This window comes from Ranitomeya variabilis, chromosome 2 (genome assembly GCF_051348905.1).
Source record: "Ranitomeya variabilis isolate aRanVar5 chromosome 2, aRanVar5.hap1, whole genome shotgun sequence".
NCBI classification, from domain to species: domain Eukaryota; kingdom Metazoa; phylum Chordata; class Amphibia; order Anura; family Dendrobatidae; genus Ranitomeya; species Ranitomeya variabilis.
The window spans coordinates 449,549,140-449,693,318 of NC_135233.1; the positions used below are offsets into that span (position 1 = coordinate 449,549,140).

The 144,179-nt window shown below is 44.9% G+C and overlaps 2 protein-coding genes across 4 annotated transcripts; one reads left to right on the top strand and one right to left on the bottom strand.

The window, feature by feature from the left end:
• Positions 1 to 22,698: 22,698 nt before the first annotated feature.
• Positions 22,699 to 79,409, bottom strand: USP47 (ubiquitin specific peptidase 47). 3 transcript variants are annotated; one of them, XM_077287245.1, is made up of 28 exons: positions 79,252 to 79,409; positions 63,668 to 63,859; positions 62,504 to 62,617; positions 62,053 to 62,206; positions 61,851 to 61,947; positions 49,308 to 49,453; positions 48,293 to 48,372; positions 48,050 to 48,199; positions 46,448 to 46,543; positions 46,217 to 46,369; positions 41,418 to 41,582; positions 41,190 to 41,318; positions 41,008 to 41,084; positions 40,665 to 40,720; positions 39,066 to 39,178; positions 38,892 to 38,996; positions 37,872 to 38,079; positions 37,071 to 37,186; positions 36,737 to 36,856; positions 34,794 to 35,562; positions 34,380 to 34,555; positions 33,898 to 33,978; positions 33,536 to 33,651; positions 33,325 to 33,443; positions 31,931 to 32,061; positions 31,791 to 31,838; positions 31,561 to 31,691; positions 22,699 to 23,925 (listed from the first exon to the last, which is right to left on the bottom strand). In XM_077287245.1, exons 1-28 carry the CDS (start codon positions 79,288 to 79,290, stop codon positions 23,751 to 23,753), a joined length of 4,056 nt encoding a protein of 1,351 aa, XP_077143360.1. In that variant the 5' UTR covers positions 79,291 to 79,409; the 3' UTR covers positions 22,699 to 23,750. The 3 variants fall into 3 exon arrangements, with proteins under 3 accessions (XP_077143360.1, XP_077143359.1, XP_077143358.1); XM_077287244.1 differs by lacking the exon at positions 79,252 to 79,409 and adding an exon at positions 68,655 to 69,000; XM_077287243.1 differs by lacking the exon at positions 79,252 to 79,409 and adding an exon at positions 68,655 to 68,895 and having other exon boundaries at positions 41,418 to 41,579.
• Positions 79,209 to 111,445, top strand: LOC143806565 (uncharacterized). Its single transcript, XM_077287246.1, has 3 exons — positions 79,209 to 79,338; positions 80,835 to 80,932; positions 110,308 to 111,445. The coding sequence occupies exons 2-3, from the start codon at positions 80,849 to 80,851 to the stop codon at positions 111,304 to 111,306; spliced, it is 1,083 nt and encodes a 360-aa protein (XP_077143361.1). The 5' UTR covers positions 79,209 to 79,338; positions 80,835 to 80,848; the 3' UTR covers positions 111,307 to 111,445.
• Positions 111,446 to 144,179: the final 32,734 nt, after the last annotated feature.

Below are 144,179 nucleotides of genomic sequence, written 5' to 3' on the forward strand. Positions count from 1 at the left end.
AGATATAGAAAGCCCCCAACAAATAATAACGGTGAGGCAAGAGGAAAACACAAATGTAGAGATGAACTAGATTCAGCAAAGTGAGGCCCAATAGTCTAGATAGCAGAAAATAGATAGTGGACTATGCGGTTAGCAGAAAACCCTACAAAACATCCACGCTGAACATTCAAGAACCCCCACACCGACTGACGGTGTGGAGGGAGAATATCAGCCCCCTAGAGCTTCCAGCGAGTCAAAAATCAAATGTAAAGCAAGCTGGACAAAAACACTGAATAATGCAAACGATCCAAATTGTACAAAACAGACTTAGCTTTTCTTGCATGAGGCAGACTGAAAGGAATCCGGAGGAGACCAAATAGGTCTGGATACAACGATGCCAGGCAAGAGACTGAGTCCAGAGGAGACTCAAATAGGGAACATCCGCTGCTTAACGACACAGCTGGAGCTCAGGCCTGCAACAAGACATACCTAACACAATACCGTTAGTGACCACCAGAGGGAGCCCAGAAACACAGTTCACAACAGTACCCCCCCCCTTGAGGAGGGGTCACCGAACCCTCACCAAGACCCCCAGGGCGATCAGGATGAGCAGCGTGAAAGGCATGAACCAAATCAGCCGCATGAACATCAGAGGCGACAACCCAGGAATTATCCTCCTGACCATAGCCTTTCCACTTAACTAAATACTGGAGTTTCCGTCTAGAGATACGAGAATCCAGAATCTTCTCCACCACGTACTCCAACTCGCCCTCAACCAAAACCGGGGCAGGAGGCTCAACAGCAGGAACCATAGGCACCACGTACCGCCGCAACAAGGACCTATGGAACACATTATGAATAGCAAAAGACGCTGGAAGGTCCAAGCGAAAAGACACCGGGTTAAGGATTTCCAAAATCTTATAAGGACCGATAAAGCGAGGCTTGAACTTAGGAGAGGAGACTTTCAAAGGAACATGCCGAGAAGACAACCAAACCAAATCCCCAACACGAAGTCGGGGACCAACACCGCGGCGGCGGTTGGCAAACCGCTGGGCCTTGTCTTGTGACAATTTCAAATTGTCCACCACATGGTTCCAAATCCGCTGCAACCTATCCACCACAGAATCAACCCCAGGACAGTCAGAAGGTTCAACCTGACCCGAGGAGAAACGAGGATGAAAACCAGAGTTGCAGAAAAAGGGTGAAACCAAGGTGGCAGAACTAGCCCGATTATTAAGGGCAAACTCGGCCAGTGGCAAAAAGGTAACCCAGTCGTCCTGATCAGCAGAAACAAAACATCTCAAATAAGTCTCTAACGTCTGATTAGTTCGCTCGGTCTGGCCATTAGTCTGAGGATGAAAAGCCGACGAAAAAGACAAATCAATACCCATCTTAGCACAAAAGGATCGCCAGAATCTGGACACAAACTGGGATCCTCTGTCAGACACAATATTCTCAGGGATGCCGTGCAAACGAACCACATTCTGAAAGAACAAAGGAACCAAATCAGAGGAGGAAGGCAACTTAGGCAAGGGCACCAAATGGACCATTTTAGAAAAACGATCGCACACCACCCAGATGACAGACATCTTCCGAGACACCGGAAGATCCGAAATGAAATCCATGGAAATGTGCGTCCAAGGCCTCTTTGGGATAGGCAAGGGCAAAAGCAACCCGCTGGCACGAGAACAGCAAGGCTTAGCCCGAGCACAAATCCCACAGGACTGCACAAAAGAACGCACATCCCGCGACAAGGAAGGCCACCAAAAGGACCTGGCCACCAAATCTCTGGTACCAAAAATCCCAGGATGTCCCGCCAACACCGAAGAATGAACCTCAGAAATAACTCTGTTGGTCCATCCATCAGGGACAAACAATCTCTCTGGTGGACAACGATCAGGCCTATCAGCCTGAAATTTTTGCAGCCCTCGTCGCAAATCTGGGGAAATGGCAGACAAAATTACTCCCTCTCTGAGAATACCAGCCGGCTCAGAGACTCCCGGAGAATCAGGCACAAAACTCCTAGAAAGTGCATCAGCCTTCACGTTCTTCGAACCAGGCAGGTACGAGACCACAAAGTCAAAACGGGAGAAAAACAACGACCAACGGGCCTGTCTAGGATTCAGGCGCTTGGCAGACTCAAGGTAAATCAGATTTTTATGATCAGTCAAGACCACCACACGATGTCTAGCTCCCTCGAGCCAATGTCGCCACTCCTCAAATGCCCACTTCATGGCCAACAACTCCCGATTACCAACATCGTAGTTCCGCTCAGCAGGCGAAAATTTCCTTGAAAAGAAGGCGCATGGCTTCATCACGGAGCCATCAGAACTTTTTTGCGACAAAACAGCCCCTGCACCAATTTCAGAAGCATCAACTTCAACCTGGAAGGGAAGAGAGACATCCGGCTGGCACAAGACTGGCGCTGAAGTAAACCGACGCTTCAGCTCCCGAAAGGCCTCCACGGCCGCAGGAGACCAATTCGCAACATCAGAACCCTTCTTGGTCATATCCGTCAAAGGTTTAACCACGCTGGAGAAATTAGCGATAAAACGACGGTAAAAATTAGCAAAGCCCAAGAACTTCTGCAGGCTCTTAACAGACGTGGACTGAGTCCAGTCATGAATGGCACGGACCTTAACTGGGTCCATCTCCACAGTAGAAGGGGAAAAAATAAAACCCAAAAAAGAAACCTTCTGTACCCCAAAGATACATTTTGAGCCCTTCACAAATAGAGCATTCTCCCGCAAAACCTGAAACACCATCCTGACCTGGTTCACATGGGACTCCCAATCATCAGAAAAAAACAAAATATCATCCAGATAAATCATCATAAATTTATCCAGATATTTCCGGAAGATGTCATGCATGAAGGACTGAAACACAGAAGGAGCATTAGATAATCCGAAAGGCATCACCAGGTACTCAAAATGACCCTCAGGCGTATTAAATGCCGTTTTCCATTCATCTCCCTGCTTTATGCGCACAAGGTTATACGCACCACGAAGATCTATCTTGGTGAACCAACTGGATCCCTTAATCCGAGCAAACAAATCAGACAACAATGGCAAAGGATACTGAAATTTAACAGTGATCTTATTCAGAAGACGATAATCAATACAAGGTCTCAGAGACCCGTCTTTCTTGCCCACAAAAAAGAATCCTGCACCAAGAGGGGACGAGGATGGGCGAATATGTCCCTTCTCCAAAGACTCCCTTATATAACTCCGCATCGCGGCATGCTCTGGCACAGATAAATTAAAGAGTCGTCCCTTAGGAAACTTACTACCAGGAATCAAATCTATAGCACAATCACAGTCCCTATGAGGAGGAAGGGCACTGGACCTGGCCTCATTAAATACATCCTGAAAGTCTGACAAAAACTCAGGGATCTCAGAAGGAGTAGAAGAAGCAATAGACACCAATGGAGAATCGCCATGAATCCCCTGACACCCCCAACTAGACACAGTCATAGCTTTCCAATCTAAAACTGGATTATGGGCCTGTAACCATGGCAGACCCAAAATGACAACATCATGCATTTTATGCAGTACCAAAAAACGAATCACCTCCTGATGTACAGGAGTCATGCACATGGTCACCTGCGTCCAATACTGAGGTTTATTCTCTGCCAATGGCGTAGAATCAATTGCTCTAAGAGGAATAGGATTTTCCAAAGGCTCCAGGACAAAACCGCAGCGCTTGGCAAACGAAAAATCCATCAGACTTAAAGCAGCACCAGAATCCACGAAAGCCATAACTGAGTAAGAAGACAATGAACAAATTAAGGTCACAGACAAAATAAACTTAGGCTGAAAAGTACCAATGGCGACAGGATTAACTTTTTTCTTTAAACGTTTAGAGCATGCTGAGATAACATGTGTTGAATCACCACAGTAGAAACACAACCCATTTTGACGTCTATGATTTTGTCGCTCGGCTCTGGTCAGAATTCTGTCACATTGCATAGAATCAGGTGACCGTTCAGACAGCACCGCCAAAGGATTATCAGATTTGCGCTCCCGCAAACGTCGATCAATTTGAATGGCTAGAGCCATTGAATCATTTAGACCTGTAGGGATAGGCAACCCCACCATCACATCTTTAATGGCTTCAGAAAGACCATTTCTGAAATTTGCGGCCAGTGCACACTCATTCCATTGAGTAAGCACGGACCATTTCCGAAATTTTTGGCAATATACCTCAGCTTCGTCCTGACCCTGAGAGATAACCAGCAACATTTTTTCAGCCTGATTTTCAAGATTAGGCTCCTCATAAAGCAAACAAAGTGCCAGAAAAAACGCATCAACATTCACCAATGCAGGATCTCCTGGCGCCAGAGAGAAGGCCCAATCCTGAGGGTCGCCGCGCAAGAAGGAAATAACAATCTTAACTTGCTGAGCGGAATCACCAGAGGAACGAGGTTTCAGAGACAGAAACAATTTACAATTATTCCTAAAATTCAGGAATTTAGATCTATCTCCAAAAAACGGCTCAGGAATAGGTATTTTTGGTTCAGACATAGGGCTATGGATAACAAAATCCTGAATGCTTTGCACCCTAGCAGCAAGCTGATCCACACTAGAAGTCAGAGTCTGGACATTCATATCTGCAGCAGTTTCAGCCACTCAGGGAAAAAGGGGATGGAAGAAGCTAGGCAAACTGCAGCAAAAAAAAAAACAAAAAAAACTCAGAACTTCTTTTTAATCCCGCTTCTGCGATGCATTAAACATTTTCTTTTGGCCTGGCATTCTGTTATGATCCCAATGGCAGAGGATCTCTGATATTCCGGCAAGGTAGCAAAAATATAAATACTGCTCTAGGGAGGTGGAAACTGGGCTAACCACATACCTGATCCTGACACAAACAACTAAAAGTAGCCGGTGAACGTGCCTACGTTGGTTCTAGACGTCTCGAGCCAGCCGGAGAACTGACTACCCCTAGAGGGAAAAAATAAGACCTCGCTTGCCTCCAGAGAAATTGAACCCCAAAGATATAGAAAGCCCCCAACAAATAATAACGGTGAGGCAAGAGGAAAACACAAACGTAGAGATGAACTAGATTCAGCAAAGTGAGGCCCAATAGTCTAGATAGCAGAAAATAGATAGTGGACTATGCGGTTAGCAGAAAACCCTACAAAACATCCACGCTGAACATTCAAGAACCCCCACACCGACTGACGGTGTGGAGGGAAAATATCAGCCCCCTAGAGCTTCCAGCGAGTCAAAAATCAAATGTAAAGCAAGCTGGACAAAAACACTGAATAATGCAAACGATCCAAATTGTACAAAACAGACTTAGCTTTTCTTGCATGAGGCAGACTGAAAGGAATCCGGAGGAGACCAAATAGGTCTGGATACAACGATGCCAGGCAAGAGACTGAGTCCAGAGGAGACTCAAATAGGAAACATCCGCTGCTTAACGACACAGCTGGAGCTCAGGCCTGCAACAAGACATACCTAACACAATACCGTTAGTGACCACCAGAGGGAGCCCAGAAACACAGTTCACAACAGTCTACGCATGCAAGTTGTATTTAAATTTTTGACATTCTGACCTCTGCTAAAGGTCCTTGAGCATTTCTTACAGATCACTTTGCACTGATCATTCGGATCTTGGTTAAAAAATTGCCAGACTGCACTCTTCCTGCTATCGAATACCTTTTCAGGCATTGCAGACTGAGCTTCTTTAACCGGATGGCCACGCTGTCCTACAACTGTTTTTGGTTTTGACACACGTTTTTGGCCAGATACGGGCCTGCCAGATGAAAGCTGTTGCGATGTTGATGCCTGCTGCGGCTCCTCCTCCTCCGCTTCAGAGCTACTGCCAGTGGCACCCTGTTCCCCCAATGGCTGCCAATCGGGGGTCAACAACTGGGTCATCTATCACCTCCTCTTCTATGTCCTGTGCACCTTCCTGTGTGTCACCGTGTAAGGTGCCATAGCGTTCGGGACGGGGCACCATAGTCTCATCAGGGTCAGATTCTGGCTCAGTACACTGCGAGGGCAATGTTGTGATCTGAGTCAATGGAACAGCATAATCTAGCTGTGGCTGTGCATCTGTGCACTCCATGTCCGATTCATCTTGTAATGGGCATGGCCTGTTAACAATTTCCCTTTCTAACCAGGCACGGTATGTGTAAAGAGCTCCATGGAGTAACCTGTTGTGTCGCCTGATGCATCCTTCACTGTTGTTCTGGGCGAAGGACACAAGGAAGCGACTTGTTCCTGACCGGGAGCATCCACTGACGACGCGCTGCTTTTAAATTTTGCACTTTCCGAAGAGGAGGCGAAAGAGCTAGAGGCAGAGTCAGCAATGAAAGCCAAAACTTTTTCCTGCTGCTCCGGCTTTAAAAGCGGTTTTCCAACTCCCAGAAAAAGGAGCATTCGAGGCCTTGTGTAGCCAGACGATGACGCTGGCTCAACAACTCGAGACTTAGGTGCTATATTGCTTTTCCCACGACCACTACCATCATTACCAGCTGGCAATGACCGCCCCCGGCCACGACCTCTTCCACCAGACTTCCTCATTCTTGGAAAAATGTAACCAAACTAACAACCGTTATATGGTACTGTAAAACCAGGTAGAAGGTGTACGTAAACTTGTGAATTTAAATTTCCCTTTATAGGTGTGGGAGACTGCTGGGAAAATCAGGCCCACTGTATTACACTACACAGTTTCAGTGTCAGAAAGTGGCTGACAGATATGCCACAAACAGGACTGACGCAGATGTACTCTGTGGCAGTTTAAATCTCCCTTTTTATGTGTGGGAGACAGCAGAAAAAAACAGGCCCACTGTATTACACTACACAGTTTCAGTGGCAGGCAGTGGCTGGCAGATATATTAATAAAAAAAAAAGGGACTGTACTACAATAACAATCTCCCTACAATGATCTCAGTCAGGACAAGTATGGCAGCCAGCAATAAAAAGGACTGCTGCACACAAAAGTGTGGACAAATAAACAAGATAACTGTGCAGAAAGGAAAGAGCAACAGGATTTTTGCTTTGAAAAAAGCAGTTGGTTTGCACAGCGGCGTACAAAGAGCAATGCAGCTATCAGGGAGCCTTATAAGCTACAGAGCTGATGCACTCCACTGTCCCTGCAAAGAAAAGGTGTTGTTGGACAGTGGAAATCGCTACAGCACAAGTGGTTTGGGGTTAATATTTCCTCCCTAACAATATCCCTGCTTCTGACGAAGCTGCCAGCAACCTCTCCCTATGCTCAGATCGGCAGAAGATGGCGGTCGGCGTGCACGCCCCTTTATAGCCCCTGTGATGCCGCAGAAAGCAAGCCAATCACTGTAATGCCCTTCTCGAAGATGGTGGGGACCGAGACCTATGTCATCACGCTGCCCACACTCTGCGTGCTCCTTCATTGGCTGAGAAATGGCGCTTAAAGCGTCAAACGAAACGCGACTTTGGCGCGCAGATCGGCATCCTCATGGCCGATCCCACGCTGGGATCGGGTCGGGTTTCATGAAACCTGACTTTGCCAAAAGTCGGCGATTTATGAAATTGTCCGATCCGAGCTTACGAGTCCCCAATCATTTCCAGTCCCCCTTACCTCCCACTTCATCATGTGCAGCCCAACTCCTCCATCATGTGCAGTCCTCCTTAACCCCCAAATTCCATCATGTGCGGCTCCACTCCCCTTCTTCATATGCAGCCTCCTTTAACCCCCAAATTCCATCATGTGCGGCCCCACTCCCCTTCATCATGTGCAGCCTCCTTTAACCCCCAAATTCCATCATGTGCGGCCCCACTCCCCTTCATCATGTGCATTCTCCATACCCCCAAATTCCGTCATGTTTGGCCCCAATTCCCTTCATCATGTGCAGTCCTCCTTAACCCCCAAATTCCATCATGTGCGGCCCCACTCCTTCATTATGTGCATTCTCCTTAAGGCTACTTTCACACTAGCGTCGTACTCGGCCCGTCGCAGTTTTTCCACGCATCCGCTGCCCTATTGTGAGGTGCGGGGAGGTGGGGGCGGAGTTCCAGCCGCGCATGCGCGGTCGGAAATGGCGGACACAGCGCAGCAAAAAATGTTACATGTAACGTTTTTTGCTGCCGGCGGTCCGCCACAACACGACGCAACCGTCGCACGACGGTTGCGACGTGTGTCAATGCGTCGCTAATGTTAGTCAATGGGGAAAAAACGCATCCTGCAGCCAACTTTGCAGGATGCGTTTTTTCACCAAAACGACGCATTGCGACGTATGCAAAAAAACGCTAGTGTGAAAGTAGCCTAACCCCCAAATTCCATCATGTTTGGCCCCAATTCCCTTCATCATGTGCAGTCCTCCTTAACCCTCAAATTCCATCATGTGCGGCCCCACTCCATGTGCATTCTCCTTAACCCCCAAATTCCATCATGTTTGGCCCCAATTCCCTTCATCATGTGCAGTCTCCTTAACCCCCAAATTCCATCATGTGCGGTCCCCACTCCCCTCATCATGTGCAGCCTCCTTTAACCCCCAAATTCAATCATGTGTGGCCCCACTCCCCTTCATCGTGTGCAGTCTCCATAACCCCCAAATTCCATCATGTGCGGCCTCCTTTAACCCCCCAAATTCCATCATGTGCGGCCTCCTTTAACCCCCCAAATTCCATCATGTGCAGCCTCCTTTAACCCCCCAAATTCCATCATGTGCAGCCTCCTTTAACCCCCAAATTCCATCATGTGCAGTCCTCCTTTCACCCCTCCCCACTTCTTCATTTGCAGTTACCCACCATTTAATTTGAAAAAAACAACACGTTTTTTTTTTTTAATACTTACATCACCACTCGCTCCCCTGCAGCGCCTCTCTGCTTCTAGCATCCTGGTCGGGACATGTCGGCGCATGCGCGATGACGTCATCGCGCACGCCCGACACCTGATCCGGAAGCATAGAGAGATATCATGGAGGGAGCAGGAGCTGTGCAGCCGTCAAGCTGACAGCCTCACACACAGCTCACGGACCCGGCGTGGATGTGTGCGCCGACTGTGACTGATGCCGGCCGCGTCACAATGCAGCGGCCGCGTCACAGTGCAGCGCACACGGCCGCGCACAATTTGATGTGCGGCTGTACAGCCATCACCAGGCGGCCGGCCCTGAGCAGCTGCTGGGGGAGCGGCCCGGGGGGCATTTGCATCTTTGCCATCCGGCCCAGTCCGCCCCTGGTTGGGATTAGGGTTGTTTTGGGGTTAGGGTTGTGATTAGGATTATGGATCGGGTTGGGATTAGGGGTGTGTTGGGGTTAGGGTTGGAGTTAGAATTGGGGGGGTTTCCACTGTTTAGGTACATCAGGGGGTCTCTAAACGCCACAGCCAATTTTGCACTCAAAAAGTCAAATGGTGCTCTGCCGTGCGCCCAAACAGTGGTTTACCCCCACATATGGGGCATCAGCGTACTTGGGATAAATTGGACAACAACTTTTGGGTTCCAATTTCTCCTGTTACCCTTGTGAAAATAAAAACTTGGGGGCTAAAAAATCTTTTTTGTGGAAATTTTTTATTTTTTTATTTTCACGACTCTGCATTATAAACTTCTGTGAAGCAGTTGGGGGTTCATAGTGCTCACCACACATCTAGATAAGCTCTTTGGGGGGTCTAGTTTCCAAAATTGAGTCACTTGTGGGGGGTTTCTACTGTTTAGGTACATCAGGAGCTCTGCAAATGCAACATGACGCCCGCAGATCATCCCATCAAAGTCTGCATTCCAAGCGGCGCTCCTTCCCTTCCGAGCCCCGATGGGTGCCCAAACAGTGCCCCCCCACATATGGGGTATCAGCATACTCAGGACAAACTGGTCAACAGATTTTGGGGTCCAATGTCTCCTGTTACCCTTGAGAAAATGAAAAATTGCAGGCTAAAAAATCATTTTTGAGGAAAAAAAAAAGAGGATTTTTTATTTTCACGGCTCTACTTTATAAATTTCTGTGAAGCACTTGGGGGTTTAAGGTGCTCACCACACATCTAGATAAGTTCCTTAAGAAATCTAGTTTCCAAAATGGGGTCACTTGTGGGGGTTTCTACTGTTTAGGCACATCAGGGGCTCTCCAAATGCGACATGGTGTCCGATCTCAATTCCAGCCAATTCTACATTGAAAAAGTAAAACGGCACTCCTTCTCTTCCAAGCTCTGCAGTGCGCCCAAACAGTGGTTTACCCCCCACATATGGGGTATCGACGTACTCAGGAGACATTGCCCAACAACTTTTGTGGTCTAATTTCTCCTGTTTCCCTTGTGAAAAAAAGAATCTGTGGGCGAAATAATCATTTTTGTGTAAACAAATGCGATTTTTTATTTTCACGGCTCTACGTTATAAACTTCTGTGAAGCACTTGGGGGCTCAAAGTGCTCACCACACATCTAGATAAGTTCCTTAAGGGGTCTAGTTTCCAAAATGGTGTCACTTTTGGAACGTTTCCACTGTTAAGGCACATCAAGGGCTCTCTAAACGTGACATGGCATCCGATCTCAACTCCAGCCAATTTTGCATTGAAAAAGTCAAACGGCGCTCCTTCTCTTCCAAGCTCTGCGGTGCGCCCAAACAGTGGTTTACCCCCACATATGGGGTATCGGCGTATTCAGGAGAAATTGCACAACAAAATTTATGGTTACATTTCTGTTTTTACACTCGTGAAAATAAAAAAAAAATGGTTCTGAAGTAAAATGTTTGCAAAAAAAGTTAAATGTTCATTTTTTCCTTCCACATTGTTTCAGTTCCTGTGAAGCACGTAAAGGGTTAATAAACTTCTTGAATGTGGTTTTGAGCACCTTGAGGGGTGCAGTTTTTAGAATGGTGTCACACTTGGTTATTTTCTATCATATAGACCCCTCAAAATGACTTCAATTGTGATGTGGTCCCTAAAAAAAAATGGTGTTGTAAAAATGAGAAATTGCTGGTCAACTTTTAACCCTTATAACTTTGTGACAAAAAAAAATTTTGTTTCCAAAATTGTGCTGATGTAAAGTAGACATGTGGGAAATGTTATTTATTAACTAGTTTTTTGTGACATAGCTCTCTGATTTAAGGGCATAAAAATACAAATTTTGAAAATTGCAAAATTTTAAAAATTTTCGCCATATTTCCATTTTTTTCATAAATAATCGCAAGTAATATCGAAGAAATGTTACCACTAACATGAAGTACAATATGTCACGAAAAAACAGTCTCAGAATCAGCGGGATCTGTTAAAGCGTTCCGGAGTTATAACCTCATAAAGTGACAGTGGTCAGAATTGTAAAAATTGGCTCGGTCACTAAGGGGTTAAATGTAAAGTGGGCACTTATTGACAAAATGTGGGCACTGTTTTCTAGGGCACTTGCACATGGCATTGCTATATTCTAGAGAGTGGTTTTAGAATCTAGAGGGGACAGAAAATCACACAGCAGATACAGCAATAGGGACACATGGCAGCAGCGGCTCAGCATTGGGGTATCGGCAAGATGAGGAGTTTATGCAGGTTGGTCTTTATATAGAGATTATTTTCAGCAACAGCGCCGTCATCTGCTGAGGCTCTCCTACATCCACGATTAGGGTGCGCCACATGGTTATAATCAACGTTACCTGGTTAGCGGCCCACTCAGAAGTTTCGACCCCACTAACCAAAACCCTTGCTACGTCTCAAATTCATTGAGAGGTGTAGTTTGTAAAATGGGGTCACTTATAGGGGGTTCTGCTGTTCTGGCACCTCATGGGCTCTCGCCATTGCATCTGCAAACCATAACAGTAAAATCTGGTGCTCCTTGCCTTCCGAGCTTTGAACTGTGCCTGAAAAATATTTCCCGATTACATGTAGGGTATTGGCGCACTCAGGAATTTTTTTTTTTAACTGAAGTTCATTTGTTCCTATTAACCTTTAGAAAAATTAAAAACTTGGGGCTAAAACAAAATTTTTGTGGTAAAAATGTAATTCTCTCTTCACGGCTCAGTGGTATAAAATTCGGTGAGGCACATGTGGTGTCAATATGATCACTGCACCCCTAGATGAATTCATTGAGGAGTGTAGTTTGTAAAATGAGTTCACATATAGGGAGTTTCTGTTTTTTTTTCTGGCCCCTCAGGGGCTCTGCCAATGTGACATGGCACCCTCAAACCATTCCAGCAAAATCTGAACTCCAATATGGCGACTCTTCCCTTCTGAGCTTTGCACTGTGCCTCAAAATTAGTATTCCCCCACATATTGGGTATCCACGTACTCAGCAGAAATTGCACCAAACAATTTGTTGTGAAATTTTTCCTGTTACACTTATGAAAATACAATATTTTGGGCTAAAATAACCTTTTTGTGAGAAAAAGTTGATTTTATTATTTTCACGGCTCAACATTATAAACTTTTGAACCTTGAACCTGGGGGTTCAAGGTGCTCACCACGCATCTAAACACATTCCATGAGGGGTCTAGTTTCCTATATGGAGTCACTTGTGTGGGGGTTTCCACTGTTTAGCCACATCAGGGGCTCTCCAAATGGGACATGATGTCCGCTAATAATACCAGGAAATTGTAGGTTCAAATAGTCAAAGGACGCTCCTTCTCTTCTGAGCTCTGATGTGCGCCCAAACAGTAGTTTTCCCCCTCATATGGTATATTGGCGTACTCAGGAGAAATTGCACTACAAATTGCATGGTGCAATTTCTCCTGTTACCCTTATGAAAATGCAAAATTTGGGGCTAAAATAACAATTTTGTGAGGAAAGAGTGATTTTACTACTTTCATGGCTCAACTTTATAAACTTCTGTGAAGCACCTGAGGGTTCAATGTGCTCACCACACATCTAAATACAGTACATTCCTTGAGTGGTATAGTTTCCTAAATGGGATCACGTGGGGGGGGGGGAATTCCACTGTTTAGGCACATCAGGGGCTTTCCAAATTGGACATGACGTCTGCAAGTGAAAATGCAATATTTTGTGGTAAAACATTTGTGGGCAAAATTTTTTATTTTTATGGCTCCACATTATAAAACTTTTGTTAAGCACCTGAGGGTTCAATGTGCTCACCACACATCTGTATCGGTTCCCTGAGGGGTCTAGATTCCAAAATGATGTCGCTTGTGTGGGATTTTTAATGTTTAGGCACATCAGAGGCTCTCCAAACGCGACATGGCATCTGCCAATTGTTTCAGGAAATTTTACACTCAAAAAGTATGGAGTATCGGCGTACAACAAATTTCTGTTACCCTTGTCAAAATTGGATCTGAATTAAATTTTTTTGTGAAAAAAAAGTTAAATGTTCATTTTTTCCCCCCCACATTCCAAGCTTTCCTGTGAAGCACCATAGTGTAGTTTTGAGTACCATGAGAGGGTGCAGTTTTTAGAATGGGGTCACTTTTGGGTATCTTCTATCATACAGACCCCTCAAAGTCACTTAAAATGTGATGTGGTCCCTAAAAAACGGTTTTGTAAATTTTGCTGTAAAAATGAGAAATCACTGGTCAACTTTTAACCCTTATAACTTCCTAACAAAAAATGTTCCAAAATTGTGCTGATGTGAAGAAGATATGGGGGAAATGTTACTTATTAACTATTTTGTGTCACATAACTCTGATTTAAGAGCATGAAAATTCAAAGTTGGAAAATTAAGAAACTGCAGTAACATTGAGGATTTATGTGTAGAATTGAATCAGTCCTCTGCAAAACTGAGTTACAGAAATGATCCCCAATGGACGCTTAAAGGGAGTCTGTCACCCCAATTTTCGCCTATAAGCTAAGGCCACCGCCATCAGGGGTGTATATCCACAGAATTCTATAATGCTGTAGATAAGCCCCCCCCATGTAACCTGAAAGATAAGAAGAACAAGTTAGATTATTGTCACACAGCATCTATTTTAAGATCTGGAATTAAAGTAGTTACCAGAAGAGCACCCACGTTAGTGAAATTCCCCAAGCATGTTCTGCGCCAAAACCCCCGAAAAAACCTGGTTGGAATGTAGTGGTTTTTACAAGTGCAGTAATAGTAGTTGTAGAATATGCTAACAAGAATTGAACATTACAATATTCAGTAATCATGATAATTTGTTACATTAGTATAAAACAGTTTATTAATTGCAATACAATGAATGTTGTGTATAAAATTGATTGCTGTCACAAAGCATATGTAGGGTGTACATCATGCAAACTCAAAACATGTATATCTGAACATCTGTATGACGTATCTAACTCCACCAATTGAAATCGTAATATATCTGCAGTAGCCTAGCACTTTATCATGCTTTTCCTGGCTAATAAAATGAGGGACCTCCCAAAAATTGATGTAGGGTTTCCCTATAATTAATAACCAGCAAAGGCTAGGCAGACAGCTGTGCGCTGATATTAATAGCCTAGGAAGGGGCCATGGATATTGACACCTCCAGGCTAAAAACATCAGCTCTCAGCTATCCCAGAAAAGGCATGTTTATAAGATGTGCCAATTCTGGCACTTAGCCTCGCTTTTCCCACTTGCCCTGTAGCGGTGGCAAGTGGGGTGATAGTTTGGGGGGGGGTTGAGGTCACCTTTGTATTGTCAGGTGACATCAAGCCCAGGGGTTAGTAATGGAGAAGTCAATAAGATGCCCCATTACTAACCCCATAGTCACATTGTATAAAAACACACACACCAAGAATAAAGTACTTTAATTGAAAGAATGACACATACTCCTTTAATCAATGTTTCAGTAGCTCCACAATCATGGGGAAGATTGAGGACTTGACAGATGTCCAGAAAGCAGTTATTGACACACTCAAGGAGGGTAAGCCACAAAAGGTCATTGCTAAAGAAGCTGGCTGTTCACACAGTGCTGTATCCAAGCATATCAATGGAAAGTTGGAGTAGAAAGAAAAAGTTTGGTAGAAAAAGGTGCACAAGCAACCAAGATAACCACAGCCTTGAAAGAATTGTTAAGAAAAGGCCATTCAAAAATTTGGGTGAGATTCACAAGGAGTGGACTGCTGCTGGAATCATTGCTTCAAGAGTCACCACACACAGACCTATCCCGCACATGGGCTACAAGTGTCACATTCCTTGTGTCAGCCACTCATGACCAATAGACAACGCCAGAAGCCTCTTACCTGGGCCAAGGAGAGAAAGAACCGGACTGTTGCTCAGTGGTCCAAGGTGTTGTTTTCAGATGAAAGTAAATTTTGCATTTCATTTTGAAATCAAGGTCCCAGAGTCTGGAGGAAGAGTGGAGAGGCCACAATCCAAGCTGCTTGACGTCTAGTGTGAAGTATCAACAATCAGTGATGGTTTGGGGAGCCATGTCATCTGCTGGTGTAAGTCCACTGTGTTTTATCAAGACCAAAGTCAGCGCAGCCGTCTACCAGGAAATTTTAGAGCGCTTCATGCTTCCCTCTGCCGACAAGCTTTTTGGAGATGGAAATTTCATTCTCCAGCAGGACTTGGCCACTGTCCACACTGCCAAAAGTACCAATACCTGGTTTATATACAACAGTATCACTGGGCTTGATTGGCCGCAAACTCACCTGACCTTAACCCCATGGAGAATCTATGGAGTATTGTCAAGAGAAAGATGAGACACCAGACCCAACAATGCAGATGAGCTGAAGGCTGCCATCAAAGCAACCTGGGCTTCCATAACACCTCAGCAGTGCCACAGGCTGATCGCTTCCATGCCACGCCGCATTGATGCAGTAATTGATGTAAAAGGAGCCCCGACCAAGTATTGAGTGCATTTACTGAACATGCATTTCAGTAGGCCAACATTTCGGATTTTAACATTACTTTATGACACCAGCTTGAAAAATTTTCTAAGTTACTGAAATAATGACTTTTCGGTTTTCATTGGCAGTAAGCTAAAATCATCAACATTAACAGAAATAAATACATGAAATAGATCACTCTGTTTGTAACGACCCTATATAATATATTCATTTTGTGTATTGAAGAACTGAAATAAATTAACTTTTTGATGATATTCTAATTTTGTGAGAAGATATATATAGATATATATATATATATATATATATATATATATATATATATATTTATTATTGTCTAAGGGGTACTTCCGTTTGTCACGGAAATCCCGCGTCGCTGATTGGTTGAGGCCGCCACGCTACGACCAATCAGCGACAGGCACAGTCCGGTCGAGAATTAGTCCCTCCATACTTCCCTCCAGTCAGCGCTCACATAGGGTTAATGGCAGCGTTAACGGACATCGTTATGCCGCGGGTAACACACTCCGTTAACGCTGCTATTAACACTGTGACCAACTTTTTACTATTGTAAAAAAATCTAATGTTAAAAATAATAAAAAAACCAAAAAACCTGCTATTCTCACCTTCGGTCGTCCGCGGCTGCCGCCAGCTTCCGTTCCCAGAGATGCATTTCGAAATTACCCAGAAGACTTAGCGGTCTCGCGAGACCGCTAAGTCATCTGGGTAATTTTGCAATGCATCTCTGAGAATGGAAGCTGGCGGCAGCAGCGCACGCATCGGGACAGCTTCGCTGGATGCCGGAGGGTGAGTATATAACAATTTTTTATTTCAATTATTTTTTTAACAGGGATATGGTGCCCACACTGCTATATACTACGTGGACTGTGTTATATACTGCATGGCTTCTATATACTACATGGGCAGTGTTATATACTGTGTGGGCTGTGCTATATACTGCGTGGGCTGTTCTATATACTATGTGGGCTGTGTTATATACTGCATGGCTTCTATATACTACATGGGCAGTGTTATATACTGCGTAGAATGTTATATACTGCGTGCCCCGTGTTATATATTACGTGGGCTGTGTTATATACTGCGTGGCCTGTGTTATATACTGCGTGGGCTGTGCTGTATACTGCGTGGGCTGTGCTGTATACTACGTGGGCTGTGTTATATACTGCGAGGGCTGTGCTATACATTACGTGGGCTGTGTTGTATACTACGTGGCTGCTATATACCATGTGGCCTGTGCTACATGTATATACTATGTGGCTGCTATATACATACATATTCTAGAACACCTGATACGTTAGAATCGGCCCACCATCTAATATATTATATATACATACACACACACACACTGTGAAGAATTATTAGGCAAGTTGTATTTTGATCACATGATGATACTTTTTATACATGTTGTCCTACTCCAAGCTGTTCAGGCTTGAGAGCCAACTACCAGTTCGGCCATATTTCAGAGCTGCAACGTTACTGGAGTAACAAAAAGCACAAGGTGTGCGATACTCAGGGACATGGCCAAGGTAAGGAAAGCTGAAAAACAACCACCTTTGAACAAGCAACATAAGATAAAACGTCAAGACTGGGCCAAGAAATATCTTAAGACTGACTTTTCAAAGGTTTTATGGACTGATAAAATGAGAGTGATTCTTGATGGGCCAGAGGCTGGATCAGTAAAGGGCAGAGCGCTCCACTCCGACTCAGACGCCAGCAAGGTGGAGGTGGGGTACTGGTATGGGCTGGTATCATCAAAAATGAACTTGTGGGACCTTTTCGGGTTGAGGATGGAGTGAAGCTCAACTCCCAGACCTACTGCCAGTTTCTGGAAGACAACTTCTTCAAGCAGTGGTACAGGAAGAAGTCGGTATCGGTCAATAAAAACATGATTTTCATGCAGGACAATGCTCCATCAGATGCCTCCAACTGCTCCTGAGCGTGGCTGGCCAGTAAAGGTCTCAAAGAAGAAAAAATAATGACATGGCCCCCTTGTTCACCTGATCTAAACCCCATAGAACCTGTGGTCCCTCATAAAATGTGAGATCTACAGGGAGGGAAATCAGTACACCTCTCGGAACAGTGTCTGGGAGGCTGTGGTGGCTGCTGCACGCTATGTTGATCGTAAACAGATCAAGCAACTGACAGAATCTATGGATGGAAGGCTGCTGAGTGTCATAATAAAGAAAGGTGGCTATATTGGGCACTAATTTTGGGGGGTTTTGTTTTTGCATGTCAGAAATGTTTATTTCTAAATTTTGTGCAGTTATATTGGTTTACCTGGTGAAAATAAGTAAGTGAGATGGGAATATATTTGGTTTTTATTAAGTTGCCTAATAATTCTGCACAGTAAAAGTTACCTCCACAAACAGATATCCTCCTAAGATAGCCAAATCTAAAAAAACCCACTCCAACTTCCAAAAATATTAAGCTATGATATTTATGAGTCTTTTGGGTTGATTGAGAACATAGTTGTTGATCAATAATAAAAATAATCCTCTAAAATACAGCTTGCCTAATAATTCTGCACGCAGCGTATACAAAAATGACTCCATGAGAATTGTCATCTCGCAGAACAGCTGAGAGTACATAAGATCTCACATAAGATTGTCTAGACTGGATACAATAGTAAAAAAAACAAAGAAGGAACATAATGATTGAATACTCTGCAGTAAATAAACAGCGTTAGTACATAAAGATAATATACGGTACTTAAGGTACCGTCACACTAAGCGACGCTGCAGCGATACAGACAACGATGCCGATCGCTGCAGCGTCGCTGTTTGATCGCTGGGGAGCTGTCACACAGACCGCTCTCCAGCGACCAACGATGCCCCCGGGTAACCAGGGTAAACATCGGGTTACTAAGCGCAGGGCCGCGCTTAGTAACCCGATGTTTACCCTGGTTACCAGCGTAAAGTAAAAAAAACAAACAGTACATGCTCACCTGCGCGTCCCCCGGCGTCCGCTTCCTGACACTGACTGAGCTCCGGCCCTAACAGCACAGCGGTGACGTCACCGCTGTGCTTTCACTTTCGGGCCGGCGCTCAGTAAGTGTCAGGAAGCAGACGCTGGGGGACGCGCAGGTGAGTATGTACTGTTTGTTTTTTTTACTTTTACGCTGGTAACCAGGGTAAACATCGGGTTACTAAGCGCGGCCCTGCGCTTGGTAACCCGATGTTTACCCTGGTTACCAGTGTAAAACATCGCTGGTATCGTTGCTTTTGCTTTCAAACACAACGATACACGGCGATCGGACGACCAAATAAAGTTCTGGACTTTATTCAGCGACATCACAGCAGGATCCTGATCGCTGCTGCGTGTCAAACTAAACGATATCGCTAGCCAGGACGCTGCAACGTCACGGATCGCTAGCGATATCGTTACAAAGTCGTTTCGTGTGAAGGTACCTTTAGTTAACATGTTTTTTGATTAAAAAAAAAAAAAAAAATGCAAACGCCATCCCATGGTGACCCTAATTAGGAAAGTCCTCTGCCTCCAACATTAAAATCTCACCTTGTGTCAGCCAACCTCAGTGTAGATAAGGGCAGAACAGGACCCGAGCCCGACTGTTCAGACGCCTGGCCATGGGAAGCTACACCGATTAAATACCTAGCTCAGAAAGGGGAACTACACCAGTTTGTAGAAAGTAAAAGAAACTACAGCAAAACCAAGGAAAAGAGCCGGAGCATAAGTTGGTATATGTGCAGTACATAAGAGCACGTTCACACTGTGGCTATTTCACAGACAAAACTCAACACTGCGCAGATGAAAGTAACCAACGAAAATATGACAGTGTGGAAGTTTAGGAGATACCTGTTGCCTTATATATCTGTTCCCATTCCTAATATGCAGAGTTCTAACTTTTTAATTTTCATTGTATTGTATTTCATGATGTTTTTATTAAACTTTCTCACCTTCTAGGAAACGTTCCTGTAATATTGTTTACATGAGGTGTCCTGGTTAATCCTCCAATTGCCTACCTTCTTTTGCATCTTCCAGTTCTGGACCGCTCATTGTGCAGATGGGGTCATGTATCTTCTTACTTCAGAGCTGACTGGCTGTGCAAAATGCCTCCTGGAACTACAGTTCTACAGACTCCCTCCAGGATTCTACTTCCACACTGTTGTATTTTTGCCTGGTGTGCATGCCCGGGAGTTTTGTCATGGACATGCTCCACTGCTGGCATGACGGCCGTGACACTCCTGCCGGGCATGGCTGGTGCGGTGCACATGCTCCGATGTTAGTGCTATGATTGGCCGCTGGGTAGACACGTGACTATGCGCAGGACCAGGGTCACAGAGATATAAGGTCCTTTTTGTCTCCATACATTCATACCCTTAAACGCTTGAATATTCCCCATGAAACGAGCGTTGTGGTTCTGCTCTCTGCTCTTGTGCCAGGTTCCTCCCTCACCCCCTGGTAAGTTATGCACTGCCTTTCCTTTGCACACATCGCGGTCCACTTGGCCTCCATTTATGTCCGCCACACTTTGTGACTACGGCGGTACATACTCTTACTGTGCCTTACATACAGGCTTTTTCTGGGCTGATGCACTAGTTCTTGGCTGGTTTCTTTCATTTGTCTATCTTTGCTACTTTAGAAGATATTTTATTCTTGTTGCAATTGTTTTGATTAAACAAGTAAACTTGTTATATGCATTCATAAAACTCCTTCTCCAGTTCTCTTTAAACCTATGCTCCGGCTCATTTGTTTGGTTTTGCTCTAGTTTCTTGTACTTTCTACAGAGACGTGGCTCCCCTTTCTGAGCTAGGCACTACATCTGTATAGTTTCCCATGGGCAGGTGTCTGAAGTCGAACCTGGGTCCTGTTCAGCTCCCATCTATATTGAGGTCTGCTGACACAAGGTGAGATTTTAATACACAGGATCAAGTGATTAAGACACAGGATCGTCCCGATTGGGGTACCCCTTGTCGCGATGGGATGGCTTATAAACAGTGATCACTGAACGTGCTGGGATAAGGTGTTATCTGCGCATGATCGTGCGCCGAGTGACTTCTGCATGCTCGAATAATATGTTTGAGTCCCAGCGGCTGCATGTCTCAAGGGTGTTCGACAGTCGCAACACATGCAGGGATTTCCCAACAAACAGCTGCGAGACATACAGCCGGGAATAATCAAACATATTTTTCAAGCACTCCGAAGACACTCGGTTAGCACCTTATCTGATCTATTTTTTATCAAAATAATGTTAACCAATTACCCTATGGTATTTACATGTACTATCATTTACTACAGGGTATATGCTCATTTTGTTTTTTCTTGGGTTTTTACCGTGTCTGTTGTCACATCCTCACCCCACATGGAGCTGCAGCGACTACACCTTCAAATGTCTTTGCGGTCTCATATGTGGGGGAGACGACCCAGCATATACGAGACCGCACATTTCAGCACAAATCGAGTGTCCATGGTGGGGAAACATACCTGCCGGTGCCCTTTCCTTTCGAGAAGATGAAACAAAACATCTCTCAATTAAAATTTTAATTTCTGGAACATGTTCCTGTTTCAGGAAGAGGAGGCAACAGAATCAAAATGTTGAAACGTCGAAAATCCTTTTGGAATCATAGATTAGATACTCTGGAACCTAAGGGGTTAAACAGATTAGGACATTTGTATTTACATTAAAACTATTTTGTTCTTTTCCTTTCTTTCTCTAGAACTGTACGTCACAGATTCTTACCTGCCTTTCTCTTTTCTCTATATCACTCTCTTACTTGATTTATACCACCACCACCTATATTATTTTACTAATAACACTTTCTAATCCTTCAGATTTGACATTTTTTTTTTTATCTGGCTCCTTTTCCATTAGTGCTGTAGAGTGGCCATGAACAATGTCCTCTTCAAAGATCAGATTATCATTGGTTAATAGTAGTCACAATATTGGTGCTTTTCCTCAGCGCATCTTTTCGGCTATATCCCCCTCTTTTGAACTGATTTTCCTGTTGACTAAAGGCCATCTTAAATGAATGATTGTGTGTAAGCCATTATAATACTGAGTATCACTAATTGTATGATACATGTATTCTTTTGTCAATTGTTTACAGTTCCGAAGGCGGCCAATACAGGCTGTAAATCATGGTGGGACACGCTATTTAATAAAATTGTTCATTTTTGCATCAATCCTTTGGGATGTCATATTCTAATTTTTTGGGCTATATAGAAGTGGAATCCTATTTGTGCATCCTTCTACGAGTGCCACGTAGCTCTTTTTTTGTTCTGATAGTACACCTTAAAAGACGCAAACATTTTTATTTTAATTTTTTTTATTTACTTTTTATTTATTGGCATGTTCATTGTTGTAAACAGCGGTCGGCATGAGAAAAAAAAAAAAAAAAAAATTATCAAAACCTTGTACTGATCTGTTATAAATTAGATGGCAATTTCAAAATGTTATGCAGAGAAATTATTCATTACATTTTGTGGGTTTCTGTAAAACAATAATAAATGAGGACGGATTTTATGCGATTTTATTGTTTTGCTGGAGATGATTAAAATGAAGCAGAAAAAAAAAAAAAAAAGTGTTCACAACTAAAAACAGTGACCCAAAAAAATTAATAAAAAACCCACAAGCGTATACAGAAGTCTATATAGTACCAGGTGATGGGGGAGGGGAAATAAAACAAACAAAAAAAAAACCTTACATAGGCAGCTATACTGTCCAATGTCCACAGTGTAGATATGTAAGAATCTGGGGACCGCTTCTGTATCAGGGACAAGGGGAGAGTTTCATTTCTATTTACACTCTGAAGGAAACACAGTAGAAGTTTGCTCTATTGCAAAAGTGAGGCAAGCAGCGCTTCTCCAGCCGCTGTAGAACTACAAGTCCCAGCAATCCTATAAGGCTATTTGCATCTATTCCACTCTCTGGCAGGAGAGATTATGCGGTGTCATCTGTATTTCTGCATTTCTTATACTTACATTCGAGCGCTCTGCTTGCTGTCAATGAATAGAGTTCTGCCCTGTAAACGGCCACAGGCTGCAAACTTTTTTGTTTCTGACCTTGTCCTGTTCACATTTAGCACAAGATTTTTTTGAACAAAAAAAAAAAAAAAAGTAACGAGAAGTATGCTAAATTAGAGGAAAATCTAGATCCATGGTATCTGGGTATAAACAAGGATTGTATTCACCGACATCAAGCGTGTATATTGCAAATGGTGCAAAAGTTTAGGAAGTTGCAGAAGTCATGATTAAAAGGGGCTTGTCCAGGATATAAAAAACAGAACAGCACCACAACTGTCCACAGGTTGGCTGTGGTACTGCAGCTCGATAGATACAATGTGTGCCCCTATAGCAATTCTTTAAAGACCTCCATTTATAATGGGCCGGTCCAATGAACATTTTGCAGCTTTTGCCTGCAGGGGAAGCAATGGCTCCTCCTTCCCACATCCTTGGACTTGTAGTTCTACAGCAGTGATAGAGGAGCAGTATCTTGCACTATTACTACCAACCAGCCTCACATTCTTTACCTCATTGGGCAACCTGTAGTGCCCTTCCCCTTCTCCCCAGGCAGCGTCCGGAGCCCGTCTCAACCCACCGGCAGGCGAGAGACAAGCCCGGATGTATACAGCAGTATCAGGCTTGTGTGATTGTACCGGCGGCCGGGCTCTCGCTCACATACAGACTCGCACTTTATACAACTCTCAATGAGGTAATGTGTGTATCAGCAAAATAAAAGTGTCAAGGCTTTATCTCTTTTTTTTTCCCCCGCCCGCCGCCCTCCAGGGCCATAGCCGCGGCCGTCTTACCTGAGCTAGGTGATGCCCATTCCTTCGCTGCTCCCGGCCTTGCATTAACTTAATATATTTATAAATATATCTCATTTCTTACTTATTTGCACGTCCCTTTCAGCTTTACAGTTTAATCGACCTTAGTGCAGAACACGATTAGAAGTCACAAACAAGGACCCCAGAAGGTTACTAGGCTGCTGATTGGCTGAAGACAGCTGACCAATCAGTGCTGGTGTCATAGCGTCACACTCAAAAGTATCACCCCTCCCCCCTCTGCCAAGAGGCGCGACTCCTGCGGCAGTGAACCAGTCTAGAAAATAAAAAAAAACGTGGCTCGCCAACGTGGCTGGGCGCGTCAATTGTCAGTCCTGAGCGGCGTCTTTAGTGGATGCTCCGTCCAGATAGATTTTTAGCGCCTTCTCTTTGCGGGGGGAGTAAGTCACGCGGTGACCAGTTTTTTGCAGCCGGCTGCTTTCCTTTTTCATCAGCTCGTTCCTCTGCTCGTCTGTTAATTCAATCAGATCCTCGGTTTTATCCCTGTGAGGAGGCAGAGGAGGGTGAAAAAAATAAAATGAGGAGCATGCTTCACTCCTGAAATACTCTGTGCTACTGGGAGACCCAGATACTTACTAGACACCCATCAGTCTATACACACAAGACCAGCAGACTCCTCTCCTGAAATACTCTGTACTGCTAGGAGGAGCCCAACCTCACTCTGTACTGCTAGGAGGAGCCCAACCTCACGGCACGCTACTCTCCTGAAACACACTGTCCTGCTAGGAGGAGCCCACCTCACGGCACGCTGCTCTCCTGAAATACTGTCCTGCTAGGAGGAGCCCAACCTCACGGCACGCTGCTCTCCTGAAATACTGTCCTGCTAGGAGGAGCCCAACCTCACGGCACGCTGCTCTCCTGAAATACTGTCCTGCTAGGAGGAGCCCAACCTCACGGCACGCTGCTCTCCTGAAATACTGTCCTGCTAGGAGGAGCCCAACCTCACGGCACGCTGCTCTCCTGAAATACTCTGTACTGCTAAGAGGAGTCCAACCTCACGGCACGCTGCTCTCCTGAAATACTCTGCATTGCTAGGAGGAGCCCAACTTCACAGCACGCTGCTCTCCTGAAACACACTGTCCTGCTAGGAGGAGCCCAACCTCATGGCACGCTTCTCTCCTGAAATACTCTACACTGCTAGGAGGAGCCCAACCTCATGGCACGCTGCTCTCCTGAAATACTCTGTCCTGCTAGGAGGAGCCCAACCTGACGGCACATTGCTCTCCTGAAATACTCTGTCCTGCTAGGAGCCCAACCTCACGGCACGCTGCTTTCCTAAAATACTCTGTACTGCTAGGAGGAGCCCAACCTCACGGCACGCTGCTCTCCTGAAATACTCTGCCCTGCTAGGAGGAGCCCTACCTCACGGCACACTGCTCTCCTAAAATACTCTGTACTGCTAGGAGGAGCCCAACCTCACGGCACGCTGCTCTCCTAAAATACTCTGTACTGCTAGGAGGAGCCCAACCTCACAGCACGCTGCTCTCCTGAAATACTCTGTCCTGCTAGGAGGAGCCCAACCTCACGGCACGCTACTCTCCTGAAACACACTGTCCTGCTAAGAGGAGCCCAACCTCACGGCACGCTGCTCTCCTGAAATACTCCGCCCTGCTAAGAGGAGCCCAACCTCACGGCACGCTGCTCTCCTGAAATACTCTGTCCTGCTAGGAGGAGCCCAACCTCACGGCACATTGCTCTCCTGAAATACTCTGCACTGCTAGGAGGAGCCCAACCTCACGGCACACTGCTTTCCTAAAATACTCTGTACTGCTAGGAGGAGCCCAACCTCACGGCACGCTGCTCTCCTGAAAAGAGGGATTTTTGTGTACTCACCGTAAAATCCTTTTCTCCGAGCCAATCATTGGGGGACACAGACCGTGGGTGTTATGCTGCTTGCCACTAGGAGGACACTAAGTGATACAAAGAAAGTTAGCTCCTCCCCTGCAGTATACACCCTCCTGCTGGCTCCCAGCTAACCAGTTCGGTGCAAAAAGCAGTAGGAGATCAGTAACAACATATTAGCTTACAGCATGTCATATTATATATGAGAGTATAGCATATCAGATTATAAAAACAAGCATAAGCCAATACCAGGGTGGGAGCTGTGTCCCCCAATGATTGGCTCGGAGAAAAGGATTTTACGGTGAGTACACAAAAATCCCTCTTTCTCCTTCGCCTCATTGGGGGACACAGACCGTGGGACGTACCAAAGCAGTCCCTGGGTGGGGACAACATCAGATCAGGCCCTGTGTAACCGCTACTTACAAGTGCGCCACCGCGGCCTGCAGAGTCCGCCTGCCCAGACTCACATCTGTGGAAGTCTGGGAATTATAATGCTTGAAGAATGCATGCGGACTGGACGAATCCGCAAGCTTGCAGGCGTGTCTTTTCGACGCCTGGTGCCTATAACCCACGATAGGCGGACATCTATCTCCCTGTCTAACACGGAAGGACTCCTGGATGGTGAAAGGAATACACCAGGCTAAATGGCCGATGAAGACGGCTAAACCCTTCCTGTAAACGTCAGGAAGCCTTCCCCTTACCGTCAGGAAGCCCAAGATACAGTGTCCAACCTTCGGCAGGACGCCGTCCTCGAGACATACCTACTCAGAGCACTCGCTTCGTCCGGAATATGGGGAACTCATTCCATTTTGTGGACTGGTGCTGAAAGAGATGAGGGAAGAACTATGCCCTCATAACAGTGGTAATACAATACCACCTTGGTAACAAGGGACGGGGAAGGCCTGAGGACGACCTTGCCTTGAAGGAAATAAGGGAACAAAAAGTCTGAAAGGACCCGTTAGCACCGAAGACTCGTCAGGATGAGGATATCGCCGAGAAAAAAGGGGCGACCTTCCCTAATAGAATAGATCCCAATGATCTAACGGTATGCGATAGGGAAGAACTACAAGTGAAAACTTCCTGCGAGGTGGTCCCTACTTGCAGTTTTGTTGCAGAAAGGCAGAAAAGCTACCAGCTCCGCAAGCAAACAAACTGACGTGGTCAGTGCGGATTTTCGAGGATCACTGGGGCCCTTTCTGCTTCTGAAAAGCTTTCGGAAGTAGTGAACGGGGAGTTGTGGAAACTGGTACCGCGGAAGAACCAGAGCATGCAGTGCGATGGCTCTTGGATCTCGAGGCCGAACGACAAACTCGAGTACACAGGCGATCAGTCAGGACGCCATCCGAACTACAACTGGAGAGCTCCAGTGAAGGCAGGTCTGATGGAAGACTTCCGGGTGAAGTTCCCACTCACTTGAGGCGAAACCCTGACGGCTGAATATGTTCACAGCCCAGAGTTATACTCCTGGGATATGTACTGCCGAGATCACCGAGTGATAGATCTCGGCCCATGCGAGAATGTGAGGTACCTCGGCCATGGTGCCTGAACGTGGGTACCTGCTAGATGATTGACGTATGGCACAGCCGTGGCATTGTCCAATTGAATTCAGATGGGTTGACCCGCCATAAGGCAGTGGACCTACTGTAGGACTACCTTTCGGATCTCCAGAGCAATGATCGGGAGAAGAGGACTGGCATTGGAAGCTACTAGTAACCATTGAACCGGGAGAAAAGCCCTGGATGAAGAAGGAGCTCAGAGACTATCGTCTGAAAGTCTGCTTGACTCGCTGAAAACTAACGGAGCGAAGGAAACTGCTTCCATTGTCGTCTCCATTTTTTTCCTCAGAACCCTCCCAGCAAATCGAATGAAATGAGGGGATGAGTGAGCAAGTGCGCGAGCTCCCTGTTGAAGGACCATGACCTTGTCTGGAGGGAGATATACCACCCTTCTGGAAGAGTACCGGATCATCCTCAAAAAGGGTATCTGCTGGGATGGAAATGAGAAGTTGTCTAAGTCTAGCCACCAGCTCAGGTGAGAGGGTATCGCAAGTGATATAGACGACTTAGCGTAGTCCTGCAAGGGCAGGTAAACAGTCGGCCAAACAGGGCAAGACGACCACGCCTCTAGGTGCAAGAGGAACATGACAGCCGCCATGACCCTTGCGAACACTCTGGGTGCGGTAGCAAGGCCGAAGGACAAGGTCGTGACTTAAATGCTGTTCACGAATGGAAAAGCGACGGAATTTTTGAAGAGGGTAAGCATCCCGAATGTCGATGGATGCCAGAAACTGCACCTTTTTCTGTTGAAGTAATGGCTGAGCGGAGGAACTCCATTCGAAGAAGAAGAACCTTGTGAAAGGTTGTTAGAAGTTTGAGGTCCGGGATCGGTCCTACTTCTCGTTCCCCTTTTAGGAACCAAGATCCCTTAGATCTAGACTGTCCCGGACAACCCTTTCACTGTTGGTCGGGGCTGTAGGAATGTACGATCCTTCGTTAGTCTCCCGCTCAAAAGATTTGATTGACCAGCTGTACTGTCTTCAGGAAAGGGTTACTGGTGTGAATCAAAGTAGTTAAGGTCTCCAGGCAAGAGACCGTTGCTCTAGCAATCCATGTGGCGGCTAGGGAGTGTAGAGGGCTGGACCCGTAGCCGCAAAACGGAACAAACCAGATTTGCTATTTGACAGATCGTGGCATTTTTAATTGATGACACATCGGCAGGGATACTGGTAGGTAAACCACAGGAGATTGTACTCGGTTAATCTGCCAAGTGGCAGAATGCGCGGCTGCTTCCAGCAGGTCATTGCAGAGTTAAAAATTAGGAACCCTCGATCCACCATCCTCTTAACAGGGAAGTGGAGAGGGAACATCCGCCTTCTTGCATCTTCTGTTAAATAGTGGTGATGCAGAGCGTGGTGCTCAGACGCCCGAAAAGGGTGCCTCTGTACATCCACAGAGTTCAGGTCTCCGGGTGGACAGGACAGGTTGTCTGGCGTTAGGCCTGGATGCAGAAGAGGATACCTGGAGGCGACACTCCGTGTGCCCGTCTGTTGATGGTGTGGGGAGATCGGCCCCTTTGAAGGGCCTGTCGCCCTTAAAAATCAGACCAGGCATGGAGCCCCACGTAGAGGCTTCTGTCCAGTGAATCGCATATCCGGACTGGATGACAAATGCTCTACGAGGGAGTTTAGTCACCGTATGAGGGACACTGTAGTCTAGAGCAGGACCGGAGTCCTCGTCAATGTACAGAGATTGGATGATGATATAAATAGGCGAGTCATCCTTTACTGAAACTCTGGCAAGTCCAGGTCCAAGGCAATATCCGATCCGTGTTCAGAGTCTTGTTGTCAGCAAATCCTTGGAGAGAGATCATGAAATGAGAACTTCCGTTTTGTAGATGCCTGTACGTTTCTGGAATACTCGCGGCCCCTGCTAGCCGACGGATCCCATGTAGGAGAGGGACCATGTATATCGGTCCTGCGAGCACTCCGAGCCACAGAAGGAATTCAATTTCTTGGTCAGAAACACCATGGGTTGCGGCAGTGACGAAGTCCACTGAGGGAACTAGTTACACTGGGATAAACTGGGATCAGCGGCAGAGGGCTCCTCATTTATGACCAGCTTCGGATTGGTCATGTGCCTTTAAGACCAGGGAATACTGGTCGTGTGCCTTTAAGACCAGGGAATACTGGTCGTGTGCCTTTTAGACCAGGGAATACTGGTCGTGTGCCTTTTAGACCAGGGAATACTGGTCGTGTGCCTTTTAGACCAGGGAATACTGGTCGTGTGCCTTTTAGACCAGGGAATACTGGTCGTGTGCCTTTTAGACCAGGGAATACTGGTCGTGTGCCTTTTAGACCAGGGAATACTGGTCGTGTGCCTTTAAGACCAGGGAATACTGGTCGTGTGCCTTTAAGACCAGGGAATACTGGTCACGTGCCTTTAAGACCAGGAATACTGGTCATGTGACTTTAAGACCAGGGAATACTGGTCACGCGCCTTTAAGACCAGGGAGTACTGGTCATGTGCCTTTAAGACCAGGGAATACTGGTCACGTGCCTTTAAGACCAGGAATACTGGTCATGTGCCTTTTAGACCAGGGAATACTGGTCACGTGCCTTTAAGACCAGGAATACTGGTCATGTGACTTTAAGACCAGGAATACTGGTCATGCGGGTTTAGGTCAAATCTCGCAGCGAGCGAGAAGCGCCAATTCAGGGGGCGGAGCCACAGGCACGACGTGGGCGGAGCCTCGAGACTTCCATGAATAGGCCCAAGCCGGGGCCTAAATTTCTGCAGCCGGCGCCAGCGTAGAAGTGAGGGGCGTTGTTCGAGAAAATTGAGCACTTCCGTGCCAGGCGAAAAGCGCCAGGAAAAAAGGCAGAGCTGCCTTAGGCCGCCACAGTGCGCTTCCAGGGTGCGGCCTACACATCGGCTGAAGCCGGGGGGCTAAATTTTGTAGCCGGCTGGAGCGTTACCTCAGGGAGGTGGGCCACAGGGAAGCCTGAGACTGCCTGTGAATATCCCGCTGCAGAAGCCCATCGCTGGCAGGATCCACTCACCAACGGTGCGCGTCCCGGCATGGAGCCGCCGCGGATGTCGGGTATTGCAGCGTGGACGGTGCAGGGATAGAGGGATAAACCTCAATCCATCATCCCTTTTGTTAGGGAGGTGGAGAGGAACCGTCCGCCTCCTTGTGCCATCCGCTTTCACAGTGGTGGGACAGTGGGGGCTGCTCGGACGCCATAGAGAGGGGCCTCCTCTGTACATCCACGGAGTTCTGTCCGGCATCGGGACCGTGAAGGCACCGTCGCCCCTGAAGTGAGCTGGGCGGGGCTCCGGCGGTTGGCGGGGATTTCAACTGCGGCCTAGTCCGGCTGAAAAAGCCGGGGACTAAATTTATGGAGCCTGCCGGTGGAGCGCGTCGGCGGGCCGCGACGTAGCGCCGAATGATTGCCGCTGGCGTACCGGCCAGCGGCACCTCTCCCCAGGGACCAGGACCGCACCTTCCACGCAGGCAGCGTGAGGAAGGAAACTACTCACCACCACCGAGCAGAGATGCAGCCTCTATTGCGAGGGAATAAGCTCAATCGATCCTCCCTTGGCCGGGGGATGGAGAGTCTCTGTCCATCTTCATATGTGCCTGCCGCAGGGGACTTATGGCTGTGCCTGCCGCAGGGGACTTACGGCTACTGTGGGGACTACATGACGCCAACAGGTGAGGGCTTAATTGCGGAGGAGCCCGGGAGATGCACATAAGAGGTATACTCTATGTGCTCGCCATCTTACAGGGGGGAGATCAGGACCGTATAGGAACCGTCGCCCTAGCGTAGATTAGGCGTGCCCCAGTCGTCGCAGGAAAGGTACGGGGAGGTATACTCGCCATGCTTGCCTGTTGATGGTTCGGGGGAGAGCGGACCCTAGAAAGGAATCCGTCGCCCCCTTCACTCCGTTAATTAAAAAATAAAAATTTACAGAAAATAAAAATAAAAAATGTTGGGGTCTGAAAACAGACCCAAGTGCCTCCTACAGACACTAAGCAAGAACTGGTTAGCTGGGAGCCAGCAGGAGGGTGTATACTGCAGGGGAGGAGCTAACTTTCTTTGTATCACTTAGTGTCCTCCTAGTGGCAAGCAGCATAACACCCACGGTCTGTGTCCCCCAATGAGGCGAAGGAGAAATACTCTTTCCTGCTAGGAGGAGCCCAACCTCACGGCACGCTGCTCTCCTGAAATACTCTGTACTGCTAGGAAGAGCCCAACCTCACGGCACGCCGCTCTCCTGAAATACTCTGTACTGCTAGGAAGACCCCAACATCACAGCACGCTGCTCTCCTGAAATACTCTGTACTGCTAGGAGGAGCCCAACCTCACGGCATCCTGCTCTCCTGAAAGACACTGTCCTGCTAGGAGTCCGTCTGAGACCTCGCAGTTCCTTCCTCCCTTTAACGCTCCGCTCTGACGGGGGATCCCTCCACTTCCACTATGCAACTCTCGATCTGATGTCCAACAAAATCAGTGCACGGAAATACTCTGTGCTGCTGCATCATCCATGTCACTAAGGCCAGAGTCACACAATGTGTTTCGTGGTCCATACGTGGACCGAGCGAACGTGTCCTAGTCCATACTAAGCAGCATCAATGGTCACTGTTGAGCTTAGGCCAGGCACCACATGATCGGTCTACGCATGGCAGCCCATACTCTGATATTTGGACCACCAATCACCGATGTGTAAATCCGGCCTTGTTAACACTTTGCTGCTTCCCTTCCTGCTACCTTACCTGTAAAATATCACAGCGCCATCATCGGAGATGTACAGGGGCCAGGCATTCAGTGTCGATACTTTTGGGTTCCAGTCTAACTCCTGATGTATCTCCAGAACGGATATGTCACATGGAAACGTCCCCCGGCCCTGCGGGAGGTTATTGCTCACTGTTACCATACGGGAAGTGCTTTATGGAATTGATACTTCAGCCGGTCTGATCGGCTGGAGGACGGCAGCAGGACTTACCTTGGCAAACTCTAAATTCTCCAGCGTTATGTCACAGAGTTCACAGATCTAGAACGGAAAAAACAAAAAACAGTAAATTTCCCATCGTCTGTGTGCGGATAATGGAAATCCGTCCAGTGTAAAGCCATGACTGCGCTCACCTTATCCCTCAGCTCCATCACACTATTGGTCTCCAGCACTATCTCCTGGAAGGTGTCCAGCAGGAGCTGCGATGGCCGCCACCTCTTGGTAAGCAGAGAAAGCTGAGACATGGACTTCATCTTCTCACTCTCTGCCATAAGAAACAAGGAGAGCAGATGATGATATGTGCAGATGGGCATCATGGTGTATAATGACCGCCACACGACCAGGAGACCTTAGTACGGATCCGGCCCGGAGACATTAGCAGCCTGGACACTGTGGATCCGATATCATAGACACAAGAAACTGAGTGCTGCAGTGTCAGAGCACGGGGGTCCAGGAGCAGTATACATTATGTCCGGTCTGGGGTCTAAATCAATATTAGGGAAGAGTCAGACGGCCCGTATAAATCCAGATGGGATTGGAATGCAATGCTCGGACTGGCCGGCGGCTCTCCCCACCCGAATGTGGCAGCTGTCGCATGCAGGAGGTCAGTCTGTGCACTGGGTTCCGATCCCTGTCCAAGTTATAAGCTGTCTGAATTTCCTTAGAAGCCATTCTGGGGCCAATGATTTTTGATGGTGTGGTCTGGGGTCTGAATTATCCTCGGGGGGCATGGCTGGGGGCTCTGGGTGGGTTTCAGGTTCTGATCTGAAGTCTGAATTCATTTAGGGATCTAGGATGGTATTTTTTGGGGATTTGGTCTAAATTATTTTAGGGATTTTTTTTTCCCCCTCTAACAAGTGATAAGAAATTTTTATGTAAATTGTTCTAATAAGTCTGAATACTTAAGAAGATGACATTATTACCTTTAGTGATTTTATTACCTTTAGTGATTGAACCTTCTCCCTACCAAGGACTCCACTAAGTAAAACTTCCTAAAACTGCTTGAGACCCAAACCTTTACACTCACAATGTGTGAGAAGCAATATTTATATGACAGAGCCGCACACTGGGCATCCTTCCTCTATTAACTCAGAATTTAATTTACTCTCTTACGCCATTAATTCCACTGCACTTTACAGATATCAGCATCGCTAATATCTAAATTCCCTATCAGTGCGTCATGGAGTGTGGGAGGAAACTGAAGAATCTGGAGGAGACCCACACGGTCACAGGGAGAACATACACATGATGGCCTTGTTGGAATTGGAACCCAGGACCCCAGCGCTGCAAAGCTACAGTGCTAACCACTGAGCCGCCATACACTGCTAACCACAGAATGAGAACTTAAATATGACCCTATACCCGACAGACTGTGGTCCTCTACAGTTTGAGAATCTCTTTGCTCTAGTTAATAAAGGGTTGGCCCCCTGTGTTATAGGAAGGGTCTTCAGAGACCACCCTGTACAGATTGCAGTGAAGACTGACTAAAATACCAGGTGATGTAAGATGCATGGATCCTGCATCTTACCTTCCAGCACCTCTAGGAAAACTTCCCAGTTGCTTGAAATACTATTTTCATTCTCATACATGTGGTAATCTAGGAATACTGTGCCCGGATTCTTCCAAGTTTTCTTCCGCAAACGGAACCTGCAAAAGAAAAAAAAAAAAAAAAAGAAACAGTTATATGATGAATTCAATAACAAGGGGGCCGACCTCTGGGCTGGTGGATGGCCACCTACCTGTCTATGGAGAGCTCCAGGCCACACTGCTCCCTGAGCTGAGGAATCAGCTCCTCCTTAGACTGCCGCACACTCATCCCCTTTGTGAACACGGCGTCCAGCAGGAACTTGCAAGGCTGTGAAAGAAATCACAAGGTCAAAGTTGTGCACTCTTCCTGCAATGCAAAGGGTGAAGTCGAAATACAATTTCGGAGCAATATTCTCGGCGATCCTGTTGCACATAACGGCTTGCACCAAATCCACCACTGTGCACCAAGCCTATCCTCTTGATCTCCACTGACCGCACTGGGCCCAATGTGTATTTCTGATAGAGACATAGCAAGCTTCCCGGCCATATATGACTAAAGTCGGGGGTCTCGTACCTCAGGGTCGTTTATCAGGAGTTGGAACACTTTCACTCTGTATTCTCCTTTCTTCAGGGCCCGGCCGAGGCGGATCGTGATCTAAGGGTGAACAAAGTGTTGGTTACATCACACGTTATTCACGGCATGTCATTACAGGTCTGTGTGGATAATAGGACAGCATTCATGGGGCCGGATAACTGAGGATGACATTACACTTTGGTGGATTGTTCAATTTATCAATATCATTTTCTGGATCTGACCATGGTGACATTACATGATGAAAGTGGATCTGTAGCCGCAAATAAAACGGAGGCATTTACAGTTCACATTAAAACTATCACCCCAAAACCTTAATTACATAGGGAACTTAGCTCCTATAAATAAAAAAAAAAAAAAAAAAAAATCATACCTGCAGAATAAATTAATGGGTTAATTAGCTCTTTGGGGGTGACAGAGACCCTTTAAGTTGTCAGACTTCTTACTGACTGCTCTGTAAATACCTTGTTGTCATCAGAAAAGGAGGAGAGGGTTTCGTTCAGGCGGACGCTTTCAAACTCCTGGTTGCTGGCATAGACGCGGAAGACTTTAAAGTGGGAGGACGAGACCCCCACGAAGGGCTCCAGCTGCTGTTTGAAAGCAGAGAGGGTGATTCTTTTATCTACATTCACCAATAAACCTGTAGGAGAGAGATTTCAATCAGCAGCAGTCAGCAAGAAAAATTCCCAAGGAGTATTGAAAGAAGAGGCTTAGGGTAAAGTCAGACATGGCACGTCTCAACGAGACCAAGTATGGCGTCCTAGTGGCAACGCTCAATGGGAAACCAAACTCTTTCCTCCATAGAAAGCGAATCTGCTCAGCCCTTTATATCTTCTAAAACAAGGGGAAAAGAAATCCAAACCATTAGAAAGACTTACATTTATGTCCATCCCCTTCCTCCCCAGAACGCATCTCCGCTTTGAAATACATGTACTGGGCATCCCCCCGGCTTTTCCCGCTCTCGTCGTATTCGCTGTCCGTCCCGGAGTCCTCTTCGGCTGTGTCCCACGTCTCCTTCTTTCCTTCGTTGGCTTTCGACCTCCGGCTGCTGGTGATACTGTGCGAGTCCAGCCCATTTGCCAGAGGGATGGGGGCATTGTCCGCATTACACAGAGTGTCGCTACTATGGCTTGAGCTAAGAATATCGCTGTCCACAGAGCTGGTGCTCCGGTCATTATTAATATCAGAGTCCGATCGCTCTTCTGATGGAAAATTGTTTTCAGGGTCAGATGATGGGAGAATCCGATTCTCCAGTTCTCTGTTGTCGGCCGACCCTGAGGAATCCGCTTCGTTCAGCGGAGAGTCAATGTTTTCAAAGTCGCTGCCCTCTGTGCTCTTACTGCTGTCCCCGTTGCCGCTCTCCTCCTGTTGCTGGAGAGAGAGACACTTCAGCTTTTCAGTGCTTTCCTCCAAAATGGCCTCCACGGACTTGCCGCTTACTTCTCCTTGCTCACAGAAGTCGTTCTGCTGCACGGAGTTCACGCCCGGGTTTGGACACGAGGAGCGGCCGGCCTGGTGGCCCGGGGCGTGCTCGGGTAATGAAACGTACAGTCTGATGGTGTTGGCGTGACGGTCTAGGAGCCTCCAGAGATGTGAATCTGGGAACTGCAGCTGGTGGTCGGTGGAGTCCGAGCTTTCGACAAACACCTGCAACGAAAAGTCAGAAGAGATGGGAACTTTTTTGCTTCCATCAGCGCTGCCATCTAATTAGATGCATGTAAAGCGATGCAAAAATGCAATATCATCCTCCAATCCATCAGTTAGTGTAATAGCCTATTACAGATGACAATCACTGATCGCAAAACGCACTGGATCAGGAATCTCATGGGACCGAGGACAACAATCTGCGGTCTCACTGTTTGGAAATTACCCATCCCACCAATGAGCATGCTGGAGGTTGTAGTTTCACAACAACTCGAGAAGTACAGGTACGAGGCCAATGCTCCAAGTTCATTGCGAGCTTAAAGAGGCAATTCCACCACTGATATTAGACATCTTCCTCCACCGACAATCATGGTGCAAGTAAGATTGCAGAATTGCTTCACATCTGTATACTTTATGGCAGTGAAGTGATTCAGAGACTTTGCAGGACGAGGGGTGTTGTGCTTTATTAAGTGTAAAGCCCCTTCGTCATTTGCTTTGCTTGTGCTTATTCGCACAGTAAGACTTTACTCATAAGAGATTAAATGGGTATTCCCATCTCCAAGATCCTATCCCAATATATAGTAGCTATAATAATAATAATAACATTAACAAATACATCCAATTAAAAACGTAGTATAGTTTTTCCGATTTGCTATGTCCCTTTACCCAAGTACAGGACATTATAGTAGATACCCAAGCTATTGCAATGCCCTGCACATGGGGTAAGTGACATAGCTTAATCAGAAGAACTGTACATTTCTACATTTGCAAATAATATTACACCTACTACATATTGGGATATGATCTTGGAGATGGGAATGCACCTTTAATAAATGTCATCGCCGATTAGGTGGGAATGCTCTAAGTTTCTGGTATGAATTGTTTCAAATTGATTTGCAGGAGCCGTCCATCAATCACGTTGGTAATCTGTGGCCCCTGGATGGGAGCCCTGAAAACTGCCCTTGACGTTACTGCATGTGCGGCTCTTTTTATTAGCCGGACTGGTGCAAAGTTATCGTTGCCTCAAGACAAGTAAAGTCGCACCAGGTCGGCTAATAAGAAGCCACGGATGCCATCAAGTCACAGGCGGTTTTCAAGGCTACCCTCCCTTGGCCACAGATTGATGATCTGACTACTCTGCATCAATCTGCACTAGTTCGATCCCTCTAAGACTCACCTTATTGCTTCTGAAGAAACCTTCAGCCTTGAGCGTCTTATTGGGCACGCCGAGAAGCCGCAGGTCATTGTAACAGCGCTCCAGCACGACCCGCATGTGTTCAGGTGGCAAATCTATGCTCTGCAACACACGACGGTCACAAAAGGTTAATACAAATGTGAAGGAAAACTAATACATTTAGAAATTATGTTATTTATGCAAAGTTCCAGCATTCTGGCATTTTCAGCAGTGCGAATGCTGGTTACTAATAGGACACACGGGACTGCAGAAATATCTGGAAGAAACTAATAAGAGATCAACGCAGACATTTTATCACAAGTTATAAAACCAGAACCTTGGAGATTAGCTGCTTAAACTCCTGGATGGTTTGACTGAGATAGGCGCGAACACTGACTGGAGGAGCGATGGTTTCCGTCTTCAGGTCGACCACATAGACCTTCACCATTACCTCTGAAGACAAGATAGACGAAGCAGTAAGTACGGACACTGCTGACGGGTCATGTAAAAGACAGACGATTGCTCAGCAGCATGGACATGGTGTAGAGCCCACGTCTTGTGACGCTGCAAGACCCCAATCAGAAGGTCAGACAGATGCATCAAGCTGCGTGTGGGCACCTTAAGACTATGTTCACACTGACTTTCCTTTAGGTGGAAAAACTCTGATTTACTTAGTTTAGCACAGTGAATCCATATTAGGAATCCACTTCAAGTTTGCTTAACATACATGGAATCCACATTATAGGAGGGACACGTCACTTTAATTCCCCGGCTGAATGGCTTTCAAAGCCTCATAGCAAGAAAAAGCGTGCAGTGTGAACAGCGATGTGAATTTCCCACTGAAATCAATAGAAGCAGATTCATTATTGGAAGTGGTGGTTTTTCTTATGCAGATTTTGAAGCGGATTCACGACAAAATCCACATAAACACTGTGTAAACATAGCCATTATATATTAATGACCCCCATACCAATCAGACATGCAGGATGCCAACAGTATAGAGGAACACTGCAGCTCCATACAATGTTTATTGGCTGCAGCAGTCACAATGACAGCGCTGCAGCCAGTCACGAGCTCAGCGACTCTGCCCGTATTATCAGCAAACTCACAGCCTGGCTGCAGAGCTCCGACCACTCACCTCCGGGTTTATACGTCTGGAACACTTGGTCCGGCCACTTGGTTTCCAAGAGCAGATCAAACATGTAAGAGGACTTGACACCACCGAGCAGAAGCCCCATTGGCCGATCTTCTTCATCCTCATATGATCGCTCTAAATAATCGTGAAACTCGTCGTATTTCACCAAGCGGCAACAGTCAAGGGGAACGACGCCCTCCAAATCCATTATCTGGAACAGTAATGGTTAGAGCAGCCATCAGCGCAGGTATCGCACAGATTGCACAAATTTTTTCCTTTAGCTTAGTTAAAAGGGAAAGTCTAGTAAAAACTAGTGATGATTGAACGTGCTCGGTTGAGGTGTTATCAGAGCATGCTCGGGTGCCAAAAGTTCCTTCGGCGTGCACGAATGATATGTTTGGAGCTCCTGCGGCTGCAAGTATCGCGGCTGTTTCTTAGGCAATCCCTGCAAGTGTTATGGCTGTTGAAGAGCCGCGAGACATGCAGGCGCGGTGACTCGAACATATTTTACAAGCGCGCTGAAAACACTCGGTTAGCACATGAGCATGCTCAGATAACACCTTATCCCAGCACGCTCCCTCATCGCTAGTAAAAACGTATTCTTGAGGCTTCCTGCCTCCCTGATGAATAATTTCTTCGCTAGGAGTCTTGCAATTCAAGCAGCCGCTTAGTAACAGCAGATGTGGCCTGAGGCCGGGTCTGTACTTTCAGGCACAGAGCCGACATAGTAACTCTGGATCCATAGTGTACGACACGTAGTGATGTGCACAGTGAATACTGTGGATGCCATAAAGACAAGATGGCACACTATTCTGCAGCCATCTCCAGGTTTTCTATTTTATTTATTTTCCAATACTGTGGACGTCTGATTTTTTTTGCATATGAGGAAATTGGATCAATTCTGATCAGAGTTGGATTAGCATGTGGTATGAGCGCCATCTGATTTTCTCATAGTTACACTTCACCATACTGATGTGTCCTCTATGATGCCCTGATTCCAGAGAACAGTGTACTCCATAATACCTTATAGGCAATCTCCACAGCTTCTTTCATGGTCTTGTCCTTGTGCACTTCCAGCTTATTCTCCATCAGGATGTGCTTGACCGGGTGCATGCAGAAAAGCTTCAGCTGGAAGAGAGCAGAAGTTCACCAACCGATCCTCCGGAGCTGCAGCCCCAGAAATACCCGGCTACTTACCTTACAGGTATTGCGCTCGATCTCCCGCAGCCGCTTCTCCTCCTCCTCCTGTTCTTTCTCTTTCTGCACCAGATTCTTTATGTGCTCTGGAAATTCTGTGGTGTCCAGAAACTCTAAAACGTAAAGTACAGGACTGATCTTCCGGCATTTTATATTATTTAATTTTCAAATTTCCGATTATCATCATACATACTGGGTACTACCGGTACACTGATCTCTTCTGGACTGGGGATAAATAATTATCTATAATCTAGAATACAGGAAATTCTGCTTGATATGGAGGGGTGACAAGAGGCTACGTGGCTCTTCTTCTAATTCAGTCCACGTTTATCTAGAAGTACAATTATACTCCAGAGCAGCACTCACAATTCTGCTGGTTGCTACTGTAAACAGTCATAGGTATCTGTTATGTATCTTACTAACAACACATGAATGCATATAATAAGTCAGCGTCAGCAGAATAGTGAGTGCAGCTCTGGGGTATAATACAGGATGTAACACAGGATCAGTAATGTAATGTATGTACACAGTGACTGCACCAGCAGAATAGCGAGTGCAGCTCTGGAGTATAATACAGGATGTAACTCAGGATAAGTAATGTAATGTATGTACACAGTGACTGCACCAGCAGAATAGTGAGTGCAGCTCTGGGGTATAATACAGGATGTAACACAGGATCAGTACAGGATCAGTAATGTAATGTATGTACACAGTAACTGCACCAGCAGAATAGTGAGCGCTGCTCTGGGGTGTAATACAGGATGTAACTCAGGATCAGTAATGTAATGTATGTACACAGTGACTGTACCAGCAGAATAGCGAGTGCAGCTCTGGAGTATAATACAGGATGTAACCACGATCAGTAATGTAATGTATGTACACAGTGACTGCACCAGCAGAATAGTGAGCGCTGCTCTGGGGTGTAATACAGGATGTAACTCAGGATCAGTAATGAAATGTATTTACACAGTGATTGCACCAGCAGAATAGTGAGTGCAGCTCTGGAGTATAATACAGGATGTAACTCAGGATCAGTACAGGATCCGTAATGTAATGTATGAACACAGTGATTGCACCAGCAGAATAGTGAGTGCAGCTCTGGAGTATAATACAGGATGTAACTCAGGATCAGTACAGGATCCGTAATGTAATGTATGAACACAGTGACTGCACCAGCAGAATAGTGAGTGCAGCTCTGGAGTATAATACAGGATGTAACTCAGGATCAGTACAGGATCCGTAATGTAATGTACGTACACAGAGACTGCACCAGCAGAATAGTGAGTGCAGCTCTGGAGTATAATACAGGATGTAACTCAGGATCAGTAATGTAATGTATGTACACAGTGACTGCACCAGCAGAATAGTGAGTGCAGCTCTGGAGTATAATACAGGATGTAACTCAGGATCAGTAATGTACGTACACTGACTGCACCAGCAGAGTAGTGAGTGCAGCTCTGGAATATAATACAAGATGTAACTCAGACATGATATTTGGACAAAATGACAACTGTAAAATGACTAAAAATATTAATGGTAAAACTATGTGAATCATCTATGATGGCTAGACAGATGGTGAGAGGTTACACAGTTACGCACTTGAATTTCTCACAGGGTTCTTCAGACGGTACATCAGCATATATGCGTTAGTGGAACTGCAGGAAATGAAAAGGTTTTTAAAATTATGCTCATATTTGGTTTTATCATTTACAACTTGACATATAAAGACATTTTTCAGCTAAGAAAAGCTCCATAGCAAAATACCAGCACATATTCAGCTAATATTCCCCAGCAGGCCTCATGCAAATAAATTTGGCAGCATGGTTCCCTTCTTAGGATGGTGTCTGGAAAAGCCTATGTGCAAGGAAGAGGGGCAGCAGTGCTACGCAACGCACGATCAGACAATGAACGATTCATCAGAGGAAACAGAGCCTGCACCAACCTAGCGAAGGCACTGGAGTAGTAACCGCGATTTACTGTAGATCCCCCATAGGTTTTCTTAATATCATCTGGAGTAATCTGAAAAAAAACAAACGTTTGCTTATTCCATAAAACACTCAAATCTGTTAGACGTGAATATCAAAAAAGTATTACTACAATGGCGGCAGATTCCCAGAAACTCACCCGACTGACATGCTGATCATTGAAGCTGTACCACTGGTCGTCAGCGAAAGACTTGATACAAGCGTAGTAATGACCACCTGCAGCGCTGCCTGAATGGACCATCACAGAGAAAAGTTCATACAAAGAATTCTAGAAATAAAAAAAAATAAAAACTCCATGTTATGGCTTCATTCTCAGCACTGCTCTGTGCACATTACTGTGTCATCCCGCCTGTCTGGCTTAATTCACCTTTTCCGGTGATTTGCTTGGCTTGTCAATGCTATTGCTGCTTTCGAGGCAAATTCCTTCATCCAGGGCGTCATCTGTGCAAAAATCATTGCTCATCTGGTCGCTGTGACAGCTCCCCTCGTTCTCGGCCCCGCTGTCCGTACAGCTCTCAGTCTGAGGGGACTTCTTGAGGAAAGCAAACATGACAAAAGGAGCAATAAATGTTAGCAAAACCGGACTCCTTTTGCAGGAAATCCGCATGCTTTTTTTTGCTGATTTTTCGCGTTTTTTTCCCAGAGCATCCCAATACAATAATATAGCAGCAAATCCGCAGATTTTCCACAAAATTAATGAACATGCTGCGTTTTTTTCAGCAATGCGTTTTGTTTTTTGCAAAAACAAAAAGCAGCGTGGGCACAAAAGATTGCGAAATGCATTCTAATAATGGAATGCCTAATGTAAGCATTTTTGCAGCGGAAAACTGCGGCAGAAACGCTAACAAAAAAACAAGTGAAAAATCCTGAACGTGGGCACATAGCCAAAAGGCTATTCAAATAAGACAAGAAAGTCACCGGTAATTGGTAGAATTTGGTGCACGTTTGCCATTAATACCGGGGAGGTCTCTACATGTGCAGTGTAAAATCGACTCAACTCCCAAATACACACGTGGTTTAACCCCTTCATGACCCAGCCTATTTTGGCCTTAATGACCTTGCCATTTTTTGCAATTCTGACCAGTGTCACTTTATGAGGTAATAACTCAGGAACGCTTCAACGGATCCTAGCGGTTCGGAGACTGTTTTTTTGTGACATATTGGGCTTCATGTTAGTGGTAAATTTAGGTTGATAATTTCTGCGTTTATTTGTGAAAAAAACGGAAATTTGGCAAAAATTTTGAAAATTTTGCAATTTTCACATTTTGAATTTTTATTCTGGTAAACCAGAGAGTTATGTGACACAAAATAGTTAATAAATAACATTTCCCACATGTCTACTTTACATCAGCACAATTTTGGAAACAAAATTATTTTTTGCTAGGAAGTTATAAGGGTTTAAATTTGACCAGTGATTTCTCATTTTTACAACAAAATTTACAAAACCTTTTTTTTAGGGACCGCCTCACATTTGAAGTCAGTTTGAGGGGTATATATGGCTGAAAATACCCAAAAGTGACACCATTCTAAAAACTGCACCCCTCAAGGTGCTCAAAACCACATTCAAGAAGTTTATTAACCCTTCAGGTGTTTCACAGCAGCAGAAGCAACATGGAAGGAAAAAATGAACATTTAACTTTTTAGTCACAAAAATTATCTTTTAGCAACAGTTTTTTATTTTCCCAAGGGTAAAAGGAGAAACTGGACACGAACGTTGTTGTCCAATTTGTTCTGAGTACGCTGATACCTCATATGTGGGGGTAAACCACTGTTTGGGCGCACGGCAGAACTCGGAAGGGAAGGAGCGCCATTTGACTTTTTGAATGAAAAATTGGCTCCAATCTTTAGCGGACACCATGTCGCGTTTGGAGAGCCCCTGTGTGCCTAAACATTGGAGCTCCCCCACAAGTGACCCCATTTTGGAAACTGAACCGCCCAAGGAACTAATCTAGATGTGTGGTGAGCACTTTAAACCCCCAGGTGCTTCACAGAAGTTTATAACGCAGAGACATGAAAATAAAAAATAATTTTTCTTTCCTCAAAAATGATTTTTTAGCCCGGAATTTTTTATTTTCCCAAGGGTAACAGGAGAAATTGGACCCCAAATGTTGTTGTCCAGTTTGTCCTGAGTACGCGGATACTCCATATGTGGGGGTAAACCACTGGTTGGGCGCACGGCAGGGCTCGGAAGGGAAGGCACGCCATTTGGCTTTTTACATGGAAAATTAGCTCCAATCATTAGCGGACACCATGTCGCCTTTGGAGAGCCCCTGTGTGCCTAAACATTGGAGCTCCCCCACAAGTGACCCCATTTTGGAAACTAGACCTCCCAAGGAACTAAGCTAGATGTGTGGTGAGCACTTTGAACCCCCAAGTGCTTCTCAGAAGTTTATAACGCAGAGCCGTGAAAAATAAATAAGTTTTTATTTCCTCAAAAATAATTTTTTAGCCCAGAATTGTTTAATTTTCCCAAGGGTAACAGGAGAAATTGGACCCCAAAAGTTGTTGTCCAGTTTCTCCTGAGTACGCTGGTACCCCATATGTGGGGGTAAACCACTGTTTGGGCACACGTCGGGACTCGGAAGGGAGAGAGCACCATTTGACTTTTTCAAAGCAAGATTGGCTGGAATTAATGGTGGCGCCATGTCGCGTTTGGAGACTCCCTGATGTGCCTAAACAGTGGAAACCCCTCAATTCTAACTCCAACACTAACCCCAACACACCCCTAACCCTAATCCCAACCCTAACCACAACCCTAACCCCAACACACCCCTAACCCTAGTCTTAACCCTAATTCCAACCCTAACCCTAAGGCTATGTGGCCACGTTGCGAATTTGTGTTCGGGTTTTTCGCACCGTTTTTGAAAAATCTGCAGGTAAAACGCACTGCGCTTTACCTGCGGATTTACCGTGGATTTCCAGTGTTTTTTGTGTGGATTTCACCTGCGGATTCCTATTATGGAGCAGGTGTAAAAAGCTGCGGAATCCGCACAAAGAATTGACATGCTGCGGAAAATACAATGCAGCGTTTCCGCGCTGTATTTTCCGCACCATGGGCACAGTGGATTTGGTTTTCCATAGGTTTACGTGGTACTGTAAACGTGATGGAAAACTGCTACGAATCCGCAGCGACCAATCCGCTGTGGATCCGCAGCCAAATCCGCACCGTGTGCACATAGCCTAATTCTAACCCTAGCCCCAAGTGCAACCCTAGCCCCAAGTGCAACCCTAGCCCCAAGTGCAACCCTAGCCCCAAGTGCAACCCTAGCCCCAAGTGCAACCCTAGCCCCAAGTGCAACCCTAGCCCCAAGTGCAACCCTAGCCCCAAGTGCAACCCTAGCCCCAAGTGCAACCCTAGCCCCAAGTGCAACCCTAGCCCCAAGTGCAACCCTAGCCCCAAGTGCAACCCTAGCCCCAAGTGCAACCCTAGCCCCAAGTGCAACCCTAGCCCCAAGTGCAACCCTAGCCCCAAGTGCAACCCTAGCCCCAAGTGCAACCCTAGCCCCAAGTGCAACCCTAGCCCCAAGTGCAACCCTAGCCCCAAGTGCAACCCTAGCCCCAAGTGCAACCCTAGCCCCAAGTGCAACCCTAGCCCCAAGTGCAACCCTAGCCCTAAGTGCAACCCTAGCCCTAAGTGCAACCCTAGCCCTAAGTGCAACCCTAGCCCTAAGGCTAGGTTCAGATTGCGTTAATGTGTGCACGCTAACAGACAGCGTTGCACGGCGAAAATGTCGCAATTAACGCCGTGCAACGGGTCCGTTAGCGCACCCATTGACAGCAATGTGAAGTTTCCCTGTAGCGCATCGCTAGCGCGTGCCTTTTTCGGCTCGCGCTAGCGATGTGCCGTTCTTCTGTGGCGCGCCTCGGACGCTGCTTGCAGCGTCCGCGGCGCGCCCGAGGTCTGTTCCCCGCTCTCGCAGATCGGGGATCTGCGAGAGCGGGGACGTTAACGCGACCCCTAAATAAACATTGCGTTAGGGCAATCCGTTTAGCGCTAGCGGATTGCGCTAACGCAATGTGAACCTAGCCTAACTGCAACCCCGAGTGCAACCCTAACCCCGAGTGCAACCCTAACCCCGAGTGCAACCCTAACCCCGAGTGCAACCCTAACCCCGAGTGCAACCCTAACCCCGAGTGCAACCCTAACCCCGAGTGCAACCCTATCCCTAAGTGCAACCCTAACCTCAACCCTAACCCTAAGTGCAACCCTAACCCTAAGTGCAACCCTAACCCTAAGTGCAACCCTAACCCTAACGGAAAAACAAAAATAAATATAATTTCTGTATTTTATTATTGTCCCTACCTATGGGGGTGATAAAGGGGGGGGGGGGGGTAATTTACTATTTTTTTTATTTTGATCGCTGTGATAGAACCTATCACAGCGATGAAAATGTACCTGGAAAGAATCTGCCGGCCGGCAGATTCGCCCGCCATTTTGGAAGATGGCGGCGCCCATGGAGAAGACCGAGGACACCGGGAGGGACATCGGAGCTCGGTAAGTATGGGGGGGTGCGATCGGAGCACGGGAGGGGGGGGGGGGGGGGATCGGAGCATGGGGGGAGCAGACAGGAGGACGGGGGAGCAGACAGGGACAGGAGGACGGAGGGGAGCATGGGACATGACAGGACGGAGAGGAGGAGATCGGTGGCGGGGGGGCAGTTTGGGGTCTCCAGCCATGGCAGATGCTATTGCAGCATCGGCCATGGCTGGATTGTAATATTTCACCAATTTTCATAGGTAAAATATTACAGATTGCACCGATTGGCTGTTGAAAGTGAAACAGCCAATCAGAGCAATCGTAGCCACGGGGGGGCGAAGCCACCCCCCCTGGGCTGAAGTACCACTCCCCCTGTCCCTGTAGGTCGGGTGAAATTGGAGTTAACCCTTTCACCCAACCTGCAGGGACGCAATCATTCTGTGACACAGCATATGCGTCACAGGTCGGATTGGCACCGACTTTCATGACGCATACGCTGTGTCACAGGTCGGGAAGGGGTTAATATAATATTTTTTATGCAAGATCCCTTTGTCTTAAAATAAAAAAAAAACAAGTTACCTACAGGAGAACTCGCCGATCAGATCTGGGGTAAAATGACTTGTGTGATCGTCCTATTTGCATAAATCTACATTAATGATCAAGGGTCATGTATGAAAACATGAACCTACCTCATCTTCCACGTCGATAACGGGACTCATGTCCAGCTCTTCGGGGAAGGTCATGCGGTCGTTTAGCTTGATGCGATGCATACTGGTATAATCGAAGTCGAATCTCTTCAGCTGCAGAGTCAGGAGGTAAGGAAAGTGCAAAAAGCGCAGACCCTGTGGAGGAGACATCATCACTCAGAAGCTTGTGATCGCAAAACAGAGAGCTAAATATATGGCTTCATGGCTCCTCACCTTCCTGGCATCACATTTCTTCTTGCAGCGCTCACAGAAGTATTGGTTGGGACCATCCAGTGTCTCGGGCTGAATGAAGGCATGCAGTGCTTCTTCCTTGAATCCATACAAGACTGTTAAGACCACCATACAACGTAAGCCCCCATAGCAATTAGTTATCGGTCAGTTGAATGATTGATCAGTAGGCAGCAATTTCAGCCTCGCACATGCACAGGACCGCTCAATCTGCCGAGCGCTTCTCTGTGAGCAAAAAGGATCTGCAGTCCGCAATCGGATATGCCGAATCCTTAAAGGGGATATCCAGGACTTTGCGAAAAAACAAAAAATCTGCCTAAATACCAACGGGCAGGTAGATGCTATGTGACTGTTGTGCATGGGACCATTCTTCAAGTGAACCTGTCAGCTGTTTTAGCCGATATAAGATGCGGCCACCGCCTTTCAGGGATTGTCTACAGCATTCTATAATGCTGTATATAAGTCCCTGATCCAACTTGGAAGATAAGAAAATAAGTTTTATTATACTCACCTGGGGGGCAGTTCGGTCCGATGAGTGTCACAGGCCGGGGTTCGGCGCCTTTCATCTTCTTGCGATGCCACCCCCTGCTTACTTCACAGGCTCCTCGGCATCGGCACTCCTGCGCAGGCGTACTTATCTGCCCTGTTGAATGTAGAGCAAAGTACTGCAGTGCGCTGGGCCTCTCTGACCTTTCTCGGCGCCTGTGCACTGCAGTACTTTCATCTGCACTCAACAGAGCAGATAAGTATGCCAGCTCAGGAGCGCGGTGCCGAGGAACCATGAAGCAAGCAGGAGGGCGGCGATCATTAGAAGATGGGAGGCGCCGGACCTGGACCTGCGACACCCATCAGACCCAACCCACCCCCAGTGAGTATAATATAACATTTTTTCTTATCTTTCAGGTCGGATCGGTGGCTTATCTACAGCATTGTAGAATGCTGTAGACAAGCCCTGAAAGGCGGTGGATGTATCTTATATCGGCCAAACCTGGTGAAAGGTTCCCTTTCACAACCATAGACCGCTCTTACCAGCGATTCACCTGCCCCTGTTGTCAACAGAGCAGCAGCTTCTTTTCCGCCCTGCTCTGTCGACAAGGTGTGAATTCCAACGTCATTCTGATCGATATTCGGCTCCCCCAGTTAGGCAGTCAATCAGAATGATGTTGGAAGTCACGCTTCATAGACAGAGCAGGATGGAAATGAAGCGGCTGCTCTGTCAAGGTGACATCAGCAGAATCGCCGGCAGGATCCGTCTGTGACGGCAAAGAATAGCGTCGGTAACAACAGGCAGATAGGTAGCAACAATATGCCTGTTTGTGGAAAAAAAAAAAAAAAAGTGTCTAAGCACTAAGTCCCCAGATATCCCCTTTAACAATCATCTGTCAAGAGCCCCCATACACATAAGACTGTATGCTGAACCTGGCCAAATATGTATGGGGGGGGCTTTAGCCTGGTGAAAAGGATGATATTATAATCGATCAATCAACACTTATCTAGTTATTTGTAATATTACAGATAATGAGAGAAGGGTTAACCACTTTCCTGAGGCAACAGCAAATCATTTGATGAGCTTCAGGATATACGTACCACGCTGCCAAACGCTGTGTGGGAGCCATAAGGCCTGATGACAAGTGGGATATCTAAAAAAGTGTCGATCCGCCAGCTTTCATAGCCGCACTCCAGGCAGCGGACGTAGTCCTTCAGCTTGCCCTGGTAGAGCTGATTGATGAGGTCAGCCTGCCACATAAATAAAACATCTAGAAGGATTAAAGGTTTTTTTTTCATTCATTGACAATCTGTACGGATCAGCCTCTTGCGGTGGACACATACCTGCTCCGTCTGCTTCCACTTCTGCTCCAGTGCATCAAACATGACCCTGCAGAGCTCTTGGACGTCGTGCTGCTGCCAGGCTGCCAGAATACAGAAGGTAAACTAAAGAAATAACTCAACGTCGCCCGGGGAAGATTAAGTCATTGTTTCGGGGGGTAAGTTGTTTCAGTACAAAGTTAACTTAGGGGTAAGTCATCAATTTAAGCTGAGAATTCTAAGACAGGGCACATATTTTGCAGCCGTGACGTTTTATTTTTTTTGCCACGATTTTTCTAAGTTGGAAAAAAAATTTAAGATGTGTAACCCAGCCTTGGGGTTTATTCACAAGTAGCAAGTTTGTTGCCACTAAACCAACCCCATTCAGATGATTGAACGCCATAGAATTATGTAAATCGCAACTTTCTTTCCCCGACTAATAAAACACTTACAGCATGTGCACACGTTCAGGATTGGCAGCAGAAAATATCTGCTGAAAACCCTAGTGAGTTGGCAGGAAAAGTGCTGCAATATGCACGTTTTTCTGCAGAGTTTCTGTTGCTTATTCCCCCCCCCCCCCCCAACTCATATGGGTGAAATATGCTGAAAGACATCTGCAAGGAAAAAATAACCATCTAAAAATAGAAAAAAAAAAAAAAAAAGTTTCAGATTTAATACTAAAGTGCCTGATGACACTGACTGGTGATAAGGGAAACACACACCCATGACATTACGGGGAACCTTCCCCTTTCTCAAGCCCTAAACCATCGCCGGAGGTGTGTTTCCCTTTAACGTCGGTCAGCGTCTCTGCTCTCCTGCTCAATTTATGGATGTGAATGTCTGCACAGAGATCACCCACACCCAGGGCGTCACACATGCCTCCTACTCAAGCGATTAGGACAGGTGCATGATGCCAACGGGCTGTAAGTGGGTCAATGCCAAGTGATAAATGCAGCTATCCTCCTATTGCGGAAACCCTTTAAGACTTGTGTTCAGTTATACCTCACTCACTCCCATAAATCTGCCAGGCTGTCGTTACCTTCACTGCTGTCCCAGCCAAAGCTCCTTGTCACGTCCGTCGTCTCAATCGCCCTCTTTTTACTGGTCTGCAGTAAGACAAATAGCCTCTGCAGCTGGTATGGGATACTGGTGACTGGGTCTTCTTCTGACTCCTCAAAAGCCCATCTAAAAAATAAAAAAAAATAAAAACTTATTACATCTACTCTGCAGAAAAGAAAATGGTGTAGTAGGGTAAGATCACACAGGGCGTTTTTGCTGCTTCTTTTTTCTGCAGCAAAACCTGCAGGAAAGCAGCTGCGTTTTTGGTTGCATTTTCGGTGTTTTTTTTTCTCTCGGTCCATGCTAATGTCCTTGAATTTTCAGCAGCATCAAATAATGATACTGCATTTTTTAACACCCATTTAAGTCAATGGGTGAAAAACGCTGAAAAAAGGCAGCAAAAACGCTGAAAGAAGTGACATACTCTATGTCCAAAAAACGCAGCAAAGAACGAAATACTGATCACACAAACCACCAATGTGTGTGCATGAGATTTCTGAAATCTCATAGGTTTTGCTAGTACTGTAAAAAGCAGCTGAAAATTAGCATAAAAAAGCAGCAAAAAAGGAGATTTTTGTGTACTCACCGTAAAATCTCTTTCTCTTAGCCTCTAATTGGGGGACACAGGACCATGGGTGTTATGCTGCTGTCCACTAGGAGGCGACACTATGCATAATCTGAAAAAGATTAACTGTGGCTCCTCCTGTGCAGTATACACCCCTGGACGGCATCAGCCTTCTCCAGTTTTGTGCAAAAGCAGTAGGAGGAACGTAACATGAATAACATAATTATGCCTGTAAGAAGGCAACTATGTACGAGCTCAAGAAACAATATGAGAACTCAACAGTTACAACAGTCCGGAAAGGGCAACAGGGTGGGAGCTGTGTCCCCCAATTAGAGGCTAAGAGAAAGAGATTTTACGGTGAGTACACAAAAATCTCCTTTACTCTGTCGCCTCATTGGGGGACACAGGACCATGGGACGTCCTAAAGCAGTCCCTGGGTGGGAAGCAATGGACGAATATTGTGCAGACAGGCCCGTACACTTAGGGCACCGCCGCCTGCAGGACACGTCTACCCAGGCTCGCGTCCGCTGAGGACTGGGTATGAACCCTGTAGTGTTTAGTAAACGTGTGTAAGCTAGTCCAAGTGGCCGCCTTACACACTTGTTGTGCCGAAGCCTGGTGCCGAATGGCCCAGGAGGCCCCTACCGCCCGTGTAGAGTGTGCCGTAATGCCGGCTGGAAGAGGAGAATTCTTAAGGCGATACGCCTCTTGTATGGTGGATTTGATCCACCTGGCAAGAGTAGCTTTGGAAGCTGGCATACCCTTGTGGCCGCCTTCCGGAAGGAGGAAAAGGGAATCAGACCTCCGGAAGGACGCAGTCCTAGACACGTATATACGCAAAGCCCTGACAAGGTCAAGCGTATGCAGAGCCTTCTCCACTCTATGAACCGGAACCGGACAAAGGGATGGTAGTGAAATTTCCTCATTGAGGTGGAAGTCGGACACAACCTTCGGGAGGAAGGATGGGACCGTACGAAGAACTACCTTGTCCTGGTGAATTGCCAGGAAAGGCCGTCTGCAGGAAAGTGCTGTCAGTTCAGACACCCTGCGTAGCGAGGTGATTGCCACCAGGAAAACCACCTTCTGGGAAAGAAGGCGGAGCGGGACCTCCTTAAGAGGTTCGAAGGGTGGTTCCTGCAATGCTGTCAGGACCAGGTTGAGGTCCCACGTTTCTAGTGGTCGTCTGTAGGGGGGAACCAATCGGGAAACCCCCTGAAGGAAAGTCCTTACTTGCGGCTTGGTAGCAATGCGCCTTTGGAAAAGCACTGAGAGGGCTGACACCTGGCTCTTAAGCGAGCCCAAGGACAGCCTGGCCTCCAGACCCGATTGGAGAAAATCGGTATTAGTCTTACCGGTAATTATGTTTCCAGGAGTCCATACTGACAGCACCATGGAGGACGTCTCCCCTCCTCCTTGCTGGGACAGGAAACACACGAGAGTTTAAATATCCGGTACCACCCCTCACTCCTCAGTGTTGTAACAAGGACCAACTCATGGAATGATGCAAATAAAACTTTTAATGAATAAACCATATAACAAATAGTATATAGGCACACAAACTGATTAAACCAAAGACAGAATGGGGGGGAAGTACCGGTGCTGTCAGTATGGACTCCTGGAAACATAATTACCGGTAAGACTAATACCGATTTTCCAGGACGTCCCTCCTGACAGCACCATGGAGAGTACCAAAGACCCTCCTTAGGGTGGGATTACTGCTTGGAGGACTTTCCTCCCGAAAGCCGTGTGCTGACTGGACATAACATCGAGTTTATAATGTCTACAGAATGTGTCAGCCCTGGCCCATGTAGCCGCTTTACAGATTTGTTCTACTGAGGCTCCTGCGTGCTCTGCCCAGGAGGCAGATACTCCCCGTGTAGAATGGGCTTTAAGACCTACCGGAGGTGACATGCCTTCTGACTGATAGGCTTCTGAGATCACATCCGTGATCCAACGTGCAATTGAGGCTTTAGACGCCTTCTTACCCCTGTTTTTACCCCCAAATAGAATAAAAAGATTTGGGTCTATACGCCAAGAGTTTGTAGCTTTAAGATAGTCCAGGACTCCCTGTCTGACATCCAGGGAATGAAGGACTCTCTCTTTCTCGTTAGAAGGGTTATTACAAAAGGACGGAAGTATTATTGCCTGGTTCCTATTTTTGATAGAGGCTACCTTTGGGATAAATGAGGGATCTAATTTTAAGATTAGACTATCATCCCTGATCTGGAGATAGGGATCCCTTGTACATAAGGCCTGAATTTCTCCAACCCTCCTGGCCGTAGTGACAGCTACTAGGAAAGCCGTTTTCCGGGTGCGGATAGAAATGGGCATGTCATCCCCCATAGCGTAAGCGCCTTTACACAGGGCCCTAAGGACTAAGTTAAGATCCCATGATGGTAATAGCTGCCTAATGGTAGGACGCATTCGTTGAGTGGCCCGAATGAACCTTATTATCCATGGGTGAGATGCCAACGGGTAGTCCAGAAATGAGCTTAGTGCAGAAATCTGGACTTTTAATGTGCTGGGACGGAGACCCAGGTTGAATCCCTTTTGAAGGAAGTCCAGAATACGGGGAATGTCCGGAGATCCTGATACAACGTCGGATCTGCCACCTTCTAGACAAAAACGTTTCCAAATTTTCTGGTAGATCGCTGAAGTAACAGGTTTTCTACTACTCTGGATAGTAGTTATGACCTGATCAGATAGTCCCTTTGATTTCAGGATGTCCCTTTCAGGATCCAGGCTGAAAGACGAAGTCTGCTGGGGTCTGGATGGTATACTGGACCCTGGTGGATGACTCTCCCCTTGATCGGCAGCTCGACGGGATGGTCGACTGCTAAGCTCCCCAGTATGGGAAACCAGCTTCTTCTTGTCCAGAACGGGACAATCAGGATGACCTTTGCTTGATCCTCCTTGATCTTCCGTAGGACCGCTGGAATTAATGCCAGGGGAGGGAATGCGTATGAGAGAGGCTGGTTCCACTGCTGGCTCAGTGCATCTATCCCTTCTGGGAGATCCGCGGGGTTCAGAGAAAAGAATCTTGGGGTCTTCGCGTTTCTTCTGTTTGCGAATAAATCGATATCGGGGGTTCCCCATCTGTGACATAATTTCTGGAAGATACTCTGTTCCAATTCCCACTCTGTTGGGTGCAGATCCCTTCTGCTTAGATAATCTGCTACTATATTTTGAGAGCCTTCTAGGTGGATAGCCGTTATTGATAATACTGTTTCTTCTGCCCATTTGAAGATAGTCTCTGCCAGATCCTGCAGTGGCTGATATCTTGGGCCTCCTTGATGGTTCAGAAATGCGACCGTTGTTATATTGTCGGAGAAGATTCTTACGTGATGATCTGAGAGTGTAAGCTGATTGTGTCTTAGTGCTTGCCAGACGGCATATAGCTCTTTGAAATTGGAAGATCTGCTTCTGATGCTTGCTGGCCACCTGCCTTGCAGGATTCTGCCCTGTAGATGTGCTCCCCATCCCCAAGCGCTGGCGTCCGTGGTAACAACCACGTAGGGGGAGGTAATCCATAGGACACCCACCTTTAGATTTTTGGTATGTGTCCACCAGTGAAGAGACTTCCGTGTTAAGATTGACACCTTTAGCGGAGCCTCTAAGGAAGACTGCCGACGATCCCATACTGACAAGATCTGCCTCTGCAGGTGTCTGGAGTGGCTTTGTGCCCACCTGACGCATGGTATACAAGCTGTCATTAGCCCGAGAACTTTCATCGCCATTCTTATGGTGACTCGATGTTCCAATAGGTACTTGACCTGCGTCTGGATCGTCTCTCGTCTGACATCTGGCAAAAAGGACGTTCTTAATTTGGAATCCAGACATACACCTAGGAAAGTTTTCCTCCGTTCTGGTAGTAAATCGGACTTCTGCCAATTTAGTACCCATCCCAGATGTTCCATTACTGCAATTGTTCGAGTTCTGTGAGCCACCAAACGATCTACTGAATCTGCCACGAGAAGGAAGTCGTCCAGATACGGAATTATTATAATGCCTTGACTTCGCAGGAAGGCCACCATTTCTGATACAAGCTTTGTAAAAATGCGAGGAGCTGAAGCCAGTCCGAACGGGAGGCCCTGGAACTGATAATGGAAGGTCCCTGATGGTAGTGCTACTGCAAACCTCAGCAGCTTCTGAGATGAAGGATGTACTGGAACCTGGTAGTAGGCCTTCTTTAGGTCGATAGTACACATGACCGCATTCTGGTTTATGAGCTGAACTGCTGATCGAATGGATTCCATTCGAAACCGTTTGTATCTCACCCAGGCATTCAAAGGCTTTAGATTTATTATGGTGCGAGTGTCGCCCGACGGCCTTGTGATAGTAAATAGGGAGGAGTAGTGCCCTCTTCCTATCTCTGACTGGGGAACCGGGATTATTACCTCTGTCCTGAGCATGACCTGTAAGTCTTTTAGTATGGCCGACTCTGCCGTGACTATAGTAGGAGCAATGTATCTTTCTGGGGGAGGTGAGTAAAGCTCTATGCTGTATCCGTCTGATACAGTCCTGCGAACCCACTGGCTCTGAGTAATCTGAGCCCAGTTTTCTGCAAACCCCCGCAGTCTTCCCCCAATGTTGGTGGCGTCATTGTGGCTTATTTCTAGTGGATGGACTAAAGAAAAAGCCTTTGTTTCTGCTACTCTGTCCACGGGAGCCTCTGTAGGATCCTCTGCTGGACCGACCTTGACCTCTTGTATCGAACTGCCTCTTGGAGAAAAAGTTTCTCCGAAAGGGCTGAGGTCTTTTGGGTTTATCCTCCGGAAACCCTTTCTTTTTGTCAGATGCTGACTCAAGGATAGAGTCTAGAGCTGGTCCAAACACCCTCTGTCCCGAAAATGGAATAGAGCAGAGTTTGGACTTGGATACATTGTCACCAGACCAGGATCTCAACCATACTGCCCGCCGAGCTGCATTAGACAGAGAGCTGTTACGAGCTGAAAATCTGACTGACTCTGCAGTCATGTCTGAAAGGAATGCCATAGCGGACTTCATGATAGGAAGGGAATGCAAAATATCAGATCTAGGGGTCTTATCAGCTAATTGCTCTTCCAACTGCCCCATCCACAAATACATAGACCTGGCCACCGAGGTGGCTGCTATGTTTGTTCGAATCAGGGCCGCAGATGCCTCCCAGGCCCTTTTCAGGAGAATGTCCGCCTTCCTGTCCATAGGATCACGAAGACTGGAGGAGTCTTCAAATGGTATAGCCGTTTTCTTGGTGACTTTAGCCACGGGAACGTCAATTTTAGGGACCTCCTCCCATAATTTAGCTTCCTCAAGATTGAATGGCAAACGGCCTTTAAAGTCACGTGAGTGAACCAAACGACGCTCGGCCTCTTTCCACTCTTCCAGGATCATAGCTTTAATATGTTCACTTATAGGAAACACAGTCTGATTCCGAGCTACTAGTCCCCCGAACATTAAATCCTGCCTGGACTGTGGTTTGGAGGTGTCTTCAATCTGCATCGTGTTTCGTACTGCCAGTACGAGTTCATTCGTTTCTTCAGACTGGAAGAGATACTTCCTGTTCTGATCATGGCTTCCTGCAGGAATTTCTCCCTCCTCTTCTGATGGGGAATCCCTGAGTTCGGAACCTTCATCAGAAGAACACTCTGGCTCCCCCTGGGGTTCTTCCCGTCTAGCACGCTTGCGACCCATTATAGGACTGGACGGGCGAGACTGTGCGAGGCTGGATATAGAAGCCTGAACCTCCTCCCGAATTAGGGACCTCATCTCGGATAGCAGAGACGACTGCTCGTCCTTCATGACCTTAGAAGTACAGGCTGTACATAGGGTCTTGCCATGGGAATCTGGGAGCTTTACGTGGCATACGGGACATCTTATGCTCTTAGCCGTGGCCTTCCCAGATTTTTTAGCCGTAGCAGGGGGAGCGGCGGGGTTTCCCTTATCCTATACAACATAAGATAGGGAGTAATAGGCTAGATGGTGTGCGGTATTTTATGATGTAGGGGTATACTGCCACAGGCAGACTTACCCCTTCCTCTTCCACTCGGTCTTCCATATTCCGGTTCTGAGGTATACCGTGCACCGCCGTCCGAAGCTGAACGCTACCCACAGCGACCGCTTCAGTACAGCGTTCTCCACCGTGGAGCGTTTGAATTCCCCGCTCCTAGAACGCCACCGGAAGTGACGTTTTTCGCCGGCTCTGACGAAACCGGAAGTGACGCGGCTCTTTAGCTCAGGAAGTGCCGGCCAGCTGTAACGACTCCCGCACCACGCCTGTAGCCTGGGGACCTGCTGGGATCGCTGCCGCGTCGAGAACCGAGAGCCCCCCACCGGGAGGAGCGGTTCAATCCCGGAGCTTAGTCCCGCTCCGGGCCTTTGGGGTAGAGGGACTCCCGACTGGGGAGTTTCGACCCTGAGCCACTGACAGGGGGAAGGATCTGGATAACCGCACGATCCCCCTGAGCTCGGTAAGCATGCTGCTTCTCTTCGTGTGTCCCTCCGTGCAGGGACAGGAAAAACACTGAGGAGTGAGGGGTGGTACCGGATATTTAAACTCTCGTGTGTTTCCTGTCCCAGCAAGGAGGAGGGGAGACGTCCTCCATGGTGCTGTCAGGAGGGACGTCCTGGAAAACCAAGTACTTTGGGAATGGAATAAGGGAGTGGGATCTGGCCACGAGATTCGCACCAGGTAAAGAAAGCTTTCCAGGTACGGTAATAAATCTTGGCAGAGGCTGGTTTCCGTGCTCTGATCATGGTTCCAATGACATCTGCCGAGAGCCCTGCCTGGGTTAGAACCCAGGTCTCAAGGGCCACGCCGTCAAATTGAGAGCCCCTGAGTTCTGGTGGTAGAACGGCCCTTGTGATAGAAGATCGTGGCGGTCGGGGAGACGCCAAGGGGCGTCTGCTGTGAGTTGTACGATGTCGGCGTACCATGTGCGTCTGGGCCAGTCTGGTGCAATGAGGATGGTTGGAACTCCCTCTTGTTTGATCTTCCTCACCACTCTGGATATCAGGGGGAGAGGTGGAAAAATGTACAGAAGCTGGAACTGGGTCCAGTCCTGAACCAGAGCGTCTGCTCCGAGCGACCGCGGATCGTGTGTTCTGGCAATGAAGTTGGAGACCTTGGCATTGAAATGGGATGCCATTAGGTCCACATCCGGGGTCCCCCAGCGGAGACAGATCTGTTGAAAAATTTCGGGATGGAGAGACCACTCTCCCGAGTCTATTCCTTGTCGGCTGAGGAAGTCTGCTTCCCAGTTGTCCACACCCGGAATGTGGACCGCCGAAAGAACCGACCCTGTGTCCTCCGCCCAGCGGAGGATATGTGACACTTCCCGCATCGCCTGGGTACTGCGGGTCCCCCCTTGATGATTCACATATGCCACAGCCGTGGCATTGTCCGACTGTATCCTGATGTGAGAGGCTGCCAGTAAGTGATGGAAGGCCCTCAATGCCAGTAGGATGGCACGAATTTCCAGGATGTTGATGGGCATGGTCGCTTCCGCTGGGGACCATTTGCCCTGTGCCCTGTGGTGTAGGTGCACCGCACCCCAACCCGTCAGGCTCGCGTCGGTGGTCAGGACCTTCCATTGACCTGAGAGAAAGGATTTCCCCTTTGCTAGCGAGGTTGGCTTGAGCCACCAGTGCAGGGACCTCCTGGTTGACGACGTTAGCTGGAACTCCCTGTCGAGAGAAAAGGGATTCCGGTCCCAGGACTTGAGAATGGCTAGTTGGAGAGGTCTGAGGTGAAACTGGGCAAATGGGACAGCTTCTATTGCCGCTGCCATCTTGCCGAGAACTCTCATGGCAAACCGGAGAGATCGAGGGGGTTTGCGGAGGAGGGTGCGAACTGCTAGTCGGAGAGCCAGTGCCTTGTCCTTGGGAAGGAGCACTAGACCCCTGGAGGTGTTGAATAACATTCCCAGGAAGGTCAGGGACTGACTCGGGGTTGGTGATGACTTTTGTAGGTTGATTAACCAGCCCATGCGACTGAGAGTATCGGTTGTGATTGAGACGCTGAGCTCGCAGTCCTTGAAGGTGGGAGCCTTGATGAGTAGATCGTCCAGGTATGGAACGACTACTATGCCTCTGGGAGTGCAGGACGTCCATGGTGGCTGCCATGACCTTGGTGAACACTCTGGGAGCCGTGGCGAGTCCAAAGGGGAGAGCCACGAATTGGTAGTGGTCCTGGCCTATTGCGAACCTGAGAAACCTCTGATGGGCAGGTGCAATGGGTATATGCAGGTATGCGTCTTGTATGTCTATGGAGGCGAGATATTCTCCCTTCTCCATGGACGCAATGATGGACCGAAGGGACTCCATGCGGAAATGACGGACCCGTACATATTTGTTGAGCTGTTTTAGGTCTAGTATGGGCCGTACACTGCCTCCTTTCTTGGGAACTACGAACAGATTGGAGTAGAACCCTCGGAAACGGTCGGTCGTGGGTACCGGTACTATGACTCCTGATTGACAAAGCGAGGAGACCGCTTGGTGGTAGGCTCGAGCCTTGGCTGGCGGTTTTGGGGGGACAGAGAGGAAGAACCGGTCCGGTGGGTTGGAGGTGAAGTCTATTTTGTATCCGGAAGACACTAGTTCCGTGACCCACCTGTCTTCTGTAATAGGCAGCCAGACTTGATGAAAGAGCAAAAGTCGGCCGCCTACTGGTGTGGTGTCTTCCGGAGTCCGTGAGTCATGAGGAGGAGAAGGTCTGAGATTTTCCTCCTCTGGGCTTAGACTGGCCTGCTTTTGACTGCCAGGTCTTGTCCGACCTTTGCGTCGATCGTGAGTTGTCCCTGCGTGGGGAACGGTTTCGATTTTGTACTGGACGCGAGACGGACCAGCCGGAGGAATTCCGAAAGGATCGGAATCGAGTTTGGTTACGCTTCTTGTAAGTGCGTTTAGGTTTCAGTTGGGGAAGAGAAGTACTCTTACCCCCTGTGGCGTTGGATATCATAGTGTCCAACTGTTCACCGAAAAGTCTCCCACTGAGGTAGGGGAGGTGCGTGAGGGACTTCTTTGAGGCTGCGTCCGCTTTCCATTCCCGCAGCCAGAGGATACGCCGAATCGTGATGGCGTTTGATGCTATCCCCGCGACTCCCCTTGCTGAATCCAGAGCTGCATGGAGCATGTAATCTGCTACAACAGCAATTTGAACCGCTTGGTCCGACAGTTCAGGAGCGGATGCTTGGAAGGCTTGTAAATTGTTTGCCCAGGCCAGGATGGCCTTGGCAGCCCAAACTGAGGCGAACGCGGGAGCCAGGGATGCCCCTGCAGCCTCGAAAATTGAACGAGCCATGCGTTCTACCTGCCGGTCTGCTGCGTCCCTTAGGGTTGAGCTATCTGGCAGTGAAAGGAGGGTCTGTGCTGCTAGCCTGGAGACTGGGGGATCCACTTCAGGTGGATCTGTCCATTCCTTGGTGTCCTTCTGTGGGAAGGGGTACCTCGCCTCCAGATATTTGCGATTAGCGAATTTTTTCTCAGGCTGTGAGAGCTGTTTTTTAAGGATCGCCTTAAACTCTGGGTGGTTAGAAAAAACCTTAGGCGGCTTCAGAGGTCCTTCAAAGGAAATCTGATGTTCTGGGGCCTCTGGTGGTGGATCAGAAATGTCCAGCACCCGATGGATGGACGATATTATGTCCTCAACTAGCGCTGTATTGCTAGGAGGGATTGGGATCAGGGACCCCTCAGTTTCTCTGTCTGAGTCAGAGTCGCAGATGCCTTCCGAATTCTGTGTATCACTGAGGCGTCCCCTGCTGGGTGAGCTGGGGAGGAGGCCTTCTCTGGTTGGGGATTGCGGAGATCTGCATTGTCTGTCCCTGGAATGGGACGGTCTAGATGACCTGGAGCAACGGTGTCTCTCCCTAGAGGGGGATGACCGTGTGCTATGGGATGACGCAGATGGACTTGATCTATGGATCCGCTTGCGTCCTGACCTAGACGTGGATGTGCCAGGGGCATCTTGTTCCTGAGTCAAGCTCTCCCGTTGTTGGGTAACGGTCATAGCCGGGGCATGACCCTGCAGAGCCTGAAGCAATGTGGAAGTTAGGTTATCTATAGACTGCGTCATAGATTGCGATAACTGAGTAGCCCATTCCGGTGTGGCATTAGACACCGAGGCATTGGCAGGGGCTTCTTGAGGCTGTGACACAGTAGTTTGTATACAGTTCTGACAATGCGGGTACGTGCTGCTACTGGGGAGAGCGGTCCCGCAGGCTGTGCAGAATGCATAATAGCAGTTCTGCCTGGTTCTCTTAGACCTTGAGCCCGGCATAGTGCACAGAGTGCAGAAGTGCTGCCAGCAGATGGACCTTACAGGGGTAGAGAACCTACAGGGGAGCCTTATAGGTAATATGGATTCACAGCTGAGTAAAGATAACCCAGCTGTGATCTTACCCCACCAGTGTACCCCTAGGTCCAGCGCCGAAAATCCACAGTCCTGTGCCCCCCGGAGACTGGCTGCCTGGTCCTGCAGACCGGGAGATGCAGGGTTAATCTGCAGCCGAAAATGGCTGCAGAGACAGAGGAGAGAGGAGGAGAAGGGGGCGGAGAGCTGGAAAAAGGCGGCAAGGCTATAAAAAACCCGCCCTTTCTGTCTCGATCCGCCCCTTGTATGACACTGTAGAGTGTCATATTTGTCATCCGGGGGGCGGGCCGGGGGGGCGGAGAGGAGGCTGCTGCTTCAGCTAGGCCGAAGCCGGGGCCTAAATTAGATGCCTGAGGCCCAGAAGGGCTCCAGGCCGGCGCGAAAGTCCGGGAGGGGGTCGGATCTGAACCGGACCCCTCCGGATTTGAAGGCAGGATGGCGGTGGGGCTATAAGCGGAAGGGGGAGCCCGGCTGGGGTCCCCCTGAGGCAGTATAGAGCTGGTGCTGCCGCAGAGACAGGGACGCAGGGAACCCTGTGTCTGTATGTGCCATGCCTGCCTGCACTCCCCCCGGCCCCAACAGGAGCCCGCAGCTGGGCTGGGCTCCCTGGATGCAGGCGCAGTGTGCTGGCCCATTGCTGGGAGCTGTAGGATGCTGCCTGTACAGGCCTTACCTGAGGTGTCTCAACCTAATACCCCCAGAGGGGGATAGGGAGGGTGCTTTTGTCACACACCTTCAGGGGCCTTTATCCTCGCCTCGACCTCAACCCAGAAACCAAAAGGAATTGGGGAAGGAGGGGGGTCTCGACTTCGAACCAACACCCGAGAGGTTGGGGAAGGAGCAGCATGGGGAATAGCCATCTCAACTTCAACTGGGCACCCCATAATAGGGGGCCGAGGAAGGAGCCATGCCGGGGGTCTCACAGGAGACCCTCTTTTCTTCATCTGTAATCCCGTCGGAAAACGGGAAACGGAGTAAAACGGAGTAAAAATCTTTAGGTGTGCCTCCTTTGCGACACTAAGCAAAAACTGGAGAAGGCTGATGCCGTCCAGGGGTGTATACTGCACAGGAGGAGCCACAGTTAATCTTTTTCAGATTATGCATAGTGTCGCCTCCTAGTGGACAGCAGCATAACACCCATGGTCCTGTGTCCCCCAATGAGGCGACAGAGTAAGAGGCCCTGTGTGAACTTACCCGTAGATTGCTCTTTTTATCTAAATGAAGTGTGTGTGCGCATGCATATGTGTGTGTATCCCATTTTTTTTTTTTTTTTTTTTAAACATCGTTAGCCTCTATACCACTGTATGTCTATCCCAGCCATCCTCCAGACTTCAGGGGATTTGTGATGTGCAGCATTAGTCTGGAGATTAAATGGTTTGGCTCACAGATGTGTACAGATTTTTAACCTCTGACTCTAAACTAAACTGTCCCCATTCACTGACAGCAAGAAAACAGGAAAGGACATGGTGAGACATGGAAGCGCAAAGTCTATTAGAAAGTTGTGACTTTTTTCTCATTACACAGCGACTAAAATGCATCACCCCAATCAGAAAATCCCTTTAATTCCCCCAGAAAGGAGTATACAGCACAAAATTAGAGCCAATACTGACTTGTACAGGGCATTGCGGAACTCCGGCGTCATGAACAGTGTTTGGAGAAGGCTGTTCAGGTAGCAGGTCATGGCCTGATTCACTAAACCCACATAACCTGGGAACAAAATGATGAGAGTCATTAGGACGGAGCACCCTGAGTCTACCGGTCATACACAGACCTGGCTGCTAAGACGACCGGAGTACAGAGAATCGGGGTTACCGGTGTCAGACTTGGTGAGGAGTGATGAATACGAGTAGTTCTGACTGACGTAGTCACTGGTGCAGCCCACAGAGCCATCTCTGGGGAGGGGTCCGATGAACTTCTCTTGGGTGCTGTCATCCAGACCGCTGCTGTCTGCCGTCCCAGACTCATCCTGGAAGAAGACGAGAGGCTACATGAACAAATATAGTTAATACAGAGCCTATTCTTACTGATATGAAGCATAGAATTAACAATCTTCCTATAAAAACATTGGTCCTGGGCGACCGTGCGGACCACTCAGCCACCATGCAGTCTCTGCAATAATGCAAGAACCGATGTAAATGCCCATTATTTGGATGTCAGTGCTAGATGAATAATGTATAAGGGATAGTGAAGATATCTGCCACCAATGCAATTCACTGCTCTTCTACTACATAATGCTGCGACGCTCTAGTATATGGCTCCTTACAGATGTCAGCTGCGGCTGCTCCCCGTTCTTATCGGTTAACTGGAGGAAATTTTTCTTTCCGGCCTCAAAACCGGCATCCGGCAGCGTCTGGTTCAGTGCGGCATCCAGCTCAGCCTGAAAGAGTAAAAATGTCACATTAATACCAATAATGTCCTTGTAATGGTGATGACCATCAGAAAGCACTGGCTGTACATGCGCCAGTCTGGGGTGGTGAGATGATCGCCTCCGACTAACCAGGACCACTAATACATTCTGGTCTGAATGTGTCGCCTGCTGTACTAACCTGAAACTGCTGCATCACGGATCCTCCAGGACCACGAGGGCCGATGGCCAAGGTGGATGGAAGTGTTACCATCACAGTTATGCGGCCATTGCCAATAATCAGATACCTGGTGCAGCGGTGGAGACTCAGTCCTGAACCAAGGGCCTCACCGTAAAGCAAAACTGGACCAGGAACTGGGATTTTTAGAAAGGGGCAACCTCTTAACTCTAAAGATGCCGAAAAGTCAGCCCAATCTGGACCGAGTCATGAGGAAGATCGCCTAGTGCAATCGAAACGCGTCGACTGGGTCATATCGACCATGTAAATTTGTTTCTTTTGTATGCACTATAGTTTCTTTTGAAAAATAGAAATAAAAGGAAAATCCAGTCCTGTTGGGTCGGACTCCAATTTTTTCTATTATCCTCAATCCGCACTGACTCACCGCCAACTGGTGATGATTGGGAGGGGGAAAAAATAAATAAATGATCGGGCATATTTTTTTCTCTTGCTCTTCGACCTAATACTAGGGAGAAGTAAAAAGATGTGAATTACCCGGGTCCGAGGTCCAGTTCTGCACCAGCTGCTCACTTCCCAGCATCATGGCTGCACTTAATAGGCCCCAGCGGAAGAAGTGATTGCAGCCCAAGTCCGGCAGCCACAGAACTAAGTTCCAATATTTCTGCTCATCACAATTAAAACCAGAGCGTGCAAGCATTTAGAGAGATTGGGGGGAATAGCCGACGGCAGATTAAAGTGGAAACCAGTGCAGAGCAGAGTGCAGAGCATTTTAATTTCCGCTATTAGTCTCAGAACGTCCTGTTACTACTAGAACAAGAACTTCTGGTTAATCCGGGTGCGTCACTGTGTGTACATGGCTTTATACATGAGGGCAGGGGACTCACCATATCTCCATTACCACATTTCAGGCTAAATGTCCCGGTCACGTAGCCCACTTTGCTGGCCACGTCCACATACAGCTGGCGCACGGTGGTGGAGGCCGGGAGGTTCAGTGTGACCCGCTCATTGATGGTCTTGCAGCTTGTGGTGTCCTGCACGATGCACAGCACTCTCGGCTCGTCAGCAGCATTTTCAATCTGGGAAAAAGAAACAAAAACCAAAAAAGTCATTCACAGCGATAGGAAAGGTGCAGCCGCAGCATGCAAGTGCGGATCCAGGAAAACATCCCACAGGCCGACGAGAGGGACCACTCAAAAAAAGAAGAGGACTTTTCCTATTTTCAATGATGGTGTCCACAGTGACAGGGAAAAGCAGCCCAGTGTCCTCACAGCAAACATAGGCTGGCTCTGCTGAAGAGTAACTACGCAAAGAGCAACTAAAGTTACAGCAGTTTTTTTAGATTTTACAGGCACATTAATTGCCTGTAGATCGGGGTGGGGTGGGGGGGGGGATCCGGGTCCTGAGACCACCACTGATCACTCAAAAGACCCTAGAGAACTGCCCAGCTCAGGAGGCAGAAGTGCACACAGTGGAGTGTGGATCCAGTATAAAGCCCGTGTGTGCTCCGCGGCGTGCGCGTACTCTCAGGTCGTGCGCTTCTACCTCCTAAGATGTGCACTTCTCAGGGCTCTTTGGAGCCATTGTGGGGTGGTTGTCCTCAGGACCTAGACCTCCACTGATCTGGATTTAAAGTGTCTAAAAATATAAAGAAACTGCTGAAAGTTTACTTACTGTAGCTGCACATAACACTGGAAAGCCAAATGCAACTGGGAAAAAAAAAATACCACAAAAAAAACCCCATAAGGCTTAAAAAATAAATGCTGCTATCCTACAATAATACCCGATCACTGTCCGTATACATCATACAAGGATCAGTGCAGAAGTGACAGACTATTATCAGACTCCTCTGTAGATCACGATCACAAGGGGCCGGTGGATTTGCCAAAAACTAGGTCCATACAACGTTTGAGCATCATTGTGCTGGGTAGGAAGGTTGTCATACACTGGATTACGGGGATCTGGAGCATCATGCAGCATTAATAATGAGCCGCCATACAGCCTCCATGCTCATCGCTCCACCATGTGCGGCGCCCAACAGTACAGCAGAGTTATTGCATCACACACACATTATTAGCGTTAGGACCATGCGGTAGAGCACTGGCATCCACGGCACACAGGCGAGCTACCCGCACAGGGCCGCCGACTACCTGAGAGAACTTCGTCTTCATCTCATTAAAGATACTTTGTCTGCAACTCCAAAACATACCCTAGGGTAGAAATAGTGCTTTGTATCACCGATAAACACCATTTACACCTGTAACATGGAACCAAGGTGGTCTGCACGGCACAATATGGGGGATTCGGGCTGTCAGGGTGTGTTTTTCACTGCTGCTGCTGTCGGCACCGAAAAAACAAGAGTTGGACCATTAACCCCTTAATGACCGGGCCAATCTTTACAATTCTGACCGCTGTCACTTTATGAGGTTATAACTCTGGAACGCTTCAACGGATCCCGCGGATTCTGAAAACGGAAATTTGGCAAAAATTTGGAAAATGTTGCCATTTTCAAACTTTTAATTTTTGTGCCCTTAAATCAGAGTCATATCACACAAAATACTTAATAACTAACATTTCCCACATGTCTACTTCACACCAGCACAATTTTGGAAACAATTTATTTTGTTACGAAGTTATAAGGGTTACAAGTTGACCAGTGATTTCTAATTTTTCCAACAATTGTTTGTTTTTTTTTGTTTTTTTAAAGGGACATCACATTTGAAGTGACGTCGAGGAGACAATATGACAGAAAATACCCAAAGTGACAGCATTCTAAAAACTGCACCCCTCAAGGTGCGCAACACCACATTCAAGAAGTTTATTAACCCTTCAGGTGCTTCACAAGAACTAAAGCAATGTGGAAGGAAAAAAAATTTACATTTAACTTTTTTCACAAAACAAGTTACTTTAGACCCAAACTTTTTTAATTTTCACAAGTGTAAAAAGAGAAAGTGGACCACAACATTTTTTGTGCAATTTCTCCTGAGTACGCCAATACCCCGTATGTGGGGGAAAGCAACTGTTTGGGTGCATGGTAGGGCTCAGAAGGGAGGGAGCACAGTTTGACTTCTGGAACACAAAATTAGCTGGAATTGATGGAGGGCACCATGTTGTGTTTGGAGACCCCCTGATGTGCCTAAACAGTGGAAACCCCCCCAATTCTAACTCCAACCCTAACCACAATCCCCAACTCTAACGAATGAAAAAAAAAAAAAAAATTATTTGCTTAATGGGGGTGACTTACTATTACTATTTTATTTTGATCACTGTGATGGGGGTCTATCATAGTGATCACAAATGAACCAATAGGAAAAATCTATTGTCGCTGGGTAGCAGCCGGCAGATCTCGGTGGGCGCACTGCACATGCGCCCGCCATTTTCTTCCGGGAAGATGATGTGGAGGGTCGGGGGAAGAGGCAGAAGGTAACGGGGATGGCAGAGGTACCGGAGGGGGAAGGGCTCAGGGACCCCATTTCTCGCTCTGATGGTATGCTAGATCATATTGAAAGGAGAGAGAAATGATAGGAAAACCGGACTTTTTTGTGATTGTCGATATTCAGTGAATAACGGTGATCGCGTGACAGGGGACAGTAAAAACTGACCCAAATCAGGTTCTCAGCTACCCCTGGTAGCCGAGACCCCAGAGATTATCCGACGCTGGGGGGCACTATGCACTTATTTCTCAGCGTCGTTAAAAAGCAGCGCTGAGGAATAAGGCACATTAACTGCCGTTGTTAAATGGTGTATCGGCGGTCGTTAAGGGGTTAGAGGGTTCTTCACATCCTCATTGTATTTAATATTTACTCTCTTTCTCAAAATTTGCAGCCACTCAGATATTAACACTTGTTTACAGCTCGTTGTCTAGGAGACCGACCACCGCTGCTGTAAGCACCGTGCTGAAGCTGGCCAGGATTAGATCAGTGGAGCTGCTTGTGCCCGGCCTTCTGCACTGGCTGATTAATTGGGGTCCAGAGCAGCAGTGCCCCCCTTTATGGCATCCATATTAACACGGGCTCTCCACAAATATTAATATGGGACTAAGAAGCAGTGGACGGTGTCGGATGTGGGTGGTGACAGCACGGCTTGTGTATCAGCCATGTAGGTACACAAGTGACTGAGGCCCTGCGTCACATATTTCATTTCAGCGAAGTTAATAATACACAGACTTTAATAACCACCAAAATGAAATGAAAAAAAAAAATAATAATTTAAAAAAAAAAAAAAACCTCCGAAAGTCACGAGATGGATCCGACGGCCCGAACGTGACGCAGAACCCTATACCTCCATGGGCCTCGGACTTTACACAATCAATTCATATGCCTACCACCATAGATCTTCGCTACGCTGTGATATTCACCCGATCGCCAGGATCGATAACTTAGTGCTTACATTACATCAAGAAGCTGAAAGCTGGTCCTGATAGAGTCTGTAGAGAATGTATAAAGGTACATATGGGTAAGAAGGTATTTTTTTTTCCTCCCCTCTTTGGGCCTGTGCACACACTGCAGCTTTGTCATGAAACCCAAAGTATTTCCCAGTGGCAGCAAAGTTAATAAGAATCCTGATGAGGTCTCACGCACACGTTGCTTATTTTTCCTTGCAGATTTAAATCTGCAGAATATCAATTCTTTTCGCGTTTTTTTTTGCAGATTTTATCGACACTAATGAGTGGGGACAAATCTGAAACAAAAAACGCCCCTATTTTAAGCAGCCAAAAGATGCAGAATAATCTGCTAAAAATCCTTAACGTGTGCACGTACCCTTAGACGGCTTTTTAATTGGCTGGATGATTTTACGACGCATTTTGCCTTGCAAATCTAGGCCTCCATGAATATTAACGGCTGCACTGTTTTGCGTAAAAATTGATATTTTACTGTCCATAACTATGTGAAAACCACAGATATGGTCGCCATTTTGCTGCAAAAAATCTGTGACCGCGGTTCTTACAGTTCACATTCACAATCGTTACACGAGTCGCCGTGTAGACTTTGCTTAATGTTTCTTTTGCGGACAGCATGCAGAGATCTTTGAAATAAAGTTGTTAACTTAATCAGACTTTGACTTAGAAGATAATTTTTTATCTCCCCAATTTTAGAAGGAAGCGCCATCAATATGGCAGCGGAAGGCAAGTGCGAGCAGATGACCTAGACACTGCCCCCATCGCAGGACCCCCAGTTATCTGATGCATTTACATCCAGACCCAAGCCGCTGCTTATCCCAAGACCCCGTAGTATGACCGATACCAAACATTGCAGCAGACTGCCGTCATAGGTTTATATAAGCCCTAGAGCCAATGCTCCTTGCCAAGCCTGTGTGCCAAGTGTTACACCACCGTGTCAGCCGCCTCCGCTCTCATGGACACCGGGGTGTGTGCACTTTGTAGATCCCCTTCAGTCTGGGGGACACTCGATAAGGCCAATCTGGAGTTCAGCTTTCCCGGACCCCTGAGCAGCAAACAGAAGAACTCATAAATGCAAAACTTAGCAGAAGGGTGAATGACAGCCCATAATACGACCCATGTACATATACGTGGCTAAAACACATAATGGCACGCAAGTATGCCCGCAGGTTTATATTACAGGGACACATCAAAAGTTAATAATTGGGGTTTGTGACGCAGGACCCCCAGCCATAAACACGTCTTTTAGAACGTTGGCACTGACAGAGCTAAAGGTTACATAAGTGGCAGTACAGCAGCAGCACCCCGGGGCGGTCACACAGCTCCGTCTACCACCAACGCTGAAGGTCACCAGGAGCCTCCACAACATAACAGCTACACAAGGCAGGACTTTATGTGGGAACTCCGCTCCTATGGTGGTCTGCATGATACAGCCTGAACCTTTATAGGATGCGAGAGCGACGATGTGAACTCACCTGACTGAGGATGATGAGTCTGAACTCATCCTTAGATTTGGAACAAGACAGGAAGAGATTGATAAGGAACCTCAGCAAGGAGAAGCCTGAGCCGTGTGTCATGTGGCTCATTTTCAGCACTTTTCTTTATGGCAAGAATGCCCACCGCGCCGCTCGAGGCAGCCCACGAGGGCATCTTTCCCCATCTCAAAAAGCCTGGTGTGGCAATGAATGAGTGCCCAGCGGGAAGTGGCCGACAGCTGGAGGCCAAGGCTGGGAAGTCTTCTCGGGATTGGAAAGACAGGATTCACTTCCTGTTCCTGGGTAGAAAGTTTCTTGTTCACTCGCTCCTTATCTGTAAGACTTTGAGCTGCGAGCTGCACTCTCTGCAATATAACGTCCGCTATAAAACACGTCACTGGGTGGACGGAGAATGGAATTTATACTGCTGGCTGAAGAAGGAAAGATTAACGTCCGCAAAAAGCAACGTTACAGACCGCCCGGGACATAGAGACCACTGCAACTACGTGAAGTTCCGCGGGTGTCCACCCTACAAGGGGACAGGTCATTAGCCTCTGCGGGAGCTTGCCGAAATTAACAGGTCATGAGGGGTGAATAAGAAGAGGATTCACAGGCGCCCTCTTCAAGGGGACAGGATGTGAGGTTCCGTGGCCCAGCCATAAGGGGACAGGATGTGAGGTTCCGTGGCCCAGCCATAAGGGGACAGGATGTGAGGTTCCGTGGCCCAGCCATAAGGGGACAGGATGTGAGGTTCCGTGGCCCAGCCATAAGGGGACAGGATGTGAGGTTCCGTGGCCCAGCCATAAGGGGACAGGATGTGAGGTTCCGTGGCCCAGCCATAAGGGGACAGGATGTGAGGTTCCGTGGCCCAGCCATAAGGGGACAGGATGTGAGGTTCCGTGGCCCAGCCATAAGGGGACAGGATGTGAGGTTCCGTGGCCCAGCCATAAGGGGACAGGATGTGAGGTTCCGTGGCCCAGCCATAAGGGGACAGGATGTGAGGTTCCGTGGCCCAGCCATAAGGGGACAGGATGTGAGGTTCCGTGGCCCAGCCATAAGGGGACAGGATGTGAGGTTCCGTGGCCCAGCCATAAGGGGACAGGATGTGAGGTTCCGTGGCCCAGCCATAAGGGGACAGGATGTGAGGTTCCGTGGCCCAGCCATAAGGGGACAGGATGTGAGGCTCCGTGGCCCAGCCATAAGGGGACAGGATGTGAGGCTCCGTGGCCCAGCCATAAGGGGACAGGATGTGAGGCTCCGTGGCCCAGCCATAAGGGGACAGGATGTGAGGCTCATCGGGGGTCCGCCTCCCAAATGGGACAGGATGTGAGGTTCCATTGTCCACCCCATAGGGACAAGGTATAAAGCTCTGAAGTCACCCCCCCTCTCCACCAAGAGGCACGTGAGGCTCCGCAGGCAAGAAGCTCTGCTGCCCCCTCAAGAGGACAGGCAAGAAGCTCTAAGTTCGGCCCCAAGGAGACAGGACTTAAGGCTCCTCAGCTATCAGTTACGTACTAACAGATAAATGTACAGACTGATGAAGGTGAAGAGCTCCTTCCAACGCTCCTGCACGTTCTGTATATGCTCTCGCACAACTCTGAAATCCAGCAACCAGCTTTCCCAGACTCCTGAATGACAAATTTACTTTTGCATATAGCAATGCATCTTGCAGTCCAGCACACAGGCATTTGCCATACAGGAAAGTCTTCGTGGAGTTTTAATGGTGGCCATGAAGGTTTAACCACTCTTCTTTCCCAGAAACTCAAAAGGATAGTGGCTTCCCCATAAACACGTATTCCGTCCATATGCCCCATCTATGCCCGAAACCCTCCTCTATGAGCCGCTATCAGGGAAGCTGGGGCAAAGGGGTCCAATTCTCAAAAGGTGCCGCTGTTGATGAGACTACCCCTTTAAAGAGACAAAATAAGGCTCTTTTGAGCTGAAATGTTGCTTTTTTTTTGCACACGAGTTTGTTCACTTTTGTAACATTACTATAGTGTGCTGTGTGTGTATATACATATTTTATACATCCATACATACACAGTATACATACTATAATCCAGGACTTCCGATAATCTGGCCCTTGGTTCTTGTGACGGATTGCAATAGAATTTCACAAGACTCAATGAGGAAATGCCTCCAGTTAATAATATGTAACAGCGACAGGTTCCTGTTAACGTTTTACTTCTAGCTTTCTACAACAAGACAGATACAAAGAGAACAGCAGCGATCGGGTCCTATCATCCACATACCCCACGTCCGGCCAGGAAGACGCCTGTGATGTGGGTCCCTTTCCCGAGAGCGGACCCTGCCAGGTGCACGGACGCTGCTCCCATGGGGTTTAATGCCTCTCCGTGACGCCCATCGATCCCTCGGGGTGATCACATTCTCACCATGACTTCTATCCCTAGCTCCTCACCTACCGGTAGCCCGGAAGTAGTAAGACAAGTCACCGGCCAGGTGTGGTACATAGGGGTGTCACACTCCTGGACGAAAATAAGAAAGCCGCCGTCCGGAGAGAGCACCAGATTATTGGAATTTCCCCTTATAAATAACCTCACAGCCATAAAACCTTTAACCTCGTCTGCATCATTTCTCTGCCAGGAGATACATTTTTTTCTGGATCTGAGCGACGTACTAATCGCTGATGGTTCTGCCCGATAGAGGGTTAAAAAATTAATAGTTCTAAAATAGAACTATATATAAACCTTAATTCGATTTTATTGCATTGTGCATTTTTCTGAATGTGGGCTGCAGTGTAAAGCAGGGAGGTTTAACAGCGAGATTCAGGTGTATAGATGTGAAGGCACACCAACGTGCATAGGATCAGGAATCGCCATCGACCATGAGATCAACGCGTTCCAGGCCTCCTCGTAGGCACTGGGTGAGAGGGAACAGAGTAAATCCGCAGTGCTGGGGCACCAAGGTATTACTGCTCGGCTCACACCGCACTTCAGGGCTTAAGATGAATAATTAACTGCAGATTATAACCGCGCTCCATACACAGCCACGGTTCAGGAACCAAAGCCAAAAATACGCAGCCAAGAACGGGGAGCTGCAAAAGTGGTGTAATAATGGTACATCTGTTTCTGGGAAAGCCGAGTGACAAGTCTGTAATGGGAACTATGAGCGCGAACCATTTTGCAGTGCCTGACTTTCCCAGGCCCCTGAATGACAAGCATGCCTAGTTTAGGCTGGAGTCACACTAGCAATTTTTAAATCTGTCCGATTTTGTTCCTGCAAAGTCGGACGAGTGTCATGTGAGTACAATCCGAATTTTCACACCTAGCATCCGATTTACGTCCAAATGCAGTGTGATTTTAACATGAGCCTTTACATAGAGAAATTCTCAGCAGGAGCAAACAAGATAGAAGAGATGGATTACATACAGTAAATACAAATAGAATACTGTAGATACATAGATGTCAGTGACCAATATAATTAGTACAGTGTGTGCAGCTTACTGTACATTATTAAAAGATTTTTCTAAAAAAAAAAATGGCGTGGGCTCACAGGTAATTTTCTTAACCAGCAGAGGGAAAGAAGATAGCTGGGGGCACATGCTTATAGTCTGGGAAGGAGGTAATACCCATGGAGCTTCCCAGGCTATTAAATTCAGCTCACAGCTGTATACTTAGCCTTTACTGGCTATTAAAATGGAGTACCCTCCAAAAAATGATGTAGGGTTCCGCTATAATTAATAAAAAGCAAAGGTTGTGCAGACAGCTGTGGGCTGATATTAATAGCCTAGGAAGGGGCAATGGATACTGGCCCCCCCTCCCAGGCTAAAAACAACTCAGCCGCCCCACAAAAGGCACATCCATAAGATGTGCCAATTCTGGCACTTAGCCTCACTCTTCCCACCTGACCTGTAGCAGTGGCAAGTGGGGTTCATATTTGTGGGGTTGATGTCACCTTTGTAGTGTCAGGTGACATCAAGCCCACAGGTTAGTAATGGAGAGGCGTCATTAAGACGCCCAATTACGAACCCCATACTCATTGTATAAAAACACACACGGAAAAAAAAGTCCTTTAATTGAAAGAATGTCACAAACTCCTTTAATAATAATAATCTTTATTTTTATATAGCGCTAACATATTACGCAGCGCTTTACAGTTTGCACACATTATCATCGCTGTCCCCGATGGGGCTCACAATCTAAATTCCCTATCAGTATGTCTTTGGAATGTGGGAGGAAACTGGAGAACCCGGAGGAAACCCACGCAAACACGGGGAGAACATACAAACTCCTTGCAGATGTTGTCCAAGGTGGGATTAGAACCCAGGACTCCAGCGCTGCAAGGCTGCTGTGCTAACCACTGCGCCACCGCTCCTTTAAGAAATCTTAATTAAACCATACTTACGACATTGCCCATTCCACTGACGCCCTTGTCTTCTGCAAAAACAACAAACAACAATATTCCTCGACATTCCCCAGAGAAGATGATAATCTATTTGACCCACGATGGGTCTAGCTCTGCTACATTCATCGCAAGCGGGAATGAGCCCTTATAATGGAATACATCCCTCACATGTTGCTGCATAATTTTCCAAATTTGCTAAAAGAGGGGTAGTTCTATCAATTCATGATCAAATGGGGTCTCCAGTGATGCAGAAAACGAAGGAGTTGCAGCCAAAGTGTATACACTGTCACTTTAACTGAATTTCCCTGCACAGTGGGTTCTCATTTGAAGAAGCAGAACTGCACTGTAAAGCATGGGGAAGAGAATGCAACACTTATCTTAAAACAATGCCTCACTCAACCCAGCTGTTGAGAGACTACAACTCCCAGCATGTTGGCTGTCAGAGCATGTTGGGTGATGCAGTTATGCAACAGCTGCGGACCACAGCTCCGGGGGGACACCCATCACTGGATTTTGAAAACCCCTGCTTGTTAAAAAGTCCCCATGACAAATCAAAGTTTTCCTCTCCGTGGGGGTCAGACCCCGCGCACAAGGAAAAAATTATTTAATCTAAAAGGAGGTGGTGAAGTATTGCACATTGCCTCTTTTTTGGGAAGAAAAAGGGTACATTACTTCTTGCCACACAAACACAAGAACAGCCTGTCCTCTCCTAAAACTGCTCATACACTTGGGGGGGGGGGGGGGGGGGGGGATGTACGGCTCCTCTATATCGTATAGGGTGAGAGGAGGCGTCGAACTAAAAGTGCAAGAAGTGGGTGACGTTATCATGGCAGCTGCTTGTAGCACATGGTGCACTAGCAGGTGGTCTGCAAAATGCAGCGTTTTACCATCTGCTGCCCCCAACCCCTGCAAAATCAAGATCATATTGAACTGGTGGATTACAACGCAGCCACGAGATAAGAGCAGGAGCTGCAGTTTACTACACACTACCCAACTATTTATGGAGCAGAATCGGGGGTGGTAAATGGATCGCACAATCCAGCGCCACATTCCAAGTGTTATGGGGGCACTGGAGCGGAGGAGCAGGTGACACTGGGAGGATATAAATTTAGCTGGATGCATCTCAGCCAAGAGACCTACGGTCTTGCAGGGATAAAACAGGCGTCCGTCATTGCAGGACCCCAACCCGGGACTAGGAGGGCCACGATCCCCTGCAGTCCAGAGATTTACAGGGGCACAGTTACACGTATCGGACATCTTGCGGATTTTCCATTAGGATCTGCAGTGTAGAGGCAGAGTGAATAAGAAGTAGCGCGTGTGTCACTCTGCATTGATCGGGGCTATGTGAATACAGCTTTCCTAATTGAAGCCAAAACAGATAAGCTATCACTAAAATGCAAAAAAAGAAAAATGTAAGCGTGTCATCATAAAATATATTTTTTTCCGCCAGTGATCAGTGAAGATCTCGTCATCGTGGCATGTGGTTTGCCTAGATAAGTTTACATGCTGCACGTGGGACGGTATAAATATCCCGCACGTGTTTGTGCTATTCTTTTTGCTCCTCCACCTCTGCCCCCCAACACTTTCTAGTATAGTTTTCCAAAACTTCTGCTTGTTTCCAATCCTTTAGGGAAGACATGTGAAGGAAAAAGGACCTGGAACAGTTAAACAGGAAGCTCCTATATTAAAAATATAGCTGAAATCCGTTTGGTTACTTTGGAGAACAACTTAAATTTTCATTGGAAAGTTTGGAAAAACTTTTGAAAGTTCTACAACTTTCTTATAGACTGTTTCAATGTTTCACCATTTATGATCTCTGCTTGCAGTCAGTGAAAAGGAACATTCAGAGTCTAAAAACCTTTCCTGACCCAAAACATATCACAGCGGATGGGGATAGTGCAATGTACTGGGGTTAGGCTAGGGTCACACGACCCGATGTCTCTCCGTCTGAGAAAAACAGTCCCATTATGCTAATCAGACTCTGATCAGAGTAGGATCCATTTTTCTCAGAGGTGAAGGACAAAATAAAAATTTAGATACATAGCACGGTGGCTCAGTGGTTAGCACTGCAGCCTTGCAGCGCTGGAGTCCTGGGTTCAAATCCCACCAAGGAGAACATCAGCAAGGAGTTTGTATGTTCTCCCCGTGTTTGTGTGGGTTTCCTCCGGGTTCTCCAGTTTCCTCCCACATTCCAAAGACATACTGATAGGGAATTTAGATTGTGAGCCTCATCGGGGACAGCGATGATAATGTCTGTAAAGCGCTGCGGAATATGTTAGCGCTATATATAAAAATAAAGATGATAATTATTATTTTTATTAATTATTATTATTATTATTATTATTATTATTTGCACAGCCCCATTGAATAACATGAGAACAAGTGCTGTCTGTCAAAACCACAGATAGCAAGGCTCCAATTAAATGGTCGTGGACCCTAGCCTAAGTGAGAGCTACCAGCCTAAAGTCAGGGTCATGGCGTAAACTAGAGGGCAGTTGCTCTAATTCCATTTTACAGTAAATATCACTTTAATATGGCATCCAATAGTCCAAAAAAATGTGGATAATCTGGCTTTTTTCCCCCCGTAAAACAACTGCAGTTTGAAATGAGTTTTCACAAGACCAAAAGAAGAGGGTAGAGGAGAGAAAACCAAAAAGGAAATGACTGATGATAAAAAACAACTTTGCAGCAGCAGATTCTGTGATCCCATTTTGTAATCCAGACTATTTGATAATCCAGCAATTATTCAGGAATAGCAGTGAGGTAAGTGGATGCCAGACCCACCAGGTACTGCTGATCTCAGGAGACGATGTCATAAGGAAGCGAGAAGAAAAAAAAAAAAAAAAAAGAGGGGGGTGGGGTAGTTTTGAGTATAAGCCGCACAGATCACAACAATGGCGTCAGTAGCTTATTGTATCAGGCCAAAACACACAGACGACTTAACGTGTGCACTGTAAATGCCAACCCGGAAAGTCAGACTGGCAGCCTCATGCGATTCATCATCTGTCAGAATCTGACTCAGTCTCCGGACCTGTTTATTTACCAACACGGTGACACCGGCTCAATATAAAGAATTACACAAGAACCGCTGAAGGTCACGGAATTAAAGGGGAATCCTGCTGATGACAAACAACTTATTGCTGCTAAAACTGATGTTTCCCTTTAAAAACAGGTCTTAACATTCCCCTGGCACAGAGTGTAAACTGAGGTGTAGCAGAGATGCCAGCTGATTGCAAATACAATGCTTCACTTCTCACTGACGGCTTAAAGGGATACATAAGGTAGAAGCTCTGTTTATGCCTAATCACACCTGGTCTGCACCAGGCAGGTACGGTACATCAATTCTACGCCAAAATCTCCCAGGTGGTCAATTCCAGATGGAGAAGGAAAGGAGGGGAGGAGGTTTCCGCAACTCCCATAGAAGCGAGTTGAAAGAGCAATGAACGCATCCCCTCTCCTACAACCAAACAAGAAGGACCCCGTGCAAAAGCATCATTAAAAATCTACCCCTTTATGTTTCAGATATTCTCCAGAACTTTTGTTGCAATCAGTGATTTAAAAAAAAAAAAAAAAAAAAAAGTTTGTTACAGCATCTGAGGACGTCACTCACTCCTGTCAGTCGTCAGTGGAGAGGGAGTCAGAAAAACCACACAGATTAGTGGGCAATCCGTGCACCTCTCCACTGACATGAGGACCCCGCTCTTGAGATGGATACATGCCCCATGGGTGGGATCCATAACTACTGTGCAATTATAGCGAATGCGAGCTGGGTGTATCCTTGTCTCCCATGGAGGACACAAATGTGACACCATTCAGATCACATTGCTTTATGTCCCACGATTACCATGTGTTCCTGATGTCTTCATACATCTTCATTAGTCAAAGGCTAAACAGGAAAAGCAACAGTGAAGTAAGCTATGGATAAAAATGAAAAAAAAAAAAAAAAAAAAACACCGCCAGAAGCCAACGGCGTCCACGGCGCAGCAGCACTGGCCAGAAACCAACGTCGTCCACGACGCAGCAGCAGTGGCCAGAAACCAACGGTACAGCAGCAGTGACCAGAAAACGAGGTCCACGGTGCAGTAGCACTGGCCACAAACCAATGGAACCCACGATGTAGCAGCGTTCAGAAATCAATGGCATCCACGGCGTAGCAGAAGGGTCCACAAATCAAGGTGCACACTGTGAAGAAGCTAATGCCGTCCATAGCATAGCACAACCACTGAGTACACAGCACAACTCCGCCACGTCTGATGCGCCACTAACGCCGTGACACCGGGCAGGCAGCCACTAACGCCGTGACACCGGGCAGGCAGCCACTAACGCCGTGACACCGGGCAGGCAGCCACTAACGCCGTGACACCGGGCAGGCAGCCACTAACACCGTGACACCAGGCAGGAACTAACGCCGTGACACCGGACAGGCAGCCACTAACGCCGTGACACCGGGCAGGCAGCCACTAACGCCGTGACACCGGGCAGGCAGCCACTAACGCCGTGACACCGGGCAGGCAGCCACTAACGCCGTGACACCGGGCAGGCAGCCACTAACGCCGTGACACCGGGCAGGCAGCCACTAACGCCGTGACACCGGGCAGGCAGCCACTAACGCCGTGACACCGGACAGGCAGCCACTAACACCGTGACACCAGGCAGGAACTAACGCCGTGACACCGGACAGGCAGCCACTAAAACCGTGACACCAGGCAGGAACTAACGCCGTGACACCGGACAGGCAGCCACTAACACTGTGACACCAGGCAGGAACTAACGCCGTGACACCGGACAGGCAGCCACTAAAACCGTGACACCAGGCAGGAACTAACGCCGTGACACCGGACAGGCAGCCACTAACACCGTGACACCAGGCAGGAACTAACGCCGTGACACCGGACAGGCAGCCACTAAAACCGTGACACCAGGCAGGAACTAACGCAGTGACACCGGACAGGCAGCCACTAACGCCGTGACACCAGGCAGGAACTAACGTCGTGACACCGGACAGGCAGCCACTAACGTCGTGACACCGGACAGGCAGCCACTAACGCCGTGACACCGGGCAGGCAGCCACTAACGCCGTGACACCGGGCAGGCAGCCACTAACGCCGTGACACCGGGCAGGCAGCCACTAACGCCGTGACACCGGGCAGGCAGCCACTAACGCCGTGACACCGGGCAGGTAGCCACTAACGCCGTGACACCGGGCAGGCAGCCACTAACGCCGTGACACCGGGCAGGCAGCCACTAACGCCGTGACACCGGGCAGGCAGCCACTAACGCCGTGACACCGGGCAGGCAGCCACTAACGCCGTGACACCGGGCAGGCAGCCACTAACGCCGTGACACCGGGCAGGCAGCCACTAACGCCGTGACACCGGGCAGGCAGCCACTAACGCCGTGACACCGGGCAGGCAGCCACTAACGCCGTGACACCGGGCAGGCAGCCACTAACGCCGTGACACCGGGCAGGCAGCCACTAACGCCGTGACACCGGGCAGGCAGCCACTAACGCCGTGACACCGGGCAGGCAGCCACTAACGCCGTGACACCGGGCAGGCAGCCACTAACGCCGTGACACCAGGCAGGAACTAACGCAGTGACACCGGACAGGCAGCCACTAACACCGTGACACCAGGCAGGAACTAACGCCGTGACACCGGACAGGCAGCCACTAACGTCGTGACACCGGACAGGCAGCCACTAACGCCGTGACACCAGACAGGCAGCCACTAACGCCGTGACACCAGACAGGCAGCCACTAACGCCGTGACACCAGACAGGCAGCCACTAACACCGTGACACCGGACAGGCACTAACGCTGTGACACCGGGCAGGCACTAACGCCGTGACACCAGACAGGCAGCCACTAACACCGTGACACCGGACAGGCACTAACGCTGTGACACCGGGCAGGCAGCCACTAACACCGTGACACCGGACAGGCAGCCACTAACGCCGTGACACCGGGCAGGCAGCCACTAACGCCGTGACTCCGGGCAGGCAGCCACTAACACCGTGACACCGGACAGGCAGCCACTAACGCCGTGACACCGGGCAGGCAGCCACTAACGCCGTGACACCGGGCAGAATGTGACTGTCAGTGCCAGGGACTCAGGCTGATAACGGTCACTGCCAGCTTTGTGTCTGCCCTTAATCCCTACTGGGGGCCCCTGATGTCGCACAGATGAGAGACCGGAAGCAGCTGACCCCGCTCCCGGAAGCGCCGCCTCACCTCTTTGGGTAGGAGGGGACTGTCCTCTCCGGGAACCATCTCCGTGCTGGCCGCGGCAGAGACCAGGACCTTCAGGCAGGGATCATGGTGAGAAGCCACAGCGCGGATCTATCTGCCAGAAGCAGACGCAATCAATGGAGAAATGGCCGCCGGAACTCTCGCGAGAAAACTCCAGCGTCACTTCCGGCCTCCTCAGGCCTTTGAGCTAGAGTCACCATGACAACGCATAGCAGTGGTGCTGCCGCCATCTTGGTGCTCTCAATATTAAAAATGTATTTGTAAAACGGCCACACGAGCATCACGTGGTCACTCTGCAGCCAATCAGATGACGATGTATAAGTTGTCTGGGACGAGTGTATAGATGAAATATTAGTGAGCGCCTTTCACACAGGAGAAATTGGGATCTGTGTTCTCGGGACTAGCGGGGTCTCCGCAGCCGAAGCCTCAGCGAGCATATATGAGTCAGTAAGCAGGTGATAATGTCTGGAAAATTGTGCTATCTGTTCAGAATAAAAAATGTAAAAATGGCGGTAACAGCCTCAGCTGGAGGGGCCCACCCGACTACAAGCTAGCTGACTGTTACCATTAACAACCTACAGCCCAGGATCAGTAATGTAATGTATGTACACAGTGACTGCACCAGCAGAATAGTGAGTGCAGCTCTGGAGTATAATGCAGGATGTAACTCAGGATCAGTAATGTAATGTATGTACACAGTGACTGCACCAGCAGAATAGTGAGTGCAGCTCTGGAGTATAATACAGGATCAGTACAGGATCAGTAATGTAATGTATGTACACAGTGATTGCACCAGCAGAATAGTGAGTGCAGCTCTGGAGTATAATACAGGATCAGTACAGGATCAGTAATGTAATGTATGTACACAGTGACTGCACCAGCAGAATAGTGAGTGCAGCTCTGGAGTATAATACAGGATCAGTACAGGATCAGTAATGTAATGTATGTACACAGTGACTGCACCAGCAGAATAGTGAGTGCAGCTCTGGGGTATAATACAGGATGTAACTCAGGATCAGTAATGTAATGTATGTACACAGTGACTGCACCAGCAGAATAGTGAGTGCAGCTCTGGGGTATAATACAGGATGTAACTCAGGATCAGTAATGTAATGTATGTACACAGTGACTGCACCAGCAGAATAGTGAGTGCAGCTCTGGAGTATAATACAGGATGTAACTCAGGATCAGTACAGGATAAGTAATGTAATGTATGTACACAGTGACTGCACCAGCAGAATAGTGAGTGCAGCTCTGGAGTATAATACAGGATGTAACTCAGGATCAGTAATGTAATGTATGTACACAGTGACTGCACCAGCAGAATAATGGGCTGCAGTACAAATAGAATAATGTGGTGGTACAGTGCATACAGAATAATGTGGGGTGCATTATATGTTATATGTGTATGTGGAGTATATGTGTGTGTGGGATATATGTGTACATGGAGTATATGTGTATGTGGAGTATATGTGTGTATGGGGTATATGTGTGTACTTTGACCAAAGTACTGGCCACAGATGTGTCTTTCTCTCCTCTTCACTTTAATTTCTTATGTTCCCCAGGGAGAAAAATCGAAATGGAGTCACAAAAGTTGCAGAAAAGGAACAAAAAGAAGAACAGAACGTCTTTACACAGGCCTCACAGCTCACAGCAGAATAAGGTACTCCCATCATTAGGGCTCGTTCAGATGAATGTGTGCCGTCCATCTTACTTCGGTGTGCTGTCCGTGTTACGTCTGTGTGCCATCCGTGTTACGTCTGTGTGCCGTCCGTGTTACGTCTGTGTGCCATCCGTGTTATGTCGGTGTGCTGCCCGTGTTACGTCTGTGTGCCGTCCGTGTTACGTCTGTGTGCCGTCCGTTTTACGTCTGTGTGCCGTCCGTGTTACGTCTGTGTGCCGTCCGTGTTACGTCTGTGTGCCGTCCGTGTTACGTCTGTGTGCCGTCCGTGTTACGTCTGTGTGCCGTCCGTGTTACGTCTGTGTGCCATCCGTGTTACGTCTGTGTGCCGTCCGTGTTACGTCGGTGTGCCGTCCGTGTTACGTCTGTGTGCCGTCCATATGCAAAAATGATAGCAATATGGACAGCAGACTGACCAATGCAAGGCAATGTGGTAGTTCACATGAACGTTTTTACACACGGACTGATGATCTATGTATGAAAAATCCATATTCTGAATCAGACTCGCCTATTATAAGTAGTCATAGGCGAACCAGTGGATGTTCGAGTCCGGCGAGTTCAACTGAACATTTTTAAAAAAGTTTAGTTCGTGTACCAGAACAGTACCCAAATTCGAGCCTGAACCTGGACCCCATTCATATGATTGGGGGGCCCAAACATCCTTTGTTTGCTACGCTGTTATCTGTATGACAGCATGGCAAACAAGGGCTCTGATTGGCGGTATGATCGTTACCGCCTGTCAGAGAATTGTGGTTCCCATGCTGTCATACAAATGACAGTGTGTGAGCCAGTAGTTGTGACTGCTGGTAAAAAGGTTACTGCCGAACATTCAGACACCTGGGGTCTGGTATTCTAAGACTGATAAGGGCCATGGATATTGTTTCCCACCCAGCCTAAAAAATGCCGTCCACAGCCGCCCAGAAACGGCACATCTATTAGATGCGCCAATTCTGGCACTTTGCCTGGCTCTTCCCACTTGCGGTGGCAAGAGGGGTAATCGGTTTTGGATTAATGTCTGTTTTATGGTCACTGACATCAAGCCCAGGGGTTAGTAATGGAGAGGGGTCTATAATACACCCCATTACTAACCCCATAGTTAGATTGTAAAAAAAAAAAAAACAGCCAGAATAAATCTCTTTATTTGAAATAAAGACACTGGCACCTTTATTTGAAATAAAAACAAAAAAACGAAGAGTTATACCCACCTTTATGCCTAATCCACTGAAGGCCATGTCCTCTGTAAAAGACAAAAAATAATAAAACATCATAATCCTCACCTGTCCGACGTAAATTGTTGTGAAATTGGATTTTGGGCTCCCCCGGTGGCCACTGGTGGAATTGAACTGGTGTGCATCATCCTCTCTGTTCACCTGTTTCCATCAGGATGTGGGAGTCGCTATTTAGCCTTGCTCCTCTGTCACTTCCATGCCGGTCAACATTGTAATCAGAAGCCTTTCTGTGCATGTTCCTGCTGCTAGACAACTCCCAGCTAAGTTGGACTTAGTCCTTGTTTGTTTTTGCATTTTGTTCCAGTTCACAGCTGTAGTTTCGTTTCTGTGTCTGGAAAGCTCTTGTGATCTGAAATTGCCACTCTGATGTTATGAGTTAATACTAGAGTCTTAAAGTAATTTCAGGATGGTATTTTGATAGGGTTTTCAGCTGACCATGAAAGTGCCCTTTCTGTCTTCCTGCTATCTAGTAAGCGGACCTCAATTTTGCTAAACCTATTTTCATACTACGTTTGTCATTTCATCTAAAATCACCGCCAATATTTGTGGGGGCCTCTGTCTGCCTTTCGGGGAAATTTCTCTAGAGGTGAGCCAGGACTATATTTTCCTCTGCCAGGATTAGTTAGTCCTCCGGCCGGCGCTGGGCGTCTAGGGATAAAACGCAGGCTACGCTACCCGGCTACTGTTAGTTGTGCGGCAGGTTTAGTTCATGGTCAGTTTAGTTTCCATCCTTCCAAGAGCTAGTTCTTATGTTTGCTGGGCTATGTTCTCTTGCCATTGAGAACCATAACAGTTTGACCGGCCGGAAAGGGTTAAATTAATTGACAGAGAAAGGAGAGAAAAGAGAAGTCTGCTGAAGATTTTTTTTTTTTTTTTTTTTTCTCAGTTCTGAGTGTGCTTGTAATTGAATCTCTTGCAAGTCTGCCTATATTGCAGCCTTTCTCTCTCTCTCTCCTTCTAATCCTGGAATGGCTCTGTGTTCACCTGTTTAAAATGGATATTCAGAGTTTAGCTGCAGGTTTGAATAATCTCACCACGAAAGTTCAAAACTTACAAGATTTTGTTGTTCATGTTCCTATATCTGAACCTAGAATTCCTTTGCCTGAATTTTTCTCGGGGAATAGATCCTGCTCAGCAGGTCAGGATTGTGATTTCTTTGCTCCGGGGCGACCCTCAGGATTGGGCTTTTGCATTGGCTCCAGGGGATCCTGCGTTGCTCAATGTGGATGCGTTTTTTCTGGCCTTGGGGTTGCTTTATGAGGAACCTCAGTTAGAACTTCAGGCGGAAAAGGCCTTGATGTCCCTATCTCAGGGGCAAGACGAAGCTGAAATATACTGCCAGAAATTCCGTAAATGGGCTGTGCTTACTCAGTGGAATGAGTGCGCCCTGGCGGCGAATTTCAGAGAGGGTCTCTCTGATGCCATTAAGGATGTTATGGTGGGGTTCCCTGTGCCTGCGGGTCTGAATGAGTCCATGACAATGGCTATCCAGATCGATAGGCGTCTGCGGGAGCGCAAGCCTGTGCACCATTTGGCGGTGTCTACTGAGAAGACGCCGGAGAATATGCAGTGTGATGGAATTCTGTCCAGAAGTGAACGGCAGAGTTTTAGACGAAAAAATGGGTTGTGCTTCTATTGCGGTGATTCAACTCATGTTATATCAGCATGCTCTAAGCGTACTAAGAGGCTTGATAAGTCTGTTTCAATTGGCACTTTACAGTCTAAGTTTATTCTATCTGTGACCCTGATTTGTTCTTTATCATCTATTACCGCGGATGCCTATGTCGATTCTGGCGCCGCTTTGAGTCTTATGGATTGGTCCTTTGCCAAACGCTGTGGGTATGATTTGGAGCCTCTTGAAACTCCTATACCCCTGAAGGGGATTGACTCCACCCCATTGGCTAGCAATAAACCACAGTACTGGACACAAGTAACTATGCGGATTAATCCGGATCACCAGGAGATTATTCGCTTTCTTGTGCTGTATAACCTACATGATGTGTTGGTGCTTGGATTGCCATGGCTGCAATCTCATAACCCAGTCCTTGACTGGAAAGCTATGTCTGTGTTAAGCTGGGGATGTAAGGGGACGCATGGGGACGTACCTGTGGTTTCCATTTCATCATCTATTCCCTCTGAGATTCCTGAATTCTTGACTGAATATCGTGACGTTTTTGAAGAACCTAAGCTTGGTTCATTACCTCCGCACCGGGAGTGCGATTGTGCCATAGATTTGATTCCGGGTAGTAAATACCCTAAGGGTCGTTTATTTAATCTGTCTGTGCCTGAACATGCTGCTATGCGAGAATATATAAAGGAGTCCTTGGAAAAGGGACATATTCGTCCTTCGTCATCTCCCTTAGGAGCCGGTTTTTTCTTTGTGGCTAAGAAAGATGGCTCTTTGAGGCCGTGCATTGATTATCGGCTTTTGAATAAAATCACGGTTAAATATCAATATCCGTTGCCACTGCTGACTGATTTGTTTGCTCGCATAAAGGGGGCCAAGTGGTTCTCTAAGATAGATCTTCGTGGGGCGTATAATTTGGTGCGAATTAAGCAGGGGGATGAGTGGAAAACCGCATTTAATACGCCCGAGGGCCACTTTGAGTATTTGGTGATGCCTTTTGGTCTTTCAAATGCCCCTTCAGTCTTTCAGTCCTTTATGCATGACATTTTCCGTGATTATTTGGATAAATTTATGATTGTGTATCTGGATGATATTTTGATTTTTTCGGATGACTGGGACTCTCATGTCCAGCAGGTCAGGAGGGTTTTTCAGGTTTTGCGGTCTAATTCCTTGTGTGTGAAGGGTTCTAAGTGCGTTTTTGGGGTTCAAAAGATTTCCTTTTTGGGATATATTTTTTCCCCCTCTTCCATCGAGATGGATCCTGTCAAGGTTCAGGCTATTTGTGATTGGACGCAACCCTCTTCTCTTAAGAGTCTTCAGAAATTTTTGGGCTTTGCTAACTTTTATCGTCGATTTATTGCTGGTTTTTCTGATGTTGTTAAACCATTGACTGATTTGACTAAGAAGGGTGCTGATGTTGCTGATTGGTCCCCTGCTGCTGTGGAGGCCTTTCGGGAGCTTAAGCGCCGCTTTTCTTCCGCCCCTGTGTTGCGTCAGCCTGATGTTGCTCTTCCTGTTTCTCAGAAGATGTCTGTCATCTGGGTGGTGTGTGATCGTTTCTCTAAGATGGTCCATTTGGTTCCCCTGCCTAAGTTGCCTTCTTCTTCCGAGTTGGTTCCTCTGTTTTATCAAAATGTGGTCCGTTTGCATGGTATTCCGGAGAATATCGTTTCTGACAGAGGTACCCAATTCGTGTCTAGATTTTGGCGAGCATTCTGTGCTAGGATGGGCATAGATTTGTCTTTCTCGTCTGCTTTCCATCCTCAGACTAATGGCCAGACCGAGCGGACGAATCAGACCTTGGAGACATATTTGAGGTGTTTTGTGTCTGCAGATCAGGATGATTGGGTTGCTTTTTTGCCTTTAGCGGAGTTTGCCCTCAATAATCGGGCCAGCTCTGCCACCTTGGTGTCTCCCTTTTTCTGTAATTCGGGGTTTCATCCTCGATTTTCTTCTGGTCAGGTGGAATCTTCGGATTGTCCTGGAGTGGATGCTGTGGTGGAGAGGTTGCATCAGATTTGGGGGCAGGTAGTGGACAATTTGAAGTTGTCCCAGGAGAAGACTCAGCTTTTTGCCAACCGCCGGCGTCGGGTTGGTCCTCGGCTTTGTGTTGGGGACTTGGTGTGGTTGTCTTCTCGTTTTGTCCCTATGAGGGTTTCTTCTCCCAAGTTTAAGCCTCGGTTCATCGGCCCGTACAAGATATTGGAGATTCTTAACCCTGTGTCCTTCCGTTTGGACCTCCCTGCATCTTTTTCTATTCATAATGTTTTTCATCGGTCATTATTGCGCAGGTATGAGGTACCGGTTGTGCCTTCCGTTGAGCCTCCTGCTCCGGTGTTGGTTGAGGGCGAGTTGGAGTACGTTGTGGAAAAAATCTTGGACTCCTGTGTTTCCAGACGGAAACTCCAGTATCTGGTCAAATGGAAGGGATACGGTCAGGAGGATAATTCTTGGGTGACTGCCTCTGATGTTCATGCCTCCGATTTGGTCCGTGCCTTTCATAGGGCTCATCCTGATCGCCCTGGTGGTTCTGGTGAGGGTTCGGTGCCCCCTCCTTGAGGGGGGGGTACTGTTGTGAAATTGGATTTTGGGCTCCCCCGGTGGCCACTGGTGGAATTGAACTGGTGTGCATCATCCTCTCTGTTCACCTGTTTCCATCAGGATGTGGGAGTCGCTATTTAGCCTTGCTCCTCTGTCACTTCCATGCCGGTCAACATTGTAATCAGAAGCCTTTCTGTGCATGTTCCTGCTGCTAGACAACTCCCAGCTAAGTTGGACTTAGTCCTTGTTTGTTTTTGCATTTTGTTCCAGTTCACAGCTGTAGTTTCGTTTCTGTGTCTGGAAAGCTCTTGTGATCTGAAATTGCCACTCTGATGTTATGAGTTAATACTAGAGTCTTAAAGTAATTTCAGGATGGTATTTTGATAGGGTTTTCAGCTGACCATGAAAGTGCCCTTTCTGTCTTCCTGCTATCTAGTAAGCGGACCTCAATTTTGCTAAACCTATTTTCATACTACGTTTGTCATTTCATCTAAAATCACCGCCAATATTTGTGGGGGCCTCTGTCTGCCTTTCGGGGAAATTTCTCTAGAGGTGAGCCAGGACTATATTTTCCTCTGCCAGGATTAGTTAGTCCTCCGGCCGGCGCTGGGCGTCTAGGGATAAAACGCAGGCTACGCTACCCGGCTACTGTTAGTTGTGCGGCAGGTTTAGTTCATGGTCAGTTTAGTTTCCATCCTTCCAAGAGCTAGTTCTTATGTTTGCTGGGCTATGTTCTCTTGCCATTGAGAACCATAACAGTAAATATTATCCTCCGATGCCAATGTCCCCAGTAAAAAAACAAAAATAATAAACAACAGTATCCCTAACCTGTCCGACATGAAGATAATCCGTCTATGATACATCTGGTTGTTAAACCGGACGGTGGCATGATGCAACCATTCATGCTGAAAAGCAGGAGACACTGAGCTGCTGAGAAGGCAGCTTCAGTGACGAGCGGTGACGTCATAGATGTTATCACCAGTCATTGACCCTGCGTTCACATGTTCGCTTCACTATGAGCTGGGACGATGAACTGCGGTGACCTCAATGAGATCACCGCTAGCACTGTGAAAATAATCCATGTGTCCCTCGACGAGTCTAGCACTGTAACATCTAGGGGGCATGCAGTATGTTGGCATGATGTGAGTATTCAGCCTCCACCTGAGACACTGAGTTGCGCGTCATAGTGTAGCATCAGTGTCTCGCGGTGATGTGAATAAAGTGAGCGAAGTTCATAGAGTTCACTTTCTCTATTTAAATAATTTTTAAATTTTAGTTTCTTAATAACCAGACATGATAAAGCTGACAGCTGAGAGTTGCAGCCCGCTGCTGTTGGTTTTGTCTGCACTGGTTACCAAGAATAGAAGTGACCCCATTTTTAAAATGTATTTATTTATAGCACAAGCGCCAGCTGATGAATACTCTCATCAGCCGAAGCCTACTCTCTATGCTACCAGCGACAGCAGGCATAGGCTGATGGGAGTAGTATTCTCTCATCAGTCGACGCCTGTGACCGGCGGTAACCTTTTTACACCAGTCACTGCTGCTGGCTCATGTTGTCATCTGACAGCGTGGGAATCACAGCACTCAGACAGGCAGTAAGTAAATTATGGACGATCAGAGCCGCTGGTGTTTCTCACGCTGTCACACAGATGACAGTGTGGGACACAGACAATGTTCGGGGGGCCGAACCCGAACAGTAACACAGACTTCCTGTAGAAGTCCATGTTCAAGGTCTGTGCACAGACACTAGGTGTTCAGTACGGACCCCGAACTTTGCTGTTCGGGTTCGTCTATCACTAATTATAAATCAATGGGTACGTAAAAAATGGATCACAAACGAGTTACCAGCCGTAAGTCATGGATTTTTCATGGAAAAAATGCAATGATAAAGTTAGGAAACTGTATTTACCTTTATTACTTATAAAATTGTTTATGTAAAAAACGGATGCCATACAGATGGACAAAACGGACATAAGGATGACAATATCCTTACCTCAAGCTAAACATGGGGTGCATGTTTTTTTGACATTTTTTCTTGCATCCATCTCTGGTATAAAAATGAAGCTGGCCATAAATTATGTCACCTGCCATAAATATGTATTAGCTTGTAGTAAATGTTCTCCTTGTTCTCCTGAATCTGGCTCTGTTATTCTTTTTTTCTTGTTCCTCTCTATTCCTGAGATATGACCTGGTATGTAAATATAGTATTTCTCTATTTTGTTGTTTCTTATTAATGATTTCCATTTTGTAGGTTCACCTTGTGATTTGGACAACAGAGTGTAATTGATCATTCTGTTCTCCCCCCTAAAAACCGAGAGCACAGTGTGGGATTGCGTCACTACTGTTGTCTCCCCGGTCCATCCGGCAGGACCCTATCCCCCTAACACATCAAGAGTGTTTAGGTTTAGGGCATCCACATTGAGAACAGGCGGACTGGTCCTTGCCATCCCCACCCGGCCCGCTCGCCTTCCAGAGCCAGACGTGGATGGTGGGAAGTGGGACACGTTCCCGGGCCACAGACAGCCCGAAGATCTGTGTCCAGCCGCTCCATGGTTTTCACCCAGGTCTTCGATATCCGTCTCCGGCACCAAGTCTGCGAAGAAGGATTCTGGATCTTTAGGACTGGTATCTCTGTTCAGGCAGTGAAGGCGCTCTTTTTAATAATAACCTTTATTTTTATATAGCGCCAACATATTACGCAGCGCTTTACAGTTTGCACACATTATCATCATTTTTAATTATTATTTGATTATCACTAATCCCTAGTCATGCGGTAAGTATTATAGGCCCCTTCCCGTTTAACAAGCAAACTCCTTTCATAGAGTGCAAAATAACTTAAATATTCCGTCTACTGCACCCCCTCCGCTACACAGCCATCATAATAAAATTTAGTCCCTGGCTCCATCCCAGGCCTTCTCTTGTTAGCCAGCCAATCCCACTACTCCTAACCAATCAGGACTCTTCTATCTCCCAGAGAACAGGATCCCTGCGCGCACTTTTCACATCTCCACCTGCTCCTCTCCTCCGGCTTGTGGGAAACTTTTGTGCGTTTTACTGGCTCCATCCCTAATACTCGGCGTCATCTCCAGCTACTGAGTCGGGTGTCTCAGCATCGTGTGTCACAGCTCCGGTCCCCACAGCACAGATTCACCGGACTCTTCACACAACGCTGACTCAGTGCTGCTGGCATCAGGGTCTGAGTAAGCTCTGCCGCTGGGGGGCAGCTCTCTTCCCATCATCACTCACATTGGCACATTAGGCACATTATCGCTATCTCTCTGTCTATGTCTAGACCCAGTGAACTTCACTCCCATCGTCCTCCTATTGTTCTCCATTTCGCTTGCTCTACCTGTAATAATAAGTTTCAGTCTGGTCAAACCTCTGCCTGAACTGCAACCCATCTAATATGCCACCCCAAGAGCCCACCACTGCCCATAATGAGAGTGCTTTCCCCCCGAGTGGGCTGCATCTTTCTCCCAGTCAGTAACCGACCTTGCCAAGGTATCTCAGACCTTGGTTTTGGTCTTAGAATCGGCTGTGGAGTCGGTGTCCATTTTGGTGGAGTTGGAGTCAGTATAAAGTGGACCGACTCGGACTCCTAAAATATATACCGTATTTTCCGGCGTATGATGACTTTTTAAGCCCTGAAAATCATCTTAAAAGTCGGGGATCGTCTTATACGCCTAGTACAGCGTGTGCAGGGAGCGGTCTTGTATGGTTCCCATGGTCTGAAGGAGAGGAGACTCTCCTTCAGGCCCTGGGATCCATATTCATGTAAAAAAAAAGAATAAAAATAAAAAATATGGGATATACTTACCCTCCGATGGCCCCCGGCTCTCAGCGGTGCAAGCGGCGTCCTCCGTTCCTAAGGATGCAGTGAGTGAAGGACCTTCGATGACGTCGCGGTCAGGTGACTGGTCGCGTGACTGCGACGTCATCGAAGGTCCTTCACTCACTGCATCCTTAGGAACGGAGGCCGCCGCTTGCACCGCTTAGTGCTGTGGGCCATCGGAGGGTAAGTATATCCCATATTTTTTTTTTTTATTCCTTTTTTTTACATGAATATGGATCCCAGGGCCTGAAGGAGAGTCTCCTGTCCTCCAGACCCTGGGAACCATCCGCACTGCACACGCCGTATAAGATGACTGGGCGTATAAGATGTCCCCCTTCTTATACGGCGGGTATATCCCAAACTCCATATTTTATATGGAAAAGTTGGGGGTCGTCTTATACGCCCAGTCGTCTTATACACCAGAAAATACGGTAATAAATTGCGTTCAGTGCAAGATGTGCTGTAAATATTTTCATAAGAGTTTGGGAAAGTTATCAAATATCCTATAAATGTCTGTTCTGTTCCTGATCTGAGAATCTCTGCTTTTAGTTGAGATGAATCTGTGCTGCACTTTATGTACATGCTCAGTAGTGAGGCAGTGCTGTGGAGTTGTGGAGTCGGAGTCGGAAGTCAGGGAAAGTGAGCAGTCTGTGGTTTGACTCACCGACTCCACAGCCCTGCTTAGAACGACTGCCCAGCCCTGCCTCCACCACAGGTTCTCCGATATCTCACCTCTGTGTTACGGACCCCGCAGCCCCTCAATTCCAAAAGGTCACACCACGTAGGCGTAACAGGGGTTCTTAAAAGTGTGCCCGCACTAGCTCATCGTCTAGATCCTCATCATCCTCTCCATCCTCCAGGATCCTTCTCTGTCCCCCTCCCTCCGCTTCGATGCTCTAGCTCTGCTGGAGTCAGAACCTCAGTCTGAGTCAGATTCTGGTCTAGACTCCGAACAGATCTCTAAACTCCAGGACATGTTAAATAGCCTAATTGTAGCAGTCAATCAGACGTGAAGGATCCAGAAACCTCTTCCTCGGAGCAGACCATATCATTCAGATAGACGAAGCATCCTCCCAGACCCTTCGCCAACCACAAGGAAATTTTTTCAATTCGCTGTAACGCAATCCCATTTCCACTTCATGGCATTGCTGTTCTTCCTAGCCACAGCACCAAGAGTATTTACGAAGATAATGGCGACGGTTATAGCCATTCCTTGTAACAGAGGCATCCTCGTCACCCCTTATTTAGATGACATTCTCATCAAAGCGGCATCCTCCTTGGCATGTCACTAGAGCCTACAGATCACTCTGGACACCCTCTCCTGTCTAGGTTGGATTATCAACATCCCGAAGTCGTGTCTGATCCCGGTCCAATGTATTGTTTTCCTGAGAATGTTGTTCGACACCACGCGTTCAAGAGTTTTTCTGCCTGAAGAGAAACACTGGGTTCTATTGCTCGGGATTCGCTCCCTCAGAAGCACATCTCCTCAATCTCTTTAGTTTCTGTATGACTGTCCTAGGCAGAATGGTCACGTCAATGGAAGCAGTTCCATTCGCCCAGTTCCATATGCGTCCCCTTCAACTTTTTCTACTTTCAAGATGGGACAAGTCGACTCACTCCTCGGATCAACTAATTACGATCCCTCCCCGGATAAAGAAGTGATTGGAATTGTGGACTCCATCTCCCTAGTCCATCATGGGAGATCTTTTTTTCGACTTCGTTGGAAGATAGTTATGACAGTTATAACAGAGGCCAATCTTCTCGGTTGGGGAGCAGTTTTTCAGAAATTAACAGTCCAGGGTCTTTGGACCACGCAAGAATCATCTCTTCCCATCAACATTCTGGAACTCAGGGTAATCTTCCTTGCGCTACATCTCTGGCAGGAACTTCTCATCAACCATCCAATTTGGGTTTAAGTAGACAATGGAATGGAACCGAAAGTCGAGCAATATTACATAGTTACATAGTTATTAAGATTGAAGGAAGACTGTAAGTCCTTCTAGTTCAACCCATAGCCTAACCTAACATGCCCTAACATGTTGATCCAGAGGAAGTGATGCGCATTCTGTTAGGGCCGAGAAGAAAGTACCGATGATCTCGGCCGCCACATCCCAGGAGTGTAGAACTGGGCTGACCATTTCCTCAGTCAAGAGAATCTCGCCACTGGCGAATGGTTCCTCAACTTGTCAGTCTTCCACGAGATTTGTTTCTGATGTGAGACTCCCGATGGTTTTTCATCTGTCTTCTCTTTTGTCCTTCCTACAATCGAGTCTGTAATCTGGTCTGTACATCAGTTCTCTCAAGGGACAGGTGTCTGCCCTTTCCATCCTCTTTCGAAAGCTTCTCGCTTGCAGATCTAGACTTTTCTGCATGGATCCACACACTTTATTCCCCCCTCCCTGCCTTCGGTAGTACCTTGGCACCTCAATCTAGTACTCGGTGTTCTTAAAGAGTCACCATTCAAACCTCTACTGGAAATTTCTCTTTCTCTTTCACACCTTTCATGGAAGGCTGCCTTCCTGGTCACCATCCCTTCTATCAGATGAGTTTCCGAACTCGCAGCTCTGTCTTGTCGTTCCCCTTATCTAGTTTTCCACCAGGACAAGGTAGGTTTACGTCCGATACCATCCTTTTTCCTGGTTTCTGCATTTCACCTCAATGAAGATATTGTTCTTCCTTGCTTTTGCCCATTCCCTTTTCATCCTCAAGAGAGGTCTCTCAACAAACTGGATTTGGTAAAAAGCCTTTAGTCTTTACCTTTCCAAGACAGCACCCATCAAATATGCGGATTCGCTGTTTATAATTCCCGAAGGTCCTCGGAAAGGCTTAGCTGCTTCGAAGTCTACCATTGCCTGCTGGATTCGTTCTGCTATTCTGGAAGCCTACCGACTAAGGGACAGAATGCGTCTAGTCAGGGTCACCGTGTACTCTACTCACCCAGTTATGGCCTCCTGGGCCATCCGCCACCAGGCGTTTGCTTCACAGATTTGCAAGGCTTCGACGTGGCCTTCCTATCATATCTTTGACAAATTCTACAAGGTTCACATCTATGCCTGGTCAGATGCGAATCTTGGTAGAATGGTCCTGCAAGCTGCAGTGGCCCGAACTCTGACTTGAGGGTACTATTTTTTCCCACCCTTCGGACTGCTTTTGGATGTCTCATGGTTTCCTGTGTCTGCCAATGAAACGATAGAGAAATGAAGCTTTTAGGTACTCACCTTAAAATCTCTTTCTCAGAGCCTTCATTTTATGTTATTGTTGTTATATATCTGTTTCTTCTCCTACTGCTTTCTCACTAACTGCTTAGCTTTGTGCCAGTTGGTGGGTATAAACTGCTGGGTAGGAGCTAACATTTTTTCAGACAATGAGACTCTCTTTTTTCCTCCAAAATTTTGGAAGAATCTGGGTGGTACGTTTTATAGTCCAGATGTACCTTAGTCCGGCTGTAGATGGGGGAAGCAGGAGCAGCTGGTCGTAGGAGGCAAGAACCAGCTGATGCAGCTAATACGTGTGCCCGCTGTTAAAGAAAATGCTATCCACGCCGGTAGTCACTCACACCTCTATTCATTGAAGCTGGCGCCGAGAGGTGGGAGGGACTATGTGAGTGAAGAGCAGTGAATATTCATTCTCTTTAATAGTGGGCACACGTGATCGCCCAGCCTCTGCAGGAAGCCAGCGGCTGCTGCTAACTGTGCCCACTATTAAAGAAAATTAATATTCACTGCTCTCCACTCCCATAGTCCCGGGCATGGGGAGCAGTGAATATTCCGGCAGCTGACCTCGGCTTGTGAGGGTGCATGGCAGTGACATCTTGAGTAGGGTTGAGCGAAACGGATCGGTCATTTTCATAAGTCGCCGACTTTTGGCAAAGTCGGGTTTCATGAAACCCGACCCGATCCCTGTGTGGGGTCGGCCATGCGGTACGCGACTTTCGCGCCAAAGTCGCGTTTCAATGACGCTAAAAGCGCCATTTCTCAGCCAATGAAGGTGGACTCAGAGTGTGGGCAGCATGATGACATAGATCTCAGTCCCCACCATCTTAGAGAAGGGCATTGCAGTGATTGGCTTGTTTTCTGCGGCGTCACAGGGGCTATAAAGGGGCGTTCCCGCCGACCGCCATCTTACTGCAGCTGATCTGAGCGTAGGGAGAGGTTGCTGCCGCTTCGTCAGAAGCAGGGATAGTGTTAGGCAGGGTACATTCACCCCCAAACCGCTTGTGCTGTAGCGATTTCCACTGTCCAACACCACCTTTTGTTTGCAGGGACAGTGGAAGCTACATTTTTTTTTCCTCAGCGCTGTAGCTCATTGGGCTGCCCTAGAAGGCTCCCTGATAGCTGCATTGCTCTTTGTACGCCGCTGTGCAAACCAACTGCTTTTTTCAAAGCACAAATCCTGTTGCTCCTTCCTTTCTGCACAGCTATCTTGTTTGTTTGTCCACACTTTTGTTTTTTTTTGTGCAGCTGTCCACTCCTTGTTATTGCTGCCTGCCATACCTTGCTGAGATTACTGCAGGGAGATAGTAATTGTAGGACAGTCCCTTTTTAAAAAAAAAAAAAATCTCCCTGAAAAAAATAAAAAAATTGTGGGAGATTAAGATTGGCATTTCTGCTTGAGTGCCGGTCCTGTGTGTGCCATCTGTCTCAAATTATTGGGGCACATAAAACCTAGTGTGTCATACTGGGAAAAAAATTTTTTTTTGTTTAAATTCTCCCTGAAAAAAAAAACATAGTGGGAGATTAAGATTGGCATTTCTGCTTGAGTGCCGGTCCTGTGTGTGCCATCTGTCTCAAATTATTGGGCCACATAAAACCTAGTGTGTCATACTGGGAAATATTTTTTTTTTTTTTAAATTCTCCCTGAAAAAAACATAGTGGGAGATTAAGAGTGCCATTTCTGCTTGAGTGCCGGTCCTGTGTGTGCCATCTGTCTCAAATTATTGGGGCACAGAAAAGCTAGTATGTCATACTGGGTTTTTTTTTTTTGTTTTTTTTAAATTCTCCCTTAAAAAAAAAAAAATAGTGGGAGATTAAGATTGCCATTTCTGCTTGAGTGCCGGTCCTGTGTGTGCCATCTGTCTCAAATTATTGGGCCACATAAAACCTAGTGTGTCATACTGGGAAATTTTTTATTTTTGTTTAAATTCTCCCTGACAAAAAAAACATAGTGGGAGATTAAGATTGCCATTTCTGCTTGAGTGCCGGTCCTGTGTGTGCCATCTGTCTCAAATTATTGGGGCACAGAAAAGCTAGTGTGTCATACTGGGCATTTTTTTTTTTTTTTTTTTAATTCTCCCTTAAAAAAAAAGTGGGAGATTAAGATTGCCATTTCTGCTTGAGTGCCGGTCCTGTGTGTGCCATCTGTCTCAAATTATTGGGCCACATAAAACTTAGTGTGTCATACTGGGAAATTTTTTATTTTTGTTTAAATTCTCCCTGACAAAAAAAACATAGTGGGAGATTAAGATTGGCATTTCTGCTTGAGTGCCGGTCCTGTGTGTGCCATCTGTCTCAAATTATTGGGGCACAGAAAACCTAGTGTGTAACATTGGGCCTGATTTTCCTTTCATTGTCAGCCACCTATAAAGGTATATATAAATCCTACAGAAGTTTGAGTACACCTTATAAGTTGTTTTACAGTAACAGATACCTTTACTTTGGTTACGTTTTGCAAACAATGAGGAAGTCTGGTGGAAGAGGTCGTGGCCGTGGGCGGTCATTGTCAGCTGGTAATGATGGTAGTGGTGGTGGAGCATCAGGTGGTCGTGGTAAAAGCAATACAGCACCTAATTCTCGAGTTGTTGAGCCAGGTTCGTCGTCTGGCTACACAAGGCCTCGAACGCTCCCTTTTCTGGGAGTAGGAAAACCGCTTTTAAAGCCGGAGCAGCAAGAACAAGTTTTGGCTTTCCTTGCTGACTCAGCCTCTAGCTCTTTTGCCTCCTCTTCTGAAAGTGCTAAAAGTAAAAGCAGCGCGTCATTAGTGGATGTTCACGGTCAGGGACAAGTCGCTTCCTTGTCTTCTTCACCCAGAACAAGAGAGAAGGATGCGTCAGGCGACACAACGGGTTACTCCATGGAGCTCTTTACACATACCGTTCCTGGGTTAGACAGTGAAACAGTTAACAGGCCATGCCCATTAGAAGTTGAATCGGACATGGAGTGCACTGATGCACAGCCACAGCCAGATTACTATGCTGTTCCTTTGACTCAGACCAGAACATTGCCCTCGCAGTGTACTGAGCCAGAATCAAACCCAGCTGAGACTATGGTGCCCCGTCACGAACGCTATACCACCGGCTTACACGGTGACACAGACGAAGTTGCACACGAGATAGAAGAGGAGGTCATAGATGACCCAGTTGTTGACCCCGATTGGCAGCCATTGGGGGAACAGGGTGCAGGCGGCAGTAGTTCTGAAGCGGAGGAGGAGGAGCCGCAGCAGGCATCAACATCACAACAGGTTCCATCTGCCGGGCCCGTATCTGGCCAAAAACGCGGGGCAAAACCAAAACCAGTTGGAGGACAGCGTGGACATCCGGTTAAAGAAGCTCAGTCTGCAATGCCTGAAAAGGTATCCGATAGTAGAAAGAGTGCAGTCTGGCATTTTTTTAAACAACATCCAAATGATCAGCGCAAAGTCATCTGTCAAAAATGTTCAACTACCTTAAGCAGAGGTCAGAATCTTAAAAGTCTAAATACAAGTTGCATGCATAGACATTTAACCACCATGCATTTGCAAGCCTGGACTAACTACCAAACGTCCCTAAAGGTTGCAGCACCCTTGGCCAATGAAGCTAGTCAGCAACGCTACATCCCTTCCCTCACTGTAAGCCCACCATTTCACGCACCACCTGCAGTATCTGTGCAGCTTTCGTCGCCAGGCCAAAGCAGTCAGGGAATCACCAGGTTCGTAGTAGGAAACACTGCATGTAGGGCACCGGCAAGAATACCATCTCCAACCCTCTCTCAGTCTGCCATGTCCACCGGCACCACCGCTAGTTCCACGATCTCCAGCTCTCCAGTCCAGCTCACCCTACATGAGACTCTTGTTAGGAAAAGGAAGTACTCATCCTCGCATCCGCGTACACAGGGTTTGAACGCCCACATTGCTAGACTAATCTCATTAGAGATGATACCCTACCGGTTAGTTGAAAGCGAAGCTTTCAAAGCGCTGATGGACTACGCTGTACCACGCTATGAGCTACCCAGTCGACACTTCTTTTCTAGAAAAGCCATCCCTGCCCTCCAACAGCATGTTAAAGACCGCATCGTCCATGCACTCAGGCAATCTGTGAGTACAAAGGTGCACCTGACAACAGATGCATGGACCAGTAGGCATGGCCAGGGACGTTACGTGTCCATCACGGCACATTGGGTTAATGTGGTGGATGCAGGGTCCACAGGGGACAGCAATATTGGGACACTTCTGCCTAGCCTACGGTCTAGGAAACAGTTGGCTGTTGGCGTTCGCCCCCCCTCCTCATCCTCCTCTTCGTCCTCCTGCAGAAGCGATAGCTCGTCCACAGACCGCAGTCGCACAATCAGTCCATCCGCAGCTGCCCCTGTTGCACACCAGGTGTCCCATTATGGGACAGCAAGTGGCAAGCGTCAGCAGGCTGTATTGGCAATGAAGTGTTTGGGCGACAACAGACACACCGCGGAAGTTCTGTCCGAGTTCTTGCAGAATGAAACTCAGTCATGGCTGGGCACTGTACATCTTGAGGCAGGCAAGGTAGTGAGTGATAACGGAAGGAATTTCATGGCTGCCATAGCCCTTTCCCAACTGAAACACATTCCTTGCCTGGCTCACACCTTAAACCTGGTGGTGCAGTGCTTCCTGAAAAGTTATCCGGGGTTACCCGACCTGCTCCTCAAAGTGCACAGACTTTGCTCGCATATCCGCCGTTCGCCCGTACACTCCAGCCGTATGCAGAACTATCAGCGGTCTTTGAACCTTCCCCAGCATCGCCTAATCATCGAAGTTGCAACAAGGTGGAACTCCACACTGCACATGCTTCAGAGACTGTGCGAACAGAGGCGTGCTGTTATGTATTTGTGGGAGGATACACATACACGGGCAGGCAGTTGGATGGCAGACATGGAGTTGTCAGGTGTGCAGTGGTCGAAGCTACAAGACCTGTGTCAAGTCCTTCAGTGTTTTGAGGAATGCACACGGCTGGTTAGTGCAGACAACGCCATAATAAGCATGAGCATCCCCCTAATGCGTCTGCTGATGCAAAGTTTGACGCACATAAAGGAGCAGGCGTCTGCAGCCGAGGAAGAGGAAAGCCTTGATGACAGTCAGCCATTGTCTGTTCAGGGCCGTGTAGAGGACGCGGTAGCGGGCGAAGAGGAGGAGGAGGACGAGGAGGATGATGGGGATGAGTATTTTTTTAATGAGGAAGCTTCTCCTGGGCCAATAGAAATTAGTGGCGTTGCAAGGCCGGGTTCTGGTTTTTTGAGGGAGACAAGTGACGTAGATTTGCCTGTAACTGCCCCTCAACCCAGCACAACCGCAGATTTGACAACTGGAACTTTGGCCCACATGGCGGATTATGCCTTAAGTATCCTCAAAAGGGACCCACGCATTATTAAAATGATGACCGTTGACGATTACTGGTTGGCCTGCATCCTTGACCCTCGCTATAAAGGCAAATTGCAAAATATTATGCCACATGAGAACCTCGAACAAATATTAGCAACCAAACAAGCAACTCTTATAGACCGTTTGATTCAGGCATTCCCAGCACACAGCGCCGGTGATGGTTCTCACACGAGCTGCAGGGGGCTACAGGGCAGAGGTGTTAGAGGTGCACAAATCAGAAGTGGCGTTGGACAGAGGGGTTTTCTGACCAGGTTGTGGAGTGATTTCGCAATGACCGCAGACAGGACAGGTACTGCAGCATCTATTCAAAGTGAAAGGAGACAACATTTGTCCAGTATGGTTACTAACTATTTTTCATCCCTTATCGATGTTCTCCCTCAACCGTCATTCCCATTTGATTACTGGGCATCCAAATTAGACACCTGGCCTGAATTGGCAGAATATGCATTGCAGGAGCTTGCTTGCCCAGCAGCTAGTGTGCTATCAGAAAGAGTATTCAGTGCTACTGGTTCAATATTAACCGAAAAAAGGACTCGTCTGGCTACCCAAAATGTGGATGATCTAACCTTCATTAAAATGAACCACTCCTGGATTTCAAATTATTTTGCCCCACCTTTCCCGGCTGACACGTAGCTTTCCTATAAAAAGGTCTTGCTTGTGGACTGGTCTTACTGAGTGTTCCAATCTCTTAATTTGCAGCAGCTATTTGTCCAGCATACAACATGTTTACACCTTCCTAAATGGGAAAACTCACCCCACGGGGCCGTGGTCTCGCCACTTGGCGCAAGCACCCGTTAGAGTGCCGTTTGTCTGAAGAGGTGGGTGTGCCCGCTTTTGGTCGACGGCACTGCCACTGGGTCCCTCATAGTACAATAAAGTGTCTCTGGCGGTGGTGGCGCGCACCCAACCGTTGTAACATGAGGGGCCCTGGGACGGTACCGCCGGCCACAAGAGAGTTCACCCCCCCCCAGCTCAAACTGTGCTCTACCACGTGCAAAATTATCTCTCACAGCTCCAACAATGTTTAGTCTATGCGCTGACATCCTTCAATGCCTCGCACTGACAATACCAATTTGTTGACATGTATGATGCTAGTTAAAATAGTCAGGGTCAGTGTCCTATATTGACACCAGTAAATACTTAGTGCCAAATTACTATGTCTGAAACTCAGCAGAGGAGCCCACCCCTGTACCTAAGTATGCCACACTTTAGTTTTTTTGTTTTGTTGTTTTGCAAGACATTAACATCTATTTATTTTTGGGAGAACTAACTGTGTCAGACACTCCTTGCAATCGTCCTCCGCTGACCACACCAATGCTGCCTGTGTATCCCTGCGAGATAACTCTAAGTGCCTTGAGCCTATTTTTATTTATTTTAGGCCTAGTAAGCCTGTCTGCGGTCCCTCCTTGCAATCCTCCTCCGCTGACCACACCAATGCTGCCTGTGTATCCCTGCGAGATAACTCTAAGTGCCTTGAGCCTATTTTTATTTATTTTAGGCCTAGTAAGCCTGTCTGCGGTCCCTCCTTGCAATCCTCCTCCGCTGACCACACCAATGCTGCCTGTGTACCCATGTAACCTATTTAAAACTGCATAGAGCCAGCTTTTTTATTTTAGGCCTAGTAAGTCTGCGCCACTCCTTCCAATTGTCCTCCGCTGACCACACCAATGCTGCCTGTGTACCCCTGCGAGATTACTCTAAGTGCCTTGAGCCTATTTTTATTTATTTTAGGCCTAGTAAGCCTGTCTGCGGTCCCTCCTTGCAATCGTCCTCCGCTGGCCACACCAATGCTGCCTGTGTACCCCTGCGAGATTACTCTAAGTGCCTTGAGCCTATTTTTATTTATTTTAGGCCTAGTAAGCCTGTCTGCGGTCCCTCCTTGCAATCGTCCTCCGCTGACCACACCAATGCTGCCTGTGTACCCCTGCGAGATTACTCTAAGTGCCTTGAGCCTATTTTTATTTATTTTAGGCCTAGTAAGCCTGTCTGCGGTCCCTCCTTGCAATCCTCCTCCGCTGACCACACCAATGCTGCCTGTGTACCCATGTAACCTATTTAAAACTGCATAGAGCCTATTTTTATTTATTTTAGGCCTAGTAAGCCTGTCTGCGGTCCCTCCTTGCAATCCTCCTCCGCTGACCACACCAATGCTGCCTGTGTATCCCTGCGAGATAACTCTAAGTGCCTTGAGCCTATTTTTATTTATTTTAGGCCTAGTAAGCCTGTCTGCGATCCCTCCTTGCAATCCTCCTCCGCTGACCACACCAATGCTGCCTGTGTACCCATGTAACCTATTTAAAACTGCATAGCGCCTGCTTTTTTATTTTAGGCCTTGTAAGTCTGTCTGCTGTCCCTCCTTGCAATCGTCCTCCGCTGAGCACACCAATGCTGCCCGTGTACCCCTGGAACCTATTTTAAAGTGCATATAGCCACTTTTTTTAATTGTAGGCGTACTAAGTCTGTCTGCGGTCCCTCCTTCCAAATAGTCCTCCACTGACCACACCAATGCTGCCCGTGTACCCCTGGAACCTATTTTAAAGTTCATAGAGCCTATTTATTTATTTTATTTTATATTAATAAAGCCATGATGGACTACGCTGTCCCACGCTACGAGCTACCCAGTCGACACTTCTTTTGCGAGAAAAGCCTTCCCAGCCCTCCACCAGCATGTAAAAGACCGCATTGTCCATGCACTCTGGCAATCTGTGAGTACAAAGGTGCACCTGACAACAGAAGCATGGACCTGTAGGCATGGCCACGGAAGGTTACGTGTCCATTACGGCGCAATGGGTTAATGTGGTGGATGCATGGTCCACAGGGGACAGCCTACTAAGTCTGTCTGCAGTCCCTAATTCAAATTGTCCTCCACTGACCACACCAATGCTGCCCGTGTACCCCTGGAACCTATTTTAAAGTGCATAGAGCCTCCTTTTTTTATTGTAGGCCTACTAAGTCTGTCTGCGGTCCATAATTCTAATTGTCCTACACTGACCACACAAATGCTGCCTGTGTACCCCTGTAATCTTTTTTAAACTGCATTGAGCCAACTTTGTTGTTTAAGGCCTACTACGTGTGTCTGTCTGCGCCACTCAATAAAGCTGTCCTCCTCTGAAAAAAGCTGAGCTTCAATTGTCAGGTTTTCAGCCTATAGGAATTTGAAAACTGCAGTGGGGCTACTAGTTTAGTTGGGCCTACTAACGGTGTCTGCCGCTCCTGGGAGTTCTCCTCCTCCTGGTTGTTCTCCTCCAGGTTTACTTGTCTGAGCTTCAACCTTCAGGCTCTCATTAAGTAGTTGCTGGTAAAAATTGGTGGTTGGGGCCTACTAACGGTGTCTGCCGCTCCCTGGTGTTGTCCTCCACTGTATAAAGCTGAGCTTCAACCTTCAGGCTCTCATTAAGTAGTTGTTTGTAAAATGTGTGGTTGGGCCCTTAAAACGGTGTCTGACGCTACTGGGTTTTCTCCTGTTTTGTTGTCCCGACCTTCAATGTTCAGGCTTTCGGCTTACATTTTAAATAATTAAACTGCAGTTGGCCTACTACTTTGGTTGGGCCTAGTAACGGTGTGTGCCGCACTTTGGTGTTGTCCTGCGTTATTTTCCTGACCTTTAATCTTCAGGCTTTCGGCCTTCATTTGTAATACTAAACTGCATAGGGCCTACTAGTGTGGTTCGGCCCTACTAACGGTGTCTGCCGCTCCTGGGTTTTCTACTCCACTAAACTAAGCAATGCCACCTGGTTAGTCCTGTTACCAATTTTGAACTGCATTTTAGCCACTTTATTATTTGGGCCTATATCAGTGTTTCCTCCTCATCCTGCCCATTGCCCAGCCACTGCTAGATGAGTCTTGTGGTACTTTGACCCAGACCACTACATTCCCCTTGCACGCTACACAGCCACAATCTGACCCTGCTGAAAGTCAGGTTCCCCTTCCCGCATACTATACCACCTTACACAGGGACAAAGAGGAAGGTGCAGATGAAAGTGCAGGTTTCTTCAACAGGTAGGGGGGCATACTCGGCGACGTCACAGGCACAGGGCCCCTCAGAGTACGCAAAAGTGTCGCTGCCGGTGGGAGGCGCCCCCGCCGTGCAAACACACCGCCGTACTATGAGGGGCCCTGTGCCAGTGCCAATGCGAACGAGTGGGCCTCCATGCTTGCTCAGGATCACAGCACTTGCAAAGTTGAAATACCTACCTCTCACTGCTCCACCGCCGTGACGTAGTCCACATTTCCTGGGCCCACTAAAACCTTGAACCAGCCCTACCCCCCACAACTTTTGCCAAATGACCCCCAATTTCCAATGCCCAGCTATTATTATAAAGTTAATTAAGATTGACAAGCTTCAGAAACAAGAATGGATGTTTTTGGCATTAAAATGGGCACTGTAGGTGTTTTCCTGGCCTCCACTCACTGCCGACTATGCTTCCCCATTGACTTGCATTGGGTTTCATGTTTCGGTCGATCCCCGACTTTTCGCGATAATCGGCCGACTTCACTCGACTCGACTTTGGACAAAGTCGGGTTTCGCAAAACCCGACTCGATCTTAAAAAAATGAAAGTCGCTCAACCCTAATCTTGAGCTGTTACCAGCTGAAATCTGCTGCCAGCATCAGAACAGGACACCACGCGAGGGAGCGGAGGGACGGTAAGTAGAATGGTTTATTTTTTATGTGTATAGTGTGATGAGGGCCATATATACCATGATGGGGAGTCATGTATACCAGAATGGGGATAGGGCCATGTATACCAGGATTGGGGGTCATGTGTACCAGGATAGGGGGCCATGTATACCAGGATGGGGGGCCATGTATACCAGGAATGGGGGCCATCTATACCTGATGGGGGTCATGTATACTAGGATGAGGAAAGGGGCCATGTATACCAGAATGGGGATGGGGACCAGCTATTCCAGGATGGAGGGCCTTGTATACTCAGAAGGGGTGCCATGTATATCTGGATGGTGGAGCATATATACCAGCCAGGATGGGGGCTATGTATACCAGAATGGGGATGGGGCGAGCTATTCCAGAATGGAGGGCCTTGTATACCAGGAAGGGGGGCCATGTATATCTGGATGGTGGAGCATATATACCAGCCAGGATGGGGGGTGTATACCAGGATGGAGGGCCATACATACCTGGATGGGGATCATATATATCTGGATGGGGACATATATATCAGGATGGGGGTTTGACATATATACCAAGATGGGGACATATACCAGGATGGGGAATTGTTGTGAATTAGACTTTTTGGCTCCCTCTTGTGGTTACTAGTGATATGACTCTGGGATTGTCTTTCCTCAGTTTGGCACCCACCTGGGTCGTTAGTCCAGGGGAGTTGCTATATAAGCTTCCTGGATCCTTAGTCCAGTGCCTGGCATCGTTGTAATCAGATCCTTTCTGTTTGCTCCTGTCTGCTGGTCCGGGTTCGTGCAAAATTAAGCTAAGTCCTGCTTCTTTGTTTTTTGGTTATTTGCTTGCTCTCATTTTTGTCCAGCTTGTACTAAATGTGATTCCTGACCTTGCTGGAAGCTCTAGGGGGCTGGTGTTCTCCCCCCGGGCCGTTAGACGGTTCGGGGGTTCTTGAATATCCAGCGTGGATATTTTGATAGGGTTTTTGCTGACCATATAAGTCATCTTACTATATTCTGCTATTAGCTAGTGGGCCTCTCTTTGCTAAATACCTAGCTCATTCTTACGTTTGTCTTTTTCTCTTACCTCACCGTTATTATTTGTTGGGGGCTTGTATCCAACTTTTGGGGTCTTTTCTCTGGAGGCAAGAAAGGTCTTTCTTTTCCTTTCTAGGGTTAGTTAGTTCTCCGGCTGGCGCGAGACGTCTAGAACCAACGTAGGCACGTTCCCCGGCTACTGCTATTTGTGGTGATAGGATTAGATATATGGTCAGCTCAGTTACCACTGCCCTATGAGCTGGTTTTTTGTGTTTGCAGACTTAGTAATTATTTCTGAGACCCTCTGCCATTGGGGTCATAACAGTATGCCAGGCCGACATTGAATGTTTAATGCATTGCTAAAGTGGGATTTTAAGAAAGGAAATTCTGAGTTTTTTTTTTTTTTCCTCTCTTCCTCCCCTTTACCTCTGAGTGGCTTGTGCTTGCTGCAGACATGAATGTCCAGACCTTGATTACAAGTGTAGACCAGCTTGCTGCTCGTGTGCAGGGCATACAAGATTTTGTTACCAGTAGTCCTATGTCTGAACCTAAAATACCTATTCCTGAACTGTTTTCTGGAGACCGATTTAAGTTTAGGAATTTCAGGAATAATTGTAAATTGTTTCTATCTCTGAGACCCCGTTCATCTGGAGATTCAGCTCAGCAAGTTAAAATTGTTATCTCCTTTTTACGGGGCGACCCTCAGGATTGGGCTTTCTCGCTAGCGCCAGGAGATCCGGCATTGGCAAATATTGATGCGTTTTTTCTGGCGCTCGGATTGCTTTACGAGGAACCCAATCTTGAAGTTCAGGCTGAAAAAGCCTTGCTGGCTATTTCTCAGGGCCAGGATGAAGCTGAAGTGTATTGCCAAAAATTTCGGAAATGGTCCGTGCTTACTCAGTGGAATGAGTGTGCTCTGGCCGCAAATTTCAGAAATGGCCTTTCTGAAGCCATTAAGAATGTGATGGTGGGTTTCCCCATTCCTACAAGTCTGAATGATTCCATGGCGCTGGCTATTCAAATTGACCGGCGTTTGCGGGAGCGCAAAACTGCTAATTCCCTGGTGGTGTTGTCTGAACAACCACCTGATTTAATGCAATGTGATAGAATTCAGACTAGAAATGAGCGGAAAAATCATAGACGTCAGAATGGGTTGTGTTTTTACTGTGGTGATTCTACACATGTTATATCAGCATGCTCTAAACGCCTTACAAGGGTTGTTAGTCCTGTCGCCATTGGTAATTTGCAACCTAAATTTATTTTGTCTGTGACTTTAATTTGCTCATTGTCTTCTTACCCTGTTATGGCGTTTGTGGATTCAGGTGCTGCCCTGAGTCTTATGGATCTGTCATTTGCCAAGCGCTGTGGTTTTGTTCTTGAACCGTTGGTAAATCCTATTCCTCTTAGAGGTATTGATGCTACGCCATTGGCGGAAAATAAACCGCAGTTTTGGACGCAGGTAACCATGTGCATGACTCCTGAACATCGGGAGGTGATTCGTTTTCTTGTTCTGCATAAAATGCATGATTTGGTCGTTTTGGGTCTACCATGGTTACAGACCCACAATCCAGTCTTGGATTGGAAGGCAATGTCTGTGTCAAGTTGGGGCTGTCAGGGAATTCATGGTGATTCCCCGCCGGTGTCTATTGCTTCCTCTACTCCTTCGGAAGTTCCTGAGTATTTGTCTGATTATCAGGATGTATTCAGCGAGTCCAGGTCCAGTGCTCTGCCTCCTCATAGGGACTGCGACTGCGCCATAAATTTGATTCCAGGTAGTAAATTTCCTAAGGGAAGACTATTTAATCTGTCTGTACCTGAGCATGCCGCAATGCGTTCGTATATCAAGGAGTCTCTGGAGAAGGGGCATATCCGTCCATCCTCTTCCCCTCTTGGTGCGGGATTCTTTTTTGTGGCCAAGAAGGATGGATCTTTGAGACCTTGTATTGACTATCGGCTTCTGAATAAAATCACTGTTAAATTTCAGTATCCTTTGCCTCTGTTGTCGGACTTGTTTGCCCGGATTAAAGGTGCCAAGTGGTTCACCAAGATAGATCTTCGTGGTGCGTACAACCTTGTGCGCATTAAGCAAGGAGATGAATGGAAGACAGCATTTAATACGCCTGAAGGTCATTTTGAGTACTTGGTGATGCCTTTTGGGCTCTCTAATGCTCCCTCAGTGTTTCAGTCCTTTATGCATGATATTTTCCGGAAGTATCTGGATAAATTTATGATTGTTTATCTGGATGATATTCTGGTTTTCTCTGAAGATTGGGACTCACATGTGGAACAGGTCAGGATGGTGTTTCAGGTTTTGCGTGAGAATGCTTTGTTTGTTAAGGGCTCAAAGTGTCTCTTTGGAGTACAGAAGGTTCCCTTTTTGGGGTTTATTTTTTCCCCTTCTGCTGTGGAGATGGACCCAGTCAAGGTCCGAGCTATTCATGATTGGACTCAACCCACGTCAGTTAAGAGTCTTCAGAAGTTCTTGGGTTTTGCTAACTTCTACCGTCGTTTTATCGCTAATTTTTCTAGCGTTGTTAAACCTTTGACGGATATGACCAAGAAAGGTTCTGATGTTGCTAACTGGGCTCCTGCAGCCGTGGAGGCGTTCCAAGAGTTGAAGCGCCGGTTTACTTCGGCGCCTGTTTTGTGCCAGCCTGATGTCTCACTTCCCTTTCAGGTCGAAGTGGATGCTTCTGAGATTGGGGCAGGGGCCGTTTTGTCGCAGAGAGGCCCTGGTTGCTCGGTAATGAGACCATGTGCTTTCTTCTCTAGGAAGTTTCCGCCTGCTGAGCGGAATTATGATGTTGGCAATCGGGAGTTGCTGGCCATGAAGTGGGCATTTGAGGAGTGGCGTCATTGGCTCGAGGGTGCTAAGCATCGTGTGGTGGTCTTGACTGATCACAAAAATTTGATGTATCTCGAGTCTGCTAAACGCCTGAATCCTAGACAGGCCCGCTGGTCATTGTTTTTCTCCCGTTTTGACTTTGTGGTCTCGTATTTACCAGGTTCAAAGAATGTGAAGGCTGATGCTCTTTCAAGGAGCTTTGTGCCTGACTCTCCTGGAGTCGCAGAACCAGTGGGTATTCTTAAAGAGGGAGTTATCTTGTCGGACATTTCTCCCGATTTGCGACGTGTGTTGCAGAGATTTCAGGCTGGTAGACCTGACTCTTGACCACCTGACAGACTGTTTGTTCCTGATAAGTGGACCAGCAGAGTCATTTCCGAGGTTCATTCCTCGGTGTTGGCAGGGCATCTGGGAATTTTTGGCACCAGAGATCTGGTGGCTAGGTCCTTTTGGTGGCCTTCCTTGTCACGGGATGTGCGGTCATTTGTGCAGTCCTGTGGGACTTGTGCTCGAGCTAAGCCTTGCTGTTCTCGTGCCAGCGGGTTGCTCTTGCCCTTGCCTGTCCCGAAGAGGCCTTGGACACACATTTCCATGGATTTCATTTCAGATCTCCCGGTGTCTCAGGGCATGTCTGTCATCTGGGTGGTGTGTGATCGCTTTTCTAAAATGGTCCATTTGGTGCCTTGGCCTAAGCTGCCTTCCTCTTCCGATCTGGTTCCTGTGTTCTTTCAGAATGTGGTTCGTTTACATGGCATTCCTGAGAATATTGTGTCTGACAGAGGATCCCAGTTTGTTTCCAGGTTCTGACGATCCTTTTGTGCTAGGATGGGCATTGATTTGTCGTTTTCGTCTGCCTTTTGTCCTCAGACTAATGGACAAACGGAGCGAACTAATCAGACTCTGGAGGCTTATTTGAGGTGTTTTGTTTCGGCAGATCAGGATGATTGGGTGACCTTCTTGCCGTTGGCTGAGTTCGCCCTTAATAATCGGGCTAGTTCCGCTACTTTGGTTTCGCCATTTTTCTGCAACTCTGGTTTCCACCCTCGTTTTTCCTCGGGACATGTGGAGCCTTCTGACTGTCCTGGGGTAGATTCTGTGGTGGATAGGTTGCAGCAGATCTGGAATCATGTGGTGGCCAACTTAAAGTTGTCACAGGAGAAGGCTCAGCGTTTTGCCAACCGCCGCCGCGGTGTGGGTCCCCGACTTCGTGTTGGGGATTTGGTATGGCTGTCTTCTCGATTTGTTCCGATGAAGGTCTCCTCTCCTAAATTTAAGCCTCGCTTCATCGGTCCTTACAAGATATTGGAAATCCTTAATCCTGTGTCCTTTCGCTTGGATCTTCCGGTGTCGTTTGCCATTCACAACGTGTTCCATAGGTCTTTGTTGCGGCGGTACGTTGTACCTGTGGTTCCTTCTGTTGAGCCTCCTGCTCCGGTGTTGGTTGAGGGCGAGTTGGAGTACGTGGTGGAGAAGATCTTGGATTCTCGTCTCTCCAGACGGAGGCTTCAGTATCTGGTCAAGTGGAAGGGCTATGGTCAGGAGGATAATTCCTGGGTGGTTGCCTCTGATGTGCATGCGGCCGATTTAGTTCGTGCCTTTCACGCTGCTCATCCTGATCGCCCTGGTGGTCTTGGTGAGGGTTCGGTGACCCCTCCTTAAGGGCGGGGTACTGTTGTGAATTAGACTTTTTGGCTCCCTCTTGTGGTTACTAGTGATATGACTCTGGGATTGTCTTTCCTCAGTTTGGCACCCACCTGGGTCGTTAGTCCAGGGGAGTTGCTATATAAGCTTCCTGGATCCTTAGTCCAGTGCCTGGCATCGTTGTAATCAGATCCTTTCTGTTTGCTCCTGTCTGCTGGTCCGGGTTCGTGCAAAATTAAGCTAAGTCCTGCTTCTTTGTTTTTTGGTTATTTGCTTGCTCTCATTTTTGTCCAGCTTGTACTAAATGTGATTCCTGACCTTGCTGGAAGCTCTAGGGGGCTGGTGTTCTCCCCCCGGGCCGTTAGACGGTTCGGGGGTTCTTGAATATCCAGCGTGGATATTTTGATAGGGTTTTTGCTGACCATATAAGTCATCTTACTATATTCTGCTATTAGCTAGTGGGCCTCTCTTTGCTAAATACCTAGCTCATTCTTACGTTTGTCTTTTTCTCTTACCTCACCGTTATTATTTGTTGGGGGCTTGAATACCAACTTTTGGGGTCTTTTCTCTGGAGGCAAGAAAGGTCTTTCTTTTCCTTTCTAGGGTTAGTTAGTTCTCCGGCTGGCGCGAGACGTCTAGAACCAACGTAGGCACGTTCCCCGGCTACTGCTATTTGTGGTGATAGGATTAGATATATGGTCAGCTCAGTTACCACTGCCCTATGAGCTGTTTTTTTGTGTTTGCAGACTTAGTAATTATTTCTGAGACCCTCTGCCATTGGGGTCATAACAGGGAATACTGGTACAGAATTGGGGGACATTACCCATACAACAGTATCAGCAGCAGATACCCCCCATAACAGTGTGTGATGACCACATTTTTTGCTTCAATTTTTTTCTATTTTCCTCCTCTAAAACCTGGGTGCGTCTTATAGTCAGAAAAATACTGCAACTTTTTGTCATATTGTCAGCCTCTTGGTGGCAGCAACAGACACCCATGGTTTCCTGTGTCCCCCAATAAAGGCTCAGAGTAAGAGATTTTTCAGTAGGTATCCAAAATCTTCATTTTGCATAAGTGGGTATTACTCGATAGAGAAGATTTTTATGACCATGCCCACTTGGCTTTAAAAAACCTACATTTACAAATGGAATGGAAAGGAGCAGGAACAAATGAAAAATAACTCCAAATTCAGGAGAACAAGAATATTTACACCAGTTAAAAAAATGACATGTTTATGGCAAGTGCCAGGTCTTCTTTATGTGTAGCTATCTGCTTTACTGCATATCCACTGTCTGTGACATTTGTATTTTTGTGCAATTTGCCACCGCATCAAATATATAATTTTTTCCTTTTTTATTAATTCAAAGCTGGATGGAGCCTTAACAAATGAGGATGTTCTATTTATATGTCTTTTGGAAAATAGTATGAAAAGTAAAGAAAAGAAGAAAAAACAGAAGACAAAGATTGATAAGACTGGTATCACACTCCCATGCGGGCTCAAAAACCTTTCCCAATATAGGCAGAAAGGACTAGGTCGGAGCCTAGGCAGTGTCTGCTCCGGCAGAGCAACAAAGAAGATGAAACGAAAAAGGAAGAGTGTTGCCATGAAACCTGATAATATTTGGCCACCTTGGAAAATGAGTAATATGTCTGATGACCCTTTCGAGTCACCAGTCAAGAAAAACAAGAAGAAAAAGCTGTTGATGCTCTCAAAAATCAAGGCGTCTAAAAGTTCATCGTCAAGGATTAAGCAGATTGGAACTGCCCCACAGAAGATCAGTGATGGAAAAAGTCATAAGCGTAGAAACATAGAGGCTACCACTGACCCAAAACTTGTGTCTGCACCAAAGGTCAATGGTGGGATCAGTCAACGAGTAAGAAAACATTCATTGCTGTACACCAGCACCCCACTGTCTTCTCCTACTGCCCTCCCCAAGACTAAGAGAAACATCAAGCACATTAGTCCTGGCAAAGCAGAAGATATGGAAGGTATGTTTAAGGACAGGCAAGAAGTCTTTATTGTCCAGAAGCAGTTTGGATTGACCCAACCTTGTTTGAAGAAGCCCCTAAATCTCTCTCTAGAATCTCGGATTAGAGCCAAAAGTCCAAGTGAGGACATCATTGAAGTTTTGTCTCAATCACCTCTTGTAAAGCCTATTGCTTCTAAAAATGAACATCTAATATTCTCCTTTAATCCCTCAAAAAATGGCCAAAAAACAAAGTTCATCCAGACTTTCCTGAACCCCTTGTATTTCTTTAGGAGAAAAGGAAAATCCGGTAAAGCAAATGTAGTCACTCCATTACTCACAGTAAATAACCGAGGAAAGCCATGGAATAAGAAGAGATCAGAGCAAACTAAGGAATGAAGTATGAGTTTATTTTATCGTTACGTTTCTGTTCTTGAGTTTTATATGAAATATATTCAGCAAGTTGCAAATGTTTGAAAAAGTTTATACTGTTTTGCTGGGTCCAGTTGGAATTCAACAACTTAGGGAAACTCAAAATAGGCTGAACTCTGCTGAGCTGCCTTATAAACAAGAGTGGAGGAAAAGAACGACCCATGTGGAATACAATGGAACAAGTCTTTAATAAATATAATATACCGGCAAGGAAAGTGCACAGAACACATATACATGAACAACAAGTGTGTATGGGACACACAGGGAAAGGAGCTGTGACATACCTCTATATCATGGGGTACTAACAATATGACATATGTACAGTGATATGTATCATGTGATGTATCCCTGCCAATTTTTACCAAGTGGTATGATGTCAGACAGATCATATTGACATACTCCATTAATAAAGGCAAACACATGGAACGGTAGTCCTAAAGTGATGGCAGAAAGTTGTAACACCAGAGGTACCATCAGAGTCACAAAAAAATGATAACCAAATGGATAACAAATAAGATACCTGAGGAAAGACACCAATATAAGCAGGGGCTCCCAGTACCTGTTTGTCCGCCCCCCTGAATTATGTCAAGGCTGATGTATCAGAGGCATGAATGTAATAAAGTTTTATTTTTTCTGTTGAGTTTTGATTTCAGCTGTTCAGTTATTGTCTACTGTTTTGTAATTTTGCAAGCATATAACTACTATAATACTGCCCCTATATACAAAAATCTAACTGCTATAATACTGCCCCTATGTGCAAGAATAGAACTACTATAATACTGCCGCTATGTACAAGAATATAACTACTATAATACTGCCCTCTATGTACAGGAATATAACTACTATAATACTGCTCCTATGTACAAGAATATAACTACTATAATACTGCCCTCTATGTACAGGAATATAACTACTATAATACTGCCCTCTATGTACAAGAATATAACTACTATATTACTGCCCCTATGTACAAGAATATAACTACTATAATACTGCCCCTATGTACAAGAATATAACTACTATAATACTGCCCCATGTACAAGAATATAACTACTATAATACTGCCCACTATGTACAAGAATATAACTACTATAATACTGCCCCCTATGTATAAGAATATAACTACTATAATACTGCCCTCTATGTACAAGAATATAACTACTCTAATACTGCTTCTATGTACAGTAATATAACTACTATAATACTGCCCCATGTACAAGAATATAAATACTATAATACTGCCCCATGTACAAGAATATAACTACTATAATACTGCCCCCTATGTACAAGAATATAACTACTGTAATACTGCCCCCTATGTACAAGAATGTATCTACTATAATACTGCTCCAATGTACAAGAATATAACTACTATAATACTGCCCCCTATGTACAAGAATATAACTACTGTAATACTGCTCCTATGTACAAGAATATAACTACTATAATACTGCCCCCTATGTACAAGAATATAACTACTATAATACTGCCCCCTATGTACAAGAATATAACTACTATAATACTGCCCCCTATGTACAAGAATGTATCTACTATAATACTGCTCCAATGTACAAGAATATAACTACTATAATAGTGCCCCCTATGTACAAGAATATAACTACTGTAATACTGCCCCTATGTACAAGAATGTATCTACTATAATACTGCTCCTATGTACAAGAATATAAAAACTATAATACTGCCCTTATGTACAGGAATATAATATAATTACTATAATAATAATATATTACTAGGTAATCACATGTCGAGTGACGGGAGGCTCTGAAATCTGAGTGACAAGTGGGTGACAATGACCATTAGCCGCCATTACGTCCCCCAGGGCTCTCCCTCACATACTGAATAATATAACTTTTCGCCTTATTACTCCATTACAGCTCTGACTCCTGTAGATTGCGGTCCTGTAGGGATCAGTGCTCCATATGACATCTGTTATTTTAGTGGAGTTTCTCAAATTGTTTTCTGTTTTTTTGCTGAACATTAGTTCCACAATAATAATTTTATTTTTTCGTGTAGCGGCACAGCTTTTTATCTTCCGTCTTGAAGGGAAATGTTTTTGAAAGTTGCAGTTTGCAGATTACGATTATTTATATTCTCCTTCTCAGTAAACAGATGCCTGAGAAACGCTCCGGCTGTAAATACTTAGCATTGAGCATCCCCCGCAATGTAGTCAGCCCTGTATATAGGGTCTAATACACCCCAGTGAAGACCCCACGTATACATGCGCCTTTCCCCTTATATTGCCAAATGTGATAAATTTGCCTGATTTTTTCCAGTTCAACTAAGATATTTGCTTGTGTTTATTGAGCTGTAACATTTGTGACATTTTTGTAGTATTGTTGTTTGATCATTTTTAGAGATCTTTTATGAGTAATTTTAAATTTGATGAAAAAATCCAATTTTTAACCTTAGATTGGATCTTACCAGACATATGGCATGTGGATAACTACAAAATAATAATGTCTAATTGCATGTATCACATGTGTATACTGTATACCATGTACTGGTGCTTCTTACAAAATTAGGATATCATTTTTTCAAGCTGGTGTTATAAAGTATTCTATTTTACTGAGATAATGACTTTTAGGTTTTCACTGGCTGTAAGCCATAATCATCAACATTAACAGAAATAAACACTTGAAATAGATCACTCTGTAATGACTCTATATAATATAGGAGTTTCATTTTTTGTATTGAAGAACTGAAATAAATTAACTTTTTAATGATATTCTAAGTTTGTGAGAAGTGCCTTTATGTTTCACTGGTGGTGGCAGTGCCTTTTCATACCCTTATTTAGGCTCAAGATAGCCGACTCTGCTACGAAACACTCAACAAATGATTTCCCTTTTGACTTGATCCATAGTTGGCTATATAGATAAGGACATTGCCCGACACATGGCCGGCAGCAGGAAACTGGCATATGTCAGATCAGCGGCAGGGGTCAAGTCAGTCTTTCACTCTTGTTTTTAACTCAAACAGACATCATTCAGTGATTTTTAGAGAAGCTTTCATTTTTAATGAAGATAGAATGGGAGGAGGCTAGTAAAAAAAAATACCCAAACACACAAAAAAATAATTTTTTAGCTACATGGTACCAAGAACATACTGTATCTGTTAGGCCGGCGTCACACTCGGCGTAAGACAATACGGTCCGTATTTTACGGCCGTAATACGGCCGAAATACGGTGAAATGTTCCCAAAATAGTGATCCGTAGGCAGGGTGTGTCAGCGTATTTTGCGCATGGCATCCTCCGTATGTAATCCGTATGGCATCCGTACTGCGAGATTTTCGCGCAGGCTTGCAAAACCGACATCTAATGGATTTATGTGCTCAAATGTTCATTAAAACATATATACAGTATATATATATATATATATATATGTCATTGAGACACATATATATATTCTGTATTTAGATTTCATTCAGCGCGATATCTGTGAACAGCCGGTAATTCAATTGCCGGCTTTTCATTTCTCCTGCACAAACCCGACAGGATATGAGACATGATTACATATAGTAAACCATCTCATATCCCCCTTTTTTTTCCATATTCCACACTACTAATGTTAGTAGTGTGTATGTGCAAAATTTCAGCGCTGTAGCTGCTGAAATAAAGGGTTAAATGGCGGAAAAAATTGGCGTGGGCTCCCGCGCAATTTTCTCCGCCAGAATGGTAAAGCCAGTGACCGAGGACAGATATTAATAGCCAGGAGAGGGTCCATGGTTATTGGCCCCCCCGTGGCTACAAACATCTGCCCCCAGCCACCCCAGAAAAGGCACATCTGGAAGATGTGCCTATTCTGGCACTTGGCCACTCTCTTCCCACTCCCTGTAGCGGTGGGATATGGGGTAATGAAGGGTTAATGCCACCTTGCTATTGGAAGGTGACATTAAGCCAGATTAATAATGGAGAGGCGTCAATTATGTCACCTATCCATTATTAATCCTATTGTAGGAAAGGGTTAAAAAACACACACACACATGATTAAAAAGGATTTTAATGAAATAAACACAGCGGTTGTTGTAATAATTTATTGTTCTCGCAATCCATTTCCAGGCCCTCGCTTGGCAAAATAATAAACGCACAAGATACATACCTTCTGATGTCAGATCACGTCCCACGAAGTAATCCATCTGAAGGGGTTAACTAATATTACAGGCACAGCTGCGATAAACCACTCGCTCGTGCCTGTAATCCCCGGGTGCTGAAAGGAAAGCTGGATCTGTACTTACATTGAGTCGCGGTGAGGCGCCCTCTGGTGGATGTTCTCATGAACTGCAGCCTGGGAACTTTTTCCCACGCTCCAGGTCATATGAGGACATCCACCAGGGGGTGCATCACCGCGACTGAAGGAAATGTAGGTCATTGACCTACATTTCATTCATTCGCCGGGGGATTACAGGCACGGAGCACAGCTGCATTTAGCAGGGCTCCTGCCTGTAATATTAGTTAACCCCTTCAGATGGATTACATCGTGTGACGTGATCTGACATCAGAAGGTATGTATATTGTGCGTTTATTATTTTGCCAAGCGAGGGTTTGCAAATGGATTGCGAGAACAATAAATTATTACAACAACCGCTGTGTTTATTTCATTAAAATCCTTTTTAATCATGTGTGTGTGTGTTTTTTTAACCCTTTCCTACAATTGGATTAATAATGGATAGGTGTCATAATTGACGCCTCTCCATTATTAATCTGGCTTAATGTCACCTTCCAATAGCAAGGTGACATTAACCCTTCATTACCCCATATCCCACCGCTACAGGGAGTGGGAAGAGAGTGGCCAAGTGCCAGAATAGGCGCATCTTCCAGATGTGCCTTTTCTGGGGTGGCTGGGGGCAGATGTTTTTAGCCATGGGGGGGCCAATAACCATGGACCCTCTCCTGGCTATTAATATCTGCCCTCAGTCACTGGCTTTACCACTCTGGCGGAGAAAATTGCGCGGGAGCCCACGCCAATTTTTTCCGCCATTTAACCCTTTATTTTAGCAGCTACAGTGCCCAAATTTTGCACATACACACTACTAACATTAGTAGTGTGGAATATGCAAAAAAATGGGGATATGAGATGGTTTACTGTATGTAAACCATGTCTCATATCATGTCGGGTTTGTGAAGGAGAAGGAAAAAGCCGGCAATTGAATTACCGACTTTTCACTAACACCGCTGCGTATTTCTCGCAAGTCACACTGCTGGTCCGTGTGGAATCCGTATTTTTCTCGCCCCCATAGACTTTCATTGGCGTATTATTAGCGCAATACGCTGACAAACGCAGCATGCTGCGATTTTGTACGGCCGTAGAAAGCCGTATAATACTGAACCGTAATATACGGCTAATAGGAGCAGCCCCATTGAGAATAATTGTGCCGTATGTAATGCGAGTTTTACGGACGTAGTTTCTGCGCTCTTACGTCCGTAAAACTCGCCAGTGTGACGCCGGCCTTACTCCCTTGTCCTGGCTCTATCGCCAAGTCTTGCTTCCCTCTTCTATGACAGACCCCTCTCTGTTAGTCCTCACCGGATTACTGTGCCTGAGTATTCAGAATATATTGCTCCTAGCTAAGACATGTTTTACAGAAGTTTACCTCATCATCCCCTTCTCTGAGCCTCAGCCGGGTATTTAATAATCTCTCTAGCTAATCTGTTTTTTTTCCAGCAACTTCAACTACTTCCTAACTCAGTCCTGTGAACTTTGGTGCTGTTGCACTCTCAACTCTGCTGCACACTCCACTTGCAAAGCTACAAGGGTCATGGTAACAACCTCATCTCTGCTAATGCTGGTGCTGGTTACACCTTGATCTCTGCAACCAAGGTACATGATTATTCATTGCTGCTATTCCTATGCTGTTTATACTTGCAGCTTTTCCTGTGTGTAACCAGAGCACTGCAATCAAGGTGCCCCATTGGCTCTACATCTGTTATTCGTGTGTGTAGCCACAGCACTGTACTCAAGGTATCGGCTTGCCTATACATATATTATTTGTGTGTGTAAACCCAGCACTGCAATCAAGTCACCAGATTGCCTATACATCTATTATTCCTGTGTGTAACCACAGCACTGCAATCAAGGTACCGCATTTGTGTGTGTAAACCCAGCACTGCAATCAAGGGACCATATTGTCTATACATCTATTATTCCTGTGTGTATTAGAGAATAGTATTGTTGAATCAAAATTCCCAGATTTGACATCACTGTCAAAATCAAGTGACAGCAGAAGGAACATTAATAAGTGTACATTGATACTGATGCTGCTCATTGATGACATGTGGTGTTGTTCTACCATGTGACCACAAGATGGCGGCAGAGTTACACAGACTAGATTTACATTGAGTAACACTATACCTTGCTGACTCTACAGTGTAGGGTTGTAGTTTTCTTATCACTGAGTAATAATTTGGAAAAAATAAAGATTTCAAAAAGTTTAATTTATTTCCCAAAGTGACAAAGGCAGAGTGTGAAATCAACTTGATTCACAGAATGCAACTTAATGCTGTGTTTCTGCTGCCTTAGGCTCAGAGGAAATTTGCGCTTTCCAGTGGCCACATTGCAGATGGCAACAAACAATGGGCACATTCTCTGATATAATCCACTCCTGGCTATACCTCCAGGACAATTTTACAATACTTACAGGGGTGCTAACAGCTGCAAATGGCCTCAGTGGTGCAAACCTGTTCTGTGTTCATAGTGCCAGCCCATCAGGAATTGCTATAATATCAGAATCACCCAACATTCCGAGCCAATAGTCCTTTTAGTGCCACATTCATTGCCCATCATGTAAGTCTCTTAGTTATGCTTCACTTAGTGCCAACCTTATAGTTCCAGTAGTGATGAACGTATACTGCCCATAATGCCATCCTCCTAAAAACTCATGGTGCCAACTTAACTTTATATAACACCCATAGTGCCAGCCCTCTAGATATTGCTATAATGTCTGATTCACGGAGTGTGCCAACCTGATAGTGTCATCAGCACCATACTCATTGCAGTCCTATAATATACCAATAGTGGCTCCTCCACTCAGCGCCAACGTGACAATTTCAACATTGCTAGACCCACTGCAGTGCCCATAGTGCTAGTCCTATAATACCCCAGTAATGGCTCCTTCACTCAGCGCCAACGTGACAGTTCCAACATTGCTAGACCCATTGCAGTGCCCATAGTGCCAGTCCCATAATACCCCAGTAATGGCCCCTTCACTCAGTGCCAACGTGACAGTTCCAATAATCCTAGACACATTGCAGTGCCCATAGTGCCAGTCCTATCATACCCCAGTAATGGCCCCTTCACTCAGTGCCAACGTGACAGTTCCAATAATCCTAGACACATTGCAGTGCCCATAGTGCCAGTCCTATCATACCCCAGTAATGGCCCCTTCACTCAGTGCCAACGTGACAGTTCCAATAATGCTAGACACATTGCAGTGCCCATTGTGCCAGTCCTATCATACCCCAGTAATGACTCCTTCACTCAGTGCCAACGTGACAGTTCCAATAGTGCTAGACCCATTGTAGTGCCCATAGTGCCAGTCCCATTATACCCCAGTAATGGCTCCTTCACTGAGTGCCAACGTGACAGTTCCAATAGTGCTAGACCCATTGCAGTGCCCTTAATACCACACAGCTCAATGCTATGCCAGCAGTGCCAGCCACACAGAAAAGTGCACATGACTGACAGCAGCTAGAAAGTGACATCTCAGTGCCTGTCAGTCATTACATATGATCACAGAGAAAGCTGTGTGCCATCCCCTCGTAGACGGTGCCCTCCTGTACTCAGAGCCCGGCCATGTGATTTATTTAAATTACACAAAGTAAAACCGTATTTATAGAAAATAAAAACTCCTGCCGGTAATTAAATGACTGACGCCGATAAGTTATTCTGCTGAAAGACGGAGAAATAATCCATTAAGATGAATGGAGCGGCCGTGGGATCGGAGATCTGAGGTCAGTAGTCAATATGGTTATATTACTGCTGCCATTAAGGCTCCTGGGGGGGAGGAGAACCTCGTGTGTTCTGTGCAGAGCGCAATCGATTGAGTGGTCAGCAGAAATGAAGAATTAATAATGTATTACACTCAGTGAGCGGCCGGGGGGCACTTCATGGACCTCACCATGCACTGCGGGACAGGACGCACCGACATGTCCTACAGTGACTGATTACTACCAAATCAATAATAAACTAGATGTATCCAACTATCCATCCAGAGGAGCATTTGTGAGGTCAGACCCTGGTGTTGGGGGAGGCCGGGGACACAATCTCCGGGGTAATTGTTGGATGGGGTTAAGGTCCGGGTCCATGTCTGTATGGACCTTGTGCACTGGGCACAGTAATGGGGAACAGAAAAGGGTCTTCCCCAAACTGTTCCCACAAAGCTGACGCTATAATAGTCCACAATGTCTTGTGCTGAAGAATAAGATTTACGTTCACCGGAACTAAGAGGCCGAGCTCTGAGAACAGCCCGAAGCATTATCCCCCTCCACCATCTGTACAGGGGGCACAATGCAGTCAGGGGATAACGTTCTCCTGGATTCACCAAACCCAGCCTCCTCCATCAGACACAGATAGAGAAGTGCGATCTTCTATCACTGCACAGAACACGTTTCCTCCAGAGTCCAGCGGTGGCGGCTTTACACCACTCCATCCGATGCTCTGCATTGTGCTTGGTAATGTGAGGCTGCATGAAGCTGCTCGGCCTTGAAGCTCCCGGCGGGGTCCAGTGTTTGTGGTGATAGAAGAGGACTGGACTCTACAGTTATGGAGTCAGCAGAACATTGGTGACTTTTCTGTCCTCTGCTCCTCAGCACTCGGCCCCCCACTCTGTAACATTACGGGGTCTCCACTTTGTGGCTGAGTTGCTGCAGTTCCTTCCACGTCTCAATAATATCACTCACAGGTGATGGGGGAAGATTTAGGGGGAAGAAATGTCAAACGCACTTGTTACATTGGTGGATCCTACTGTTTTGGTATCAGTAAGCTCTGCAATACCAGCCATTCCAGGTGAGGGTCCGGAGGTTATACACCGGATGTAATGGGCTGGATATTATATACTGGGGGTGAGGGGCCAGATATTATACACCAGGGGCAATATGTACTGAATAATAAGCCAGAATTCAGAGAATTAGACATGTCCCAACACTTTGTGATATAGAGCATCTGCTTGTTGTCAGTAAATTGCTTTATTACTGTCGGCTCAATACTTCTAACAGGTGAGGGTTTGCTACAGTTGCATCACTGATTCAGAAGTTACACACTGCATTGCTACGTGACCCTTTTATCCAGGTACAATGGACTCCAGACTGATCTATTTTGCCTGCGCTGATACATTGTTGTAAACTATCAGGACAGTAGGATTTGTGCTGCAGACATGTATAGCTCACAGAAGATTGTCTAGACTCGACACAATTGTAACAAACCCTCTGCTATGAGGAGTATTAGGTCCAAGCCAGTTGTCAGATTGTGCTGCTTGCTGTAAATAAGTGAAAGAAGGCATATTATTCCAGTTGACTAAGAAAAAACAAAAATCTTATAAACTGAGAGGACTTCAAATGCAAAATCATTAAACTTTAATGACATAATGTTGGCCTGCCCCTTTAAGGCCGCTGACATTTCCATCACTCCGGGATCAGACGTCTCATGTACAGTCATGTATAAACTGAGCACTTTCCTGTCTCCGCCATGAGTAACAATGGTCAGGCCATGCGGACCACATTACCTGCGCGCCCCCGTGTTAATAAGGCAGCACTGGAGACGAGTGGATGTAATTCAAAGTCGTTAGTTCTTTTTTTATCTAATGAAAAAATCTGAATTAATCTGCAGAAGAGATTGAAATCCTAATTAGGTCACTTCATTATTTTGCTGCCATTGCTCCACGTTCTCTCCCTCCATAGATTCCCAATATGCAGTCACTTTGCTTTATATCAAGTGGATGCCTGCGCTGCAAAACCTCGTGTCCTGAACCCCACACCTACCACTGCGGAGGAAGGACACCCCCGACTCAAGACATGACACCACATGACATGTACCGGCCCCGGGCAAAAGTACAAAAATCAATAGCAGAATGTGAAATATTAATAATCTCTCAAAGAAGAGAACATATTATATCCTAGTAGATATAAGACACACAGTGCTGCCATTATATGCTCTTATATACGTTGTATATAGTGGTTATATTCTTGTACATAGGAGCATTATTATAGTAGTTATATTCTTGTACATAGGAGCAGTATTATAGTAGTTATATTCTTGTACATAGGGGCAGTATTATAGTAGTTATATTCTTGTACATAGGAACAGTATTATAGTAGTTATATTCTTGTACATAGGGGCAGTATTATAGTAGTTATATTCTTGTACATAGGAGCAGTATTATAGTAGTTATATTCTTGTACATAGGGGCAGTGTTATAGTAGTTATATTCTTGTACATAGGAGCAGTATTATAGTAGTTATATTCTTGTACATAGGAGCAGTATTACAGTAGTTATATTCTTGTACAGAAGAGCAGTATTACAGTAGTTATATTCTTGTACATAGGGTGCAGTATTATAGTAGTTATATTCTTGTACATAGGGGCAGTATTATAGTAGTTATATTCTTGTACATAGGAGCAGTATTATAGTAGTTATATTCTTGTACATAGGGGCAGTATTATAGTAGTTATATTCTTGTACATAGGAGCAGTATTATAGTAGTTATATTCTTGTACATAGGGGCAGTATTATAGTAGTTATATTCTTGTACATAGGAACAGTATTATAGTAGTTATATTCTTGTACATAGGAGCAGTATTATAGCAGTTATATTCTTGTACATAGGAGCAGTATTATAGTAGTTATATTCTTGTACATAGGGGCAGTGTTATAGTAGTTATATTCTTGTACATAGGAGCAGTATTATAGTAGTTATATTCTTGTACATAGGAGCAGTATTATAGTAGTTATATTCTTGTACAGAAGAGCAGTATTACAGTAGTTATATTCTTGTACATAGGGTGCAGTATTATAGTAGTTATATTCTTGTACATAGGGGCAGTATTATAGTAGTTATATTCTTGTACATAGGAGCAGTATTATAGTAGTTATATTCTTGTACATAGGGGCAGTATTATAATAGTTATATTCTTGTACATAGGAGCAGTATTATAGTAGTTATATTCTTGTACATAGGGGCAGTATTATAGTAGTTATATTCTTGTACCTCGGGGGCAGTATTGTAGTAGTTATATTCTTGTACATAGGAGCAGTATTATAGTAGTTATATTCTTGTACATAGGAGCAGTATTATAGTAGTTATATTCTTGTACAGAAGAGCAGTATTACAGTAGTTATATTCTTGTACATAGGGTGCAGTATTATAGTAGTTATATTCTTGTACATAGGGGCAGTATTATAGTAGGTATATTCTTGTACATTGGAGCAGTATTATAGTACTTATATTCTTGTACATAGGAGCAGTATTATAGTAGTTATATTCTTGTACAGAAGAGCAGTATTATAGTAGTTATATTCTTGTACATAGGGGACAGTATTATAGTAGTTATATTCTTGTACATAGGAGCAGTATTATAGTAGTTATATTCTTTTACATAGGGGCAGTGTTATAGTAGTTATATTCTTGTACATAGGAGCAGTATTATAGTAGTTATATTCTTGTACATAGGAGCAGTATTATAGTAGTTATATTCTTGTACATAGGAGCAGTATTATAGTAGTTATATTCTTGTACATAGGAGCAGTATTATAGTAGTTATATTCTTGTACATAGGGGGCACTATTATAGTAGTTATATTCTTGTACATAGGGGCAGTATTTTAGTAGTTATATTCTTGTACATAGGTGGCAGTATTATAGTAGTTATATTCTTGTACATAGAGGCAGTATTATAGTAGTTATATTCTTGTATATAGGAGCAGTATTATAGTAGTTATATTCTTGTACATAGGGGCAGTATTATAGTAGTTATATTCTTGTACATAGGGGCAGTATTATAGTAGTTATATTCTTGTACATAGGTGGCAGTATTATAGTAGTTATATTCTTGTACATAGGAGCAGTATTATAGTAGTTATATTCTTGTACATAGGTGGCAGTATTATAGTAGTTATATTCTAGTACATAGGAGCAGTATTATAGTAGTTATATTCTTGTACATAGGGGCAGTATTATAGTAGTTATATTTTTGTACATAGGAGCAGTATTATAGTAGTTATATTCTTGTACGTAGGGGGCAGTATTATAGTACTTATATTCTTGTACATGGGAGCAGTATTATAGTAGTTATATTCTTGTACATAGGGGACAGTATTATAGTAGTTATATTCTTGTACATAGGAGCAGTATTATTGTAGTTATATTCTTGTACAGAAGAGCAGTATTATAGTAGTTATATTCTTGTACATAGGGGCAGTATTTTAGTAGTTATATTCTTGTACATAGAGGCAGTATTATAGTAGTTATATTCTTGTACATAGGAGCAGTATTATAGTAGTTATATTCTTGTACATAGGGGCAGTATTATAGTAGTTATATTCTTGTACATAGAGGCAGTATTATAGTAGTTATATTCTTGTACATAGGAGCAGTATTATAGTAGTTATATTCTTGTACATAGGGGCAGTATTATAGTAGTTATATTCTTGTACATAAGAGCAGTATTATAGTAGTTATATTCTTGTACATAGGGGCAGTATTATAGTAGTTATATTCTTGTATATAGGACCAGTATTATAGTAGTTATATTCTTGTACATAGGGGCAGTATTATAGTAGTTATATTCTTGTACATAAGAGCAGTATTATAGTAGTTATATTCTTGTACATAGGGGCAGTATTATAGTAGTTATATTCTTGTACATAGGAGCAGTATTATAGAAGTTATATTCTTGTATATAGGAGCAGTATTATAGTAGTTATATTCTTGTACATAGGAGCAGTATTATAGTAGTTATATTCTTGTACAGAAGAGCAGTATTACAGTAGTTATATTCTTGTACATAGGGTGCAGTATTATAGTAGTTATATTCTTGTACATAGGGGCAGTATTATAGTAGGTATATTCTTGTACATTGGAGCAGTATTATAGTACTTATATTCTTGTACATAGGAGCAGTATTATAGTAGTTATATTCTTGTACATAGGGGACAGTATTATAGTAGTTATATTCTTGTACATAGGAGCAGTATTATAGTAGTTATATTCTTGTACAGAAGAGCAGTATTATAGTAGTTATATTCTTGTACATAGGGGACAGTATTATAGTAGTTATATTCTTGTACATAGGAGCAGTATTATAGTAGTTATATTCTTTTACATAGGGGCAGTGTTATAGTAGTTATATTCTTGTACATAGGAGCAGTATTATAGTAGTTATATTCTTGTACATAGGAGCAGTATTATAGTAGTTATATTCTTGTACATAGGAGCAGTATTATAGTAGTTATATTCTTGTACATAGGAGCAGTATTATAGTAGTTATATTCTTGTACATAGGAGCAGTATTAAAGTAGTTATATTCTTGTACATAGGGGGCACTATTATAGTAGTTATATTCTTGTACATAGGGGCAGTATTTTAGTAGTTATATTCTTGTACATAGGTGGCAGTATTATAGTAGTTATATTCTTGTACATAGAGGCAGTATTATAGTAGTTATATTCTTGTATATAGGAGCAGTATTATAGTAGTTATATTCTTGTACATAGGGGCAGTATTATAGTAGTTATATTCTTGTACATAGGGGCAGTATTATAGTAGTTATATTCTTGTACATAGGTGGCAGTATTATAGTAGTTATATTCTTGTACATAGGAGCAGTATTATAGTAGTTATATTCTTGTACATAGGTGGCAGTATTATAGTAGTTATATTCTTGTACATAGGAGCAGTATTATAGTAGTTATATTCTTGTACATGGGGGCAGTATTATAGTAGTTATATTTTTGTACATAGGAGCAGTATTATAGTAGTTATATTCTTGTACGTAGGGGGCAGTATTATAGTACTTACTTATATTCTTGTACATAGGAGCAGTATTATAGTAGTTATATTCTTGTACATAGGGGACAGTATTATAGTAGTTATATTCTTGTACATAGGAGCAGTATTATAGTAGTTATATTCTTGTACAGAAGAGCAGTATTATAGTAGTTATATTCTTGTACATAGGGGACAGTATTATAGTAGTTATATTCTTGTACATAGGAGCAGTATTATAGTAGTTATATTCTTGTACATAGGAGCAGTATTATAGTAGTTATATTCTTGTACAGAAGAGCAGTATTATAGTAGTTATATTCTTGTACATAGGGGACAGTATTATAGTAGTTATATTCTTGTACATAGGAGCAGTATTATAGTAGTTATATTCTTGTACAGAAGAGCAGTATTATAGTAGTTATATTCTTGTACATAGGGGACAGTATTATAGTAGTTATATTCTTGTACATAGGAGCAGTATTATAGTAGTTATATTCTTTTACATAGGGGCAGTGTTATAGTAGTTATATTCTTGTACATAGGAGCAGTATTATAGTAGTTATATTCTTGTACATAGGAGCAGTATTATAGTAGTTATATTCTTGTACATAGGAGCAGTATTATAGTAGTTATATTCTTGTACATAGGAGCAGTATTATAGTAGTTATATTCTTGTACATAGGTGGCAGTATTATAGTAGTTATATTCTTGTACATAGAGGCAGGATTATAGTAGTTATATTCTTGTATATAGGAGCAGTATTATAGTAGTTATATTCTTGTACATAGGGGCAGTATTATAGTAGTTATATTCTTGTACATAGGTGGCAGTATTATAGTAGTTATATTCTTGTACATAGAGGCAGTATTATAGTAGTTATATTCTTGTACATAGGTGGCAGTATTATAGTAGTTATATTCTTGTACATAGGGGCAGTATTATAGTAGTTATATTCTTGTACATAGGGGCAGTATTATAGTAGTTATATTCTTGTACAGAAGAGCAGTATTATAGTAGTTATATTCTTGTACATAGGAGCAGTATTATAGTAGTTATATTCTTGTACATAGGTGGCAGTATTATAGTAGTTATATTCTTGTACATAGGGGCAGTATTTTAGTAGTTATATTCTTGTACATAGGTGGCAGTATTATAGTAGTTATATTCTTGTACATAGAGGCAGTATTATAGTAGTTATATTCTTGTATATAGGAGCAGTATTATAGTAGTTATATTCTTGTACATAGGGGCAGTATTATAGTAGTTATATTCTTGTACATAGGGGCAGTATTATAGTAGTTATATTCTTGTACATAGGTGGCAGTATTATAGTAGTTATATTCTTGTACATAGGAGCAGTATTATAGTAGTTATATTCTTGTACATAGGTGGCAGTATTATAGTAGTTATATTCTTGTACATAGGAGCAGTATTATAGTAGTTATATTCTTGTACATAGGGGCAGTATTATAGTAGTTATATTTTTGTACATAGGAGCAGTATTATAGTAGTTATATTCTTGTACGTAGGGGGCAGTATTATAGTACTTATATTCTTGTACATAGGAGCAGTATTATAGTAGTTATATTCTTGTACATAGGGGACAGTATTATAGTAGTTATATTCTTGTACATAGGAGCAGTATTATAGTAGTTATATTCTTTTACATAGGGGCAGTGTTATAGTAGTTATATTCTTGTACATAGGAGCAGTATTATAGTAGTTATATTCTTGTACATAGGAGCAGTATTATAGTAGTTATATTCTTGTACATAGGAGCAGTATTATAGTAGTTATATTCTTGTACATAGGAGCAGTATTATAGTAGTTATATTCTTGCACATAGGGGGCACTATTATAGTAGTTATATTCTTGTACATAGGGGCAGTATTTTAGTAGTTATATTCTTGTACATAGAGGCAGTATTTTAGTAGTTATATTCTTGTACATAGAGGCAGTATTTTAGTAGTTATATTCTTGTACATAGGGGCAGTATTATAGTAGTTATATTCTTGTACATAGGGGCAGTATTATAGTAGTTATATTCTTGTACATAGGTGGCAGTATTATAGTAGTTATATTCTTGTACATAGGAGCAGTATTATAGTAGTTATATTCTTGTACATAGGTGGCAGTATTATAGTAGTTATATTCTTGTACATAGGAGCAGTATTATAGTAGTTATATTCTTGTACATAGGGGCAGTATTATAGTAGTTATATTTTTGTACATAGGAGCAGTATTATAGTAGTTATATTCTTGTACGTAGGGGGCAGTATTATAGTACTTATATTCTTGTACATAGGAGCAGTATTATAGTAGTTATATTCTTGTACATAGGGGACAGTATTATAGTAGTTATATTCTTGTACATAGGAGCAGTATTATAGTAGTTATATTCTTTTACATAGGGGCAGTGTTATAGTAGTTATATTCTTGTACATAGGAGCAGTATTATAGTAGTTATATTCTTGTACATAGGAGCAGTATTATAGTAGTTATATTCTTGTACATAGGAGCAGTATTATAGTAGTTATATTCTTGTACATAGGAGCAGTATTATAGTAGTTATATTCTTGCACATAGGGGGCACTATTATAGTAGTTATATTCTTGTACATAGGGGCAGTATTTTAGTAGTTATATTCTTGTACATAGAGGCAGTATTTTAGTAGTTATATTCTTGTACATAGAGGCAGTATTATAGTAGTTATATTCTTGTATATAGGAGCAGTATTATAGTAGTTATATTCTTGTACATAGGGGCAGTATTATAGTAGTTATATTCTTGTACATAGGGGCAGTATTATAGTAGTTATATTCTTGTACATAGGTGGCAGTATTATAGTAGTTATATTCTTGTACATAGGAGCAGTATTTTAGTAGTTATATTCTTGTACATAGAGGCAGTATTATAGTAGTTATATTCTTGTATATAGGAGCAGTATTATAGTAGTTATATTCTTGTACATAGGGGCAGTATTATAGTAGTTATATTCTTGTACATAGGGGCAGTATTATAGTAGTTATATTCTTGTACATAGGAGCAGTATTATAGTAGTTATATTCTTGTACATAGGGGCAGTATTATAGTAGTTATATTCTTGTACATAGGTGGCAGTATTATAGTAGTTATATTCTTGTACATAGGAGCAGTATTATAGTAGTTATATTCTTGTACATAGGTGGCAGTATTATAGTAGTTATATTCTTGTATATAGGAGCAGTATTATAGTAGTTATATTCTTGTACATAGGGGCAGTATTATAGTAGTTATATTCTTGTACATAGGGGCAGTATTATAGTAGTTATATTCTTGTACATAGGTGGCAGTATTATAGTAGTTATATTCTTGTACATAGGAGCAGTATTATAGTAGTTATATTCTTGTACATAGGTGGCAGTATTGTAGTAGTTATATTCTTGTACATAGGAGCAGTATTATAGTAGTTATATTCTTGTACATAGGGGCAGTATTATAGTAGTTATATTCTTGTACATAGGGGCAGTATTATAGTAGTTATATTCTTGTACATAGGTGGCAGTATTATAGTAGTTATATTCTTGTACATAGGAGCAGTATTATAGTAGTTATATTCTTGTACATAGGTGGCAGTATTGTAGTAGTTATATTCTTGTACATAGGAGCAGTATTATAGTAGTTATATTCTTGTACATAGGAGCAGTATTATAGTAGTTATATTCTTGTACATAGGAGCAGTATTATAGTAGTTATATTCTTGTACATAGGGGGCACTATTATAGTAGTTATATTCTTGTACATAGGGGCAGTATTTTAGTAGTTATATTCTTGTACATAGGTGGCAGTATTATAGTAGTTATATTCTTGTACATAGAGGCAGTATTATAGTAGTTATATTCTTGTATATAGGAGCAGTATTATAGTAGTTATATTCTTGTACATAGGGGCAGTATTATAGTAGTTATATTCTTGTACATAGGGGCAGTATTATAGTAGTTATATTCTTGTACATAGGTGGCAGTATTATAGTAGTTATATTCTTGTACATAGGAGCAGTATTATAGTAGTTATATTCTTGTACATAGGTGGCAGTATTATAGTAGTTATATTCTAGTACATAGGAGCAGTATTATAGTAGTTATATTCTTGTACATAGGGGCAGTATTATAGTAGTTATATTTTTGTACATAGGAGCAGTATTATAGTAGTTATATTCTTGTACGTAGGGGGCAGTATTATAGTACTTATATTCTTGTACATAGGAGCAGTATTATAGTAGTTATATTCTTGTACATAGGGGACAGTATTATAGTAGTTATATTCTTGTACATAGGAGCAGTATTATTGTAGTTATATTCTTGTACAGAAGAGCAGTATTATAGTAGTTATATTCTTGTACATAGGGGCAGTATTTTAGTAGTTATATTCTTGTACATAGAGGCAGTATTATAGTAGTTATATTCTTGTACATAGGAGCAGTATTATAGTAGTTATATTCTTGTACATAGGGGCAGTATTATAGTAGTTATATTCTTGTACATAGAGGCAGTATTATAGTAGTTATATTCTTGTACATAGGAGCAGTATTATAGTAGTTATATTCTTGTACATAGGGGCAGTATTATAGTAGTTATATTCTTGTATATAGGACCAGTATTATAGTAGTTATATTCTTGTACATAGGGGCAGTATTATAGTAGTTATATTCTTGTACATAAGAGCAGTATTATAGTAGTTATATTCTTGTACATAGGGGCAGTATTATAGTAGTTATATTCTTGTACATAGGAGCAGTATTATAGAAGTTATATTCTTGTATATAGGAGCAGTATTATAGTAGTTATATTCTTGTACATAGGAGCAGTATTATAGTAGTTATATTCTTGTACAGAAGAGCAGTATTACAGTAGTTATATTCTTGTACATAGGGTGCAGTATTATAGTAGTTATATTCTTGTACATAGGGGCAGTATTATAGTAGTTATATTTTTGTACATAGGAGCAGTATTATAGTAGTTATATTCTTGTACGTAGGGGGCAGTATTATAGTACTTATATTCTTGTACATAGGAGCAGTATTATAGTAGTTATATTCTTGTACATAGGGGACAGTATTATAGTAGTTATATTCTTGTACATAGGAGCAGTATTATTGTAGTTATATTCTTGTACAGAAGAGCAGTATTATAGTAGTTATATTCTTGTACATAGGGGCAGTATTTTAGTAGTTATATTCTTGTACATAGAGGCAGTATTATAGTAGTTATATTCTTGTACATAGGAGCAGTATTATAGTAGTTATATTCTTGTACATAGGGGCAGTATTATAGTAGTTATATTCTTGTACATAGAGGCAGTATTATAGTAGTTATATTCTTGTACATAGGAGCAGTATTATAGTAGTTATATTCTTGTACATAGGGGCAGTATTATAGTAGTTATATTCTTGTATATAGGACCAGTATTATAGTAGTTATATTCTTGTACATAGGGGCAGTATTATAGTAGTTATATTCTTGTACATAAGAGCAGTATTATAGTAGTTATATTCTTGTACATAGGGGCAGTATTATAGTAGTTATATTCTTGTACATAGGAGCAGTATTATAGAAGTTATATTCTTGTATATAGGAGCAGTATTATAGTAGTTATATTCTTGTACATAGGAGCAGTATTATAGTAGTTATATTCTTGTACAGAAGAGCAGTATTACAGTAGTTATATTCTTGTACATAGGGTGCAGTATTATAGTAGTTATATTCTTGTACATAGGGGCAGTATTATAGTAGGTATATTCTTGTACATTGGAGCAGTATTATAGTACTTATATTCTTGTACATAGGAGCAGTATTATAGTAGTTATATTCTTGTACATAGGGGACAGTATTATAGTAGTTATATTCTTGTACATAGGAGCAGTATTATAGTAGTTATATTCTTGTACAGAAGAGCAGTATTATAGTAGTTATATTCTTGTACATAGGGGACAGTATTATAGTAGTTATATTCTTGTACATAGGAGCAGTATTAAAGTAGTTATATTCTTGTACATAGGGGGCACTATTATAGTAGTTATATTCTTGTACATAGGGGCAGTATTTTAGTAGTTATATTCTTGTACATAGGTGGCAGTATTATAGTAGTTATATTCTTGTACATAGAGGCAGTATTATAGTAGTTATATTCTTGTATATAGGAGCAGTATTATAGTAGTTATATTCTTGTACATAGGGGCAGTATTATAGTAGTTATATTCTTGTACATAGGGGCAGTATTATAGTAGTTATATTCTTGTACATAGGTGGCAGTATTATAGTAGTTATATTCTTGTACATAGGAGCAGTATTATAGTAGTTATATTCTTGTACATAGGTGGCAGTATTATAGTAGTTATATTCTTGTACATAGGAGCAGTATTATAGTAGTTATATTCTTGTACATAGGGGACAGTATTATAGTAGTTATATTCTTGTACATAGGAGCAGTATTATAGTAGTTATATTCTTGTACAGAAGAGCAGTATTATAGTAGTTATATTCTTGTACATAGGGGACAGTATTATAGTAGTTATATTCTTGTACATAGGAGCAGTATTATAGTAGTTATATTCTTGTACATAGGAGCAGTATTATAGTAGTTATATTCTTGTACAGAAGAGCAGTATTATAGTAGTTATATTCTTGTACATAGGGGACAGTATTATAGTAGTTATATTCTTGTACATAGGAGCAGTATTATAGTAGTTATATTCTTGTACAGAAGAGCAGTATTATAGTAGTTATATTCTTGTACATAGGGGACAGTATTATAGTAGTTATATTCTTGTACATAGGAGCAGTATTATAGTAGTTATATTCTTTTACATAGGGGCAGTGTTATAGTAGTTATATTCTTGTACATAGGAGCAGTATTATAGTAGTTATATTCTTGTACATAGGAGCAGTATTATAGTAGTTATATTCTTGTACATAGGAGCAGTATTATAGTAGTTATATTCTTGTACATAGGAGCAGTATTATAGTAGTTATATTCTTGTACATAGGTGGCAGTATTATAGTAGTTATATTCTTGTACATAGAGGCAGTATTATAGTAGTTATATTCTTGTATATAGGAGCAGTATTATAGTAGTTATATTCTTGTACATAGGGGCAGTATTATAGTAGTTATATTCTTGTACATAGGTGGCAGTATTATAGTAGTTATATTCTTGTACATAGAGGCAGTATTATAGTAGTTATATTCTTGTACATAGGTGGCAGTATTATAGTAGTTATATTCTTGTACATAGGGGCAGTATTATAGTAGTTATATTCTTGTACATAGGGGCAGTATTATAGTAGTTATATTCTTGTACAGAAGAGCAGTATTATAGTAGTTATATTCTTGTACATAGGAGCAGTATTATAGTAGTTATATTCTTGTACATAGGTGGCAGTATTATAGTAGTTATATTCTTGTACATAGGGGCAGTATTTTAGTAGTTATATTCTTGTACATAGGTGGCAGTATTATAGTAGTTATATTCTTGTACATAGAGGCAGTATTATAGTAGTTATATTCTTGTATATAGGAGCAGTATTATAGTAGTTATATTCTTGTACATAGGGGCAGTATTATAGTAGTTATATTCTTGTACATAGGGGCAGTATTATAGTAGTTATATTCTTGTACATAGGTGGCAGTATTATAGTAGTTATATTCTTGTACATAGGAGCAGTATTATAGTAGTTATATTCTTGTACATAGGTGGCAGTATTATAGTAGTTATATTCTTGTACATAGGAGCAGTATTATAGTAGTTATATTCTTGTACATAGGAGCAGTATTATAGTAGTTATATTCTTGTACATAGGTGGCAGTATTATAGTAGTTATATTCTTGTACATAGGGGCAGTATTTTAGTAGTTATATTCTTGTACATAGGTGGCAGTATTATAGTAGTTATATTCTTGTACATAGAGGCAGTATTATAGTAGTTATATTCTTGTATATAGGAGCAGTATTATAGTAGTTATATTCTTGTACATAGGGGCAGTATTATAGTAGTTATATTCTTGTACATAGGGGCAGTATTATAGTAGTTATATTCTTGTACATAGGTGGCAGTATTATAGTAGTTATATTCTTGTACATAGGAGCAGTATTATAGTAGTTATATTCTTGTACATAGGTGGCAGTATTATAGTAGTTATATTCTTGTACATAGGAGCAGTATTATAGTAGTTATATTCTTGTACATAGGGGCAGTATTATAGTAGTTATATTTTTGTACATAGGAGCAGTATTATAGTAGTTATATTCTTGTACGTAGGGGGCAGTATTATAGTACTTATATTCTTGTACATAGGAGCAGTATTTTAGTAGTTATATTCTTGTACATAGAGGCAGTATTTTAGTAGTTATATTCTTGTACATAGAGGCAGTATTATAGTAGTTATATTCTTGTATATAGGAGCAGTATTATAGTAGTTATATTCTTGTACATAGGGGCAGTATTATAGTAGTTATATTCTTGTACATAGGGGCAGTATTATAGTAGTTATATTCTTGTACATAGGTGGCAGTATTATAGTAGTTATATTCTTGTACATAGGAGCAGTATTTTAGTAGTTATATTCTTGTACATAGAGGCAGTATTATAGTAGTTATATTCTTGTATATAGGAGCAGTATTATAGTAGTTATATTCTTGTACATAGGGGCAGTATTATAGTAGTTATATTCTTGTACATAGGGGCAGTATTATAGTAGTTATATTCTTGTACATAGGAGCAGTATTATAGTAGTTATATTCTTGTACATAGGGGCAGTATTATAGTAGTTATATTCTTGTACATAGGTGGCAGTATTATAGTAGTTATATTCTTGTACATAGGAGCAGTATTATAGTAGTTATATTCTTGTACATAGGTGGCAGTATTATAGTAGTTATATTCTTGTATATAGGAGCAGTATTATAGTAGTTATATTCTTGTACATAGGGGCAGTATTATAGTAGTTATATTCTTGTACATAGGGGCAGTATTATAGTAGTTATATTCTTGTACATAGGTGGCAGTATTATAGTAGTTATATTCTTGTACATAGGAGCAGTATTATAGTAGTTATATTCTTGTACATAGGTGGCAGTATTGTAGTAGTTATATTCTTGTACATAGGAGCAGTATTATAGTAGTTATATTCTTGTACATAGGGGCAGTATTATAGTAGTTATATTTTTGTACATAGGAGCAGTATTATAGTAGTTATATTCTTGTACGTAGGGGGCAGTATTATAGTACTTATATTCTTGTACATAGGAGCAGTATTATAGTAGTTATATTCTTGTACATAGGGGACAGTATTATAGTAGTTATATTCTTGTACATAGGACCAGTATTATAGTAGTTATATTCTTGTACAGAAGAGCAGTATTATAGTAGTTATATTCTTGTACATAGGGGACAGTATTATAGTAGTTATATTCTTGTACATAGGAGCAGTATTATAGTAGTTATATTCTTTTACATAGGGGCAGTGTTATAGTAGTTATATTCTTGTACATAGGAGCAGTATTATAGTAGTTATATTCTTGTACATAGGAGCAGTATTATAGTAGTTATATTCTTGTACATAGGAGCAGTATTATAGTAGTTATATTCTTGTACATAGGAGCAGTATTATAGTAGTTATATTCTTGCACATAGGGGGCACTATTATAGTAGTTATATTCTTGTACATAGGGGCAGTATTTTAGTAGTTATATTCTTGTACATAGAGGCAGTATTATAGTAGTTATATTCTTGTACATAGGAGCAGTATTATAGTAGTTATATTCTTGTACATAGGGGCAGTATTATAGTAGTTATATTCTTGTACATAGAGGCAGTATTATAGTAGTTATATTCTTGTACATAGGAGCAGTATTATAGTAGTTATATTCTTGTACATAGGGGCAGTATTATAGTAGTTATATTCTTGTACATAAGAGCAGTATTATAGTTGTTATATTCTTGTACATAGGGGCAGTATTATAGTAGTTATATTCTTGTACATAGGGGCAGTATTATAGTAGTTATATTCTTGTACATAAGAGCAGTATTATAGTAGTTATATTCTTGTACATAGGGGCGGTATTATAGTAGTTATGTTCTTGTATATAGGAGCAGTATTATAGTAGTTATATTCTTGTACATAGTGGCAGTATTATAATTATGTTTTGCTCTATATAATATTATCACTGAACATGGACAGAATATATTATTCGTTTAGATCTTCCTGACGTACAAGATCTTTTTTCTGTTTCATCAGTTTCTACTTAGATAAATCTACTGGAATGTTTTATGTGTCAGGTAACTACACTGGATATTTTGATTCAGGGAATCGCAGGACATGCTGCAGCTAATATGGAGTTATCGCCCCTATACTGTACCAGCCCCGGAGCAGTAATGAATCTTCCAGTTTCCTCTTGAATTTCTCCAGAGACCTTAATGTGTTCATTCCCGTGTAGCGAAGCCCCCATTAGTGCGGTGACTTCTGATCGATGATGCTGCTCTATCACTATGTTCTTGGCTATATATGAGAGGTGTTATGGCGAGCAGGTTTATGTCCACAGTAAAAGTCGCGTTATGTATGGTCGGACCATCATAATGTTCTCTGCGATTACGGCCACGGCAAATCCTAAAAACAAAGCTTTCTAATTTAGTGAGCACAGGAATATGTACAGAGGCGATGTACAATTAACTTTTATGTGCCCTAATTATGACGAGCTAAAACTTAATGGGACTTTCATAAAATGCAGTATACATTACAGACCTCGGTTACACGGCTGCAATTATCTCTTGAGAAACGTCCAAAAACTGTTAAAAAAAAATGAGTCGCACCTTAGAGGGTTTATTCTAAGACAGTGGCCCAACTCTGACCCCTATATGAAGACGAGGGGTTAAAGTTTAGCTATGTTTTCTTTCAGAAGCAGAGATATCCACACCTACTGGTTGTGCCTGGTATTACAGCTCCTTTCTATGGAAGTGAATAGGACTCAGCTGCAATACCGCATAGGTCCTGTAGACAGTGGTGGCACTGTTTTTGTTTTGCGATTCTGAAAAAGAAGACTGATCAACCGCTTTAAGGTCCATCTGTTTTACAAAAGACTGACTCTCAATGTAAGGTCTCATTCAGACGTCTGTTTTTCACGTATGAGTACTGGCAGTGATTTTTACGAGAGCTCTCATGCCTGTGATAATCTATGGGACCACTCACATGTTCGTAATTTTTGACGGACCGAGCGGAAAATCAGGAAGACATGTCCGATACTGATCAAAATCGGCAAAGCAAGTCTATGGGTCCGTGAAGAAATTGGACAGCACTTAATGGCATTTGAGTGCAGTCATTTTTCACGGACTGTCGGAATATCAGAAACGTTTTTCTTTTTCTCCACGTGTGACAAATATTGATGACACTTGGACCAAATCTTGATCCAAGTCTGATCAGAATAATTGGTTGTTTTTTTTTTTCATAGGTGTAAAATGCTGACGTCTGAATGAGCCCTACACGGACTTTTTTGGTGGCTACTGCAAGAAGAAAAAAGTCCTTCAATTATAGTGTAGAAAACAATTAAAATAAAAAAGTAGAAGAACATGAAATATTAACTTACATTCTATTCTTGTCTTGAGATGAAGGATGTATTTCTTAGTGAAGTTCTTTGTGTCGAAGTTTCTTGAGCTCCCCGACTATCTATTAACGTTGCTCAGGTTGAGATTTCTTGTTCTGATTTGTCCTTTTTGTAAAATTACTTTTCTAAGAAAGCAATTACTCTACATAGCGAGATGTCACCCGGGAGCCATGTAAATGATGTCTCCGGTATAGATTAGTGTCCACCCAGAGGGAACAGCTTCTCCGGCCTTGACTTCCAGCTCTCCAGCTCCTGCAAGGATCCTTACAGTGCAAACAAGACCATGACTGGTGGCAACCATGTCTGATGTGTAGTGCGTAATATTTCTATAGATCTACTTCTGTGTATAGCAATGGGATTCATCGCACACATTTTTCCCACCCTGAACATCACAAATCTCAAAGCTACTTGAACCTATACAGCTTGGACAGAGGAAGAAATCTAGTGATGGTCTCATCCATCCTTGGAACCAAACTTCCCAATTGGACTGACTTCCTCATATGTTCCTCCAACTGTGTCCATAGAAGACCCTCAGTGAGACCATGGAGAACACCGGTTAGAGGGAAAGCGTATTATCTCTTGAAGGATTTCGAATAATGTAGTAAAAAAATTCTAGGCTCCTTATTGCCCAGCCAGAATATTATTTAAGATGGGGAGAATTGTCTTGTCAAGGTTCTGCACAGAAAGTTAATGTTGATTAGAAAGAGAAAGGGTACAACAGGATAAATATGAGGCTTCTCAAGACATGAGGACTAGTAGTCAATGTTCACATTCAGAGGATAAGAACATTCTGAGGTCAGGATTTCAGGTAGTAGCAGGTGCGATAATGTGAACATGGACAGGGCATCTCAGAGAAATATCAAGTCAAACTGCAGGTCACAGGTAGAAGGAAAGTTATAAGACAATCTAGAGTGGAAGTTCCAATATATTTAGGAGACATGCCAAGGTCAAAAACGCAATGTGATAGTCAAGAGGAAATCTGACCTAAGGACATGGACAAAGGAGAAAAACCAGCAGACAAGTCCAAAGGTCAAAGAGGTGAAGAACAGAAGCAGAGAACAGCATGGAGAATCATAAGAGTCCAGAAATTGACGTCCATCAGATCCAGGGTAAAGCTAGGGGAACTATGTGGAGAAGATGAACAGGCTCCTCAGCTTCCTGCTCCTCAGGGGCAGTGCTCTCCTGATGATTGGCAGTTTGGACACATGGCGTGGTCGTGCCACTGGCCCAAACTGTGTGGCTGTAAGCACAAGCAGCTTTGACTTTGCAGCATTGTTGCACTGACTTTGGCTGGGTCCAGCTTCAGAGCAGAGTTTACAAGCCCTAATAGAGCTTGTAAGCACTGCATTCTTTGCCTTGGAAACCGTCCACTTCTAATAAACTGCATTGCAATGTTGGAGCCAAGATAACGAGCACTAAATAATAAAATTAAAAATCCCTTCATTCTGGAGAATGAAATAAATTGCTTCATCTTACAAACACTTTGCGATGTCACCCACTCAAGTTGATAACACAACCCCCTCGACCACAATGGTTTCTGAAAGCGAAAATATTGCAAATCACCAAGTTGATGCAGTCCCACAATTTTAAGATTTGCGCCACATTTGTCATACCGGCCCTATGTTAATCGAAATTATAGATTCCCTCCAATTAGTTTTTTTTTAGTTTATATCATTAATATTCGTCTCACAGAGTAACGATGACTGACAGCCTGCAACGTACGAGTCAAATCCACAAACAAACAGCATAAACCCGAGCGTCTGGAATTCATTAAATACGTTTTCTCCGATGCAGTCGCGCCACTCACAAGACGTCTGCGATGGAAACTAAAGGGCAGATTGTGAGTGACAGTTCCCTCTATTCCTCTTTTTCTTCCTCTGATATTTTACCATTGACTCCACAAAATGGACAGACAATTAATTGTGCTGCCCCCTCTCCCCCCCCACTGCCCCTCAGTTCTTGGAGGCGTGATTTTTTACATGTTCTTATGTATCCTTTTCTTCCCCCGTAAAGTGATGATTAATTCACTGACGGCTCTGAGATCTCAGCTGAAAACTCATCTTTTCCCCTTCAACCTATAAAGCGACATCTGAGAACAATGGCAGAAGCCGTCGCTCACGCGTTTCACTCCCCGGAATACATTATATTATTCAGCTTGTTTCACATGATGATTGAGAAGTTTCTTTTGCAGATTCTTTTCCACATCATCGCCGGCTCCCGGACGATTTCTCATGAGAGAAGAGGTTTTTTATAAGTCCTTATGGCTTTAAAAATCAAACTCTGTCTTCAATGCTTGGTTAATCATTTAGACCCCAAAGTAGAGCAGCATAACAGAAGTGCAGATGCGTCTCTGAAGGTGCCGAAGTCCCACCTGAAAACGGATCCTTCCCCAGATTTCACAATTAAATCTATCGCTTAGACCTGATGAGACTGTTGTACTTACTTTGAAACGTCCACGGCTGTGCTACCCTGTGTGAAAATCTGCTTGCATCATTTTATAAAAAGCATTTCGTGTTTTCAGCTCCAGTTGAAATGCTCATTTTAATTTGAGGATCGTATAGCCATTTTGACATGTATTTTCAAAGTAAGTACATGAGTCCCATCAGGTCTAAGACACTTATTTCTTAATGTATGCAGCATGTATAGTGACAGATCCGCTTAGAAAAAAAAAGGCCACTACTGAACAACGTCTTATATTTTAACAATTCATATTATTTAAATATTATGATTTTTTTCCAGCTATACTCCAGTTACAACCAGAGCTGCAATTCATTAACACTAATCTTAAAGAGGTTGTCCACTACTCTGACTGCCCTCTCTCAATAAGCATGAATGCCCCCTGTATGGAGGAACAGAATTGAAAACCAAAAGAACAATTTTTTATTAATGTTCCATTCCCTACAAGGCTATGTGGTTAATTTCAAGTGTTGTGAATTTGACCCTAAAAACTCCCTTTAAGAGGTTGTGCAGTATTTTTTTTATTTAAGATTGTGTCTGCTGCAGTCAATCACTGACTGCAGCAATGGTGCTTTGTTCAGTGATTGGCTCAACTGGTCACATGATGTCTCCACCAGAAGAGAAGGCTGGAAGACTTGGGGAGTGAAAGCATGAGGATGGGCAGGGGTTAAAAAATTAAAAAAAAAGTACTGGATAATCCTATGTTTTTAAAGGGGTTGTCCCACCTAAGACAATTTATGGCAAATCAACAGGCTAACATACAGGATGTCTGAACCCTTTAAGAAAAAAAGAAGCTTGCGTCATGTGTTTTGCTCCAGTTACATTCAGAGCTGCGTTTTAAATTCTGCTGTTCATTATGGTAGGACACAGTACGGGGACACAGAGGTACATTTTCTTCATTTTTTTTGTATAATCCCTGCAGTTTTAGTGAACTTGATAATTTGACCTTGGAGTTCATTTAGAGCAGTTCATACACGATCCAGCAGAGGGCGACAAAGAGCACAAGGGAAGCTCCTCCCACAGCACAGAAGCTATGAAGTATGAAGCATGCTGGGAGAGACTTTTTGATTGGAAAATAGGGGTTTATCAAAAACAATTTTCTAAAACGAATTTATTGTATCACTCTGTGATGGCCCCTGTCCGGTTTTAGTTAATATCAGACCTGAATAGAGTTACCCTTTAATTGCTTGTAAATGATCGCTCATCAGCGCCTCCCATTAGCATCATCGCTGCCGACAATGGGGGCGTCCTGACCTCATATTACCGCCATTCTGAATATCCAGCCATGATCCAACCCAACATGAGGCAGCGAGAAGCAGATCTCAGAAATACACATTTATTGATTTCTGGATTCCGCGGACTGACACATTTTACCAGCAAATGGCCATGAACAGACTGCGCGAGGTCGATTTCTGCTGCCAAAAATGCTCTGCTCATTTTATAGGATTGTAAATTGCAAAACGACCTGAACAATGAGGACGGCTCAGAAAATCACTTAGTGGTTTTAGTTTTTATTCCCGTGAACCTCGTCTAGAGTTCAGCAACATCAACGGCTTCTGAGCTAATTGCAGAACTGGAATGTGCAGTCAGTACATTTCCATGGATCCTCTCCCATTTCTGGTCATGCCACATGAAGCCTGGTACAGATGGTCTATTCTGCTTCTGATGTGTTGTAGAAACGCTTCATTTCTTCCAGCAGGTGGCGCTTTCTTTATGTTCTATTCTGCTCATAACTGTGTTCCTTGCCAACAGCGCACCGTGTGGTTATTTATGGTATTACAAGCGTATTTAATCTGAATCTTAATAGCATGCATTCCCTTAGCAAAGCAATCTGTTCACTAAAAAAAAAATACAATCAGATAATGGCCACAACTCAGGTTTGTGAAGTATCATCCGGCAGTTAAAGGGATGACTGACATTGTGATAATATAACAGACTGGGTCCAATGGAGCAGAAGTTGCTCTTACTTAAGAACTCTCCACTCTTAGAAGAAAGGGACTACAGTATTTTTTAAGTTTCTAATTACCTCCTTAAAGGTGCACATCTCCTTCTGTATAGCTCAGCTGAGCAGCCTAAAGTAAAAATAAAATGTTAACTGATCTCCCATTCCTCAAATAAAGTCATGTGACTTCTGCAGCCAATCAAGAAGTCTGCTCTGATGAAATAGCGAAGACTGCAGTCAATCAGAGACCACTGATTGCCTGCAGCGGTCACATGACTAGTGAGGGACACAGTGCTAATATCAGAGTAGTGCGCTGGTCTAAGAGGTAAATATGAAGGTTTTTTTAAATTTTAGGCTGCTTACCAGAGCAATTAATAAAGGGTTTCCAATAATGGAATATCCCTTTAATAGTAGGACAGATCTACTATATAATTGTCTAAGGGTCACTTCCGTCTGTCTGTCTGTCACGGATATTCATTGGTCACGGCCTCTGTCATGGAAATCCAAGTCGCTGACCAATCAGCGACGGGCACAGTCCGGCGGCAAAATGGCCGCTCCTTCCTCCCCGCAGTCAGTGCTCGCTCCATAATCCCCTTCAGTCAGCGCTCACACAGGGTTAATGGCAGCGCTAACGGACCGCGTTATGCCGCGGTGTAACGCACTACGTTAACGCTGCTATTAACCCAGTGTGACCAACTTTTTACTATTGATGCTGCCTATATCATCAATAGTAAAAAGATCTAATGTTAAAAATAATAAAAAAAATAAAAAATCGATATATACTCACCGTCCGTCGGCCCCCACATCCAAAACAGGCCTTTCCTGCTCCTCGCGACGCTCCGGTGACCGCTCCATGCATTGGGATCTCACGAGATGATGACGTAGCGGTCTCGCGAGACCGCTACGTCATCATCTCGCAAGACCGCAATGCACTCTTGAGACCGGAGCGCGCGAGGAGCGTCGGTAACCGCTTCGCCTGGATCCGGGGGCCAATGGAAGGTGACTATATAACTATTTTTTATTTTATTTCTTTTTTTTTTTAACAGGGATATGATGTCCACATTGCTATATACTGCATGGCCTGTGCGATATAGTACGTGGGCTGTGCGATATACTGCGTGGGCTGTGCGATATAGTACGTGGGCTGTGCGATATACTACGTGCCCTGTGCAATATACTACATGGGCTGTGCAATATACTACGTGGGCTGTGCAATATCCTACGTGGGCTGTGCAATATACTACATGGCTGTGCTATACACTACGTGGCCTGTGTTATACACTACATGGCCTGTGTTATATACTGCATGTGTGGGCTGTTATATACTACTTGGCTGTGTTATATGCTATGTGGGCTGTTATACACTCTGTGGGCTGTGTTATATACTACGTGGCTGTGCTATATACTCCGTGGGCTGTGCTATATACTCCGTGGGCTGTGCTATATACTCCGTGGGCTGTGCTATATACTACGTGGGCTTTGCTATATACTACATGGCTGTGCTATATACTGCGTGGCTGTGCAATATACTACGTGGCTGCTATTTACTACGTGGGCTGTTATATACTACGTGGCTGTGCTATATACTACGTGGCCGGCCGCAAACAATCAGCGGCAGGCGCAGTCCGGCGCGGGATTTGAACCACGCTTCGCTAATTGGTCGCGGCCGGCCGAATCCTGTGTATTCAATGTATTATTCTAAAATCTTCATAAATAAACTACATACATATTCTAGAATACCAGATGCGTTAGAATCGGGCTACCATCTAGTATTCTATAACAAGCTGTGAAAGCTTTAATCACAGCCATATTGGCCCCCACCCAGATCCTCCCCCGAAACAGATATCACTGAGAAACAGTTGAGTAAAATTTATAAAAATTGGATGAAGGTCTTTTAAAGAAGCGGTGGCTGCTAGAAGAACATGTGACCAGACCTGTCCATCAGCCTCCAACAACTAAAAGAGAAGGATGAAGGACAGGTCTGGTTGCATTTTGAGAACAGGAGGTCTGAGCACTCTGTGCGGATGGGGGAAGAGAATCTGTAATGCTTACATATTAGAAAGTGCCATTAAATCATTCATACATCTGTTACAATAGAGTGGACAACCCCTTGAAGGACCTACATCTACTGGAGATCTTTCTTATTTAATGTAGAAATGCTCTGAAGTGCAAATTAATTTTCATTCTTGTTCTCTTATTCTTTCTTATGCCATAATATAAACTAATGTCTAATATTCTTGCATTCAAAATTCCCTGTCCTTCCCTAACTGAACTATCTAACTGCTTTTCTCTTTCTTTCCTACTTCCTTTTTGATGACACTTCGTTTGAGAATCCCAGCGCATACTGGGATGCTCAAATGAAGTGTCATCAGGAGCAGAAGTCACTGCTGCCACCCCTGCCGACTTCCTGAAACAAAGTGTCATCATCACTGATGCTCATATCAGGGGCTAGTACCTGTGTGATGTGCAATGTGCACAATGACAGTGCGCTCTCTGTTGACGGCTCAGATCAGCAGTAATGAGCTGGCAACAGAGTGCATTGTAAGAGTACCTTACATGCAGAGACCAGCGATGTCACTTGTAGGGCTAATGCTGGTCTCTGCACGCCGGCTATTCTGATAACGTGCTCTGATGTGATCCAACAACAGAGTGCGCGCTGTCACTGTGCACAAAGCACAGCACGTAGGGACAAAACAGGGACTAGCCCATCCCCTGAATGAAGGTCACTGATGACCCTTTGTTTCGGGGAATGGGCAGAGACTGCGGTTGTGACCGCAGCCTCTGCCCTCTGATGACGCTTGGTTTGTTCTCAGGC

Coding starts and splice junctions, on each gene's coding strand:
- USP47 (XM_077287244.1), bottom strand. CDS start 68,765: ATGAGCCACATGACACACGGCTCAGGCTTCTCCTTGCTGAGGTTCCTT. Junction 38,080..38,891: donor CTGTGGAGATTGCCTATAAG/GTATTATGGAGT, acceptor TTACTGTTCCAG/ATAATGGATTTGGAGGGCGT. Junction 31,839..31,930: donor TGATGGAGCTGAGGGATAAG/GTGAGCGCAGTC, acceptor TTTCCGTTCTAG/ATCTGTGAACTCTGTGACAT.
- LOC143806565 (XM_077287246.1), top strand. CDS start 80,849: ATGGAGTCACAAAAGTTGCAGAAAAGGAACAAAAAGAAGAACAGAACG. Junction 80,933..110,307: donor ACAGCTCACAGCAGAATAAG/GTACTCCCATCA, acceptor ATTAATTCAAAG/CTGGATGGAGCCTTAACAAA.